The sequence below is a fragment of the Pleurodeles waltl genome, chromosome 2_1 (assembly GCF_031143425.1).
Source record: "Pleurodeles waltl isolate 20211129_DDA chromosome 2_1, aPleWal1.hap1.20221129, whole genome shotgun sequence".
Taxonomy (NCBI): domain Eukaryota; kingdom Metazoa; phylum Chordata; class Amphibia; order Caudata; family Salamandridae; genus Pleurodeles; species Pleurodeles waltl.
In genome coordinates, this window is record NC_090438.1 from 49,702,115 (window position 1) to 49,846,293 (window position 144,179).

The 144,179-nt window shown below is 48.0% G+C and overlaps 1 long non-coding RNA gene across 1 annotated transcript; it reads left to right on the forward strand.

Moving 5' to 3' along the window:
* Positions 1-28,007: 28,007 nt before the first annotated feature.
* On the forward strand, positions 28,008-82,762 carry LOC138258295 (uncharacterized). Its single transcript, XR_011198407.1, has 3 exons — positions 28,008-28,159; positions 34,695-34,953; positions 82,371-82,762. It is a non-coding gene; the product is annotated as an uncharacterized lncRNA (long non-coding RNA).
* Positions 82,763-144,179: the final 61,417 nt, after the last annotated feature.

Consider the following 144,179-nt stretch of genomic DNA (forward strand, 5'->3'; position numbering starts at 1 on the left):
AGCATCTAGCAGATGAGCCATTGGCGACTTACATCATATGGAAAATATATAAAAAACTACGGAATCAAACTCGCAATCTCATGCACGGTAACACGTACCCCTAAACCAGAGTACTAACGCTCGTATTTGTGATGGAAACAAAGCCTTAATAGTGAAGTAAACATCCCTTCAGTCGAGGCATACCTTCTATACATTTATTGAGAAGGGATTCCATAGGGGGAAAAAACCTGAGAGCACTATCAGGTATGCAGTCACCGCTTCTCGTCCTCACTTAATGGCAATCAAGGAATAACCAGATGGAACGAAGAAATCGTGAGTCCTTTTCCCTAAAATAAGCGAGAATATGGATTACGATTTATCTTGGTAATTTATTCTGGTATTTATATGTGACTTGGGGTCGATAGGGACCTCTTGTGATGCTGCAGTTGCCTCTTCACATTGCAGCAGGTTTGAGGAGGTTCCAGGCATGGTCCAACTAGCCATGCCAAAATGGGACGTCGCGGACTCTGCAGAGGCCGTACATATGTGATCAAGGGAGGCCATGTCATTAGAAGACTTGTCGCCGGGCCGCCTGTTGGTGGCCGTAGGGCCTGAATCTGTGGTAGCGAACGCTGCTAATCTGGTGGGGTTGCGGATAGATTCCACAAGATGGTCTCCTACGTATACTGCAGACTGTTCGCTGCCCAGAAGGCCCAAGATGCGCTGGGCCCATTTTGGAAGGGCGTTGGAATCCCCGGGGTTATCCATGGTTGTGGCGAGGATGCCATCTCAAGTATCTGCCAGAGGGGGCACTTTAAAAGGATGACCAAATTAGGGTTTCACTTTACTTTAGTGGGGTCTGGCATGAACTTCCCTGTATAAGCACAGCGAAGGGTGGACGTGGACTTGGTGTGCCACAATAGAGGGGAAATGTATGGTCACATCAGGGTCGAAGTCGGGGCAGTTCCAGGAGCTGAGGGAGGGGAGTTGGTACCAGAAGAGCTCTGATCCTGAGGGTCTGAGAGACTCAGTTTGTGACTTGGGATGGGAACAGCATGTGAAGTGGAGGGAGCTAAGTCCGGGCTGTAATTGTTGTTGTGTGAAGAGAAGGAACGGTAAAGGCCATTAATAGAAGAAAGGGTAGATAGTAGGGCCTGTGACACAGAAGCCATCATGTGTGACAAAAGATCTTCCGAAGGTGCCGCGACGTCCAGAAAGAGAGGGTATTGTGTGACCTCAGCAGATAATGGTAATAGGGTCCTGGCAGGCGAACCGGCACACGCAGGGAATGTGTGGTGTGTCTGGTCAGAGGACAAGATGTCCGAATGTGAGATGTTATCGTCGGGGCATGGGGGAAAGAACTGAGATCATGCCCCTGCTGACGGCGTAATTGCCTGAAGGGGAGACGTGGGGCTCTCTGGACCCAATGCGTCACCAAGGAGACATAAGCCTCCACACGGACGTCAATAAGGAGGGGATTCCTTTCTTCGGTGGCATGAATATAGAGCTCACCCTCATGCAATCTGTGTTCAGTCATAATTTGCTGAAGTGCTTAGCACAAGTAGCTGATGAGGGGGCAACCCCAAACACACACACATATATATATATATATAGAGAGAGAGATAGATAGATAGATGGATCAAGGCGGCAAGGAGGCAACGGTATAGTGAGACATCAGTCGGCCCCTCAGGCCCCTTGCCCAACACCGGCAGAGGGGAAGCGTTTAGAGAGGCACCCCGATATTCAGTATGACGGAGGTGCAGGTGCTCACTTGCAGGCAGCATGGCTCGCCCAACCCGATACTACTAGGGTTTACCTCAGCATGTGCAGTGGCGTAGCGTGAGGGGTGCAGGGGGGGCCGGCCGCACCGGGCGCAACATCTTGGAAGAGACTAAATCCACGGGTTAGGGGGCGCAAATTACTTGCCTTGCCCCGGGTTAGGGGGCGCAAATTACTTGCCTTGCCCCGGGTGCTGACAACCCACGCTACGCCACTGAGCATGTGTAATGTGCGGGTGGCGAGCTAGAAAGAGGACAAGTTGTCCTGGCGGGTTCAAGCGCTCCGCTTCCTGCCTCCTGAGCAACCCCTTCAGGTGCTGAAATAGCGGCGGCGAGCCCAAGGGCGCACTCACAAGTTGTTAAAAGTCATAAATTGCACAAATCACATTGATAAAATATCTTAACACGGAGCAGCAAAGAAAGCGGTGGTCAACATGGGGACATTACAATTTTTACTGGCAGAAACGTTGGGATTGGTGCATGAGATATGATGTCAGGCTATGTTTTATGGGCAATATAGGGCCAGATTTACTAGGTCTTAGCGCCATGCTAGTGTCATTGTGGCGCTAAGGAGGCTAGTCTCCTTTGCCACATTTACAAAGTGGTGCAATGCTGCCATTGCGCCACTTAGTAACTCCTTGAGCCACATTACACCTGCACTATGTATGCAAGGAGGGCGTTCCCACGCAAGAAAGCCGCAAAAAATGTCACAGTGAAGATTTCACTGCAACTTTTTTTCCGCCATTTTTAATGCCTGTTCAGGGCAGGCATTAAAGTGCCTGGCCCATAGTAGCGTATGGGCCTCCCTATTGCTTTGCTGCACACGCTTATCCAGCAACGCACCACAGTAGCATAATAAATTATGAAGCTATTGTGGAAACGAGTGCCATGGCGCCGTATTGTAAATACGGAGCAACCATGGTGTTGTTAGATGGGGCAGGGGCGGCGCAAGAAAAGTGACGCATCAGGACTCATGCGCCGCTTTCTTGTAGATCTGACCCATAGTTTATTAAAAAAGTCTATTTTCATTGGCTGCTGTCGATTTCATGCTAATAAACAGCAAAGAAAGAGAAGCATCATCCAAGCCTCCGATCCTAAAATAGAATCTCTACTTCCTCCTCAATGTGCTGTCGCTCCTTCTGACTGAAAGGCAAATTTGCAGTTTCAAAGCACATTTCAGCTCTGTGCTGTTCTGGTGCTGGTCGAGTTCGCTCCTGTTAGTGCTGGACTGGGAAATTAAAGCAGCCCTGGCAATTTTGTCAGACCAGCTCCCCTGCAAAAACAGCAACTGAGTGCAAGTGTGAAGCACGGGCGGCCCGAGAGGCTAGAAACGCGAGTGAGTGCATTTTTAGGGTCGAGCCTGCGTTGCATGCGCTTGCGCATGCGTATCGCAGCGAGGCGCTTTAGTTATTAGAAAAGGGCTCGGAGCCCTGTCGACGTCACGTCATTGTGTTTGATTGGTTCGTGGGCTTGCCTAGTAAAATCTGCTTGCTTTCATTAGTGGAAGGCATGCATACGTCATGCCTTTTCCGGTGGTTAGCCCTCCTCGAGCGCAGCGACCAAGTACAGAAAACATGCGAGGCTCGCTGTTTTCTGTCCGATCGTGGACTACATTTTCTCTATTTTCTTAGCGCGATTTCGCTTGGCAGAAGTTGAGCGCTTTACACAGTTAATTTCACTTTTTCGGCTTTTGTACATAAAAGTACTTTTTCCGATAGATGAAAAGTCGGGTTAGGAGTTTACAACGCGATCAGCTCTAACATGAGCAAACGGAAGACCCGTTGCATTGCAAATGCTTGTTCTGGCTTGCTGTTGGTTTTACTAGGGGGTGATATTGCAGCACCGTTGCAAAACCGTTCCTAAGTAGCAAAACTGGCCCCGTCCCGCCTCTTGGGAAACACATGATGCCCGGTAGGGCCAGTCCGCCCCCTGTGCCTGCCTCAGGGATGGCGCATTGTTAATATGGCACACGGAATGGGCCTATCTCTGTGCGCCTGGCGCTCCTGATAAAGCGAACCGTGGTAACAATTTACCTGTGTTCGGACGCTCTTTAGGCCGATGAATCTTTTGACTAAGTGGGAACTCTCTGTACTCTTAATCGATCAATCGCATCAGATCAATAATCAATAACGTACATAAGCAATACCTTGATCAACATAACACTTAATGATTAATCCAGAATACATTTCGGCGAACCCTGACCTTTCAGTCGGGAATAACCACACCAGTTTATTGCAAAGTTAGTGAATTTATTTCCCTATATTAACAAAGCTAGCACGATATAGATGTGTCTCAACACCAAATGATAAACATAAATGAACATTAATAGCTGTCCATATCGTCGAAACAAGTGTAATCTATGTAGCATTTGAATCACAAGGCATTCGATAATGGCAATGCAAAGCACTAATACAATAATCTGTAATGAACTAATTGCGTACATTTAGTCAGCATAACAAGATCTCAAATTGCATCGTGCAACATATGGAATCCTCATCTAACCTCAAATTAGAATCGGCATGTGGGACTTCATGCTAAAACAATTTAGCAACATAAATTTAGAAAACTCCTAGCTAGGGATCTTATCAAAATCAGCAGTTGGTTACCTAAAAGGAACACAATGCAATTTTACAATTTCCTTTCATATTTACCAATTACGATCAGCATACAAGGAAGTCTTCGTCTCACAGGTACCGTTTCTCGATCAGCATGGGACGGGACAAAGGGGCAGGGGTGAACGGGGCAATTGCCTCACGGCGGCAAGTTAAGACTACCACTTCATGCAAAGGGACAAATCAAAGTTAAAGTCTCTAGGGCAAGAATCATTTAAAGTCTCTTTCTCTCGACTAGAGAAAGCATCAAAGTCTCTCAAAATGGCGTAGTGTCCGGGTAATGGCCTCTAATAGCGCAATGACTAGTAATGGCTACCTTCTTCTCGTGCACCTGGGTTTTATAGACAACAGTTCGAATCCAGTAGGGTCTCCATTGGAGGGTTCATAGGTTAGCTTCAAATTGTCCAATCAAAAACGACAGTTCTCAAGCTTTTACTTAAGCATACATTATCCTTGGAGATGGGTACGGAAATCGCAACATTGTCTATCAATTAGCTCACTTTCAGAGCCTCCATTGTCCGCACCTGCAAGTCGACCTTGAATTAAAGAGAAAATATGCCATGCTGGCACGAAACTTTAAGATAAGCATGTGAACAGTTTCTGTGGAAAAATACAGCTTCAAGCAGAAATACACGTTTAATAGCACATTGGAAAAATACGAACATCTAAACCGTGAGACCAGGCCACTAGGCCAAAGCCTCCGCTAAAGTAATGCTAAGCTAAAGCATTTCAAACAAGCAAATCGTAGCACACGTTTATGATTATGTCGGATTAGTGCAATTCTAATACACCACGTTATATATAAAGCACGCTTATAATGTTGGCAAACTACTCTAAGGGCACATTTTGTCCCCGTACAATCTTTATTAGTTCGGTTAATGTCACACATGATTATTTCACACTACGTTTATGCGTTAATAAATCAAAACCTTCATTTTCTGCTTCATCAATCCCTCCTCTGATGACTACTTGTCATCACACAAATTTAGCCCACAAATTTTATTCCATTAAAATTCTGTCAGTTCCCTTTTCCTTTTAGTTCCCCTAGTTTGTGCTTTGTATTCTTCTGCCATTCTTTTCATAATTTTCTCCTCCTTTCTTCTTTTAATTCTTTCCATAATCATTATTATTCCCCTTTTTATTCCCCAAATTCCAAATATACAAATTATCACTACTAAAATTCCCTCTATTATTTTTAACAATATTCCATTCCAAATTCCCCCAATCCAATGTCCCACTGAAGCAAGTCCTTTTCCAACCTTCTCCCACACTCCTGGTTCTTTCAGTTCCTTTAAATCTGCACTTTCTTTTGTTAGATTAGCAAGCATAGTTTTAATTTTCACACTATTGTCGGGTATATAGGTACAACAGTGTCTTGCACCAAGCATTTTGCAAACCCCTCCATCCTTTGCTAAAAGAATGTCTAAAGCAAGCCTATTTTGAAGAGTCATAGCTCTTTCCGCTGCAAGTTCAGCATCCATCAGGATTATAGCACCTGAAAACGTTGTCAACATGTTATCCACTATAGTAGACAACTTTCTTATTTTGATGGAATTCAGCACGACTCCCAATGAAGGAATCATGGCTCCAAATATATCACCTACCACAGCAGCTGCGGCCTCTCTTTTCTGGATACGATGGGGTCCAGATGTCTTTTGAATCATCGATACGTCATCCAGCTGATAAACCTTTGGGAACACTATACCCAAATAACATCTCCCCCACCATCCCTTTGGAAGACGATAATAGGCATTATGCCCACAAATGTAATATACACCTGGAATGACAGGGTCAAGTCCGTCCATCATGAATGTCCATTTGGCCTTAAAGATAAACGTATGTTTACACTCACTCGCCCCTACAAAAATGTTGTCATAATAAGATTCACCTCGATATATACAAAACTTCCCTACATGCCAAGCATCTAAAGCAATTTTCCCTTGTGTTTTTATTGCAGCAAAATCATAATTATCTACTGAAGTCCTCTTATGTAACTCCTTTTCTAATTTCGCCTTCATTTGAGCCCTTCTATCATCTGTGCGATCTAAAACGCTTATTTCTACTGCAGAGAGTGAACAGGTAAGATTTTCCCTATGAGCGTGAGCCGTTTCAAAAGGTAGCATTGGCTCGAAAAATTCCCTCATAATTTTAGCATCCCAATCTTTTGCAGTCTGGCTTAGCTGCGCTATTATAGGAACATAAGCAAAGGTAACATCATAATTTGAGTAAAAATACTGTATGTTAGTTTGACCATAAAACCTAGACATTACTATACTACATGTAATCCCATATGTAAGAGGCATGTGGTGATATGTCACCCCCTCCTTCACTGATGTCGGTATCTGGGTACATACATAACAATCTTTCGCATCCATTGTCTCAACATATTCTGTTAGTAAGCGATAGAAAACATTATACGAAAGCTCTTTCCTTTCATGCAAGAGTCTCTCATCCATTGCTAGCCTTTCCAATGCGGTTAGTTCAGTGACAGTAACAGGAACAAAAGTAGAAGCCTCAATATTCTCATTCTCACCTTTTCCATGTATTCCAAAAACAATCGCCATTATTATTAGTACACATGTAACTACCAAGCCTATACACAGATATTTACAATATTTCTTTCTATTGGTTTGCGTCATGATCTGTATAGAATCAGAGAGCTAGAAGCACTTATAAATGAAACTATTTAGCAATTCAGTTACGAAGCTGAGCGAGCGCAATGTTCACACCGTCTTCTTCAAAAGGCCAGTCACTTATCGGTTAGCAGCATTTGTCTCAATTCGGCAATAACTCAGTCTTTATCGGTTTAGCAAATGTCTCATCCGGTTTAGCAATGTCTCAGCTGGTTGTTTATTTCACGTTAGATTGTAGCAAGCAATGTCATTTATCACCCTTTCAATCAACACTGTCCATAAAACTTTTCTTTTCTATTGGTATCTCTTCCTCTTCTTCGTTCTCGATGCTTAGAGATACAAACTCGTCAGTCCAATCGTCATTGACTGCATATGCCCATTCAGGACCAGAATACCTTCTGTTCGGTATCCTTTTCCTTTTCAATTTTGCTTCTCTTTTCGATTCTGCCTCGCTGGTACTGTCCTCTTTTGTCAAGTCCTTTTCTTCACTCGAGGTTGGTATCACGACAGACACTTCTTTTCTTTTCTCTTTTACTTTTGGCCTTTCTCCGTCGTTCAAACCTTCTCCAGACCTTTGTTTTACTGGTGATATACTTAGCCTCCTCTTTGCACCATGTCCATTTGATGGACCTGCGACCTTTTCTGTAGAGGTTTGAACTTTTTCGTTCTGCTCTGCCTTGTCCCCTCCTTCAGGGGAATCGATCACGTTCTCTTTTTCTTTTTCTGTATCGTTTGTTTCTGGGAAAGCCTTCTTCTGATCGGGCTCTCCTGCCCTTTCACCTTTTTCGAGCCCTTCGTCACCGTTACTTTCGTCAGGCTCTGTATCACTTTCAGCTGCTTCAGGTTCTTTGTCACCTTCAGCTGCTTCAGGCTTTTTGCTACCCTCAGCTGCTTCAGGCTCTTTGTCACCTGCAGCTTCTTCGTCGCTGTCTGAACTTTCTCCTTGGTCTTCCCCAAGTGAGTCGGACTCTTCGTTCTCCAATAATATCTCTTTTTCTCCTGCTGCTGCTTGTTCGCTTTCAGTTCGCTTTTGTTCTGTCTCAGCACTCGGCACTGTTTTATCAGGCACTGGCAATTTCAGTGCTTCAACTTCCTCATCTGTGGGACACAACACCTTCTTTGTGTGACTGGCGTGAATCCAGTTGGGAACCCCCGCACACTTCACAGCGGTAGTTGTCGTCAGGATCACTTGGAAAGGGCCTTTCCAACGGGGTTCCAGGCACGACTTCCTCACGTGCTTCTTCACCACGACCCAGTCACCTGCTTTCAGTGCGTGTCCTGGACCTTGGATCGGTGGCAAGGTGGTCGCTTCCACCTGGTGAGAGAAAGAGCGAACCACGTCAGCCAGACCTTTGCAGTAGTCTAACACCATATCATCTGTAATATTCAAAAGCGCATTTGCGGGAACTGCAGGAAGTCTCATAGCCCTGCCCATGAGAATTTCGTGCGGAGACAATCCAGTTTTTCTATCAGGAGTGTTTCTCATTGACATTAGCACTAAGGGTAATGCATCAGGCCATTTCAAATTTGTTGATGCACATATTTTCGCCATTCTTGATTTCAGTCTACCATTCATCTGTTCCACCAGTCCTGATGCTTCAGGGCGATAGCTACAATGCAGTTTTTGCTCAATGTTCAGCGCTTCGCAAAGTAACTTTATCACCTCGTTGTTGAAGTGACTTCCCCTATCTGATTCTAAAGAGATCGGGAATCCGAAACGCGGTATCAACTCTCTCAATAATAGCTTGGCAACTGTAAGGCTGTCATTTCTACGTGTGGGGTATGCCTCAATCCAGTGACTAAAAATGCACACAATCACCAACACATATTTCAGACCTCCATGCACAGGCATCTCAATGAAGTCCATCTGCATACAACTAAATGGTCCGCTTGCCCTACCAATGTGACTCGCGTTCACAACTGTTCCCTTCCCTGGGTTCATCTGCTGGCAAGTGACACATCGATGGCAAACTGCTTCTGCAGCTTGACGAAATCTGGGGTTAAACCAATCAGTTTTGAACAATCTTATCATGGCATCTCTCCCTAGGTGAGCTTGCCCATGATAGAACCGCGCAAGCTGTGATAAGAGACTATTTGGCAAAACAAATTTTCCCTCATCTGAAACCCATAACTCGTCTTGTCTCTTTATACATTGTGATTTGATCCAGGAATCTCTTTCATCCTCCCTGACATTATTTTGTAATGCTTTTAGTTCCTCTATTGTATCTACGACCTTCAAGGCAAATGCTTCAGCTGGTTCGAGTTCTGGCTCACTTATTGAGTTCCATTCATCTCTCAGTAATATACAGTTCAAGGCACAAAATCTTGCGACTTGATCCGCATATGCATTTCCCAGAGAAACGTAGTCCTGTCCTTTCGTGAGCACTGCACTTTACCACTGCAACTTCAGCTGGCACTTGAATGGCATGTAACAATTCCCTTATTCTCTCCCCGTTTTTCACTGGGGATCCTGAAGAAGTCAGGAAACCTCTCTGTGACCATAGTTGTCCAAAGTCATGCACAATCCCAAACCCATATTGGCTATCAGTGTAAATGGTGACTTTCATCAATGCAGACAGTTGACATGCTCTGGTAAGGGCTACAAGTTCTGCTACTTGTGCAGAATAGACTCCTTGAAGCCATCCCGCTTCCAAGACACCTGTTACAGTGCATACAGCATATCCTGCTTTCAAAATCCCCATCCCGTCTCTTAGACATGAACCATCAACAAAAAGAATTTGGTCATTTTCATCAAGCTTCGTATCCTTAATGTCCGGTCGAGGTTTTGTGCAAAATTCAGTCACCTGAAGGCAGTCATGCTCGACGTCTTCAGCGTTCTCAATTTCGACATTTTCTCCAGGAAGCAAGGTTGCTGGATTCAACGTAGTGCACCTTTTCAGCTGCACATTCGGTGAGCCCAGAATTATCGTTTCATACCTTGTGAGTCTAGCTCCAGTCATGTGCTGTGTTCAGGAGCGGGTCAAAAGTATCTCAACTGAGTGAGGGACCATGACTGTTACTGGGTGTCCCATCACTATTCCTTCACTCTGAGTGAGGCTGATACCAACTGCTGCTACGGCGCGCAAACACCCTGGGAGTGCTGCTGCGACCGGATCCAAAGTAGCTGAAAAATACGCTACTGGTCTGTTTACGCCACCATGGGCTTGAGTCAAGACAGACAAAGAACATGCATCACGTTCATGGCAAAACAATGTAAAAGGCTTTGTGTAATCAGGCATACCTAAAGCTGGAGCCCTGCACATGCACTCTTTCAATTCGACAAAAGCATCCATCTCATCTCCTTTCAGCTCAATTTGATCCAAAGCATCCTTCTGGGTCAGTTTCAGTAAAGGCTTCGCTAGAGTCGAGAAGTTGGGAATCCACTGGCGACAGTAGCCCACCATTCCCAAGAATTTCCTCACCTCCTTTCTCGTCCTGGGCGGACTCATCTGAAGTACACTTGTAATTCTTTCCTTCATTATCCTCCGTGACCCTTTCTCTATCTGGTGACCCAAGTATTTCACTTTCTTCTGACAGAACTGTAATTTGGAAGGAGACACCTTGTGTCCATTCCCTCCCAAATGGTTCAACAGAGCAATGGTATCGACTGTGCAGCCACTTTCTGTCTTTGATGCAACCAGTAAGTCGTCAATGTACTGTACTAGGGTTGACTCGAATGGCAACTCTAACTCTTCCAAGTCTTTCTTTAGAACCTGATTGAATATTGACGGTGACTCAGAAAACCCTTGAGGAATTCGACACCAACTGTACACTCGGTCTAGGAATTTGAAACAAAAGAGAAATTGGCTGTCCTCATGAAGAGGCACAGAAAAGAATGCTTGTGACAAATCGATGACTGAGAACCACTCAGCATCGCAAGGGATCTGAAACATTATCACAGCTGGATTCGGTACAACAGGGCAGCATTTGACTATAATGTCATTTATTTTCCTCAAGTCCTGCACGAGTCGGACCTTTCCACTTGGCTTTATTAGTCCCATTATCGGTGAATTACAGGGACTGCTTAACACTTCTTTCAGTACCCCCTGTTTCACAAATTCGTCAATGAGTTGGGCAACTTTCATGAGGGTATCTTGTGGCATGTGGTATTGTGGGGTCTGGGGAAAGATCGCATTGGGCTTTACAGTCACTTTCACTGGTTCCACTCCTTTCATCAATCCCACCTCTTTCCCTGTCATGTCCCACACTTCTATTCCGACTGTTTCCCGTAATTCGGCTGGAATATCTTCTTCAGTTATCATCGGAAAAAGGCAAATCAGAGGATACTCTTCATCGACCGTTTCCATTTCATTCCCCTCTACACTGTCCTCTTCTTCCCCATCACTGTTTGTCTGGATTGTTATTCCTTCGTTCGAACACATGATCGAACATCCCAGCTTGCACAACAGGTCTCTCCCTAACAGTGCTATTGGGCTTGAGTCACATATCACAAACTGATGCACCCCTTGATAGTTACCGATGCTGACTGGTACCGGATCTGTAATTGGGTTCGTCAGGTGTCTGTTTGCTACTCCCACCACTTGAACTGTCCTCCCTGAGAGTGGCAAATTTGGTACTTCACTACTCTTAACAGTTGAATGTGTGGCTCCTGTGTCCACCAAGAATGAAACACGATGACCCATTACTCTTCCCTCTACGTACGGACCCTTTTGATCAACTTCTAAGGATGCTGCAAGCACACAATCTCCTTCTTCTTCTGAGCTTTCACTCTCCCATACATTGTTTATTCCACTCTCACTGTGTAATGGGAACTGTTGTACGGTGCCATTTGTACTCATTAGCTGACCCGAGACCTGTGGAGGAACCATCACTTGCTGCTGACTCATTGGTGCCAAAGGTATTTGCATTTGCTGATTAGGTACCATGGGTAACTGCTGTTGCATTGGCTGCATTTGCGTCATCTGCATACGAGGCATCTGCATCTGCTGCGGCTGCATAGGTTGTAATCCCTGCAATTGATTTACGGTCTGAAAATTTGGGTTTGGACCTCTCATTTTCGGTCCCCTCATTGTCTGAAATGCATTGACATCATTGTTTTGCTGACCAACACCTGCACCTGCACCTTCCTGCACCACCATCGGGCACTCGCGTTTCCAATGACCTACAATTCCGCACGCGTGACACGGCATCACTTTCTTCATTGCCTGCACACCCGTTACAACAGTGTTTAAATCCGGACCATTATTCACAAAACCTCCTCTGCCTCTGCCTCTCGCCTGTGGCTGAAACGCCATGTTTCCCTGCAACTGCGGCTGCGGTTGCGGTACCTGCTGTTGGAACCCTTGCATCCCTTGCAGACCTTGCAGACCTGTCTGAGCTGCTTTAAGCTGCATCATCATCACCTTCTCTTTCAGCTTTTTCTGTTTCACTTCAATCTCGTCGCTACAATATTTCGCATAAGTCAAGACCTCATCAATCGGTTTCGACTGCCAGCAGATCAAATGCGACTTTATCATCTAACTTATCTCTGGTCTCAACCCTTCCACAAATCTAAACACAAAATGAAGCATATCTTTTGCCTCGATTGCTTCCGTGCCACTGTAATTCTTGAACGCCTTCAACAACCTCTCATAGTAACTATGAATCGATTCTTTAGCCTCTTGGGCAGTTCGATCAATCTTCTGCCAATCCACATTTTTCGCGGCAACCTTCGTCTTCAAATGCTCAATCACCTTATAGTACAAACTCATCACCATAGGTGATGGTGCACCCGTCTCCCTGTCTCTCTCTGGTTCGCTTGTCGGCCAACCTACAGCTCTTTTGCAATCCTCCCACAAATCTGCCGGAACCACAATCTCAAATAGGGTATTCAGGTCTTCCCAGAGACATTTTGCAAGCTTGACAAACCTATCAGTCTGTTGATACCATTCAATCGGCTTCTCTCTCAGTTTGGGAAAATCATCCGTAAATGACTGAATGTCGCTTCTGTGCCATGGTACATGTATTAATTTTCCCCCTGCTGTCTCCCTCATTGGTAACATGGTTACTGTCTCGCTGCTCTGCGGTCTTTTCTCGTTGTGCTCTGTAGCACTGTCCCTCCTCTTATCCTTCCTCTTTACCCACCTGCTTTCCCACTTGTCTAAGCACCTCCACACTTGGGCACTCTGCAACAATTCTCTAAGGTGTGCCTTCATACCTGCTGACCTCATGTGTTCAAAATCTGTGGTCCCAAAATCCAACCTATAGCTCCTGCTCAAGTGTTTCGTCTTGCCTATGTCAATCCCGTTTCTGTCCGCTACTTCCTGCAAACTTTTATGTACCTTGTTCACTTCTTTCGTGATCTTTGGACATAGATACCTCAGCTTCTCTTCCGTGTAGGACTCTAACCTGTTCACACCCATATTCCCTTCCACCAATTCTTGTGCTTCCATGTTCAGCCTCATCCTATTCAGGTACTCTTCTCCTTTCCCACTGTCTGAACCTTGTGTGGAATTCAAGCTGTTGAACCACTGTGTCAGCTGTTGCGCATTTACCCCCATCAGTGTAGCATTCACATCGACTGCCATTGATGGTTGCGGCAGATTTTCAGTATTCGATGTTAGAGGTATTATCAGTGGGGGGCTCGACCTCACCAATGTAGACTGAGCACATATGGGACTAAACTCCATCAAGGGTCCAGATCCATTTGGCTGAGCCGCTATAGGAGTTATCCCTGGAGTGTTCTCTATGCACCTTCTCTCTGTCCCAATCTGCAGTATTGATCCCTGACCGCTCATACCTAAGTTAGGCTGACTGTACAGAGGTACCGGTGGACCTACAGTAATGGGTAGTGATATCGCGTCTGGGTTCTGTCCATTTCCCATGTTCTGAGGCATGTTCATCCCCATACTATGGGTCATTATTGCCGGCATGCCCATCTGACTCCCCGTCATCTGACCATATGCGTTTCCTCCCTGCATCTGCTTTTGAGGCATCATAAACTGAGTTGATTCAGCCTGTGTCATTGTTGGATTGTGACCATTCTGTACTCCCCTTACTGTTTGTTCTAGAACCATTCCTCCACTATTGTCACTGCTGTAGTACCCTGGCATCTGCGGTTGATAATTTTCTGCTGGTTTCATTATGGGCACATCTGGATATATTCTCCTAACCTGCGGTATCTGCGGGGTGAACAGTAAACTCGGGTCCTTAGATCCCGATGGCGCTCCTGAACTCTGGGTTTCACTGTTCTGTACCGATGCCGGAGGGGCAGAACTGGTACTTGGACCTTGTCCATTCTCCGCATAAGGTGGTGGACGGTCGTTCAGCAATTGCATTATTAGCTCCTCATCCTCTAACTCCTCTTCTCTTCTCAATTTTTCCTCGTCCTCTCTATCCTTGGAACACTTCCTGTCCGTCTTACAGGTAGCTTTCTTACCTGTCTCCTCTTCCTCCTTAGTAATTGCGGGAAACAATTTTATTCCCTGCAATATATCTGACCTCCACACCTTCTGCGCATTATCCCACCTAGCATCCGCTAGTGTCTTTTCTACCTTCCTCATCCTTGTTTCAAACTTATTCTTCTGTTGCTGTCTAGCCATTAATTCCCAGATTGCTAGAGCCTCAAACTGGGCTGGCCTTGGAGGCACCTTCATGTCATACATCGTGAATCTCAAATTCTCTAGGATCCTTACATTGAATGTCCCATGTATCGGGAACACTACGCTCCCATGTTTCTCTGTCAGTTTGTGCCATTGCTTTAGCCAAAGACACGGAGCTACCCCTTTTTCCTCCATTACAATGTAAGCTGGTGTGCCCTCGGGCGGCGTCTCCTCTCCTACGCTCGCTTTGATGTAAGACTCCCCTTTCATCGCACTCCTAAATGCTTTAAGGAATTTCATTTTCTCGCCTTTTATTTCACAAAGTTTGTAATCAATGGGTCACTTTTATTCCACAAAATTTGTAATCAATAGGTGACTTTAATTCCCGGAATACTCTTCGCTTGCCTTTCCCCTTCCAAACGAGCCCCACGGACTGCGTCCAATCCGTGCGCGACCCTTCTTCTCCAACCAACCTATCCCAGCGCGGCTCCTAGTGACGTCACACTCACACACTCTGCGGCTGACAAAGCCTCGCGGCTAGTCTTCCTTCACTCAGCTCCTCCCGTAACAACTTCTTGCATGTATCGCGAGCTACCAAAAACTAAAACAGATCTGTCGGTTTACTACAGGAAGGGTAACACAATCGCTTCAGGACCTTAGGGACCTTTCACTAGCCTCGGCCGCTATTCCGTCTTTCTCGGTCCCCACGTTCGCAAGCAAATCTGACCTGCAGACCTACTCTCAACTTGTCAATGATCTGTTCTAGTGCACTTAGAATCTTGTCAGAGCCCGAAGTCGAAGTTTCTTTCACTCCCTAACACACGTACCGACTCGTTGACCACGCCCGATCAACCTACTAAACCGCCCCGACCACAACATGGATCAACATACTCCGGAGTCTCTTGACCTCGCAGGGCCCGCCTCAACAACAACAACCACGTGGACCTTTTTATGCACAAAGCGCCACACGCACATGAAGTTCGACGACTTCCCTACTCCCACACTCGGAGCCGCACCTCCGATATCTCTATGAAGTTCGACGACTTCTCTACTTCTACACTCGGAGTCGCACCTCCGCTATCCTTTAAAAGAAAAAATCCTCGCAACCTTTTCACACACCCTGCGGCAATAAGCTGTGCAAGCGCAGAACCCTAACATCACTCATACCATCACTAGTACCGCCAACGCTGTTTCCACACCTCCGTTCTCTCCATTCGCAAGCTCCGAGATCCCGGGAAAGTCGCGGTGGGCCTAGCCCATCATCATTCTGTCAATCAGTTTTATCCAAAAATCTAATTCAACTTCTCTTTAAGGCCTCAAAATGCGTAACCGTTAATTCAACAACATGTACTCTAATAGTACAGGGTCCCAAAAGACGTAACCGTCCTCTGCTACCATCTACTGATAAAGCAAACCGTGGTAACAATTTACCTGTGTTCTGACGCTCTTTAGGCCGATGGATCTTTTGACTAAGTGGGAACTCTCTGTACTCTTAATCGATCAATCGCATCAGATCAATAATCAATAACGTACATAAGCAATACCTTGATCAACATAACACTTAATGATTAATCCAGAATACATTTCGGCGAACCCTGACCTTTCAGTCGGGAATAACCACACCAGTTTATTGCAAAGTTAGTGAATTTATTTCCCTATATTAACAAAGCTAGCACGATATAGATGTGTCTCAACACCAAATGATAAACATAAATGAACATTAATAGCTGTCCATATCGTCGAAACAAGTGTAATCTATGTAGCATTTGAATCACAAGGCATTCGATAATGGCAATGCAAAGCACTAATACGATAATCTGTAATGAACTAATTGCGTACATTTAGTCAGCATAACAAGATCTCAAATTGCATCGTGCAACATATGGAATCCTCATCTAACCTCAAATTAGAATCGGCATGTGGGACTTCATGCAAAAACAATTTAGCAACATAAATTTAGAAAACTCCTAGCTAGGGATCTTATCAAAATCAGCAGTTGGTTACCTAAAAGGAACACAATGCAATTTTACAATTTCCTTTCATATTTACCAATTACGATCAGCATACAAGGAAGTCTTCGTCTCACAGGTACCGTTTCTCGATCAGCATGGGACGGGACAAAGGGGCAGGGGTGAACGGGGCAATTGCCTCACGGCGGCAAGTTAAGACTACCACTTCATGCAAAGGGACAAATCAAAGTTAAAGTCTCTAGGGCAAGAATCATTTAAAGTCTCTTTCTCTCGACTAGAGAAAGCATCAAAGTCTCTCAAAATGGCATAGTGTCCGGGTAATGGCCTCTAATAGCGCAATGACTAGTAATGGCTACCTTCTTCTCGTGCACCTGGGTTTTATAGACAACAGTTCGAGTCCGGTAGAGTCTCCATTGGAGGGTTCATAGGTTAGCTTCAAATTGTCCAATCAAAAACGACAGTTCTCAAGCTTTTACTTAAGCATACATTATCCTTGGAGATGGGTACGCAAATCGCAACATTGTCTATCAATTAGCTCACTTTCAGAGCCTCCATTGTCCGCCCCTGCAAGTCGACCTTGAATTAAAGAGAAAATATGCCAGGCTGGCACGAAACTTTAAGATAAGCATGTGAACAGTTTCTGTGGAAAAATACAGCTTCAAGCAGAAATACACGTTTAATAGCACATTGGAAAAATACGAACATCTAAACCGTGAGACCAGGCCACTAGGCCAAAGCCTCCGCTAAAGTAATGCTAAGCTAACGCATTTCAAACAAGCAAATCGTAGCACACGTTTATGATTATGTCGGATTAGTGCAATTCTAATACACCACGTTATATATAAAGCACGCTTATAATGTTGGCAAACTACTCTTAGGGCACATTTTGTCCCCGTACAATCTTTATTAGTTCGGTTAATGTCACACATGATTATTTCACACTACGTTTATGCGTTAATAAATCAAAACCTTCATTTTCTGCTTCATCACTCCCAGCTGACAGTGCGCCTGACGCAGACGGGGCAGTGCGACATGCTGCACAATTCAGCACCCGGAACCACACCTCTTGCTCTCATAATGCCTGACCTGGGTCCATTGTGCCCTCAAGTAGGTGCCTTACCCACTCAGCCTCATGTCACTCACTCCAGACCCAGGACAAACATGCACAGGCTGTCCCTCTGTGGACACTCACAGGCACTCCCAGCAGCCCTCGCGCGCTGTCTCGGGAGGGGGGGGGGGGAGGCATTCACGCGCAGACCAGGCGAGACAAAAGCTCGTGAGCACATTTCCAGAACATGGAGCGGGACAAGGGTTCACAGCCCGGCTCTGCCAGAGTTTGACGTTTTCTTCTCTGGGGCCGGAGTCAGACTGCAACCCACATTTTTCCAATTATAGCGACACGAACTAAGACCCCATAAGGTGTTCTGGGAAATAATAAACACGTCCACAGTCAAAGGTGCCCCAAAACTGCGGAGCAAACGGGGGCGGAGTAGGGGAGGCGAGTCAAGGGTTTGGGGTCAGGTACACGGTTGCTGAATTTTTCTAAGAAAGTGGAATGCGACAAACTGCAGTGCCTGGAGCTGGAGGCAGACACCTGGTGGAGCCAGGGGTGGAGCCCTGCAGCATCCCCCCTCGACCTCCTCACCAGTGGCGTAACAAAGGCCCCCGCAGCCCCCATCAGTACAGCACTTGGCCTGTGTGAGTCGGAGCTTCCCCCTCCGTGTTCTTAGCAGGGCCCCCCTCCAGTTTGGAAGTATGACTTTGGGCACTTTCCGCTTCTGCCTGCGCCTTGAGTCTGAATTAAAGCGCCTCTGTGAAAGGATGCAGGTGTGTTATTAGTTTATCAGGGGACTGGGGTGTGGTGAGTGGCCTGGGGCGAGGGATGAACATTTTCACGGTGCTTCTTAGACACAAGAGAAGCAAGAACAGAACGCACAACCTAAGGAAATAACCTGTTTCAAAATGTACAAGTCATTAAGAAAGAGATAGAAACTCAAAGCAAAATGAAATGCACAAGAATCCCCGATAGACGCTACAATCTAAGACCGTGGTCTTCAAACTTTTTAATGCCACGCCGCCCCCCTAAGTGAAAAAACAATCATCACCTCCCCAACATTTTTCACAATTATTCAAATAAATTGGCAATGTTTAAATATGTCTACACTTATTTACACATTGCAGTTAAGTTTTGTTACTGTTTTAAAAATGCAATCAAATACAAGAGGCCAAACATACTATTCTGGTCAGACGGGCCTTACTAAAGTGTAAAAGTACCCACAGTGTGACTATTAGAAGTGGGGGTTTTGAGGAGTATTTGGGGTCCTTTCCCTTTTGACGCACGCTCCCAGCTTGGGTATGAAGGACAAAACATGTTAGTGATGGCCCATTACAGAGCGGTTTGCTGCTGGTCATTTTTTTCAGATTAAAACAAATTATGCTTCTTTTGCCTATAGCAACGGTACTCAAAGTACGGCCCGCGGGCCGCCAGCGGCCCCACGGACCTAACTTGGCGGCCCGCGAGACGCACACCAAACGCAATAAATAATGGCCGCCGTATGTAAACATAGAGGAGGGCCGCGGGAGCATGCTCCCGCGGCCCTCCTCTATGTTTACATACGGCGGCCATTGTTTATTGCGTTGCCCTGACGATCGTGGAAGCCAAAGCCCCATAAAAGTCAGCGCTTGCAGCTAACTTTTATGGGGCTTTGGTCGTCTGCTTGCTGTCACCGGCTCCACGTCTGCTGCCCGCCTGCCTGCCTGCTGTTCCAGATTTGTGGCATCTTTACAATGCTTTGAGTCAGGTAAGGCTCTTTGGTTATTTATTTATTTGTTTTTAATGTAGTGTGTGTTACTGGGGTAGGCGTGTGAGCAGATTGCGCTGTGTGTGTGCGCGCTGTGTGTGTTACTGGGGTAGGCGTGAGAGCAGATGGCGCTGTGTGTGTGCGCGCTGTGTGTGTTACTGGGGTAGGGGTGAGAGCAGATGGCGCTGTGTGCAGATGGCGCTGTGTGTGTTACTGGGGTAGGGGTGAGAGCAGATGGCGCTGTGTGCAGATGGCGCTGTGTGTGTTACTGGGGTAGGGGTGGGAGCAGATGGCGCTGTGTGCAGATGGTGCAGTGTGTGTTACTGGGGTAGGGGTGAGAGCAGATGGCGCTGTGTGTGTTACTGGGGTAGGGGTGAGAGCAGATGGCGCTGTGTGCAGATGGCGCAGTGTGTGTTACTGGGGTAGGGGTGAGAGCAGATGGCGCTGTGTGTGTTACTGGGGTAGGGGTGAGAGCAGATGGCGCTGTGTGTGTGCGCGCTGTGTGTGTTACTGGGGTAGGGGTGAGAGCAGATGGCGCTGTATGTGTGCGCGCTGTGTGTGTTACTGGGTTAGGGGTGAGAGCAGATGGCGCTGTATGTGTGCGCGCTGTGTGTGTTACTGGGGTAGGGGCATTGTTTTGAAAAAGGGGGTGGGGTGGTTGTTCCCCCTCAAAGCCCCGCCCCCTCTAAGCCCCGCCCCCCGCTGTCACTTCAGTGCGGCCCTCGGCCGCAAACCATACTGCAATTTTGGCCCCCGAGAAAAAGTTTGTGAGTACCCATGGCCTATAGTCTGCCCCCTCCCACCCCCCCACCGCCGGATCACTTGAGGACCTGCCCCCCAGTTTGAAGCCCCCTGATCTAAGAGAACATCTGACCCCAGTGAAGACCCCAATCATGGTCAACTGGTGGCCAGTAGACAGCTGGCGATCGCAGACTAGAGATAGAAAGAGGACAGTACATCTGATCTGTCGACAGCCAGACCTGGGATGTGTGGGAGCTGACATTCCGCATTCGCGCCCTGGATACGAGGAAACATGGAATGTCTACCATGAGTAGAGTACGCGCAGGGCCACACAATAATAGCACGCGATCCACATTCTGCCCAGGACATCTCACGGTTGGCAGAAAGAGCTGGAGAATACTTGCCGGCTTGTAACAACATGAGGGAGATAAAAACCCTTATGTTAAATGTTCACACCTTTCAGTTTTACAACTGCAAACCCAAAACCAAACTACCTCAACTGCAGCTTCATAACATAAGCCACTCAAGCGTACGCCACTCTACTCTATGCCACTCTACGCCACTGTACTCTACGCCACTCCAAGCCACTGTACTCTACGCCACTCTAGCGTACGCCACTGTACTCTACGCCACTCTACGCCACTGTACTCTACGCCACTCCAAGCCACTGTACTCTACGCCACTCTACGCCACTGTACTCTACGCCACTCCAATCCACTGTACTCTACGCCACTTCAAGCCACTGTACTCTATGCCACTGTACTCTACGCCACTCCAAGCCACTGTACTCTATGCCACTGTACTCTATGCCACTCCAAGCCACTGTACTCTATGCCACTGTACTCTACGCCACTCCAAGCCACTGTACTCCATGCTACGCCGCTCAGACATCTTTAGGCTGTGGTTCAGCTAAAGATACAACTACAGAAGTGGCGAATGAACAATACAAAATAAGGGGGTTCACCCTGCATTCGATTCAACTCTAAAATTACCTTACCTCCGTTGGTAGTTCTCAAACTCTCGACGATAATGGAGGTCCTTGCCATCGCCGTTGCAAGTGCCTTCCCCAGATGGAGGGCAGAAAAGTTATTCCAGGCATTGGATTTACACGAAGCATGCTCTCTCATACCAACACTGCGTTTTAGGTCATTTGTTTCAGTCTTATCTAGCAACCATTTGTGTCCATTTATGGTGACACCATAAGGAAGCTGCCCTCATGCAGCACAGGCCCTAGAATCAATCACCATGTTCCCTAAATGCTGCACTTCCTGTTGCCATGAGTGGCACATCTACTTCCGGGTCACATCGCTGCACTGGCCAGAAGATAGCTGGCCTTGTAGCTTATATCCAGGCCCTTGGCCAGTGATGGAGTCTAAATCTATGCATCACAGGGGGGTTAGCCTCTCTGTTTCCTTCTATGGCGTCAGAGAGGATGCTAGAGTAGACCGGCTTCTATCCCACCTCTTAAAAGTACCTACACGTTGAGCAGGGTACATTGGGAATGTCATTGGGTTTTTCGGTGGTGTGGTTGACAACAAACATTGGCAAAACAAATAGGTCTGGCTTTTTGTTAGTGGAAGTGTTTGTGTATTGCCCCAGCTGTCCCGGAATAAAACCCCGTAATGAAACAGAACAGCATCTTGTACTACACCAATAGGAAAGCCTAGAGTGGGACCCCTTCCCCGAAGACACTGCTTAAGAAGAGATTAGCTGTGACCTCAGAAATATTATGTAAAGGAAGTGTGAAGAAGAAGTTCGCATTCTTAAAGCAGTGCCCTTTAAAAGCAAAATACTTCACAGTATATACTTTTGACAAATTACCAGTATTTTCATTGCATCTTTAAGAAGGCAGGTGCACGTCCCCATATTTAGTTTGTGACACAAACGCTATTAGTGAACACTATTTAACCAGCAGTCACTTCCGATACAAACAGCCAGAAACTAGCAGTTAAACTGCTGTGTTAGCAGAGTAAGTACATCAAAGAACACACACTGCAGTCTAACAGAAGGGCTACTTGTCTAGGGTGACCAGATTTTACAAACTAAAACCCAGGACATTTCTCAAAAATAGAAGAAAGACTACAATTCTACATCGACCAAGCGCACAGAATGACAGCGCTCATTAGCATAGAAACACAGAATAGATACTAAGTAACCCAGTACCATACCTTTTAATTAAATTGCTTACTTATAACATCTGCTAACTAACTCTGCTTTGGAACACATCAAAAGTGCCTCCCACTGTTTTCAGTCGACCCTCTCTAAAACCGGGACACAAGACAAATTTAACAAAATCTGCTGGGACTGTCCCGGCAAATCCAGGATGCCTGGTCAGCCTATGCATGTCCGCCATCCCAAATGTTCCAATATACAGAAATGAAACACCAAGAACTTGGACGGCTCTCCTTACTAATGGCAAACGCATAGTAATTGTATTTATATAGCGCTTACTATCCCTGATGAGGCGTTGAAGCACTTTTCGGCGAGTAGCACTCTACTCGGAATCCCAAAAGGATTAGTGGTGGTTCAGTGTAGGGAAATATGAGTTGATTTCAACGGTGGTCATGTGAGTCTTTTAGTTGGATTGAATAGAATAATGGATGGATAAGAAGAGGGGAGAATCTACAAAGTGTTAATTGGGAGATCGTAGAAGTAAGATGGTGTTTGGGATGAGTGAAAGCAGAGACGGGGAGGGAAGAGTCTGTAGAAAGGGATTAGGGATGGCATAGTAAAATGGGGTTTGGGATAAGTCAAAGGAGAGATAAATGAATGAGAATTTAGTAGGGTTGTTTGGGAGATCATAGTCGTAAAGTGAGGTTTGGGGTGAGCCAGGAGGGGTAAAGGAGGGAAGTGTCTATGAAGGGTTATTTGGAGATCACAGTAGTAGAATGAGGTTTGTATGAGTGAAGATGGAGGATAGATTGAGAGAGGTATAGGGTGAGAAAGAGCACTGCATTGGAGTGATTATTTTCCTCTTGTACAGTGGGAGTAAAGTAATACATTTGCAGATACTTGATTACGTAGAAAGAGAATATGTGTATAAGGAAGACAATATATTGAGATTTATGAATTCAAGCATTCCAGTCATCACATTTTTTCTTCCTTGCAAAGGTTTACCTTCTGACATAGATCCTCATTATTGGTTTTTCTTTTAAATCTCTCCAAGCAGAAAGTAACAAAACAATTTCACATGGGTGCTGTTGTAAAACCATGGGCTGAGGGAGGCTGACGCAAGCTCGTTCTCTCTCTCTGCTAATGTGTCTATTTGAAGGACCGGTGGCATGAGGGTGTCAGATAGACCAACCTGAGTAATCTCCATAATTTTCCCAGGGTATTGGCACAAGGTTGATTAAATGGTGCGACACCGGTTTCACCACTTGCTATTCAGCAGGGATTGTCACAGTCCACATGATAGGGGACACTAGTAGGGCCAAGGCGTCACCCAGACAGGTGCTCACGGACACACTCACACACAACGCTAGCGCCTAGCAGAGTGCAGAGTCAGTGCTATGGAGAAACTTTCAACATTTACACCACACACAAGAGGATTCTGAGGTCTGCCAAACCGGATGTGCTGTTTGCACCAGTTAGACCTTCCATGTTGAGCTGAAATGTTGGGTTGCCCTATGGGTATTCACAGCACAAACTCCTTTCAGGTTTTAAAAACAGGAATTTTTGTTGGGAAAAATGGGGAGCTGAACTGAGGAGTTAGTATTGCACAAGAAAAAAAGAAATAGGCCTGGCAGTCCATGATGGTCATTTCAGTCCTCCGCCTATTGAAAAGATGGCAATTAAACCCCATGCACTGATGCACATACAGAGGAGTTCACGGGTTAGATGGCCCACGTGTGCCAGTCCATGACACCTGAGGCATAAGACATATAAGAACACCTATGGCGCCACCTGCAGGAGGGGAACTCATGAGCCCAATGAAGATTGGTGGGGAAGGGATGGAGGTACATGCTTGTCACAAATAAAGGGAGGGGCACAAACCGTTGATTCATCTCACTCACTGTTCTACCCGCCTGACCTGACTTCTTGCTTGTCGCCGCCCCTTGTTGTACAGTTTGTGCGTGTTGTTTGTGCACACGGAAATGCACTTTGGGGATCGGGCATTCGTGCATTTTTTTGAGTTCACGACTCTATGTAAGAAAGATATGCCCAGATGTAGTAAGCTTTTTTGCATTCACAAATGGGCCATTCTTTGAATCAGATCGTTTGTGGAAGTAGAAAGCATTTTGGTATGCTTGAAAACCAAACTGCGATTCGGTAACATGTTACTGAATTGCACTTTGGGTTTGCAAATAAATGCTGATTCGGTGTGTAGAAGGGGAGTGTTTAGGTTGTCTCTTCCAAATACTGAATCTGAATGATATGCATCAATGTTTTGTGACTGAATTCCCGTCAAAAAACATTAATGCTTTACTGACTACAAACACGTAGCAGTAACCCATTTGCAAATGAGAAAACAAATGTTTATTTAAGAGGAGGCAGTGGAAATAAAAAAATAAAAAAAACTAAGAAACTTCTTTTTAAACACAGCCCCATTTCCTTTAAGGTAAACGCTTGTGAAAAAATAAAAGTTAGCTTTATTGAAAAGCAATGAAAGACACAATGGTATGCTGACCCCAGCAGGCCACCTTCCCTCTGATGGCAGAAATTCATAGTACTTACAATTTGTGAGCTACCTTATTTATATTCATGAGACAGGTCAAACTGCAACTGACTCCGTATTGGTCATTTGTGAACCGACCTATTAGTACATAGGTCGGTTCTCATATTATCATACTAGTTGCAAAATTACTGGACGCAAAATGCAACCAGTGGTTTGTGACCAGCTGCACGTACAGTTATCTCGCCCCAGCATATAGGCCACACCTCCTGTTTAAGGCAGGAGTCTATCAATTTCAAGGCTAGTCTCCGGCCTCCCGATTCCTGTATGTAAAAACCTGATTCCGCTGCGGGCTTCAGCGGACAGAGCCCGGTCTTGTGTAACTCAGAGTATGCACTGCCAGTTACCTGCTCCTGCATCCCAGGGCACACCACGTGCATTACGCCCTCGCTGCCTGCCATAGCGCTTTTTCAATGCTCCTGATAGGTAAGGGAAAAAAAATTACATTTGCGTATCTAATATCCAGTCCTGCAGCAGCAGACTTGCAAATCCCATCCATAACAGTAAAGCAATTCAGGTCCAAATAGAAGTCAATAGGGAAATACATTCTCCTGATTTTTTTTTTTTAGAAATCTCCCAATTTTCTGTTCTAAAATGTTTGCACTGTGCCCAAGGCTTCTTAACATAATTTCACTACACAAAGTTAGAACTGGTTTAAACGGGCACTGTCCCTTTAAATGTTAGTGACGCACAGAATTTCCAGAGGTTTAGAGTTAAGGTAAGAGCCCCCCTTGTTTCTCTCCGGTCTCGCTCGCCAGAGTGGTTATTCACGGCTCCCCAGTGCCCGAGGTGTGAAGGGCAGCTCTCCCAGGGCCAGCTCCTGTCCCGGGTTAGGCCTGATCTAATTAAGCAGGTGTAACATCCCATTGTGTGACGTGGATCCGGGGTGCACAGCCGCCCAACACAGTCCTTGCAAATGAGGCGATGCGCATTCATTGCAGGGAGTGAAAAGGGAGACACTTCCAGAAAACACGACATTTCCCTTCAAGACAATGGGCAATAAACAATAAAATAAGCATTAGCAAAGCCAATCAAATTTACTTTTAAGTAGCCAAAAAAGCGATGTTTAGCAGCTTGGGTGCTACACGGAAGTAGCGCTTTGATAGCAGTGACCGAAACACGTTTTCCCTCACACTCGGGATATGGTACTGGTGGGGTGGAGGGCGTATTAGAGAGTCTGGTCTTTTCTTTTGTCCTGTAGCTGGGTGTTTTTTAGTTATAAAATCTTGCATTGTTGCGGCACTTGTGGTACTTGGTGTGAGCCAGTGTTTTTTTTTACCTGTAAACTATTTCTTAGTTATGCAATCTTCGATTCAGGGGCATAACTTCAAAAGGAGGGGGGGTGTTACAGGCCCTAAAAAATGTATTTTCTGATAAATAGTTGGGTACAGGTGCTTTGAGTGGGGTATTGTGACAAGTCAGTCGGATTCCCCCTGTAATTTTTACATACACACAGACAAAACGCACACACATTGTTTTGAATGTCCTCACTAATACTGATTTTACAAAACATTGTATGTTTTCGCTTAGCATTCCTACCAATCCGCATTCCTCTCCCTGTCCACCTCCACATAAGCCCCTTTAAAGCACCTTGCTAGTTGTAGAATAATGCATTTAAAAATCATATGCCCGCCTGATTGTGTGAAAATCGGAAGCTCACAACACCCCCCTCTCCAATCTCCGCCAATCTCACTGACCAAGCTACGCCCCTGCTTGTACTGTTACTGCATATGTAGAACCCGGTGTACTGCCTGTGTTTGTCCCACAACTTTTTTCATGTTACAAAATTTTGTACCGTTGCTGCACATGTGGTCAGTCACGGCTGGTGACTGGGCAAAGTGGCGGGCGGGGGCACCGTGAATAAAACAAAATAAACAACAATATAAAAAAATCTTACCTTAAGCTCACCGCCGCTGTCCGCCCCACTCCAGACACAGGCTCCCAGCCTGCATTGCGACCAATCATGGCGCCGCTCAGAGCAGAGTTATGATTGTCTGGAGCGCCTTGGCTGTGCGCTCCAATGCAGAATGGGAGCCTCTGCAGGCTCCCTCCAGGAACACAGTGCCGGGCTGGAGAGAGCACAGTGCGCATGTGTGTTTGGCCAGCCCAAGATGGCCGGCCATACATACATGTGCACTGAGGGGAGTGCTCTGTGCACTCCCCTCCATGGCTGTCACCCCCCATGGCCCGCCCCTTTAAAAATAAAACAATAATAAACACCATTTATTATCGTTTTATTTTTAAAGGTTTGCAGCTGCTGCTGCTGGCGGGGGCGATGCTCCTCCGCCACAGAGGAGGAGCCGCCCCTGCATGTGGTACTTGGTATGTGCCTGTGTTTATCTTGTTCTGTAACTTTTTTTAGTTATGAACTCTTGTACTGTTGCTGCACATGTAGAACTTGGTGTGAGTCTGTGTTTTTTTTTGTCCTGCAACTTTTGTTTAGATAGGAAATGTTGTACTGTTGCTGCACATCTGGTACTTGGTATTTGTATGTATGTTCCTTATGTGCGTGGGTGCAATAGCATGTGCTTGCTGTCCCAGTGATGGTCCTCAACATTTAGAACAGGTGCAGTACTGCGGCTGGGACTGCACAGATGCACAGAGCCTGATGCACGAGCAGTCAAGCCGGCGGGGGCATAAATAGCCCGCTGACATCACAGCACTGGGACTGGAGGTGGGGAACAGCCCATGCCGTCCCCTTCCTGCTTCCTGTGCCTCATCCTGCATGTTGGACACAAGGGACAGGAAGTGTGACCCGAGGACCTGCAACCTTCCCACACCTCCCGCTTGTTTAGAGAATCACGTGAGCAGGGAAGGGTGAGGGTTAGCGAGGGCCCGAGTCCTAGTGTGTGCACCCTGGGGAATGCGCTCTACTTGAAAGCCTTTTTGAAGAGGTTAACACCTGTGTGCCTGTCCGGAGCCTAGTTACTTAGGCCACAGTTGGGCTGCTCCATATAACAATGACCTACTAGGTCCCAGCTACATCTCAAGAGTGGAAAACCAAAGAATCAACAGAAACAGCTGGGTCCGAGTGACAGCAGCAGGGCCGCCTTTATGGCGGAGGAGCGTTGCCCCCTTGCAAGCAGCAGAAGCTGGAAATCTTTCACCACGTGGTGAAAGGGGAGGTGCCATGGAGGTGACGGGCAGTGACAGGCAGTGAGGGGAGTGCACTGGTCACTCCCCTCAGAGCGCATGTGTGTTTGGCCGGCTGTCTCGGGCGGGCCAAACACAGATACGCAGTACGCTCTCCCCAGCCCAGCATCACAGTTGCCGGGCTGGAGAGAACATGGACACGCTCCCAGTCTGCCTGGGAGCACCCAGCAAGGGTGCTCCCAAAGCAGCGTCAGGATTGGCCTCAGGGCAGGCTGGGAGCCTGTGCCTGCAACCTGGAGCGACCACAAGGGAGAGAGGAGTGGCGCGGCAATGGAGGAGGTACATTTTTATTTATTTAATTTTTTAATTAAATGTTACCCCCCGTGTGCACTGCACCCACCCCACTCCTTTACAGGTCAGCGAGCCGCGACAGGACAGCAGCAGGACTTTCAAGATGCTGATGTGGAATATTACCTAAGTGATAATGTGTCAGCTCTCACATATTCAGTCACTCATCCACCCATACGTTCCTCTCAGTGAGTTAGCACAAACAGTTTAAATACACTGACTGACATCCCAGCCTTTAAATCAAACCCCATTGCATCATGATAAATGTCATTTTGTAAAAATATGGTACTCCTTTACTTTTGAAAATATTTCACCATCAAAATGGGTGCAGGCATTGCTGTACTCTGGACACGAACGTGTTTCTGGGTTAAATCCCTCTTTAGCAGAGAAACATAAGACCATTCCGGGGAGCTGGAAGTGCCGCCGGATGATTAATGGCAGCATTTCCAGCCCCCCGCAAAAGTGCTTTATTTGTTCTCTGCTGAAGAAGGGATTAACCCAGAAACACATATATGTGTCCAGAGATGCACAGCAAAGGCTGCACCTATTTAGAGGTGAAATATTTCAAATTAACGGAGTCCGATTTTTTGAGGAAACTACATTTATCATGATGCAATGGGGCTGATCGTTTGCTAAGATGTTAGGCAGGTGTGCTCCTAACTGTTTGTGTCTCAGTGAGTTAGCACCTGCTCCAGAGATCTGTCTGTAACCTACATGCACGCTCCTAGAGTGACAGAAACTTGTACTGTTCAGCCCTGCAGGATCTGTTGCTGGATATACTGCTGCTGCTCATGTTGTGCCTGTGCTAAGTGCATTTGTGTGTGTGTGTGCCTGCACCTGAGGGCCATCTAATGTCTGACAGCATCAAGCAGTCATAAATGCAGATGCGTCATCAACGAAGAGGTGATTAAAGATGCTCAAGAGATAGACTACGGCTTTTTCAGCCAAACTAAAGCCTGCAGATTTATGGTAGTCATCATGCTGCTTTTGGGGAGCCTGAGGCTTTAACCCATTATCAGCTCCCTGAAAACTGCAGAGCACCCGGAAAAGGCTGCCTGAGAGTAACTGCTGATGAAGAAGTGCATCAGTGGGAGGGCTGTGATCTCATCATCAGACCTACAGTCATATGATGACATTTCCTGTTATGTCATCTCTTTGCTAATTGGTTGTTTCGACATCTGAAAAATCCTACCTATTTTTTGGTAACTGAATGTTGGCAAATGTTTGATTGACAATGTGTTGTCCCCCGGGCCTCTGGTTGCTGCCCACCTGGCAGTGATATGGTCTCCCACCCCTTCAGAACTGCTATTGAGCATTTATGTTTTTTTTTTGCTGTGCCTTGACAGCTCAGCTGACACTAGATCTTATGTGATCAACACAAAAAGAGCTTTCAGGGTAATGCTGAGAGAGGGGCTTCGGCTCAACCTACATGTGGACTTCACGGACTACAATATTTGACTGGGCCGAAGTTGTGTGCTTCCATTGAAAACAGTGCTTATATTGCCCTTTCTCACTTGGGGCAAAGTTTACACTCAATACATCACCAGTGAGGTGGTTATGGTGGCGAGACAGCGACCGTGGCTATGGACCAGATCTGTTAATTAAGAAATGTTACGATAAAGGCAGTAGGCTAGACGTATTTATTGTGAAAGGCATATGTTAAAGTCAATCCATTTAAAGGTGGAATGTTAGTAATCTGTATAGCAGCCTGCAGAGAAGGTTTTTGTTACATAAATTCTCACATATTTTTCTAATTGGCAAGGGTTTTGTGTTTGTTAGTCTCTGTGACAAACCGTCTATATAGAAGACTTGATCTGTGAAAATCCTTATTGAGCCCACTTAGGAGAGAGAGTATTTCACTTATCTAGATGTAATTTTCTATACTTTTATAATCTTTCCTCTGTGTGCCCGATTGTTGCCCTGTGGTAAAGCTTGCACTCAAAACAGTAGGCCTGCGTTATTTATGGGGACAAGTTTTAGGCCTGATTGAGGCACTGGAAAACCTTATGTCTGATGCTATAGGTTTGATTTGCTCATTCTGAAAAGTTATGACAAGGACGATAAGTTTAGTTATTGTGAAAAGCCTTTGTTAAAGCCAGTAGGTCCTTAACAGTGTGTTGTTATCACATTGAGTTACAGGCTATAGACAGGTATATTGTTACAGGCAATCTCACAGATCACAATAGTAGGTAAGGCTTTCAATGGTGGTCACTCACTCTGACAAACTCTGGGAGCAGAAGACTTTCAATATGATGATTCTCATTAATTAGGGGACAGGATCGAGACTGATTTACATATGACTGGGTCCAAACTGGGGTGGTGTGGTGGGCAAAACAACAATGGATTAAACCCATATCTCTGGGTCTGGGGGTGATTGTTTGCATTGTTCAGGATTCTGTCTATCATCTAGTCTTTTTGCTTTTGTCGTACTAAGTAGGAAGGGTATGCCCAAACGTGGGCCCCGTGCTCACTGCGCCACTGGACTCAAGCTGGCCTGGCTGATGAAGGGTGATACCCTGAAACCGGTCCCAGGATGCTTGTTTCCGGTCCAGTGAGGACCTGGCTTGGCAGTTTGTGCTGGACTGTTCCCATGGGGAAAAGGGTCAAGACTGATTTGTATATGGCTGGGTCCAACTGGGTACCGTGGTGGGCAGAAAAACGATGGATTAAACCCAGATCTTTGTGACTGTGGGCGAATGTTTGCATTGTTCAGCGCTCCGTCCATCATCTGGTCCTTCTGCACTGCCACCCTCAAAAGTAGCCTTCCGCAGGTGTCTCAGGTCTGCCACTTCAGTGTCTGTGCTCGCAGTTTTAAACTGCCATGTCAACCTGGCAAGCGCACTCACTTGCCTGGCCTAACCCTTCCCTTTTATTGCATATAAGTCACCCCTAAGGTAGCCCTAGGCAGACCCATGGGCAGGGTGCAGTGTATTTAAAAGGTAAGACATGTAGTAGTGTGTTTTCACATGTCCTGATAGTGAAATACTGTGCATTTCATTTTTCACTATTGAAAGGCTATCTCTTCCATAGATAAACATGGGGACTGCCTTGAAACATCTTTCAAGTGCAGATTCCCATGGGAAGACGATAGGAGTTTGGGATCGCTGAACTTACATTTTAAAAATACATCTATTAGTGAAGATGGTTTTTAAATTGTGGGATTGAAAATGGCACTTTTAGGAAGTGGACATTTTCTTCCTTAACCATTCTGTGCCTGCCTGTGGCATCCATGTCTAAGTGGCTGACAGATGGGGCCTCCTGCATACCCTCTAGTCGGTCACACAAAAGGAGCTTAGATGTGCCTTGCGTATCCTGATGGGCCTTCCTGGGCTAGAGTGGTGGCAGGAGCTGACACGTGCACCTGAATAGGGCTGGACATGTCCTGCACAAAGAAGTCTCCCCCTCCTGTAGAGTCTCCCCCTCCTGGGACAGAGCAGGAAGGCACTGGATCTTGTGAGGTAGAAGGGCTGCCCTTTGAAGTATGCCTGCTGCAAAGTCCAGCATTAGTATAAGTAGTGGGGCCCAACCCCTATAACTTTAGAACCTTTTTGGACTAAAGAACCTGCCAAGAAGAAGAGCGGAGAAGCTGCCAGGAGTGACTTCCACTTTGCTACATGCTTTGCTGTGTTGGCCTGTTGCTTGCTGCTTCTGTCTTGGTCAGAGAAAGGACTGGACTGAACTTTCTGCAACTTATTGCCTGAGTTTCTCTGAGGGCTTGAAGTAGAGCTTGCCTCCTGTTGGAAGTCTCAGGAACACCAAAGACTTCAGGGTCATCTGCCAACAGCACTGGGAACAGTGTGTTTTGTGATGCAACAGAAGAAAAATGACTATGATGTCCTCAAAGACGCCTCTGCCTGCACCGTGACCTGAAGGCACCGCACAAAGCATTGCCGCTTCACAACGCAACCCTGGTCTCACTGACACCGCCTGATGCTGTCATCGAGCCGTTGCTTGCACCATGACCTGTGGGCACTGCCCGTCGTATTGCTTCACCTCACACCACAGCCCTGGGATCACAGACGACGCTCCATGCCGACATCAACACCGCTGCCTGCACCGTGGCCTGTGGACACAGCTCGTGAAGTAAACGAAGCATCGTCCACTGACACCGCTGTTTGCACGGTGACCTGTGGGCACCCCAAAAGGCACCGCTCCGCTTCATACCGCAGCTGAGGTTTTACTGATGACGCCGGATGCCGTACCTGAGCCGCTGCCTGCACCGTGACCTTTGGGCATTGCACGTCTCATTGTTCCACTTTGCAAAGCAGCCCAACGCCAGTGCTCCTGACTTCATCCTCATAGAGTTCAATCTGCAACACGTGTGACTTCAAGGGCCCCCAGGACTCCTGAAACCGACCTCCGGAACCAATATCTGCTAACACTGGTGACACAGCAACTTTGGATCTCATCGCGAGGACTGCAATACCATGCATTTCCAAGGTACTGTTTGCGGATCTCCCCGACACCGTAGCTGGCCTGCGGCTTCGCAGTTGCCTGAACTATTGGATTTGTTCTTCATGACGCCGTGATAGCCCCAGATGGAGCTATTGACTTCAAGGAACTGTATTTTAAGCTAACTCTTACAAAATTTGTACTTCTATTACTGTATGTTGGATTTTCCCCTTTTTTTATGTTGTGTCACTTAGCATTTGGTCAATGATGTGTTTATTATGTTAAGAATGACTTTTAGGGCCGTAGTTGCTTATTTTCACTGATATGTTATTCCTGCCATATGAAGGGGTGCCCACTCTGCATTAGTGACCTCCGAGGTACTTCAGAGGTATCGAGATATATCACTCTTTTTAAAAAATATATTTTTTAGGGTCTCATTTAACGTCCACCATTCCACTCAGAGACAGGGAGGGATCTTTCAAGTGCAGATTTTACAGATTTTTGCTCGTGGCCCAACTTCGCGCGGCTGCTCCTGTCTGGAATGCATCTGAGCTCTACTGTAACCACTTTTCCAACATACTGTTGAACCATAGCGTTGTGCCCAGAAGTGTGTATAATCATAGGACCACGCCAAGTTTACTAAACACCCATATCCTCTCATATATCCAACCATTGTTTCAGTGGGTTCCAAAATGTATTTCTCTTATTGTCCTCCCTCGTATCTAACTTCAAATTGTACATTAAAGAATCTTTCCAGTGAGAAAAAGTAGGAGGGAAGACACTGATACATTTTTTACAAATCTCCCTCCTCGCCAGAAGCATCATATAGAAAAGCAATTTAGAGCCACCCCTATTAATCTTCGATGGTTCATGCAAACATTTAAAAATCACTAATGGGATGCTTACCTTAAAGCTCACGGGAAGTATTTAGCTAATTGCTTCACCAACCTCTTCCCAAAACTTACTGAGCTGTGGACATTCCGCGAACATATGTCGATCATCTGCAGATGCTGACCCACACTTTTTGCATCTGACCTGGTTGGCCTGGTCCAGTCTGGAGAGTTTTGCTGGTGTCCAAAAGGCTCTATGAATTGAGAACAAATGATTTCTTCTTAAAGCAGCAGGTTTAACTGTATTATACAGAAGTGTAATAGATACTTGCTGTAAGTCTTTTTGCTGCAGCTCTGGAAAGCGTTCTTTCCATAACTCTTCCGGAAGGGTGAATTCGCCGTCCACAATATTAATAATAATCAGTCAGTACCATCCATCCACTTCCTTCTTCAGAGGGATTTCCAAATGCACCTGCTCCTCCAAGTTATTCGTACCCCCACTTCCTCAGTCAGATGCCTCACCCAGCTTAATATCTGGAAATATTTAAATTTAGACAGCTTACCCCCACCTCCCCATTAAGGTTTTCATAGGACCTGACTTCTCCGTTATAACAGAATTGTCCCCACTCTGAAAGTCCAGCTTCTTTCAATGGGGTCACCAAAGCATCTTTAGTACACTCCGGCGAACTTGGAGAGTCCCAAACAGGGGCGTGTTCGCTATAGTACGAAAAGTTTGTAACTCCACACCGCATACCAAAGTTTTGCTAAATCCCGTAGCACCTTGAATTGGACTTTCTCAAACAATTTGGGGTCTCCAAACTTATATAAAAAGCTCTTCTGCAACTCACAGTTTTCCTCCATCATTGCTTTCAAAATCTGTCCTAGCTCCAAGCAACCTGGCTGATTAAAACGCTCCCTCGCGTTTTTCAAAAAGAAAGCCCACGCTCAATGTTGCATGTCCGGTACCACCAGCCCTCCTTTCCCTTTCTTTCTTCTCAACTTTTTCCAAGAAATAGGAACTCCCTTAGAAGCCCAAATAAAACTACTTATTTTACCCTGGAGTTTCCTTAAGCAATATTTGTTATACATTAATGATATTGAATTGTAAATAAATGTAAATTTAGGTACAATCACCATCTTAATAACATTTACCCGCCCTATAATAGTAAGAGAGAGATTTAACGATCTCTTCATTAACTGATCCACATCCCTCATCACCTTCATAAAATTTGTTTCTGACAATTTACTTATATCATGCGATCAAGTGATCCCTAAATATTTAACCTCCTCCTTTTTAATTACAGGCCTCCGTCTTTCGATTATTGACTGCATAAACAGAGATTTCCCCAAATTCTGCCATCACTTCTTCATGGGCCAGTTTAGCCTGAGTTAGATTAGATGTCCAAGTCTAGGGATGTCAGCCGCGGCTCTCAACAATGGTGCGGCCCGCCCCAGACCTCGAGCGACACGCATCCCATCCAACGCGGCATCTCTGCGGCTGCAACGCTCCAGCCCCTGCCTCTGCCTCACTCCTCGAACCCCCTCGCACTCCCCACGCCTCTGGTAAGTCACCTTCTTTGTTTTATATTTAATGTCTGCATGTCCGCAGAGCCCTCCACGACCGGCACCTTAGCCGGATGCCATGTTCTCCTCCGGCCTGGTCTGAGATATAGCACTCTTTTGGACGTGAACTGAGAGTGCTTTGAAGGGCAAGGAAGAGAGATTGGTGTGGTGCTGGCATCACTTTCTCCACCACTGCGTGTGCAAGTTTTGTCTGTGGGTGAGGTGCGATAGATGTGGTCCTCATAAGAGACTATGGGCCAGATGTATGTAGATGCAATTTTGTATTTCCTAAATAGTGACTCCATAGAAATCGCTATTCAGGAAATGCAAAATGATATGTATCAAAATACTGATTTCCTCATAGCAATTCCTATAAAGTAGGTATCGCAATTAGAAAATTGCAATTAATAAATCCCATCCCATTTGTTACAATGGGCCAGTTTTGCATTTCCAAAATAGCGATTTCCTATTTAGAGGATCACAAATTGCGATTTCGACTGCATACAAATCGCAGTTTGCAATTTCCTAAAGGCCCATTAGCATTTCTTAATGTAGAGAAATAAGGATTCGGCCCATTAAGAAACGCAAAGAGGCTTTGTACATCTGGGCCTACGTTAGTTAGCGGTAGAGCTCCCTTCTGAGATGTATGCAGCAATAGGCCCTCGTGGTAGGGACGCGAGTGCTAGTAGCAGCCCTGATGCTGCAGAGATGCTCTCCACACCTAGGGGGTCTGTCCTTCTTCGGCTTCTCGCCATTTGTTGTGCACAGTCCGTGGCGCTGTCCTGTGGCACGAGTGTAATGTTCTACCTGTGCTGGCTGCACCGACTCCGGCAGGAGCGCGAGCCTCCTGCAGACTGGTACTGGTGTGTGATAGTAATTAATACCATTACAGAGCACTAGGGCAGGTACTACTGAAATGTCTGCATTATACGTACCTAACCGCTTTGTCCTACTCGCCCTAGTGTGTCACTATGAGTGCTGCACGTAAGGCACCGGAAACTCTCTCTCTCTCACACACACACACACACTCTCACACTCTCTCTCCCTCTCAATCACACACACTCTCTTGCACACTTACACACACACTTTCTCTCTCTGCCACTCTGTCTCTTTCACACACATTATCTCTCTTTCTCTCTCGCTCTCTTTCCATCTCTCTCTCTCTCTCTCTCTCACACACACACACACGCACACATAACCTCTCTCACACACTCTCTCACACACACACCACACACTCTCTCACACTTCCTCACACACTCTCTCTCACACACACTCCCTCCCTCTCACACACAGTCTCTATCACACTCTTTCTCTCTATCTCTCTCACACACACACTCTCCCTCATACACACAGACTCTCTCACATTCTCTTGCAAACACTCTCTCTTTCGCTCTTTCCCTCTCTCTCAGACACACACACACACATGCTCTCTCTCACTTTCTCCCTCTCACACACACACTCTCTCCACCACTTTCTCACACACTCTCTCTCACACACACTCCCTCCCTCTCACACACACTCTCTATCACACTCTTTCTCTCTACTCTCTCACACTCTCTCTCATACACACACACTCGCTCTCTCACTCTCTCTCTCTCACATTCTCTCGCAAACACTCTCTTTCCATCTCTCTCTCTCTCACACACACACACTCTCTCTCTCACACTCTCCCTCTCACACACACACGCTCTCTCACACTTTCTCACACACTCTCTCTCACACACACTCTCTCCCTCACACACACTCTCTCCCTCTCACACACACTCTCCATCACACTCTTTCTCACACACACTCTCCCTCGCACACATACTCGCTCTCTCACACACTTTCTCGCAAACACTCTCTCTTTTTCTCACACACACACATGCTTTCTCTCTCACTCACTGGACGAGGAGAGGGAGTAGAGAGCCTCTTGGGGCCACATAACTCGGCGCCTTTACATCGAATGCATCACTATGCCAAGGACGCGTCTAACAGGAGGCAGGAAGTGACAGCAAATGTACACAGTACTTCAGGTCACTCGTAGGCTAGTGCACCTCGTTACCATCTGGGACACATATGTGACATTTAGTGGTTGTGCCACCAGACGCTAAAACGAAAAAACAAGCACTGGCAAAGCTAATAGGTCTGTGTTGGTTGATGATCACCTTTTGGCATTGGCAATACTTAGGGCCAGATTTACAAGGCTCTATCGCTATGCCCTGCGCTGTATTTACAAGGAGGCGTTAAGCCACTTTTTGTGGATTAACGCCACCTTGTAAATACAGCCCCTTCATACGCAGCACTTTGTGTGGAAGGGGCGTGCAATGGGTGGTGCTGTGGGCGTGCCACAACAACACCCATTGCATTTTGACACTGCCCCAGATTTATGAGTCTTTGTAAATATGAGGCAGCGCCAAAATCTAACGCCACCCCAGGGGTGGCGCAACGAGGAGAAATGCTTTCATTGCGCCTCGTTTTTTGCTCTATGTGTGAGCACACATAGAAAGAGTAAAATGCCACTGAAGATTGTTTTTCTGCAGGAGGCTGTCCCTTCCTGCAAAAAAACAATCTCCCCTGCAGCACAGTCATCCTTGCACCATGGTGCAAGGGTGGCTGCGTTGGCGCTCAGCAGCAAATTTAGCGTCCACGCAGGGGGCAACAAAGGAGTGCGCCATATTCTGTTAAATACGGCACATCTCTGCGATTTCATAATGACAAGGTTGACCACTGCCAATTTTGGTGCAACATCGCGCTCCGTCATTTCTTGTAAATCTGGGACTCAGTTTGTGGATTGTTTTTGTATAGTGGCACACATTGTACAAAAAAAGACATTGTCTAAAAGGCAAAATGCATTTCTCATTTTATGTAAAAACACACATCGTGCCAGTAGTACCTGGCACTGAAGGGGAGACCTTTTTGTGCAGATGTGCACATTGCAGAGGAGCAACATTCCATCACTCACAGTCAGGTGAGCCAATGGGTGAAGTGAGCTCAGCTGCACCCATGCTGTAGGGTGTAGTGGGCGGAAGCAAATGCGAATGACACTATACCAGACCAATGGATGAAGAGGGCTGACTGAAATTCCTTCAAGTATGTACAGCATATGTACTTCTATTAAAAACAAAAGATCCTATGTAGCACTTGACCAAACAAAGGCATCACCTTCTACAGAATTATAGACCTTGTAAGTTATGTTTTTTTTTTTTTAAATCCAAAGGAAATGTGGGTTATTATTGTGGAATCAGTTAGTAGCACAAAATATGTTTTTAATCACAAGTTCTAGGGCGAATCCTATGCCCTTAGGTGCACAAAAGGGGCATTTGTAACAAAAATCTATGGCCCTCATTTATGGAGACTGGGCGTATGGCAGCTCTACGCCAAAGTGAAAGGGCAGAAATGCATCTCATTTATGCAATATGGTTCACTTGTGTCCTTACCCCCTGTGCTGCCACTGTTTTGGCAGCTTAGTGCGAACGCAGGCACACTTTCACCATGATGCAAAGGTGCCTGTATTGTCGGAAGAATTGTTTTTGTGCAGAAGGGGCATCATCCTAGAGGAAGAAATGAGTAGAAATAAAAATATTTCTCCCAATTATGCCTCACCTCGGGAGGTGTAAGGTTTTGGCGCATGCCAGGTTTACATTGTTTTGTAAATCTGGGGAAGCGTCAAAATCCTTGGGTGTTCCATGGGAACATCCACTGTTGCACCCATGGAACGCCTCCCAAGCGCATAGGACCTGGATGCCCCCAGTAGGCCCCCGCTCCAACACCCGCCAAACGTAAACCGACGAAGTCTGATTGTCTTTGGCATCGGTAGAATTTATTAAAATATTACACTCATTTAATATAGACTGTGCAAGATTAATTAAATCTTATCATATCTCATAAAAAAACAAAATGCATAACCTGTAGATCAAAATCATTAATCAATTTTTGACACTCAACCAATGATCGGACCGCATCCCGAACCACCATTGGACCACACAGGTGAACCTTACCTCACCTGTATCCCTGGGGGGTGGGGAGGGTTCCAACCCCAAACCGTACCTTGTCCTCGTGCTCCAGGTTCCCCCCCCATACACCAATCCGCTGTGGGGGTGCAACGGGGTGGCCAGGAGCGGGAGCCCCATGCCACCCCAGCGATCTGGTCACCCTAGCCTCCAGCTGGTGTGTACATCCGTCAGTTAGTTCAGGACTGCAGGATCCTACCTTCGTTGTTATCCAGAGTACCCTGCTTTGGGTACCCCTCAGTTGATTGGGGTGCATTTAGTATCTCCTGTCACGCCACGAGGGCGACCAGGGGCCCAGAGGTCCTTTGCCCTCCCCACCCCTGAACAAACAGTGAGCAAAGGCCCATATGTCTTCGATGAACCAATCTGTGCCCACATCCAATAAATGCACCCCATCCTTATGGAACATGTTTGTGCCTTTGAGCAGTTTATGTGGGATATTTCACAAGTGCCCCAGTCCCGGGCACAACCTCGCCAGTTCAGAATTCAGACACCTCACAGACACATTGATTGTCCTAGATTTTATCTTGTGCCCCCAATTACGCCAGGGTACCATGTGCGACCATGCCATGGCGGTGTTTGGAAATTCTTTGTACAGTGGAGATATTTCTGCTAAGATTGCTTCCCTGAGTGCCTTACGCCCAAGTCGGACCAGGTCATTTCCTCCAATACGTAACACAATGAGGTCCGGGAACTGGAGTCCCTCGCGCCCTCTCACCATTCTTACGAGTTGTTGTAGCTGAGTAACTCTCAGCCCGCCAATCCCACACCACTGGAAGGACACGTCGCGAAGTGACTCAGACGGAACAGTTGCAACCTGAAGGCTGCCCACCGGATAAAGGAGTGCCCGAGCACTCACACCACTTATGGCGCCATGCTACTGAACCAGAAGAAAACAGCATGTGTGTGACATGAAGGCATAAGGCATAAACACAATGAATATAATATGCATCACTGCAAATCTGGACTAATGTACTGCCTAAAGCAACTGGAGGACCATCGGCCAATTGTTTTTACTTCTTCTAAGGACTTACCAGCCTCAGCCACCACGGTGGCTGCCCCTATGTGAAAGGAATGCGGCGAATAGGCCGACGGGTCCACCCCAGCTGCCTCTAAAGCAGCAGTCCTTTCTGCTGAAAATTGATATTGAGACAGGAATTCCCGCCTTTGTGAATAAATAATGATGGGGCACCAGTGGCTGGACGGACCGCTAGGTATGACCCCAAGCAATCAAGTGGACAGAAGGGGGAACCCGACTCAGCCCTTAGCTTAATGGCGAACCCTTTCCCCTCCTGATCGGTTTTGGACCTACGCAACCAAATCGTTAGCCACTCTGAACCAATGCGTACATCAGCCAACTGCAGACCCCCAGTGAAATCACTCTTGGATGAACCCACTAACTCGCCTACCCTGAATGCACCATAAAAGGCTATAGTGAATGCTGCCGTAAATAACAACACTTCAAATGAAGAACTGCAGACTTTGTCAAGCAAGGACAAGAGGGTACCTAAAACGGGGAGTGAAAGGGGGCTTCTGCTGTCCTTCCGAGGGCCCTCCAGGCAGGCCCACCCAGTCACTGCTCTTTTCTTGACAAAGGAGTTTAATTGTGCCTCTCTGCCCTGTAATTTTGTGAAAAAAACAGATAGCAGCTAGCTGAGCCCTTGTAGAGGAAACCGGTTTGCTTAACTCCCTGTTTCCTAAAAAGAGACAAATGGCCTCAATTGAAAACCACCTAGGTACTTGAATAGAGGGCAAGAATGCTCCATACTCATGAAATGACTTTTCAAATGCCTGCCTAGTCCGACTCGCTAAAGATGCTGCCACTAGTTCTGAGAGGGCGGGACTCCAATCTGCCACAGATATGATGGGAACTCCGTCATCTTCTCTGCCGCTTGTGGATGGTACCTCCGAAGATCCTGCATCAATCAGCGAGACAAAGCATAAGCTGCATTGTTATGATCGCCGGGGATATGTCTTGCCCGGAATGTACTGTTGAACTTCAAGCACAATAAAACCAAATGTTTCAACAACCTAAGGACCAACCTACAAGAAGAGTGCAGGAAAGTACCATCTTGCTTGGCAAGTTACCCCCATATTTCACTGTATATATGTTGTTTTAGTCTATGTGTCACTGGGACCATGCCAGCCAGGGCCCCAGTGCTCATAAGTGTGCCCTGTATGTGTTCCCTGTGTGATGACTAACTGTCTCACTGAGGCTCTGCTAACCAGAACCTCAGTGGTTATGCTCTCTCTGCTTTCCAAATTTGTCACTAACAGGCTAGTGACTAAATTTACCAATTCACATTGGCATACTGGTACACCCATATAATTCCCTAGTATATGGTACTGAGGTACCCAGGGTATTGGGGTTCCAGGAGATCCCTATGGGCTGCAGCATTTCTTTTGCCACCCATAGGGAGCTCTGACAATTCTTACACAGGCCTGCCACTGCAGCCTGCGTGAAATAATGTCCACGTTATTTCACAGCCATTTACCACTGCACTTAAGTAACTTATAAGTCACCTATATGTCTAACCTTCACCTAGTGAAGGTTGGGTGCAAAGTTACTTAGTGTGTTGGCACCCTGGCACTAGCCAAGGTGCCCCCACATCGTTCAGGGCAAATTCCCCGGACTTTGTGAGTGCGGGGACACCATTGCACGTGTGCACTGTACATAGTTCACTACCTATGTACAGCGTTACAATGGTAACTCCGAACATGGCCGTGTAACATGTCTAAGATCATGGAATTGTCACCCCAATGCCATTTTGGCATTGGGGGGACAATTCCATGATCCCCCGGGTCTCTAGCACAGAACCCGGGTACTGCCAAACTGCCTTTCCGGGGTCTCCACTGCAGCTGCTGCTGCTGCCAACCCCTCAGACAGGTTTCTGCCCCCCTGGGGTCCAGGCAGCCCTGGCCCAGGAAGGCAGAACAAAGGACTTCCTCTGAGAGAGGGTGTAACACCCTCTCCCTTTGGAAATAGGTGTGAGGGCTGGGGAGGAGTAGCCTCCCCCAGCCTCTGAAAATGCTTTGATGGGCACAGATGGTGCCCATCTCTGCATAAGCCAGTCTACACCAGTTCAGGGATCCCCCAGCCCTGCTCTGGTGTGAAACTGGACAAAGGAAAGGGGAGTGACCACTCCCCTGATCCTCACCTCCCAGGGGAGGTGCCCAGAGCTCCTCCAGTGTGTCCCAGACCTCTGCCATCTTGGAAACAGAGGTGTCTGTGGCACACTGGACTGCTCTGAGTGGCCAGTGCCAGCAGGTGACGTCAGAGGCTCCTTCTGATAGGCTCTTACCTCTCTTGGTAGCCAATCCTCCTTCTAAGGTAGCCAAACCTCCTTTTCTGGCTATTTAGGGTCTCTGCTTTGGGGATCTCACCAGATAACGAATGCAAGAGCACATCAGAGTTCCTCTGCATCTCCCTCTTCACCTTCTGCCAAAGGATTGAACGCTGACTGCTCAGGACGCCTGCAAAACTGCAACAAAGTAGCAAGATGACTACTAGCAACCTTGTATCGTTTCATCCTGATGGCTTTCTCAACTGTTTCTAGGTGGTGCATGCTCTGGGGGTAGCCTGCCTCCTCTTTGCACCAGGAGCTCTGAAGAAATCCCCTGTGGGTCGACGGAATCTTCCCCCTGCAACCGCAGGCACCAAAAGACTGCATCACCGGTCCTCTGGGTCCCCTCTCAGCACGACAAGCGTGGTCCCTGGAACTCAGCAACTCTGTCCAAGTGACTCCCACAGTCCAGTGACTCTTCAGTCCAAGTTTGGTGGAGGTAAGTCCTTGCCTCCCCACGCTAGACTGCATTGTTGGGCACTGCGTGATTTGCAGCTGCTCCGGCTCCTGTGCACCCTTCCAGGATTTCCTTCATGCACAGCCAAGCCTGGGTCCCCGACACTTTAACCTGCAGTGCACAACCTTCTGAGTTGTCCTCCGGCATCGTGTGACTCCCTTTTGTGACTTCGTGTGGACTCCGGTTTACTCTTCTTCCAAGTTTAGGTACTTCTGCGGGTACTGCCTGCTTCTGTGGGGGCTCCCTGACTTGCAGGGCACCCCCTCTGTCTCCTCATCCAAGTGGCGACATCCTGGTCCCTCCTGGGCCACAGCAGCATCCAAAAACCCTAACCGCGACCCTTGCAGCTAGCAAGGCTTGTTTGCAGTCTTTCTGCGTGGGAACACCTCTGCAAGCTTCATCGCGACGTGGGACATGCATCCTCCAAAGGGGAAGTTCCTAGTCCTCTTCTTTCTTGCAGAACTCCAAGCTTCTTCCAACAGGTGGCAGCTTCCTTGCACCCTCAGCTGGCATTTCCTGGGCTCATGCCCACTCTCAACACTGTCGCGACTATTGGACTTAGTCCCCTTGTCTTTCAGGTACTCAGGTCTGGAAATCCACTGTTGTTGCATTGCTGGTGTTTGTTCTTCCTGCAGAATCCCCCTATCACAACTTCTGTGCTCTCTGGGGGTAGTGGGTGCATTTTACACCTACCTTTCAGGGTCTTGGGGTGGGCTATTTTTCTAACCCTCACTGTTTTCTTACAGTCCCAGCGACCCTCTACAAGCTCACATAGGTTTGGGGTCCATTCGTGGTTTGCATTCCACTTTTGGAGTATATGGTTTGTGTTGCCCCTATACCTATGTGCTCCTATTGCAATCTATTGTAACTTTACACTGCTTGCATTACTTTTTTTGCTATAACCTGCATAATTTTGGTTTGTGAACATATATCTTGTGTATATATCTTATCCTCATACTGAGGGTACTCACTGAGATATTTTTGGCATATTGTAGTAAAATGTTTAGTACTTCTGTGTATTGTGTTTTCTTATGATATTGTGCATATGACACCAGTGGTATAGTAGGAGCTTTACATGTCTCCTAGTTCAGCCTAAGCTGCTTTGCCATAGCTACCTTCTATCAGCCTAAGCTGCTAGAAACACCTCTTCTACACTAATAAGGGATAACTGGACCTGGCAAAAGGTGTAAGTACCTCTGGTACCCACTACAAGCCTGGCCAGCCTCCTACAAAGAGCATTGCCTATTGATAGCCTTGACTACTGCCATGTTGCCGGACCAGAAAATTATTGATCTATCTTTGAAAACGAGGGCCCATAGTGTGACCTCCACAACAATGGGAAACAACTTCAAAAAGGCCACATTCTTTGTAATGCCCCAGGCATGCCACTCGGTTGGGCAGTCCCCCTGCACCTGTCGGGGCCCAATATTGCCCCAAACCCTACGCTACCAGCGGCGTCGGTGAATAGACCCAAAGTCACACTGGATACGAGGCAGATAGGCCACAAGACTGCGCCATTAAAATGTGCCAGAAAGATGCCTGGATGTGTGCATCGTCTTTTATCTCAGAGGAAAGCCTTGTGTAGTGATGTTTCTCCTTCAGACCCGTGTTTTTTCTGGGGCAATGGGAACACCAAATTCCTCAAACATAATCGTCAATGCGCGTAAGGCCCACTGGAACTTCCCAGAACCGTAAAGGACCCAAGACCAAGGAATCGTCAAGGTAATGAATGATGTCTTTATGGCCTGAGCGTATAGTGAAAATCCACTGCAGCATTGAGCTGAACTTCTCAAAATCCCTTGGGCATAAACCTATCATAATAATATCACCCCACAAATAGGAAGCCCAATAAATGCTAATCGTCAGGGTGCACAGGCAAAGCCGGAATGCAGATTCTATGTCTGTTTTTGCTAAGAGTGCCCCCCAGCCCATTCTGCGCAACATCTCCATAGCATGATCAACTGTTGCATAACGAACAGAACATAGCTGAGGGTCGGTGGCCTCGTTGACAGAAGAACCGCCAGGGCCGAGAGATTATGGATCAATCTGAACTGTCCCAGCTCCTTCTTGGGGACTACTCCCAAGGGGGAGCACACAAATCCGCCAAGTGGGGGGGAAAGGAAAGGACCCGCTATTCTTCCCAACAACCTCTCCTTCTCTACTTTCTTAGCCACTACCTCGGGGTGCCGCCGGGCTGACAATAAATTACTGCAATGCGGGATGGGAGCTATCCCCAGGGCCTGGATCCTGAAACCAGAAGAAAAACCTGCGAACAATAACTCTACTATGTCTTTTTGAGGGTATGACTGTAACCAAGGAAGGATTCCTGAAATCAGTACTGGTGTGGGCAAAGCAACTTCAATTTGAAGGCTTACTCCCTTCTTTACCCTTCTCTTTGGGCTTCTTATTACATTTGAACTCTGGGTGCGATGCATGCCCGCAGAAGGAGCAATTATGCTTGAACTTACAAGACCCCACTGGGTCCCTTTTTGTCACCCGACTGGTGGTGTCGAAAAGGCTGCTTCCCCGTTATCTTGTTGTTCACGCTTTCCAACCAAACATTCACTTCAGTCTGATCCCAGCCTATGTCTGGGTCCTCAGCTTTCGCCAATCTGAAGTCCCTATTATGCTCCAACCAAGCGTTACACCCATAAAGGTGATGCGCTTTCAATATCTTATTGGAGTAGAATATCATTGATGGTGCCAATTCTGGCTTTTTTTCCAGCATGACGGTAATGTGCACATGAAAACCAAACAGCCAATTTGTAATATTCTCTTCCACCTTAGGTTTTTTGTCATTCGACGATGAACTCTTAGTCTCCTTATCCTTCTGGTCCACTTCCCTTCTCTTTGCCATAATGAGTGCAAAAATATCCACAAATTCCACCTTCCAGATCATGTCTTTCACATCTGAAAGGACGTGGGACGCCAATTTCCCCCGCCATGAAAATAATGTATCTTGCCGCCGACTCCTGCCAAACACGCACTCCCTGTTGCGCTTGCAGTGGTTTCAGTGGCCTTATCTGTTGCCGCTTCTGATGCAGCGGGGGACTTCGGACCCAAAGGTGGGGTGGAACTCTAACTTTTATCCTTGTTATCCTCGCCCGCCACCCCAGGAAGACGTAACGCCGACACTGCATTAATCTGCTACTTGAGCTCTGCCAGTACATTCTGCACAGTGTCTACAGTGGCCCAGCAGTGGTAGCTAGTAATAGGGCAGAAAGGGCCTCTACCAAAGGCAGTAGCTGGTTAGCTGGGTAGATGACAATAAAACTTGCGCTGTTGCATCTTGCGCCTGTGTCTGAGAAGTAACGGTTATGGGAAGGGTGTTAAACCCTGACTTTGAGTGAAAGGTGGAACAACTTGCTGCTTCGGGGGTGCTTTGCATTGACCCTGAGCTGGATGGGGCAACTGAACTGGGGTTTTGGCAAGCCCAGGCTGAGGAGAAGGAAGCGACCCGACACCAACCCCAGGGGTGTTTGCTGCTATCGCCTGCCGGATATACCCCAATATTGTTGTGAGACCCATGGCCTCTGCTGTCGGTGCAACCCTGGCTTCTGACTGAGATGCCGCTAAGGTAGGGTTAACTGGAGAGGGGTACCTGGTGAAATGAGATGAAACCCCCTCACTGAATCCTGATGCCGGGGGCGGTGCGAGCGCCGTAACGGGTGCTGCAACAGCTGGCAACGCTTCAGGGGACCTACAGTGGGATGCTGCGCCGAGCCCCTGGACCTACCCACCGAGGGAACCGGGACCTGTTTCTTAGCCCTGCGTTTGACTGGGGAGAAGGCGGAGCGGGGAGGGACACAGGAGCGCCTAGGACGGTGCCCAGCCCCCTCCTCCTCTTCCTTGTCTGTCTCTGAATCCACACTCTCATCCCCACCGTCCCCTAACTTTGCCAGGACTAGCCTCAATAAATGCGATAATTTGGGATCCTTCCCCTTCCTCTTCCCCACCCTACCACTGGCTGACGCCATGACCAGATTCAGATGAGAGACACACTCCAATAAGCAATTACAGTAAACAACTTCAAAACGATTTTGTTTCTATATATTTTTTTAATCAGGTGAGGATTGAACCACACGCACAAGCAATGTAAAGCAATGTTAACCCAAACTGCTAACCACTGGACCAAGCACAGTTAAACTAAGCAGCTGACCACTAGGCCAGGCACTCCCCCTGCTCACAATTATACTGTAAACAAAGGTACTATAAAGGAGGGCATTATACCAATAGCCAGCCCAGAATTACAGTATAACCACAATAAAGGTTAGCCCTTTAAAAATTGACCCTACCCCACAAATTCCCACACTTACTAATTTCCAGCGCGCATTCCTGGGCCTGGGCTGGGGCCAATGGTGAGTGAATGACCCGCGCTGCCCCATCAGGTCAAGGAAGGCAGGCTAGCAGCAAGTGTGGGGATAATTAAGTTAACCCTCTCACCAGTAGGCCTGTGAGGGACAAATAGATGGGAGGGGCTGATTGAAAAAATGAAAATCAATGTGGCTCGCTGCCCTGCTGCAGGCGGCAAGCACGTCCGGCGACACGGGCGCCGGGATAGGGGTGGCGGGCCAGCGGCTGCTCGCAGGCCCTGCACGCGCTCCAAGGTGTGCGTGCAATCCTCCAATTCTCAGGAACAAGGGCAACTCTGTCGAGAAGAGGGCGCAGAGAATGCAAAGATACGTGCCCCAGCCGCCAGCGCTGCATCCACCAGAAAGGCTGAAGTTTACTCAGCGGGGTACTTAAATATCCCCCCAGGAATGCGGCGCAGCCCGGGAGTGACGCGCCTCCTGTGTGCCCCCAGGATTTCTTTTTTACTTTATCCACTTCCGCCCCCGTCTCATGAGACAGGGGGAAGTCTCCTGGCCAGCAACGCTGGGTCGATATATGGGGCCGGGGCCGCAGTGGCCCCGGGTCCTAAACGCCACGCCTCCCCAATTAGGGAGGTGCTCTGTCAGAGTAAAGCAACGCAGCGATTTGTGCTGCCTTGCCTTACTCCATATCAATGAGGCCACGCAAAGCCACGCAAAGTAGCTTTGTGTGGCCTCATAGATATGACTTTGTAGTCTGTGCCACTGGAGTGTCACAAAAAGTGATGCTCCAGTGGTGCACGGGGCTCATAAATATGCCCCTATATGTTCAGATACTGTAGATAATTGAAAACCTTTTTACATCCATTCTTCACAGTCCTTACACAAGTGGTTTGGACTATGGGATGAGATCACAATTATTGTGGGGTTGCCACAAAGTTGTGCCACATAGAGTCTGAGGCTTCTGTAAGGAGACAACTCTTTCTCAGTCACCTCAAATGTTCCTTTGAAAACTCAGACATATTGTTTGACAGTGTAGCTGGCAAACTGTGCTGTAAAACTAGAGCCTGATCATCACTGTAATGTTTAAAGGGTTAAATATGTTAAGGTGGGAAAATAAATGGTAAAAGTGAATGTCAATTTTTGTCAACGCCTCCCACAGTACCTTGGACGTTTTGGCTCCCTGGCTTACAGTATTTTTTAATTTTATGTATCACATTTGTTTTAGTAGAAACGTAACATAGATCATAGTTTTTGGATTATCCATAGAGGAATTGCCCTCTAGCCCTGCCAGTGGCGTAGCGTGGGTTGTCAGCACCCGGGGCAAGGCAAGTAATTTGCGCCCCCTAACCCGTGGATTTTAGCACTCGCGAGCGCACCCCCCCCCCCAGATGTTGCGCCCGGTGCGGCCGGCCCCCCCTGCACCCCCCACGCTACGCCACTGAGCCCTGCTACAATGTAGTTCGCTCAAAATATTTAAGATAATTATGGGATTATAGGATGAGCTCTACTAAATTATTTTCACAAGAAGAGGTGGCTAAAGTCTAAAGGCTACCACCTTTCAAAGTAGAGGCTTGCAAGCCACACTCCAAGTCTTGAAAGTTTTAGAAAACAAAACTGAGTACTAGGCCTCAAAGGAGAGCTCCCCAGCCAGAGGAAGTCCAGCATTGACGCAGTACCACGTTGAGCAAAGCCCACATCTCCATGCCCTTCAAAACTGTACTTGACGCCATCCTATGAGAAGTAGCGTCTCACAAGGTGGTTCTGGGAGCGTGGGGGGAGCTCCTATTGGGCCAAATATAAAACTAGTGCAGACACCTACAAAGGGTAATCATAATGTGTGTCTATGCGTCAGGCAGATGTGCAAATGTCACAACAGTCTAACCCAGCTCTCTTTCCTTATTAGTGGGTGAACAATCCAACACATGATGAATTCTGCTTAATAGGAACAGCCAACATCAAAGGATGAAAAAGGGACGTCACAATGAGCATTATGAGGTCACACTTGCTGGGCCCCTCTAAGTCACAGAACTGGGTCTGGACCTCACATTACCAGGAACAAGCCAAGCCCTTTGTGTACACCCTTGATTAGTGTGACACCGGGGCCAACACAGAAGAGAGGATATCAGTTTCACATGTAGTTGGGCAGTCAGGGAAGAGCTACACGCCCGTTTACCATGCCGGGGACATTTGCGTCCCAACACATGACGAATGTGGGTCTGTTCGTGTGCCTGCTCACATTGAAAGAGTATGTGAGGGAGACAGATCATGCGTCATGCAACTATATTTTAATTGAAAAGTAGTTGGGTTCTTGTCTAAAACTATTATCCTGTTTTGTATTGTGGTTTACTATTTTTTGGTAGGTGGGCTTTCCTTGAATTTGCTTTGGCTTCACTTAGGTTTCAGAAGAATTGCAAAACTGTGTCTTGTTGGGATTCCAAACAACAAGGTGCTTTTCTAGTTTCCTTATCTGCAGGGAGTCCCAAAACTTGCTTGCTTGGACTCAGAAAAAACTCCCAATGATTGGGATTTTGTTGAAATCTGGTAGCTGTTGGAACGTGTTGGATGAGCGACGTCTTCTAGTGTGGTGGATCTGAAACTGTTGCTTTAAAAATGTTGGTTTCATTCCATGCTGTTCTTTATGTGTTGTGTAGAGTGCTTTTAGTGTGATTCCAGTGAGACACTGCAGGTGCTAGGGTAATGAGGTCACAAGGGTTCAGGTGAAGAAATAGTCTAGCCGCTAAATTTTGGAACCTTTGCAATTTGTTCATGAGATTTCTGGTGTAGTCAAGGAGAGATAGATTTTTCCCACAGTGTCTACTGCAGTTCCAGGGATCGAACTGCATCTACATTGTCTCCCAGTCTTCTTGTGTTGCTTGTTTGTGGGTCACTTCTCCTAGGACTACAGCATTCCTTGCGCAGGTGGCCAGTGTACATCTCTAAGGATGTTGACTTTGTCTGTATTGAACTGCAGCTGGTTCGCAGTCATTCACTCTTTTACTGCCATCATGTATGGTGCCAGGATGTTGTTGTGTCTTTGAGACTCTAGAACTTCAGACTATTCTCTGTGTCATTTGCTCAGTTGTAGTATGAGAGATTGAAGATTTGAACCAGTCCAGGTAGAGGTGTATGTTGAAGAGTAGGGGAGAGATGCTTGAGGTCTGGGCAACACTAGTATCAAAGTGGTACGGTCTGGATTCAGACGGTGGGAGTTAGATGGTGTGGCTGTGGTTGGCTAGGAAGAAAGCCAGTTGTACTCTCATTTTTAAGTCTTGCTTACAGAGAACTTGTAGATGTCTGTTGTCGAAGACCTATTGTGGATCAGCCCACTGCTTAACATTGGTTGACTTTCTTGTCAGTTTCGATGGTTTGCTTCTTTTTCGATGGTTTTAATTCCACTCCTTGTATTTGTCCTTCCAGGTCTTTTCTTTGAATGTCCACATTCTCCCGTCCAATTTTTAGAGACCCCACAAGGTGTATTTTGCTGCTGTTATGCTGTTTTCTATTTAAAAAAATGCTCATTTACACACATTTTTGTTTTATTATTTACAGTTCCAAGATGAAGTGACTGCCATCCTGTAAATTGCAATTACCCAATTGCAATTCTCTGCGAATCGGAATTAGGTAATTGCTATTCGACTGTATGAAACTCTGAGTTTCATGTAGCGTTTCCTAATAGGTCGCAAGTCGACCTATCTCGTTAATATTAATGAGACAGGTTGCAATTCGCAACCCATAAGGAAATGCAAAAGTCACGGGGATGGTGGCCTCCTGGGCTGAACAGACCACTATTTCTGTGACTGCTTTTAAATAAAGCAATCTTTTTTTTTATGCAGCCCGTTTTCCTTAATGGAAAATGGAATGTGTTTAAATAAGAAAGATTAAAAGTTTTCTTTTCATTTTTTAAGAGCCCATTGCCTGATCCTAAAACATGGTTTACAAATATTCGCAAAGGGTAAGGGATCCCTCGGGGACCCCTTCCCATTTCCGAATGGGTTACCGCCTACTTGAAGTAGGCAGTAACTGCGACTGTTTTGCGACCACATTTCCGTCACAAAACATTCCCATATACGGCTGCGATTCCGAAGGGACGCCCTTGACGCGCCCCTTCCTAATACTGAAACGGTATGTATGCTCAATTCCAAATTGCGATTCGGTAACATGTTACTGAATCGAATCGCAAATTATAATTCATACATCTCAAAATAAGTGGCATAAGGAATCTTGAGGGGTCCCTCCTGTAAAGTATAAGGAGGCTGTCTCTCTGAACTCACTCAGGAGCTCTCAGACTAGGGTAATGAGCTGGGTGGCCCCCTGGAGCTTGGGCACCCCCCGCACCGAGGGGGCTGTGGGGCCTTTGTTACACCACTGACCAAAATGCATTTTTACAGTCGCAAATGGCCCGGTCAGGTAAAAATGCATGATACATATGACCCTATTTCTTTTTTTTTCCGTCGATTCTGAACGGTGTCACATAAAAAGCACTGATAAAAACAATAGGTCTGCATTACCAAAGCCAAGAGGTCGAGATCTATTGGCTTTGCCAGTGCTTGGATTTGTATGAATTGTCACCTGTACACCAGTCCCTGGGTCAACCATGCACTGAGAGGCTCCAGGCAGAAACACACATGAAGCGTCTGTTTTTACGTGGAATAAGTGCTGTTTATCAGTAGCTGTATAATAATGTTTGTTTCTTCTAGCCACAGAAAACTGCAAGGTGTTCTCTTAGATTTTGTCGTCCACTGAAAGGGGCGTCTATGTCTCCTGCGCTCCTTAAACTAAATCCCTAAGAACCCCGTAGTCCTTTTCCATGGGCGTCCGCAGAAATATTTTCTGGGGGGCATAAATGCAACTGGGGGATCGGCCGTACTAGTGCAGGCAGCGTAACTTTAGTTGAGCCTGCACGTGCTGTACCTAAATAGAGTGGGGCGCCCCCTTGCCCACCCCTGCGGACACCCATGTCCCCATCCTTCGTCTTATCCCCTTTCCAAACGTGGTCTGAAGTTCGATCCCTCTCAGGAAGAGGCGAGACAGAGGCTCCCTCTGACGCAGCGCCTAGACGCCTGTAAAACACGCGTATTCAACGTTCTCTATCGAAGGCAATGGTTTCGGTCCACCCTTCAGAGTGAGACTGTGTTTTTCATACATCTTTAATGAGACGGTGTTTTACACGCACACTTCTTTTGGTACGCAGCTATTCTACACACTTTTGTGAGGTCAGTATTTCGAAACACACTTTTCAGTCAGTGTTTACAAACCCTCGTTTGTGGGATCAGTGTTTCCTCACACCTCTCCCTGGGTCAGTGTATACACACCTTCATTTGTGGAGTCAGTGTTTCCACACACACGTTTGTGGGGTGAGTGTTTCCACATACTCGTTTGTGGGGTCAGAGTTTACAAACCCTTGTTTGTGGGGTCAGTGTTTCCGCACACCTCTATCTAGGTTACTGTTTCCACATACTCATTTGTGGGGTCAGTGTTTCCACACTCTCGTTTGTGGGGTCAGTGTTTCCGCACACCTTTCTCTAGTTCAGTGTTACAAACCCTCATTTGTGGGGTCAATGTTTCCACACACTCGTTTGTGGGGTTGGTGTTTCCGCACACCTCTTTCTAGGTAAGTGTTTCCACACATTCGTTTGTGGGGTCAGTGTTTCCACACACTCGTTTGTGGGGTTGGTGTTTCCGCACACATGTCTCTACAGGTCAGTGTTTCCACACACTCGTTTGCGGGGTCGGTGTTTCTACACTCTTGTTTGTGGGGTCAGTGGATTTCTACACATCTTTCTCTAGGTCACTGCTTTAAACCCTTGTTTGTGGGGTCGGTGTTTCCACACACTCGTTTGTGGGGTCGGTGTTTCCGCACACATGTCTCTACAGTTCAGTGTTTTCACACACTCACTTGTGGGGTCAGTGTTTCCACACACTCGTCTGTGGCGTCTGTTTCCACACACTTCTTTGAGGGGTCAGTGTTTCCACACTTCTTTGTAGGCTCAGTGTTTCCACACACATCTCTCTTGGTCAGTTTTTCAAACACTCGTTTGTGGGGTCCGTGTTTCCACACGTTAGTAGGGTCTGTGTTTCCACACATTCGTTTGTGGGGTTGGTGTTTCCGCACAACTCTCTCTAGGTCAGTGTTTCCACACACTCGTTTGTGGGGTCAATGTTTCAAACACTCATTTGTGGGGTGAGTGTTTCCACACACTCATTTGGGGGTCATTGTTTCCACACACTCCTTTGTGGGGTCCGTGTTTCCACACACTTCTTTGTGGGGTCAGTGTTTCACACACTTCTTTGAGGGGGTCAGTGTTTCCACACACATCTCTCTAAGTCAATGTTTCAAATACTCGTTTGTGGGGTCCGTGTTTCCACACACTAGTTCCTGGGGTTTGTGTTTCCACACATTAATATGTGGATTTGGTGTATCCGCACAACTTTTTCTAGGTCAGTTTTTCCACACATTTTGTTTTTGGGGGTCAGTGCTTCAACACACTCGTTTGTGGGATTTGTGGGGTGAGTGTTTCCACACACTCGTGTGTAGGGTCAGTGTTTCCACACACCCCTCTCTAGGTCAGTGTTCCCAGGCACACGTTTGTGGTGTCAGTGTTCCCGCACACTTCTTAGTGGGGGGCACTGATACTTTTCCAGTTCTGCATCCACCGAGGATTTGTCGTGCTCTGCATTTTTGGATGAATGCTGAGGCGGAGCGCTGCCCACACACCGCTTCCCAAGAGATGCTCAGCTCTACGGGGCTCTTTGTCCTTTTTATGAGTCCCCCTTTCTTGGGATTTTACGAGGTAGCTGATCCCTGCCCTCCGCGCCCTTCTGCCCCCCAGGGCTCCCTCCCACCCCATCACACCTTTGTTAGGGGCCTCCACAAAGTCGGGCAATCACATGGACATTGTGGCCCCTCATTCAGGGACAGCCAGGGCCGGTCAGCAAATCCGGACAGGTCATCACTTCAGTCAGCTCAGCTGTCAGTCTCAGGGAGGTCACCGAGGGGGTGGGGGCCAGTGTGGGTGGGGGCTGGACTACTTAAGAGCCCCATCTGTTTAATAGCACAAGCACAGCCCCATACTCGGGCAACATAAGTGAGGGGCATACATAGCAGGAGACACCACATCACGCTGCACGAGACAGCACTTCACTGCACGAGACAGCACTTCACTGCACAAGAGTGCACTTCACTGCACAACAGAGCACGACACTGCACGAGAGAGCACTACACTGCACGAGAGAGCACTACACTGCACGAGACAGCACCCCACTGCACAAGAGAGCACGACACTGCACGAAAGAGAACTGCACGAGAGAGCACTACACTGCACGAGACAGCACCACACTGCACGAGAGAGCACTGCAGGAGGGAGCACCACACTGCACGAGACAGCACCACACTGCACGAGTGAGCACAACACTGCACGAGGCAGCACTTCTTTGTACGAGAGCGCACATCACATTGCACGAGAGAGCACTACTGCATGAGACAACATCACACTGCACGAGAGAGCACCACACTGCATGAGAGGGCACATCGCACAGCACAAGAAAGCACCACTGCATGAGATAACACAACACTGCACGAGACAGCACAGCACTGTACAAGAGCACAACACACTGCACGAGAGAGCAACACACTGCATTAGACAGCACCACACTGCATTCGACAGCACTACACTGTGCAAGAGATCACATCACACTGCACGAGAGAGCACCACACTGCACGAGAGAGCACCACACTGCATGCGACAACACCACACTGAGCAAGAGAGTACATCACAGGGAACAAGAGAGCAGTACTGCATGAGACAAGACCACACTGCACGAGAGAGCACCACACTGCATGGGGGGGACGTCTGTGTGATGTGGTCTGGCTTGCTGCCCATTGAGGTGCCAGAGATACGTGAAGTCTAATTACTTTTAAGCACATTACACAAGAGGAGGCACTGCAACACACAGCTCGCAGCCCACAGTGCACCCCCAGTTCAGTAGGTACACAGCATGAGTACTAACACTGTAAAAAGTGTAAAACCCACGCAGCAGCACACGATGCGTGAGTGGGTGAAACACAGCGGGTGACACCAGTCATTCAGCAGAAGTGTTATCCCACAGTTGCAGTGAACACACAACACAACAGCAGACACAAGGGAGCCTCAGAACTCTAATATCCATCTCACCAAAGGTAAGAAATTTGGGAATTTGATCTGACGCTGACCCCACCTGTACCCCCCACAAATGAAGACCGTGGGTGAGGGAGTGGCACACTTCCCACTGAGGACAGAGTCGGGCTGGACTGAGCCCTGATCCTGCAGCACTGGGACAAAGGTACATTCATCTTCTCTGGTCTCATAAGAAACTCCTTGCCAGGCTCACAGCACAGATAGGGACATATTTATGGGAAAGTCGCGGATTGTTAAGGAGGATGGTTTGTTAGGAAGGGGAACCCTCTTCTTGCACAAGAACAATCCCCGAGGCAAATTCCTCTTTCTATGTGAGCGAAGAGTGCAGCACACAACGAATAAGGAAAAAAGAGGCTAAATGAAGATGTTTCTCCTTGTTAGGGCTTCCCAGGGAAGGCATAAGGTTTTGGAGCATTCCCAGGTTCACCAGTTCTGGTAAATCTGGAAATGCATCAAAATCCATGAGAGTTGCGTGAAAACATCTACACAACACCTGTGGAATGCCTTCTCAGAGGAAGGACACACTGCATTCATCTACTCCACATTTATAGAGCCACTCAGGGTCACACATAGTGGTCTTGCATGGCTTAAAAATCTCATGTTTCAGTTGGGCCACTCTTGCAACACCCCTCCTCCCCCACCCACCGAGACCACTCCACTGCCTCCCAGGGTACACCAGGGTTAAATTTAAGGTCTGATCCACCAACCCAAAGCTTACTGAGGGACAGTCCCCGAATACCTGCAGAAACTGACACTTCACTAGATCCCAAGGAGAGACCTTCTCTCCTTGTCTGCCTACCTAATTAACCTTTCCTTCAAGAGGATGGACCACAGAGGCAGTCCTGCAGGGTCCAGGGACCGAGACTCTGAAACACCCCTAAACCCAACTCGAGAGAGTAACCCAACTAAAAGAGGTTCAGGAAATACCTGAAAATTGAACTTTTCAAGGTTGCCTTCAACTTAACTCAACGCAACACAGGGGTGACACTGGCGTAACAAAGGCCCCCGCAGCCGCCGCGGTGTGGAGGGGGGCTCCCGAGCTCCAGAGGGCCCCCTCGGCACAGTACTTGGGCCCGAGCTCCTAAATAAGTCCGCAGGGGGCCCCTCAATTTACATTCCAGGGAGGCCCCCTCAAGTTGTCGCTAAGAAGGTCATAATTGAAGAACATCGGAGTCAGTTACCTACAGAACCCGACTGGACTTCAACACCCTGTCCAGCCATCCTGCTGGCCCCCCTCTTGCTGGCAGCACTCTGGAATAACTGATAGACAAAGGGGGTCATTACAACATTGGCGGTAAAAGCCGTTTACGGCCGTGCAGAAGACTGTCAACACACCGCCGCGGCAGCGGAATTCCACCACGGTCATTATGACCCACTGCTCGGAATCCGCCAAAATTCAGACACCCACACAAGTCCGCCACATCAAAGGTCAGTGATAAACTGGCGAAAACAAAACCTCCACAGTCACGCCAACAGAAATACGTCCACACTATCACAACACACGAATCCACATGGCGGTCTTTCAACCGCGGTATTCCATTGGAGGTACACACCGCTGCGCTCAAAATACACACACATTTACAAAACACCACCACATTGGACAATTCAAAATACACACATCTGATACACATACACACACCACTCCCACACACCCATTACAATATAAAACACACACCCACAAACCCCTACGACAAAATTACCGAGAGAAGGCCAAAGACACTACAAACAACTACCAAGCATCCACAGGCACACAATACCATCACCCACATAACTTCCATGCACCTCACACAACACACCACTAAATATCACCCCACTTATCACTACACACACCACCCCACACATCACCCACACCACCCCATGGCACGGCAAAGACACCCCAGGTTCTCTGAGGAGGAGCTCAGGGTCATGGTGGAGGAAATTGTCCGGGTAGAGCCACATCTATTCGGTTCACAGGTGCAGCACACCTCCATAGGTAGGAAGATGGAGCCATGGCGAAGAATAGTGGACAGGGTCAACGCAGTGGGACAGCACCCAAGAAATAGGGATGACATCAGGAAGAGGTGGAACGACCTATGGGGGAAGGTGCGTTCCGTGGTTTCAAGACACCACCTTGCGGTTCAGTGGACTGGCTGCGGACCCCCACCTCCTCCCCCACAACTAACAACATGGGAGGAGCAAGTCTTGGTGATTCTGCATCCTGAGGGCCTCTCAGGAGTAGATGGAGGAATGGACTCTGGTAAGTCAAATCTTAACTATTACATCCCCCACCCTACTTGCATGCTATCACATACCTCTACCCTCACCCTCACCCCCATCACTCCAACTCCTCACAAATGTCCCAACATCACAAACCACACATCCTAACACCAAGCCCTGCATGCAACAACAAAGCATGGACACCCATCACCAAAGCATGGCCACTGCCCATACCCATACACCCCACTAAACCATCATCACACAAGGTCCTACACAGGAATGCAAGCACTGGGGTACACGGACACCCACCCATTCCACACCATGGCACACACAGATGTAATAAACATCCTTTTATACCCCTGCAGGACCCCTACCCAACGTCACCGGACAGGAGGGCCCACACATGTCCACACCACCAACAGAAGAGGCCCACAGTGATGACAGCAGCTCTGTCCAACTGGATCTAGATGACCAGCCCGGCCCATCGGGGACCTCTGGACAGTCGGTTCCCCTGACTCAGTCACATGCCACCACAGAGCTTCCCCCCTCTGGAAACACCAGCACAGCACCCACCCAGCGGGCCCATACCTCTGTCCCCAGGACACGTCAATCAGCAGTGTGTGCACCACTACAGGGAACCCAGGCTAACCCACCACTCCAACAACAACAGGGGCCTGGGGGCAGTAGCAGTGGGTACACGGTCCAGGGGACGGAGGTCCAGGAACACAGTGGAACTGGGAGGGCTGCTGTGTGACAGGGGGAGGACAGGCCAAGGGAACCCACTCTCCATGAGGCCATCTCCAACATCATGGGAGCCTACCACCATTCCCAGGAGACGATGGCAATGGTACTGGCCAAGTTTCAGGAGACCCAGCGCATGCAGGAGGAACAGTATTTGGGCTTCAGGGAGGAACTCAGATCCATCAATTCCACCCTGGGCACCATCGCAGGGGTGCTGAAGGAAGTCCTCAACACCAGGAGGGACACTGTGGCACAGCAAGGGGCCCCTGACACTAGCCTGGACGATGAACTGCCCACCACCTCCGCCGGCGCTAGTGGACAGGGGGCACCGCCACAGGACCACCACACCAGCACCCCACCCCCTGCAGAGGGAGAACCACCCCGCAAACGGTCCCTGAGATCCAGGACAAAGACAGAGAATGATGCCAAGAACCCCGCCAATAAATGAGACCACCCTGAATGCCATCCTTCTGTCCCACTTTGTCACCCTGTCCATCCTCAAACTGCCCCAGCTCCACTTCCTATGCTCATTTGGGCAATGCACCTGTGAGACTAATAGACTGGACTCTGCCATGGACATTCCTCCACCATCACCCCTCACCATTTTACAGCATTCTCCAATATTGAGCACTAAAATAAACACCCTTAAAGCACAAAACAATCTGGAGTCAGTCTGTGATTTCGAAATAGTGTATTAGCAATTACAGTGACAATATGCTCTTTCAAATGTAATGTCAACATACCTATGTCACACAGCTCTAGTCCATGAGGAAACAAAGCAGATGTCACACAGTGGGACCCACATCTGTGAAATCGTAAGGGAAAGTGAAAACTCAGTGACCATACACTGGGTGAAAAAGACAGACAGTAGAGAGGTAATAGTGTTAAAGTACATGTAGTAGGCAGGTTTGTATTCTTACCTGTGTCTCACTGGAAATATTGCAGCATAATCGAGTTCCTGTTGTCAATGTCCTCTTCTTCTGCTTCCTCGTCTTCACTGTCCACAGGCTCCACAGTTGCCACAACACCGCCATCTGGACCATCCTCCTGCAGAAAAGGCACCTGTCTTCGCAAAGCTAAGTTGTGAAGCATACAGCAGGTCACGATGATCTGGCACACCTTCTTTGGTGAGTAGTATAGGGATCCACCTGTCATGGAGGCACCTGAACCTGGCCTTTAGGAGGCCGAATGTCGCTCTATAATACGCCGAGTTCGCCCATGGGCCTCATTGTAGCGTTCCTCTGCCCTTGTCCTGGGATTCCTCTCTGGGGTCAGTAGCCATGACAGGTTGGGGTAACCAGAGTCACCTGCAAATGTTAGACACACACTAACCTGTAGGGATATCCCCAGACAACCATTCCCACTGACTTGCTTCCAGGTGCTCACCTAATAGCCACACACGGTGCTTCTGGAGCTGACCCATCACATAAGGGATGCTGCTACTCCGCAGGATGTACGCGTCATGCACTGAGCCAGGGAATTTGGCATTCACATGGGAGATGTACTGGTCTGCCAAACACACCATCTGCACATTCATGGAATGATAACTATTCCGGTTTCTGTACACCTGTTCACTCCTGCGGGGGGAGGGGTACCAAAGCCACATGTGTCCCATCCATGGCACCTATGATGTTGGGGATATGTCCCAGGGCATAGAAGTCACCTTTCACTGTGGGCAAATCCTCCACCTGAGGGAAAACGATGTAGCTCCGCATGTGTTTCCGCAGGGCAGACAACACTGTGGACAACACGTTGGAAAACATATGCTGGGACATCCCTGATGCTTTGACCACTGTTGTTTGAAATTACCTACTTGCAAGGAAATGGAGTACTGACAGCACCTGCACTAGAGTGGGGATTCCTGTGGGATGGCGGATAGCTGACATCAGGTCTGGCTCCAGCTGGGCACACAGTTCCAGGATTGTGGCACGATCAAGCCTGTAGGTGATGATCACATGTCTTTCCTCCATTGTCGACAGGTCCACCAGCGGTCTGTACACCGGAGGATGCCACCATCTCCTCACATGTCCCAGCGGACGGTGCCTATGAAGGACAACAGCGAGCACAGAGTCAACCAACTCAGAGGTACGTACCCACAGCTTACACAGAACACGAATTATATTCCGAAATTTGGCCTGTATGAGTGTTGAGGCAAGGCCTAGGTATGTGTGACGCAGTGAAAAATTAAGCCCCTGAAATGGCGGCTGCCTGACCTGTAAAGTGGGACAATGGGATGTGAGGTAACTGCGCTGGCGTTGTACACCGTTGCGGTAGGCGGTCGAAGACCGCGGCGCAATTCTGCATTGGTTAACATTGGACCCTATGGGTCCCAGGAGCCAATGACGATGTACACCGGCGGTGATGGTATGCACTGCCGTAGACGTGACCGCCATTTTCTATCTGTTCAAACACTCGATACCTGATCTTCGACAGGAGAGGACCTGCACTGCAAGTGCTGCTGTGACCTCGGTCTGTAAGAGACAATGGCTCATGCGTCTGGGGAAAGGGCCCCTGCCTTCACATCGGAGGAGTTGGAGAAACTCGTGGATGGGGTCCTCCCCCAGTACACGCTACTCTACGGTCCTCCAGACAAACAGGTAAGTACACTGGGAGCATGCTCTATGGGCTATGTCTGTGTGGAGTGGGGTGGATGAAAGATGGGGGGGTGGAGATTGAGGGGTGCATGAAACGACGGTGATTGCATGTGCCACATGGCAAGGGTAGGGAAGGGGGCCAATGACTGTGACGGTGCGGACGGTTATATTTTCTCCTTTTCCCCTGTACTATTCCTGTAGGTCAGCGCCCACCAGAAGAAGGATATTTGGCGTGCCATCGCCAAGGAAGTCCGGACCCTGGGGGTCTACCACAGACAGAGCACCCACTGCCGGAAAAGATGGGAGGACATCCGCCGCTGGAGCAAGAAGACGGCGGAGGCCCAGCTGGGGATGGCCTCCCAGCGTGGGAGGGGTGCCCGTCGCACCATGACCCCCCTGATGTTCAGGATCCTGGCGGGGGCGTACCCGTAGTTGGATGGGCGCTTGAGGGCATCACAGCAGCCACAAGGGGGTGAGTACACTCTCATTCTGCTGATTTTGCGCGCAGTGGAGGTGTCTGGGTGGGGGAGGTGGGCTGTGGGTTTCCCTAGGCCAGGGCGAGTGTGCTAGTTAGGTCCCCTTGTTCTGGCAGACCCTGTGGCACCCCACCCCACCTGTGTACAGTTCCAGCTACACCTAGTCAGGCTCCTGTGACATCCATGTGTGCAGATGTCGGCCATAGCCTTGTAGGCCATGTCCAAGGGATTGAACAGTGGACCCCAAGTGTGCGGCGTAGTGCACGGGGCTTCTGTGTCTGTCGTGTCCGCCAACGGTAGCGGTAATGTATGCACTCAACATGTCTTTCTTCTGTCGTTCCCCCCCTTTTTGTGGTCTCCCTGTTGTGCATTAGCATCATCAGGTGGAGGAGCAGTGGCACCAGTGGCGCAGGAGGGAGCTGCATCCCACATGGCCCTGGAGGGCGAGACTACGGACTCGGAATTCAGCAGTGGGACAGAGGATGAGGGGAGCTCCACGGCGGGGACAGGAGCTGACACCAGTGATACGGACTCGTTCTCTGATGGGAGCTCCCTTGTGGTGGCGGCCACATCTGTGCCCCCCGCATCTACAGGTACAGCCGCCACCACCCCTACCAGCACCGCCCTCCCAGCAGCCCCTCAGCCTTTGCCCCGTGCTCGGTCACCCACAAGGGTGGGCATCACCTTCGCCCCAGGCACCTCAGGCCCTGCCCCAGTCACCCCTGCTGCCCTCAGTGAGGAGGCCATTGACCTCCTCAGGTCCCTCGCTGTTGGGCAGTCTACCATTTTGAATCAATCAATCAATCAATCAACTTGTAAAGTGCGCTACATACCCGTGAGGGTTTCAAGGCGCTGGGGGTGGGAGGGTGCTGCTACTGCTCGAAGAGCCAAGTCTTGAGGAGTTTTCTGAAGGAAAGAAGGTCCTGGGTCTGTCATAGATCCGGCAGGAGGGTGTTCCAGGTCTTGGCGGCGAGGTACGAGAATGATCTGCCGCTGGAAGATTTGCGTCGGATGCTGGGGATGGAGGCGAGGGCGAGGTTAGCGGAGCGGAGATGCCGGGTGGGGGTGTAGAAGCTGAGTCTGTTGTTCAGGTATGATGGTCCGGTGTTGTGGAGTGCCTTGTGTGCGTGGGTGAGGAGCTTGAAGGTGATCCTCTTGTTGACGGGGAGCCAGTGAAGGTCTCTTAGGTGGGGAGTGATGTGGCAGTGGCGAGGGATGTTGAGGATGAGTCGGGCGGAGGTGTTTTGGATGCATTGGAGGCGTTGGAGGAGTTTGGATGAGATACCGGTGTAGAGGGCGTTGCCATAGTCGAGTCTGCTGCTGACGAGGGCCTGGGTTACTGTTTTGAATGCCATCCAGGGTGTAGAAAGGCAGTTGCAACAACCAAATGCATTCCTGGAGGGCATTCATTCTGGTCAGGTGGCCCTTCAGCGAGCCTTTCAGACTCTGGCCACAGCACTGATGGCAGCTATTGTCCCTGTCTCTAGCCTCCCCCCTCCAACTTCCTCCACCCAGACCCAATCCCCTCTACCTCAGCCTATCCCAAGCACACCATCAGACCAGCATGCACACACCTCAACACACAAGGGAAGCTCTGGCAAACATAAGCACCACACATCCCACAGGCACTCACGCAAGCAACACACATGCAGACACACCAACATCCACTGCCTCCACTGTGTCCCCGTCCTCCTCGTCTCCCTCCTCCCTCCCAGTCTCGTCTACACTCACACCTGCATGCACTACATCTACAGCCACTACTTCCATCACCAGCACACCCACCACCACACCCCGCTCACGTGCAGTCACCACCCCCACTACCATTCACACGTCCCCTGTGTCCTCTCCCAGAGTGTCTGTGACGCCACCTCCCAAGATACACAAACGCACCCACACACCCACCCAACATCCATCCACCTCACGACAGCCTACAGTGCATGCACCTTCACCCAAAGTCACCAAACGAACACCTCCTACAACCACAACCTCTTCCTCCACTCCCAAACCCCCTCCAGCTACCCGTCCCAGTGTTCCCAAGAAACTTTTCCTGTCCACCCTTGACCTCTTTCCCTCACCTCCCCCACCCCGTCAGTCTCCTAGGGCCCGACTCTCCAGGTCCCAACCTAGCACCTCAGCCACAACATCTCCGGGACCAGTGGTGCCTGTAGTCACCGTAATCTGGAGTGCACCGGGCAGCAGGGCACCCAGTGTGGCATGGAGCCACAGCACGGACAGTCCCCCACCTGTCAAGCATCAAAAGTTGGCCAGTGCCCGGCGGGAGAGGGGGAAGACTCCAGCCACCAAAGCCACTCCCAGGGGTACAGGTGGGAGTGTGGAGTCACCTGCAACACCTTCCAAGGTGGGGAAGGGGCACAAGAAACTCAGCAAGTCTGGGAAGAGCAGCACGGTGGAGAAGACCGCCATCATCCACGCTGCCCAGGAGGCCACCACCATCATCCCTGCTGCCCAGGAGGCCACCGCCATCATCCCCGTTGCCCAGGAGGCCACCGCCAGCACCAGCCCTGCTGCCCAGGAGGCCACTGTCAGCACCAGCCCTGCTGCCCAGGACAGGACCGCCAGCACCAGCCCAGCTGCCCAGGAGGCCACCGCCAGTACCAGCCCAGATGCCCAACACAGGACCGCCAGCACCAGCCCAGGAGGCCACAGCCATTATCCCCGCTGCCCAGGAGGCCACCGCCAGCACCAGCCCTGCTGCCCAGGAAGCCACCACCAGCACCAGCCCAGCTGCCTAGGAGGCCACCGCCAGCACCAGCCCAGCTGCCTAGGAAGCCACTGCCAGCACCAGCCCAGCTGCCCAGGACAGGACCGCCAGCACCAGCTCTGCTGCCCAGGAGGCCACTGCCATCATCCCCGCTGCCCAGGAGGCCACCGCCAGCACCAGCCCTGCTTCCCAGGAGGCCACCGCCAACACCAGCCCTGCTGCCCAGGACAGGTTTGCCAGCACCAGCCCAGCTGCCCAGGAGGCCACCGCCAGCACCAGCCCAGCTGGCCAGGACAGGACCGTCAGCACCAGCCCAGCTGCCCAGGACAGGACTGCCAGCACGAGCCCAGCTGCCCAGGAGGCCACCGCCAGCACCAGCCCAGATGCCCAGGACAGGGCCGCCAGCACCAGCCCAGGAGGCCACCGCCATCATCCCCGCTGCCCAGGAGGCCACCGCCAGCACCAGCCCTGCTGCCCAGGAAGCCACCGCCAGCACCAGCCCAGCTGCCCAGGACAGGACCACCAGCCGAGCTGGCCAGAACAGGACCGCCAGCACCAGCCCCACTGGGCCATAAGGGACCGCCAGCACCAGCCCCGCTGGGGCATGAAGGACCGCCAGCACCAGCCCAGCTGCCCAGGACAGGACCGCCAGCACCAGCCCCGCTGGTCCATAAGGGACCGCCAGCACCAGCCCCGCTGGGCCACGAAGGACCGCCAGCACCAGCCCAGCTGCACAGGACAGGACCGCGAACCAGCCCCGCTGGGCCATTAGGGACCGCCAGCACCAGCCCGCTGGGCCATGAAGGACCGCCAGCACCAGCCCCCCTGGGCCAGACAGGACCACCAGCACCAGCCCCGCTGGGCCATAAGGGACCGCCAGCACCAGCCCCGCTGGGCCATAAAGGACCGCCATCACCAGCCCTGCTGGACCAGACAGAACTGCCAGCAGCTGAGTCACTGCCAAGGACCCCGCCGCCACAAGCACCGCTGAACAGGACACTGCCACCACAAGCACCGCTTGTAGGAGGCTGGACTGGCTTGTAGTGAGTACCAAGGGGTACTTGCACCTTGCACCAGGCCCAGTTATCCCTTATTAGTGTATAGGGTGTCTAGCAGCTTAGGCTGATAGATAATGGTAGCTTAGCAGAGCAGCTTAGGCTGAACTAGGAGACGTGTGAAGCTACTACAGTACCACAAGTGTCACTTGCACAATATCATAAGAAAACACAATACACAGTTATACTAAAAATAAAGGTACTTTATTTTTATGACAATATGCCAAAGTATCTTAGAGTGTACCCTCAGTGAGAGGATAGGAAATATACACAAGATATATATACACAGTAGCAAAAATATGCAGTATAGTCTTAGAAAACAGTGCAAACAATGTATAGTTACAATAGGATGCAATGGGGAAACATAGGGATAGGGGCAACACAAACCATATACTCCAAAAGTGGAATGCGAACCACGAATGGACCCCAAACCTATGTGACCTTGTAGAGGGTCGCTGGGACTATTAGAAAATAGTGAGAGTTAGAAAAATAACCCACCCCAAGACCCTGAAAAGTGAGTGCAAAGTGCACCAAAGTTCCCCTAAGGACAAAATAGTCGTGTTAGAGGGAAAATGCAAGGAAAACACAAATCAGCAATGCAACAACGATGGATTCCTGACTGAGGGTACCTGTGGAACAAGGGGACCAAGTCCAAAAGTCACAAGCAGCTCGGAGATGGGCAGATGCCCAAGAAATGCCAGCGGTTGGTGCAAAGAAGCTCTTACTAGGCTGAAGAACTGTGAATACTGCAGGAACGACAAGGGCTAGAGACTTCCCCTTTGGAGGATGGATCCCCCACGCCTTGGAGAGTCGTGCAGAAGTGTTTTCCCGCCAGGTGGACGCCAACAAGCCTTGCTACACGCAAATCGTGCGTTTGGCGTTTTTGGACGCTGCTGGGGCCCAGGAGGGACCAGGAGGTCGCAAATTGGACCTGCAGAGAGAGGGGACGTCGAGCAAGACAAAGAGCCCTCAATGAAGCAGGTAGCACCCGGAGAAGTGCCAGAAACAGGCACTACGAGGATGCGTGAAACGGTGCTCGCCGAAGTTGCACAAAGGAGTCCCACGTCGCCGGAGACCAACTTAGAAAGTCGTGCAATGCAGGTTAGAGTGCCGTGGACCCAGGCTTGGCTGTGCATGAAGGATTTCTGCCGGAAGTGCACAGGGGCCGGAGTAGCTTGCAAAGTCGCGGTTCCCAGCAATGCAGCCCAGCGAGGTGAGGCAAGGACTTACCTCCACCAAACTTGGGCTGAAGAGTCACTGGACTGTGGGGGTCACTTGGACGGTGTCGCTGGATTCGAGGGACCTCGCTCGTCGTGCTGAGAGAAGACCCAAGGGACCGGTAATGCAGCTTTTTGGTGCCTGCGGTTGCAGGGGGAAGATTCCGTCGACCCACGGGAGATTTCTTCGGAGCTTCTGGTGCAGAGAGGAGGCAGACTACCCCCACAGCATGCACAAGCAGGAAAACAGTCGAGAAGGCGGCAGGATCAGCGTTACAGAGTTGCAGTAGTCGTCTTTGCTACTATGTTGCAGGTTTGCAGGCTTCCAGCGCGGTCAGCGGTCGATTCCTTATCAGAAGGTGAAGAGGGAGATGCAGAGGAACTCGGCTGAGCTCATGCATTCGTTATCTAAAGTTTCCCCAGAGACAGAGACCCTAAATAGCCAGAAAAGAGGGTTTGGCTACCTAGGAGAGAGGAAAGGCTACTAACACCTGAAGGAGCCTATCACAAGGAGTCTCTGACGTCACCTGGTGGCACTGGCCACTCAGAGCAGTCCAGTGTGCCAGCAGCACCTCTGTTTCCAAGATGGCAGAGGTCTGGAGCACACTGGAGGAGCTCTGGACACCTCCCAGGGGAGGTGCAGGTCAGGGGAGTGGTCACTCCCCTTTCCTTTGTCCAGTTTCGCGCCAGAGCAGGGGCTAAGGGGTCCCTGAACCGGTGTAGACTGGCTTATGCAGAATTGGGCACATCTGTGCCCAACAAAGCATTTCCAGAGGCTTCACACCATTTTCCAAAGGGAGAGGGTGTTACACCCTCTCTCAGAGGAAGTTCTTTGTTCTGCCATCCTGGGCCAGGCCTGGCTGGACCCCAGGAGGGCAGATGCCTGTCTGAGGGGTTGGCAGCAGCAGCAGCTGCAGTGAAACCCCCGGAAGGGCAGTTTGGCAGTACCAGGGTCTGTGCTACAGACCACTGGGATCATGGAATTGTACCAACAATGTCAGGATGGCATAGAGGGGGCAATTCCATGATCATAGACATGTTACATGGCCATATTCGGAGTTACCATGGTGAAGCTACATATAGGTAGTGACCTATATGTAGTGCACGCGTGTAATGGTGTCCCCGCACTCACAAAGTTCAGGGAATTGGCTCTGAACAATGTGGGGGCACCTTGGCTAGTGCCAGGGTGCCCTCACACTAAGTAACTTTGCACCTAACCTTTACCAGGTAAAGGTTAGACATATAGGTGACTTATAAGTTACTTAAGTGCAGTGTAAAATGGCTGTGAAATAACGTGGACGTTATTTCACTCAGGCTGCAGTGGCAGGCCTGTGTAAGAATTGTCAGAGCTCCCTATGGGTGGCAAAAGAAATGCTGCAGCCCATAGGGATCTCCTGGAACCCCAATACCCTGGGTACCTCAGTACCATATACTAGGGAATTATAAGGGTGTTCCAGTAAGCCAATGTAAATTGGTAAAAATGGTCACTAGCCTGTTAGTGACAATTTAAAAGTAATGAGAGAGCATAACCACTGAGGCTCTGGTTAGCAGAGCCTCAGTGAGACAGTTAGGCACCACACAGGGAACATATACATGCACACCTATGAGCACTGGGGCCCTGTGTGACAGGGTCCCAGTGACACATACATCTAGGCCACAAACTTATGAGCACTGGGGTCCTGACCAGCAGGATCCCAGTGACACATAACAAACATACTGAAAACATAGTGTTTTCACTATGAGCACTGAGGCCTGGCTATCAGGATCCCAGTGAGACAGTGAAAACAGTGACAAACACCCTGACATACACTCAGAAACAGGCCAAAAGTGGGGGTAACAAGGCTAGAAAGAGGCTACCTTCTCACACAACCCCCCCCCAAACGAAGGACAATAAGGCTAACCTTGGCCAGTTGAGACTTTATTGTCTAAGTGGTGATAAGTAGAGAGTAGCTCTGCAATAGACTGGTTACTCCCTTTATCATCCACTATATGGTTACTTCCCTGTGGGGATGTAAACCACCCTGTTTGAAGTTTTTTAGCTAACCAACAATGTGAAGATGTATTTTCAGAGTTTCTATCAGTAAGTTTTAGTTTAGAGCAGTGGGAATTATCCACTGAACCTATTTGTAATGATGGAAATGCCAGACAGGGATGCTGTCTCAGTAAAGCCATAGCTGGGCAAAAACTTTGTCCATTTGGCTGGAAGAGAGAACAGGGATGCTGTTTCTCTTGAGTTGGAGCAGGGCAGGGATGCTGTCCTATGAGCTCCACACTAGGGCAGGGATGCTGTCCTAAGTGTTGTGAGGCAGTACAGGGTTTCTGCACTAAAGTTTCTCTGGGAGGGTTGGAGGAATGCTCCATGTTAACTAAAATGGTGCTCTTTTTGTCACCAATGTTAGTTATCCCACAGAGAGGTACTTCTACCTCAGGGAGTCCAGCTATGCCAGCTGATGATTCCCTTGGAACAGGTGCCACCCCAGGAGAGGTTTCTCCCACCACAGGAATGGTATCCTGAATGGTAGGGTGGTTAGGGGATACTGTGATACCCTTTTTACCTGTTGATGGAGAGGGATCCTGAGTTTTCAGGCCTTCTCTCCTTTGCTTTTTCATTTCACTTGAAATGAGAGGGAACAATTCCTCAGGGATGCCCAACATGGCTGCATGGGCATAACACTCTACATCAGCCCAACCTGAGGCCTCTAGGTCATTACCTAAGAGACAGTCTACAGGTAAGCTAGGTGATACCACCACCTGCTTAGGGCCAGTAACTCCACCCCAACTAAACTGAATTATAGCTAAGGGAAGAAACTTAGTGGAGTTATGGACATCAATAATCTTATACTGTTGTCCAATGATGTGTTGTTCAGGAGGCACTAGGTTTTCAGTCACCAAAGTGAAACTGGCACCTGTGTCCCTGTAGGCCAAGGCCTCAACACCATTTATTGAAACTGTCTGCCTGTACTTATCCATTGTAAGGGGACAAGCAGCCAGTGTGGCAAGGCCAATGCCACTAGGTGTGACAGAAACTGTCTTGGGACTGATTACATCAGTTTCCACTATGGACCCATAAGTGAACCCAACTACACCCTTTGCTTGACTGTTGCCAGCAGTCCCACCACTAGTACCACTACTGCTAGGGGCACTAGAGCTTGATGTATTAGTGGTGGTAGGCTCAGGGGGTTTACCTGGACAGGACTTATCCCCTGGCCTATGGCCTCTGTTTTTACACACAAAGCACCAAGGCTTTTTAATGTGTGCAGGTTGGGAAGAAGAGGAAGAATTTGTTTTATCCCCACCCTCTGAAGAGTGTTTAAGATTTGAAGTGGGATCTTTGGTTTTACCCTTATCCCCATGCTTATCTTGAGATTTTTCACCATCTTTCTTCTTATTGCCATCTTTGTCACCCCCTGTATGAACTTTTCTGTTCACCCTTGTTCTGACCCATTTGTCTGCCTTCTTTCCCAATTCTTGGGGAGAGGTCAGATCAGAGTCTACCAGGTACTGGTGCAACAAATCAGACACACAATTATTAAGTATATGCTCTCTCAGGATTGTGTTATACAGGCTTTCATAATCAGTAACTTTACTGCCATGTAACCACCCCTCCAAGGCCTTCACTGAATGGTCAATGAAATCAACCCAGTCTTGTGAAGACTCCTTTTTGGTCTCTCTGAACTTTATCCTGTACTGTTCAGTGGTTAAGCCATAACCATCCAGGAGTGCATTCTTAAGAACTGTAAAATTATTGGCATCACTTTCTTTCACAGTAAGGAGTCTATCCCTACCCTTTCCACTAAATGATAGCCATAGGATAGCAGCCCACTGCTTTTGAGGGACATCCTGTACAGCACAGGCCCTCTCAAGTGCAGCAAACCACTTGTTAATGTCATCCCCCTCCTTATAAGGGGGAACTATCTTGTGCAGATTCCTGGAATCATGCTCTTTTGCAGGATGACTATGGGGAATACTGCTGCTGCCACCATGGGTATCTAAACCCAACTTCTGTCTTTCCTTCTCTAATTCTAGAGACTGTCTATCCAAATCCAGCTGTTGCTTCTTGAGCTTCAGTCTGGTTTGTTCCACTCTCAATCTATTGAGCTCCCTTTCTAACAATCTGTCATCAGGGTGGGTGGGAGGGACATTTCTAGATACAGAGGTATGATGGGAATGAACAGAAGGAGACCTGTCTCTTACAGAGGGCACCCTAACAGCTTGGCTAACAGTATAATGTGAGAGCACACCATCAGTATGGTGTGATTCAACCTCTGTACCAACTATGCTAGACTGTCTAGTAATGGGCAGGCTGAGAAGTTTCTTTCCTGAACCTTTTCCTGGGGGAGTCCCTGGATCAGATTGAGAACCATTAGCTACTTTTTCAACAGATTGGGCACTTATGGCCTTATCCTGTACTCTAAGCATGTTAATTAACAGTTCTAAGGAAGGATTCTTCCCTACACTCAAACCTCTCTCTATGCAGAGACTCCTTGCTCCTTTCCAGCTAAGGTGATCATATGCAAGTTTGGACAGTTCAACATTTTGGCCTGTGCCAGACATTTTTAGAGAGAGTTAAAGTGATAGAAAAAGAGAAAAAAGTTTTCAGAACTTTTTGGAAAGACAGAAAAAAAACTTTTTAAACTTTTAAGAACTTTTTGAAAGTTTAGGAGTACTTTTCAGCACTTAGAAAAGAGTGAAAAGAGGAAATGCAAAACTTTTTGGCTATGTGTATATACACTGACCTTGTTTTGTATATTTTTCTCTTATGAAAAGTACAATGACAAGAGTGGTAAGTAGTCTCAAGCACTTATCCCACCACTGCACAACCAATGTAGGAGGCTGGACTGGCTTGTAGTGAGTACCAAGGGGTACTTGCACCTTGCACCAGGCCCAGTTATCCCTTATTAGTGTATAGGGTGTCTAGCAGCTTAGGCTGATAGATAATGGTAGCTTAGCAGAGCAGCTTAGGCTGAACTAGGAGACGTGTGAAGCTACTACAGTACCACAAGTGTCACTTGCACAATATCATAAGAAAACACAATACACAGTTATACTAAAAATAAAGGTACTTTATTTTTATGACAATATGCCAAAGTATCTTAGAGTGTACCCTCAGTGAGAGGATAGGAAATATACACAAGATATATATACACAGTAGCAAAAATATGCAGTATAGTCTTAGAAAACAGTGCAAACAATGTATAGTTACAATAGGATGCAATGGGGAAACATAGGGATAGGGGCAACACAAACCATATACTCCAAAAGTGGAATGCGAACCACGAATGGACCCCAAACCTATGTGACCTTGTAAAGGGTCGCTGGGACTATTAGAAAATAGTGAGAGTTAGAAAAATAACCCTCCCTAAGACCCTGAAAAGTGAGTGCAAAGTGCACCAAAGTTCCCCTAAGGACAAAATAGTCGTGTTAGAGGGAAAATGTAAGGAAAACACAAATCAGCAATGCAACAACGATGGATTCCTGACTGAGGGTACCTGTGGAACAAGGGGACCAAGTCCAAAAGTCACAAGCAGCTCGGAGATGGGCAGATGCCCAAGAAATGCCAGCGGTTGGTGCAAAGAAGCTCTTACTAGGCTGAAGAACTGTGAATACTGCAGGAACGACAAGGGCTAGAGACTTCCCCTTTGGAGGATGGATCCCCCACGCCTTGGGGAGTCGTGCAGAAGTGTTTTCCCGCCAGGTGGACGCCAACAAGCCTTGCTACACGCAAATCGTGCGTTTGGCGTTTTTGGACGCTGCTGGGGCCCAGGAGGGACCAGAAGGTCGCAAATTGGACCTGCAGAGAGAGGGGACGTCGAGCAAGACAAAGAGCCCTCACTGAAGCAGGTAGCACCCGGAGAAGTGCCAGAAACAGGCACTACAAGGATGCGTGAAACGGTGCTCGCCGAAGTTGCACAAAGGAGTCCCACGTCGCCGGAGACCAACTTAGAAAGTCGTGCAATACAGGTTAGAGTGCCGTGGACCCAGGCTTGGCTGTGCATGAAGGATTTCTGCCGGAAGTGCACAGGGGCCGGAGTAGCTTGCAAAGTCGCGGTTCCCAGCAATGCAGCCCAGCGAGGTGAGGCAAGGACTTACCTCCACCAAACTTGGGCTGAAGAGTCACTGGACTGTGGGGGTCACTTGGACTGTGTCACTGGATTCGAGGGACCTCGCTCGTCGTGCTGAGAGGAGACCCAAGGGACCGGTAATGCAGCTTTTTGGTGCCTGCGGTTGCAGGGGGAAGATTCCGTCGACCCACGGGAGATTTCTTCGGAGCTTCTGGTGCAGAGAGGAGGCAGACTACCCCCACAGCATGCACAAGCAGGAAAACAGTCGAGAAGGCGGCAGGATCAGCGTTACAGAGTTGCAGTAGTCGTCTTTGCTACTATGTTGCAGGTTTGCAGGCTTCCAGCGCGGTCAGCGGTCGATTCCTTATCAGAAGGTGAAGAGGGAGATGCAGAGGAACTCGGCTGAGCTCATGCATTCGTTATCTAAAGTTTCCCCAGAGACAGAGACCCTAAATAGCCAGAAAAGAGGGTTTGGCTACCTAGGAGAGAGGAAAGGCTACTAACACCTGAAGGAGCCTATCACAAGGAGTCTCTGACGTCACCTGGTGGCACTGGCAACTCAGAGCAGTCCAGTGTGCCAGCAGCACCTCTGTTTCCAAGATGGCAGAGGTCTGGAGCACACTGGAGGAGCTCTGGACACCTCCCAGGGGAGGTGCAGGTCAGGGGAGTGGTCACTCCCCTTTCCTTTGTCCAGTTTCGCGCCAGAGCAGGGGCTAAGGGGTCCCTGAACCGGTGTAGACTGGCTTATGCAGAATTAGGCACATCTGTGCCCAACAAAGCATTTCCAGAGGCTTCACACCATTTTCCAAAGGGAGAGGGTGTTACACCCTCTCTCAGAGGAAGTTCTTTGTTCTGCCATCCTGGGCCAGGCCTGGCTGGACCCCAGGAGGGCAGATGCCTGTCTGAGGGGTTGGCAGCAGCAGCAGCTGCAGTGAAACCCCCGGAAGGGCAGTTTGGCAGTACCAGGGTCTGTGCTACAGACCACTGGGATCATGGAATTGTACCAACAATGTCAGGATGGCATAGAGGGGGCAATTCCATGATCATAGACATGTTACATGGCCATATTCGGAGTTACCATGGTGAAGCTACATATAGGTAGTGACCTATATGTAGTGCACGCGTGTAATGGTGTCCCCGCACTCACAAAGTTCAGGGAATTGGCTCTGAACAATGTGGGGGCACCTTGGCTAGTGCCAGGGTGCCCTCACACTAAGTAACTTTGCACCTAACCTTTACCAGGTAAAGGTTAGACATATAGGTGACTTATAAGTTACTTAAGTGCAGTGTAAAATGGCTGTGAAATAACGTGGACGTTATTTCACTCAGGCTGCAGTGGCAGGCCTGTGTAAGAATTGTCAGAGCTCCCTATGGGTGGCAAAAGAAATGCTGCAGCCCATAGGGATCTCCTGGAACCCCAATACCCTGGGTACCTCAGTACCATATACTAGGGAATTATAAGGGTGTTCCAGTAAGCCAATGTAAATTGGTAAAAATGGTCACTAGCCTGTTAGTGACAATTTAAAAGTAATGAGAGAGCATAACCACTGAGGCTCTGGTTAGCAGAGCCTCAGTGAGACAGTTAGGCACCACACAGGGAACATATACATGCACACCTATGAGCACTGGGGCCCTGTGTGACAGGGTCCCAGTGACACATACATCTAGGCCACAAACTTATGAGCACTGGGGTCCTGACCAGCAGGATCCCAGTGACACATAACAAACATACTGAAAACATAGTGTTTTCACTATGAGCACTGAGGCCTGGCTATCAGGATCCCAGTGAGACAGTGAAAACAGTGACAAACACCCTGACATACACTCACAAACAGGCCAAAAGTGGGGGTAACAAGGCTAGAAAGAGGCTACCTTCTCACACCGCTGAACAGGACACTGAAGCCACAAGCACCACTGCCAAGGACACCGCCGCAACAAGCACCGCTGAACAGGACACTGCCGCCAGAATCACCGCTGCCAAGGGCACTGCTGCAACAAGCACCGCTGGCCCATGAGCGCCAAGGGCACTGACGCTACTGAGTCCATCACGAGCAGGATGAAGCACTCTGGGCACAAGGCCCCCTCCAGAACCAGTGGAGAGATACATCCACTACCTCAGTCCTTGGCAGGATGAAGCACTCTGGGCACAAGGCCCCCTCCAGAACCAGTGGAGTAAGGCATCCACTACGTCAGTCCTTGGCAGGATGAAGCACTATGGGCACAAGGCCCCCTCCAGAACCAGTGGAGAGATACATCCACTACCTCAGTCCTTGGCAGGATGAAGCACTCTGGGCACAAGGCCCCCTTCAGAACCAGTGGAGTAAGGCATCCACTACCTCAGTCCTTGACAGGATGAAGCACTCTGGGCACAAGGCCCCCTCCAGAACCAGTGTAGTAAGGCATCCACTACCTCTGCCCTTGGCAGGATGAAGCACTCTGGGCACAAGGCCCCCTCCAGATCCAGTGGAGTAAGGCATCCACTACCTCAGTCCTTGGCAGGATGAAGCACTCTGGGCACAAGGCCGCCTCCAGAACCAGTGGATACTGTTATCCACTTGAGAGACTGTGGCTTTTTACTCCCCAGGATGGTACAGTGGGCAACCCACCCACTGTAGAGACTTGAGAGACTGTGGCTTTGCACTCCCCAGGATGGTACAGTGGGCAACCCACCCACTGTAGAGACTTGAGAGACTGTGGCTTTGCACTCCCCAGGATTGAACAGTTGGCATGTGGCTCCCTCGTGGATTTGGCGTTGTGCACTCAACCGGCTGAGGTGGCCCCCCTTTCCCTTCCCCCTGAGGTGCCTGTTTTATTGCTATCTGATGCCCCTGCAGTGTTCTCTCCGTCATGTTTGGGGATTGAGTGTGGGCCTCGCCAATGCCGTGTGAGCCCAGTGTTCCACGGACTTCAATGGAGCACTACCTGGACTACTATTCTTGGTGTATGTATTTGTTTATAGTGTATATATATTTTAGCGTACTGGATTTTGATATATTACAATGGATACACTCATTTCCTTTTGTCTTTGCATTCTTCCAGGGGGTTTGGGGGGTGTAACTGTAATGTATCATGCTGTATTAGTGTGTGTGTTGTAGGGGGTGGGGGTGTTGTGTGTGTGTGTCCCTGTTTTTTCCCTCCCCCCCTCCCCTTTGTCGTAGGTGCAGTACTCACCGTGGTCTTCGCCGCCGGCGTTCGTGCTCCTGGTAGAGGAGCAAGAAGATAAGGTCTGGCAGGATCTGGAGCTCGGGTTCCTTATCGTCCGGGTCTTACCGCCGCTTTAACACCGACCGCCAGGGTTGTTGAGGATCACCTTCAAACTCCTCACCCACGCACACAAGGCGCTCCACAACGCCGGACCTGTCTACCTGAACAACAGACTCAACTTCTACGTCCCCTCCCGCCAACTCCGCTCTGCCAACCTCGCCCTCGCCATCGTTCCCCGCTTCCAACGCAAGAGCTCCGGCGGCAGATCCTTCTCCTATCTCGTCACCAAGACCTGGAACGCCCTCTCGACCTCCCTGCGACAGACCCAGGATCTTCTCACCTTCAGGAGACTCCTCAAGACCTGGCTCTTCGACCAGTAGCAGCAGCCCCCCCCCCTTCAGCACCTTGAAACCCTAACGGGTACGTAGTGCGCTTTATAAATACTGTGATTGATTGATTGATTGATTGATAATGACCACCAAAATGTAGTACTTTAGAAACACATTAATAACTAAATATCTAAATACACTTCTCACTGTTCACATAACATACCAAAGACACTACATCACACATCACACAGGAGAGTATCAGAGACACACAGCAGGTGAAATCACGTAGCATGTTGAGAACCAATAGTGATTTCCAGAAATGTGACTTTACGCAGGGATATTTAAACAGTGTTTACCAGTCACCTGCATACTATACATTAGAACATAACAAATAGTTGCAAATACAGCAAGTTGCACATGCAAATTGGCACCAAGTTGAACAGGCGGTAAGCAGGTATAAAAGCACACACACGTGCATTTTACCACAGGGAGTTGTCTGTCCCGGTGGTGTAGACCTCAGACTACATGTGAACCTGACTAGCTTTACACTCATTAATTTGGCCCGCCCCGGCTTTCAGGGGTGGACACATATAAGTCTACACTTTGGAGTAATTTTACGTTAGGAAATGGTGAATAGTCGAAGAGTAAATTTACATGTGACTGAATCTACATGTGTAAATTTACATGGGACTGAATCTACACGGGTAAATTTACATGGGACTGAATCTACATGTGTAATTGGACCTTTGTGAATAGGGCCCTGTATGTCTGAATTGAAAAGGCTTATCTTGTGGTTGAGCTACAGGGACTGATGTATCAGATGACGTCACTCCTGTGATCATGAATCCTCCATCTCCATGCTGCAAGTTTGTCCCTCGTCCAGATACCAAGGTCATACCATCTTTTCTGGATTGTATCTACCTCACAGTGTTAATTCTGTGCTGTGACCTGCTACATACCTATTTTGTAGCCTCTGGCCCACTGACTGAGGCTTGGCCAAAAGGTTTGTCACGCTTAGCAGCACAATTCTCAAGAAGAATCTCAAGTTTCTACTTAGTCAAATGTCACTTTCTTTCGCTCTCATCCTCCTAATGTGGCTCCTGGCTGGGTAACCTGAGCTCATCTCTCCTGCTCTGCAGCCGAGGTATCATATGATTATATATTTGAAGTCTTATATAGCAGGCACTAGACCCGGGAGGGCCAGAGGGCTTTACAGCTGTCCCTTTGAGAGGTACTACATCTGGGAATAAGTACAGGTGTAGCAACTGGTCTACCATAAATATGCAAAAATAAAGGGTAACTGTTCTGATCCTATTTAGAATCTAATGAAGAATGAATGGAGTCAGTTGAGTAGGTATTTCTGAATTAGTAGGTGATTTAAAAGCATCAAAAGAGAGGTTCCGGGGAATCTCTGGGGGGATCAAGTTCCATATTGTGGAAGAGCTTCAAGAACAGGATCCTGATCTCTTCTTTTCTTGGACCAGGAAGCTGCAAGAATTTTTTCTTGGACCAGGGAAGTTCAAGAAGCAAGGGTATGGAAACTGCGAAAAATCTGGGACCCTTCTGATTGGGGGAGTAACGGCTTACTTCCCGGATTTAGTGATGATTGTATGTACCTGCAATAGTCATTAATTAGCAATTTGTGACTCTTAATTGGAAAATTGCTAATAATTATGATTCCTTATTTTAAAAACTATTATGAACATAGATGGCATTTCACAATTCATAATTTCTCTGAATTCACAAATAAAATAAAGGGCACGTCGGAACCTCTCTCGTAGTCTGCACATCTCTATTTTGGATGCTCTGAGTTTTAAGAGATTTGTTAGCATCCTTTGGTCAAAGCCTCATCTAATTTTGTCTTATCAAGCTGGCTTGGATTTTCCAGCTTCAGGATGATCTGAAAGTCCAGTGCCTGGTCGTAGTGAGTGGGGTAAAGGATTTGATTGGTACGAGGAGTGGGCAGAGGTACACACTGAAGAGGAGAACTGATCCCTCCTCAATATAAACCTACTTTATGTTCCAAAGTGGAAAAGAGATTGGAGGTACCAAGGCAATGCTTGATCTGTTAGTGAGGTATGAACAAATCTACCCCGGTACGACTCTATTAATTTCATAACTCATAGTATCTCTCTGAGGGGTGGTGAAGAACTGTGTTGGAAGCTGCTGCGGAATCGAGCAGAAGAATTGCTGCCACTTTATTCCCATCTATTGTCGTTTTTAGAGTGTCCCAGATAGACACTAGCCTCTCTTCTTCAAGCAATTTGGAGTGCAGGGGTCTCTTTCTATAGGTTTTCCAAGGAAGGGACCATTTGAGGTTGGCCTGTAGCTGGTCTGATCTGCTGGATTATTATTGTTTTTCTTAAGAACGGTGGCTTGTAGGATACATTGAGCCCTGGTTGGAATACGCATGTGGTTAAGGAATTATTGGTTATGGTCATTGGTGGTATTGCATCTGCGGTAGATAGAAGTATATTCTTGAATGTTCATGGCAGGCAGGGGTCGGAGCCAACATCTCTACAGGCCCTCACCAGGTCATTGAACCTGTAAGGTGAGAGATGCTCGAATAATGCAAGAGTAAGGCAGTGTTTTTGGGTGCGATCCTTCTCATCCTGGACTCATAATCATTGGAATACACTAGGCACCTGAGATGCTCTTTGAGTGGTGAACATTTGCTTTCTGTAGGAGGCCGGCCTGGTCTGTAGTGGGTATAAGAGGTACTTACACCCTATACCAGGTCCAGTTATCCCTTATTAGTGTATGTAGTCAGTGTCTAGAAGCCAGGCTCCCTAGTGGTAGTGTGGATGGGCAGCCAAGGCCTAACTAGGAGACATGCAAAGCTCATGCAATATCACTACAGTCCTACAGTACTTACACACATGAAAGAAAGTACTCAGTGGTACAAACATAAAGGTACTTTATTTTGGTGGCACACTTGCCAAATATACCATAGACACTATACTCCCTTAGGAGGTAAGTAATATCCACTAGTATCCAAAAACAGGTAAGTAAACACTCAGAAAACAGTCCAAATAGTGAACATCTATACTAAAAAAATTGAATGTGAATGTTGGTTTCCACCCTAGAAAAGTGTAGTGTGTAGAGGGGCGCTGGGAATGTTAGAAAACCCCAAAGGTAAGTACTAGAACCCACCCCAGAGCCCAGGAAAGTAGTAGTAAATCACAGGAACTTTCCTAGAACACACAAGAAAATGAAAAAGAAGATAGTGCAAGAACCAGAAGAGACTGCAAGATACCAACAATGGATTCTGGGACCTGAAGACCTGTGGAAGAAGGGGACCAAGTCCAAGTAGCACCAAAGAGTCCAGGAAGAACAGGAGCCCCTGCTAACCCGGATGAAGGTGCAAAAGAAGAACCACAGGTGAAGAACAAAAGTCAGTACTGCACCCAAGAAGATGGATGTGGGTTCCTGGTTGGTGCAGAAGATGTCCCACACCGGATAGATGATTGCAGTCTAGTTTGCGCCACTGGAGCTCGCCAACAAGCCTTGGTAAATGCAAAGCTCGTGGTTAGCGGTAAATGGTGCTGCCCGGGCCCAGGAAGAACCAGGTCAACTCTACCCAGAAGGTGGAAATAGAGGGGGCTCTCATCAGTGCAGAGAGCCCACAGAAGACCAGGCAGCGCACACAGGAGTCCTACAGCATGGGGACAAAGAAGGTGCAAATGGAGGCCCACGCAGCACGACACAAAGGGATCCCAGTCCGCCGGAGAACCACTCGGGGAACTGTGCATCGCAGGATGGAGTGCTGGTGGCTGGTGCTGTGCTGTGCATGAAGAACTTTGTGGAGGCCCGTAAGCCTTGGCAACTGCAAGTCACACAGTGCACAGGGGTGCTGTCTTGCGTGGGGAGGCAAGCCCTTACCTCCACCAAAGTTGGATAGCTGGACTTCAGGACCGTCGGGACCACTTCAGTCAACCACTCGTGTTGCTGGGTCCACGCACTTCTTCAAGAGAGGGGACCCAAGCCACTGGTCGTCACTGCAGAGGGGTGCCTGCTGAAGCAGGGGATTGACTCCGTCACTCCACAGGATATTCCTTCGCTCTTCTGGTGGGGGCTGAAGACAGGCAGTCCGCAGAGGATGCATGACTAGGACACAGTTGCAGTTGCTGGCAGGAGCTGAAGATACAATGTTGCAGAAGTCATTTTAGCTTCTTTGTTGCAGTTTGTGGAGTTCCTGGAGGGTCCAGATGCAGTTTCTTCGGTGAGAAGGTGAAGTAAAGGACGCAGAGGATTCCTGCTGGAGTCTTGCAATCCGAATCTGAGGAAATACCCAGAGGAGAGACCCTAAATAGCCCTGAAAGGGGGATTGGTCACCTAACCAGGTAAGCACCTATCAGGGGAGGGCTCTGATGTCACCTGCTGACACTGGCCACTCAGATGCTCCCAGAGTTCCCTGCCCATCCTGAAAACAAGATGGCAGAACCCAGGGACCTTCTGGAGGAGCTCTGAGCACCACCTGTGTGGTGGTGATGGACAGGGGAGTGGTCACTCCCCTTTCCTTTGTCCAGTTTTGTGCCAGAGCAGGGAGTGGGGGTTCCGGAACTGGTGTAGACTGGATTATGCAAGGAGGGCACCAAATGTGCCCTTCAAAGCATTTCCAGAGGCCCTGGGACACTACCCCTCCCATGCCTGTAACACCTATTTCCAAAGGGAGAGGGTGTAACACCCCTCTCCCAAAGGTAATCCTTTGTTTTTGCCTTTCTGAGCTCGAGCTGTACAAGCAGCAGGAGGGCAGAAACCTGTCTGTGAGGTGGCAGCTGCTGGGGCTTATGGAAAACCTCAGAAGGCTGGTTTGGCAGTACTCGGGGTCCACTGTGGAGCCCCCAGAGTGCATGGAATTATACAACCAATGTTAGATTCAACATTGGGGTATAATTCCAAGATCTTAGACACCTTACATGGCCATATTCGGAGTTACCATTGTGAAGCTATTCATAGGTACTGACCTATGACTAGTGCACAGGTAGAATGGCATCCCCGCACTCACAAAGTCTGGGAAAATGGGCCTGGGCTATGTGGGGGCATCTCTGCTAGTGCAGGGGTGCCCAAACACATGGGTACTTTGCACCTAGCCTTCAGGGCTGGAAGGCCAGACATATAGGTGACTTATACGTGACCTGGTGCAGTGTAAATGGCAGTGAAAGGGCGCATGCACCATTTCAAGCAGGCTGAAATGGCAGTCCTGTAGAAGCCTTTGCATGGGCTCCCCATGGGTGGAAAAAGTAATGCTGCAGCCCTTAGAGATCCCCTGGAACCCCAATGCCCTGGGTACCTAGGTACCATATACTAGGGACTTATAAGGGGAGGTCCAGTATGCCAATTTGTGGCGAAATACTGGGTTACCAGTATGTAGTGACAAATTTGGGAACAGAGAGAGCATAAGCACTGGGGTCCTGGTTAGCAGGACTCAAGTGACAAAGGCAAGCATACTGACAACAAAAGTGAAACATACTGACAAGTAGGCCACAAACCATAAGCACTGAGGTCCTGGCTAGCAGAATCCCAGTGACACAGTCTACACCCTGACAGACAGGCCAAAAATGGGGGTGACCATGCTAGAAAGAGGCTACATTCTCACACTTTCTTGATGATAGTTTTTTAAATCCTGTTGAGTCTTTGGAAGTGGAATGTGTTGAGTGGTTTTTATTTGTTCTATTGGTGTTAAAGGGCAGTCAATTTTGTTTTGGTTTATTAGTTTATTTTTCATATATTAGTTGACCCATACCACCTTCCACTATTGTTTTCAATGTCTGGAAATTCTGAGGAAGATGAATGAATGATAGAATTTATAAAGCGCACAGGCATTCAAACAAATTGTCCTTACGCTAAAACTCAAAAGTTTAGTAGAGCAGCAGCAGAATCAAATTATGATGGAAAGAGGTAAGTTTTAAGAACCTTACAAATGGCTAACTCCTGAGGAATCCTACAAAGCGATAGATGCAGCGGATTCCATGCATTACCGGTTAACACAGACATGAAGCGGCCCGTACAGTAAAATCTGGGGATGGTAAGACGCAAGGCAGAGCGCAAGTCTCTCCTGCGCACACAGTGCTGAAATCGCAAAACTAGACTATGAGGGTCCTGGTAATGGAAAGCCCCACAGATGATCAGCTTGACAAAAGACTGCCAGTATAGTCCCCTGAAGACACCGAGATGAGAACTTCTTTACAGATTGGTAAGAGTTTTCCATCTGTTTTCACTGCGCATCAATAGCACTTTCCCTTCAATGATGAAAAATTATGTGTATTGATCCAGCAGTTGAATAACTAACAGCAATGCAGCAGAAATGTATGTACAGTGGGTACCTAAGCAGAATTTGTTTCCATTACTTTACGTGATAACAGTACAAGGACATTTGAGACGTGCAGTGCTATGGCTAGTGGATATGGAGATGTAAGTAATTGTGTGCAATGGCATGACCTTTCCGCCCAAGCAAAAAATATAAATCTGTCTAATATATTTTTAAAGCTTATATGAAGATTCACTATATGTAATTGAATGTGTATATGTTTGTTTTAAGGTAATTTTCCTGTGTCCTCATTAAGTCCTTGTGATATATCCTGAGGAAGCCTCAACGAATGGGCCGAAACACGTTGCCAAACATGCAGTGAGGAATGCCGTAGCCCTTAGACTATTAGAACTTTTGGATTAATTCTATCTGAACATTTTAGACTAAAAATGGATAGAGAAGTCAACTCCTCCTTCTGGCTAGCCGTTTTGGAATTAAGGAACTACCTCAGTATGGACTTCGAACTTTGAATGTTGACAAGGAGGCACTTAGATGGTGAAATTCGTTACAAGGAAAGAGAATGAACGAGACATAATCGACAGTGGAATGAAGGACAATCAATTTATATGAAATAAATATGTCATTAATGTATATTCGGTGTGGTTATATCCCCATATCCATCTTTCTACGTGTGTAAAGTTGTGGTTCCTGTAATAAAATATGGACAACTTGAGTTGTTTGCAAATAAGAGATTTTTCCAGTAATGAGCGAGACATTAATTGTTGACCCTGGTGGAGATGTTGAGATGATCCTTGTTGAGAACCCCCTTTCTCTCCTGTTGTTTATGGTCCAGCATACCAGGCAGCAGACTCAGCAGAAGGAGCCCTGGGGAGTGAGGATGAGAGAGGCCAGATGGACCAAGGGCAGGATTCCAAACTTTATGTTCCCATACATTATTTTCCTGGAGAGGTGGGTGTGGTTAGACTTATGTCCATTTTGAAACCCTTTTTTTCGTTGCTCCCCTATAATGCCTTTTGTCCCTGATTTCTGCAGTCTACAGCTGTTTTTTTATTTTGTTATCTGGCCTAGAAGGCTATGTCTGTCTCTGTCTCTAGTCTTCTCATGGTGGATTCAGTATCTTCCTTTCTGACTACTGTAAAGCTCTTCATCTTTAACCAAGAGTGACCAATACTGCTGAGGGCTTCTTTATGTCCCCTGTGGCTTCTCCCTTCTAACTCCCTTAAGGAGACGAATGCCCCTCTGACATGCACATGACTGCGAGGGGTGGCACCATGGCAAGGGGAAGAGTTAGACTTTCTTTGGACATTCAAGAAGACTTTGACAACTTGCTAGGTCTGGAAACAACTTTATTGGCTATAACATCATCCAGGAGGGACATTTTTGCATAATGCACACCTGCAATGAATTACTTCATGGTGCTGTGAAACTGCTGGCTCAAGGAGCACAAAGCAGTGGGAAGTAAATAGATTGGTCTAAGACCACAACATTTGATCAAGTGGAGATGCTAGAGTTTGTGCCCAGGGCTTCCATGGACTAAATTACTACATTACATTCAATTAGTACAAATAGCATGTTTATGTATTGAAAAAAAAAGACTTTCTATAAAGAAATACGCCATGAAATGAAAGTGAAGGCTGGACTCTTGCTTTTTTTGAGTCTGCTGACTTTACAACAATAGGCGTAGTGTAGGTGTGGCTGAACACCACACTGACAGCAATTACATGGAGAAGGGAGACAGAGTGGCCCAGGGTTCCCTCGGAGTGTGTCTAGGGTCACCGCATCCATATGAAGTAGACCTGACTAGGAAGAGACAATCATGGATGCTTTCGGTTCAAGTAGTAAACTGAAATTGGGATACTCTGCAGTGCCTGGGGGGGGGGCTTTCCTGGCTCTGTTTTTGGAGTCAGTCTTCATGGGGCAAGGAGTGAGCCCAGTGTTTAATTTGAGCCAGGGGTTTACGGTGCTCAACACCGGCACTTGAGACAGTCTGCCACTTGGTGGTGCTATTTCTGTAATTAGGAGATGACCACAACGACTGTTGTTTATTAGTTCAATATACATTAAATATGACTGATACCTTCCGCTCAAGCCATTCTTACAGCTTTGGGGGCCTGGAATAGTCAGACTTGTTACACTTCTATATGTGTGTGATGGTTAGGAGCTGTGTTAGTACTGCCAGCGCTGGCAGGGGCAATTAGGGGTGCAAAGTGTGGTGGCCTCCTGACGAGGGTCCTGGCACTTTTTTAATAAACTAAGCACTGGGCGAGCAGAAGACAGGCATTGCTTAATTTGTAAAATAATAGGTGCCGGTGCCCAAAGCGGCCCAGACACCAGTGGCCGGCGCTATAAAATGTCGGAGTGTGAATACCAAAGAAGTGAAGGCCCGACCGAATCCACCTCAGGTCTCTTTAATTCTCTGCCAGGCACTCCCTGCCCTTGCGTCTATTTTACAGGTTTCTGCTTTCTCTCTTGGTGACAGATTTTCTGTATTTCTCTTTCTCCGTCTTTGTGTTTTGCTTGTTTTTCCCTCTGTTGGTCTCGGGAAATGTCTGATGTGGAGAAATAACCCCCGGCTCAAATCAAGCACTGACGACAGTCACAAGGCTCAGACCTGGCTTGGATCTTGTCCGTCTATGCTCACTCTGCACCCCTAGTATGGGTTTACCGCGGTGCAGTTGTAGTCAACCATGGCCTGCAATTACACAGTACTCTCCCGCCAGCTTTGTGAGTGTCTGACAGGCCTAAAAAGAGCCCGTTCTGCAAGTACTGTTTCATGTTTTGAACATATTTAAACATTATTCAGAGAGGGGCAGCTTAATCAATGCAATTTGACTTACCCAAAAAAAGTTACATTAAAAAACGAAATATCCCTAAAGAAACTCTCAGGAAAAATCACATACATAGATTATCACTGAGTCCTAAACGGTAATCCTCATTTTCTAGTCCAGCATCCTCCGAGAACCCGGGCATCGGTTACCAGCATCTGCAGCATGGATGCCCACTATCACACGTGTGTACGTGTGTACGTGAGGAGCCATGATGCGTGCATACGTCACAGACGATCCAAAGGTCCACCCTCTCTGTGTGAGTCATACATGCTAAATGCTATTGAACAGTCACTAGTGATGTGTGATGATAGCGGCTACTGGAGTATGCCCTGACAGTATATATGCAGCTGTGCATCATATGATTACAACAACTGTGGTTGTGTACTGGGCGGTACTAAACCTGACAACACGCTGCACCCTACTGCAAATCTGTATGTCCTATCAAGAGCAGACCCTGTGTCATGCCAACAGTATATGCCTTGTCTCTGGCACTGGACACCAGTTGGCGCCCGACCTCACTACACATTTACTGTATGATGACATGTATGTTGTGCCCTTCCTGAGGTCACACCTGGCCCCCCTGTTACTCTGTCCTGGGAGTGAACCTGCTGCCAGATACACACGACACCCACAGTGGGACTGTTCCATCTTTCAACTCTTACTAACCTCTTGGTTGATTCATGAAGAAATTAAAGAACTGATATCTTACTGAGTTAAGCACTCACTGCTGATGTCTGTTGTGACATGCAGATCATGAGTTTGAATGCTGGTCAGGACGACTCCGCCTTTTATCATTCTAAGGCTGATAATAAATACCATTATGCTGGCTAACAGCTACATTGCCTCATTACAGGCTTTGTAAACAGTGAAATTATATTCACTTGTGGCTGTTTTCCACTTAAGTTCTGAAGTTCGTACCGCTAATTGTTGGAAGTGGATTACATTTCTGCACATTTTTCGCCTACTGTTTTCAAAAGGAATAGTTTTCAGAATGCTGTTTGCATCTACCTCATCCCCTCCTCGCCTCTCATCCTCTTTCCCACTCATTTTGTTCTTCCAGCGCTTTCTTACCCACCCATTATCCGTCGCTATGGACTTCCTCTGCCCCATCCTCCTTGCGAGAACTTGTCCTCCCCACCGTATTCAGTAGGGGCAGCCCTTCCTCTTTTCCTCATGTGACACCATACGTCACTTCCTTTACCCATCATCCTCCAGTACTTGAAGGTTCTGCCCGCTTCCTCTTCCTTCCCGCCTCTCTCCACACGTCACATATTAGTCCTTCCAGGCTGTTTCCTGAGACCACTCTGCAAGAAGACAACCTCAACCCAGCCAACCCAGAAAACTGCAGAGCAGTATGTCATGGCCTGTGCCTTGCTAAGACTTTTGAAAAAGCTTTTGCTCAACTTTCAAAATTAACTGAGGAACATAACTTGATGGTCCATGTAGAGGCACAGAGCTCGCCATCTTATCCATTTAGGATGCCCCAAAACTCCCAGTGGCCAACAACCGAGAGGCTGCCTTATCTATCAGTAGCAGTTGACACTGTCCACTACCCTATACTGTTACAAAGGCTCCATCATCTCAGAATATGTGACAATCCTGTGAAGGACATTATCTCATACCTTAAAGGCAGACAAAGCCTGGTGCACCTACCACCTTCAAAACCACCACTTGGGTCTTCCCTCATGAGCTCATCTTATCTCCTCTCTCATGACCTGATTAGATTGTTCCAACCTTTGCCGACCTCTGCCTGATCAGCACCATAAAACATAAACAAAAACCCTCAGAATAAACAACCCGCAGCTTATTACTTATTACTGTGATCATTAGAAGAAGCATAAAGAGACCTGCATGGCGGATCAAAGCTGCCAATTTATTGATAACCATAAACCATGCACCAATCTCCTACACACAGCTAAGCGCTGCGTCACATAACACAATAACCACACCTCGGCAATCATCACACACAACATAGAAACACTTCCCACACAGGAACAAGACTAAGACACCTTTCGAATCACACATCCTACACGGTGTAATGTGGTACCCATGTGAGTAAGTGCATCAGCATCCTACATAGGGGTAGTAAGCGCTTCATAAATGTTACAATACAGCCTGTTGGCCACCATTAAAGTCACAATAATACCACCAGTTGCCTTGTGCCAGTCACTAGAAGCATGCTGAAATCATAGATATGTTATGTGCAGCTAGCCGGGCCAGAAATAATTAATGTTGCAACATCATCGTCTGCCAAGTTGAGACAGTGGCCCAAACAGTTTCCCAGCTGGTCCTGTTCAGCATGTGTCCAGAGAAGGAAACACATGACCCCTGATTAATGGCCAATCTATTTAACAGGGAGTAGAGCATTCCTCCCTTGGTAATGGAGGAAGATGTTTGACCCTCACAGTGGTGTATTTCCACCCACAGCTTCAGACCAGCAGGGTCCCTCAGAACCTAAGAGCTCGAAGGATCTCCAGAAAGCCATGGGCCAGCAGGCTCCTTCAGAAGCCGAGGTCATTACATTCCATGCCAACCCCCGCCGGTTCACCTCTGAACCCCTGGATGTCAGAACACAACTCAGTCTGCACCACCAAGCCCTGTGAGGAGGACAGTGCACAGGGCGGCCCTGGTCCTCTCAAGGTTAGAAGGGGAGTCAGGCCATTAGACACACAACAGGGGTTTAATAGGTGTCTCTGAGGGCACTGAAGCCTTGGCTCATGCAGGGCACAGGCCTTTGAAGAGACCTGGCATGAGTATCTCTTACCAGAAAGGAATCCCATATATCACTGCGAGGGAGACGACCCTGTGTGAAAGTCCTTAAGCAACAGATTGCTACATTCAAAACTTCTTCTAAATGAAGCAAGGGAACATTTTATGGGGGTGTCGCAATACGCTTGTCTCTGCTCGCCTGCCTCTTCTAGGGGCTTTTATTTGACTGTATGTCACTTAGAAGATGTCATTAATATAAAAAAAATATTCTCTTGTCAGTTTCTCTACCAGGACACAGAAGCCTGCATTAAAAAATGTTACAGAAACAGATCTTTGCTCCCGGGATATTAAAAGCTCATGTTGTTAAACCCCTCTCTCCCTGGCATGTCTGGGAGCTGAGTGGCATTTGCATTTTCATAGGTTTGTTTTTAGAGTGAAATCACTAATTTATCGAGTCTGGAGGCAACCCGAACTCAAACACAGGCGGGTCGGGCAAGGGCAGAAATTAGGCTCAGGCACCAAAATAAAACTGAAAGTAATTTTGTCTGTGTGTATGTAAACATTCGACAGACACCTCACCAAACCCGCCTGACATCACCTGTACCCAACTAGAAAATACATTTATTAGGAGTGTGTAACACCTCAACACCCCCACCCCTCCGAAGCTACGCCCCTGAGCTTGCTACAGGGTATGTTTGTTTTAATATCTACGGCCCAGCAGACCATAAAAGAGGCCCACAAGATGCTAATTAAAAGGCCTAACCAGGACGTGTCTGTCCAGCCGCCCCTGGGCCCGGCGCCCCCCAAGCCCGATCCTGAACACGTGTCGCCGTCGGCTTTCAATTCACGTTTCTTGGAGAGACACATGTTAAGCTGTGGAGGGACACATGTTAAGCTGTGGAGGGACACATGTTAAGCTGGTGGGGTCTGCCTGCACGCCTAGCTGTGAACAGGGGGTGTAGGAGGACTATTTAAGAGTTTAGGGTATACCTCCGCCTCTGTGGCTCTGCTTGGCTGGCACAGGACATGTACCGGAAGTGAGCTGGGAAGGCACAGAGGTACAGAACGGATTCATTCCCACATCCTGCTGCGGAAATGTAGATTCGTGCCTGATTTACCGCATAATACTGCTCTCATTTACATCCCTGCTGCAGTTACCACTCCTGGCTGCACAGATGCACAGCACAGAATCAGTCGCCGCATCTCACTGCACAGATGTACAGGACTGCACACCCAGCTGCAGAAATGTACACCCGGGCTTTATTTACAGCATTTCACTGCCAGGGGTGTAGTGTGCATTGTGCAGCAGGTGAAGTGGTGCCGGCTCCATAAGGTGCCCATTGAACCCCGACAATGCTGTATTTTACTACCCCAGCAGATGTCTAAGTGGTATCTTTTTTCTTTCCATGCACCAGGGTCCATAGCATCCTTGCTGTGCCACTGTTCACTGCATAGATGAACTCCATTGCCTCTATTACCGCAGTAATGCAGTTACCGCCGTGTTTAGGGCTGCATAGAGCACTGCTTCAGTTACTGCATCTCACTGCACAGATGTACTCCACTGCCTCGGGTACTGCATTGATGCAGTTACAGCCGCATCTTGCTCTGCAGATGCACAGCACTGCTTCAGTTACTGCATCTCACTGCACAGATGTACTCCACTGCCTCGGGTACCACACTGATGCAGTTACCTCAGCGTCTTGCTCTGCAGATGCCCAGCACTGCTTCAGTTACTGCATCTCACTGCACAGATGTACTCCACTGCCTCGGGTACAGCACTGATGCAGTTACTGCCGCGTCTTGCTCTTCTGATACCCAGCACTGCTTCAATTACTGCATCTCACTGCACAGATGTACTCCACTGCCTCGGGTACCGCACTGATGCAGTTACCGCCGCATCTTGCTCTGCTGATGCACAGCATTGCTTTAGTTACTGCATGTCACTGCACAGATGTACTCCACTGATGGGGTACTGCATTAATGCAGTTACAGCCGCATCTTGCTCTGCAGATGCACAGCACTGCTTTAGTTACTGCATCTCACTGCACAGATGTACTCCACTGCCTCGGGTACCGCACTGATGCAGTTACCTCAGCGTCTTGCTCTGCAGATGCACAGCACTGCTTTAGTTACTGCATCTCACTGCACAGATGTACTCCATTGCCTCGGGTACCACACTGATGCAGTTACCGCCGTGTCTTGCTCTGCAGATGCACAGCACTGCTTCAATTACTGCATCTCACTGCACAGATGTACTCCACTGCCTCGGGTACAGCACTGATGCAGTTACTGCCGCGTCTTGCTCTTCTGATACCCAGCACTGCTTCAATTACTGCATCTCACTGCACAGATGTACTCCACTGCCTCGGGTACCGCACTGATGCAGTTACCGCCGCATCTTGCTCTGCTGATGCACAGCACTGCTTTAGTTACTGCATGTCACTGCACAGATGTACTCCACTGATGGGGTACTGCATTAATGCAGTTACAGCCGCATCTTGCTCTGCAGATGCACAGCACTGCTTTAGTTACTGCATCTCACTGCACAGATGTACTCCACTGCCTCGGGTACCGCACTGATGCAGTTACCGCCGCGTCTTGCTCTGCAGATACCCAGCACTGCTTTAGTTACTGCATCTCACTGCACAGATGTACTCCACTGCCTCGGGTACCGCACTGATGCAGTTACCGCCGCGTCTTGCTCTGCAGATACCCAGCACTGCTTTAGTTACTGCATCTCACTGCACAGATGTACTCCACTGCCTCGGGTACCGCATTGATGCAGTTACTGCCGCGTCTTGCTCTGCAGATGCACAGCACTGCTTTAGTTACTGCATCTCACTGCACAGATGTACTCCACTGCCTCGGGTACCGCATTGATGCAGTTACTGCCGCGTCTTGCTCTGCAGATGCACAGCACTGCTTTAGTTACTGCATCTCACTGCACAGATGTACTCCACTGCCTCGGGTACTGCATTGATGCAGTTACAGCCGCATCTTGCTCTGCAGATGCACAGCACTGCTTTAGTTACTGCATCTCACTGCACAGATGTACTCCACTGCCTCGGGTACCGCATTGATGCAGTTACCTCAGCGTCTTGCTCTGCAGATGCCCAGCACTGCTTCAGTTACTGCATCTCACTGCACAGATGTACTCCACTGCCTCGGGTACAGCACTGATGCAGTTACTGCCGCGTCTTGCTCTTCTGATACCCAGCACTGCTTCAATTACTGCATCTCACTGCACAGATGTACTCCACTGCCTCGGGTACCACACTGATGCAGTTACCGCCGCATCTTGCTCTGCTGATGCACAGCACTGCTTTAGTTACTGCATGTCACTGCACAGATGTACTCCACTGATGGGGTACTGCATTAATGCAGTTACAGCCGCATCTTGCTCTGCAGATGCACAGCACTGCTTTAGTTACTGCATCTCACTGCACAGATGTACTCCACTGCCTCGGGTACCGCAGTAATGCAGTTACCGCCGTGTTTAGGGCTGCATAGAGCACTGCTTCAGTTACTGCATCTCACTGCACAGATGTACTCCACTGCCTCGGGTACCACATTGATGCAGTTACTGCCGCGTCTTGCTCTGCAGATGCACAGCACTGCTTTAGTTACTGCATCTCACTGCACAGATGTACTCCACTGCCTCGGGTACCGCATTGATGCAGTTACTGCCGCGTCTTGCTCTGCAGATGCACAGCACTGCTTTAGTTACTGCATCTCACTGCACAGATGTACTCCACTGCCTCGGGTACCGCACTGATGCAGTTACCGCCGCGTCTTGCTCTGCAGATACCCAGCACTGCTTTAGTTACTGCATCTCACTGCACAGATGTACTCCACTGCCTCGGGTACTGCATTGATGCAGTTACCGCCGCGTCTTGCGTCAGTTACTGCATCTCACTGCACAGATGTACTCCACTGCCTCGGGTACCGCATTGATGCAGTTACAGCCGCATCTTGCTCTGCAGATGCACAGCACTGCTTTAGTTACTGCATCTCACTGCACAGATGTACTCCACTGATGGGGTACTGCATTGATGCAGTTACAGCCGCATCTTGCTCTGCAGATGCACAGCACTGCTTTAGTTACTGCATCTCACTGCACAGATGTACTCCACTGCCTCGGGTACCGCATTGATGCAGTTACCGCCGCGTCTTGCTCTGCAGATACCCAGCACTGCTTTAGTTACTGCATCTCACTGCACAGATGTACTCCACTGCCTCGGGTACTGCATTGATGCAGTTACCTCAGCGTCTTGCTCTGCAGATGCACAGCACTGCTTTAGTTACTGCATCTCACTGCACAGATGTACTCCACTGCCTCGGGTACCGCATTGATGCAGTTACCGCCGCGTCTTGCGTCAGTTACTGCATCTCACTGCACAGATGTACTCCACTGCCTCGGGTACCGCACTGATGCAGTTACCGCCGCGTCTTGCTCTGCAGATACCCAGCACTGCTTTAGTTACTGCATCTCACTGCACAGATGTACTCCACTGCCTCGGGTACTGCATTGATGCAGTTACAGCCGCATCTTGCTCTGCAGATGCACAGCACTGCTTTAGTTACTGCATCTCACTGCACAGATGTACTCCACTGCCTCGGGTACCGCACTGATGCAGTTACCGCCGCGTCTTGCTCTGCAGATACCCAGCACTGCTTTAGTTACTGCATCTCACTGCACAGATGTACTCCACTGCCTCGGGTACCGCATTGATGCAGTTACCGCCGCGTCTTGCGTCAGTTACTGCATCTCACTGCACAGAGGTAGAAGATGGATGCGGCTGGTGCAGCTCACTGCATAGTTTTGCTGAACAGGTAACACTGCTTCAGTCACCACGTCTCACTGCACAGCTACACAACACTGCTCCATTTACCACATTCACTGCACAGCTTTACAGCATTGCTTCTGCACAGATGTACAACCAGGGCACAAGTCGAGGCTACACGTGGGTGCAAGGCGTCCACCCACTATTTTCACAAGGTGGACGCCGCCCACCCTGCCAAGTAGTTGTGCTGCAGTTTAATACGCTGAACTTGTCCCGCTGTAATGTTTAAACACCGCAACGCATTCAGCAGCGCCCGCATGTTGCCTGCTTGCCTTCTCAGCAGCAAGCTGCAGGCAGCAGCGAGGGAGCTTTTTATTTTAAATTTGAGTTTGGGCCACACAGGTACTTAAGAGAGGCATGATCTTGGCTTTGGTCAGTCCCGGGATATAAGAGATGTGCATGCACAGTAAGAATGTAAGATATGCTGGCCTGAACCTGTATTTACACATATAGCCATTTAAATATCACTGTTTTGTTTTATTTCTTTTATAGCGCTACTTATCCCAGTACACAAAAGGAAACAGAAGTTCACTAGTAGTGAAACGTATGGGCAAAAGTGCAATTATCCATATAACAGGGTTGATGTCATGCAAAGCGCTCGACTACTGCCCAGCAAGATCGCGCTGCCTACAAAATAAAGAAAAAAAATAGTGCAGAAACCACTCTGAAAACATGGATCCTTGTTTGTTTCCAGTTGTTGGCCTGTGCGCTCAAGGAGGGCTAAACACTGGAAAAGGCATGACGTATGCATGCCTTTCACTATTTAAATCAAGCTAATTTTAAAAGGCAATCCCACAAACCAACCAAACTGAAGGGCTTGACAGGGGCGTGGTTAAAAGCCCACAGAGAGATGAAACCAGGGACAGAGCACTTTGCGCTCGACCCTAAAAAGGACCTTCATGTTAAAAGCAGTAGCCAACTCAGTTATCTACATAAAATAAAAATCTGTCATGATGTGCTTTGCAGGAAACACGTTATCCCTCTATGCCACTTTGATTCAAACCTGGGACTAGACACGACACACATCTTTCCAGCCAATGTGTTAACCACCAGAGTTATCTTACCATTATTATTATTCTCTGGGATTTACAGGGCATGCAAAACTTTCTGCAGCAGGTGCCTTAACCCCTGAAGATTTTTTTAAATGTAGTCTTTGCAACTAATTAATCAGAACAGATTTACTGTTTCTCCTTGTGTCAATATCTTTGTGGCAGAGATTTGAAATAATAAATGTTGAAATTGTGGCCCAGATTTTGCATCAGGTTTGTGTCACTGTTTTGGCATCACCCCAAGTGCAAAATCTCATTTGTTAAATCTGGTAATTCGGTCAAATGTACTCCATATAGATCTGCTAAACACATGTGTGAGGTCTTAAGATCAGATGTCACTCCTTGTGATGTCACTTCCTGTGAGTTTGTGGGTTGCAATGCCACTTCCTGTGATGCCACTTGCAATGTCGCATGTCATGATGTCACATGCTGTGATATCACGCGCCATGATATGGGAGGAGGAGGGGAGACAAAGGAACATTGAGAGAAAGACCTATGCAATAGCACCTTATGCATTAAATCATGGAAAAATAGGAAATGTAACATATAAATCACATAACAGTCATCAACATTGAAAAATAATTGCAGAGAGATAAACATCTTACGGAGGCTTAAAATGTTCAAAAGAAGTACTATTATTACCTTTATGAACAGCAGTATCCAAAAAATACGTTACCGGTAACCGATATACATCTTTATTAACCTTAGGACAGTATAATGAAGCAAAGGCAATATCTAACCTATGATAATGGCAAACATTATATCACCACGCTTTATAAGATATATTGGAAGCAGATTTCCAATTGAGGGTGATTTGCTGAAAAGCTAAGGCTAACATTAAATCTAATAACTTTGAATTATGAAAGTGTGAGTTAACGTCCTCGGATAGGCTACCTAGAAAATGTGTCAAGGGAAGTAATTGAGATCGTATCTGGAAAATTGAGGACATTTGGGACCTATCCTTTTCCCAAAACACAACAGTTGGAGGACAGTGAAATAATAAATGCATGAGATCTCCATTAGGGTGAACACATGACCAACATTTGGTACTTGAGGTTGTAGAGAATTTAGCAATGCTAGAATGGGTAAAATAAAATCTGTGATATAAAAAGAACAATGTTTGTGAGGTGGAGGCTGTTCCTCCTGAACCTTAGTTTTAGGTTGTGACATAATAGGAGAGCGCAGAAATGTATAAATGGGCAATGCTTTCAGGATATAAGCATATGCGGTCGCAAAGGGTGTTGCAGTTACAACCCACTCGCAAATTGGAAGGGGTCCCCATGGGACCCCTTCCACTTTGTGAATGGACCCAAAACTATTTTTTCAGGGCAGGTAGTGGTCCAAGGGACCACTACCTGCCCTGAAAAAATACTGAAACTAAAGGTTTCGTTTTTTTTTTAAAGTGCAGCTCGTTTTCCTTTAAGGAAAACGGGCTACACTTAAAAAAAAAAACTGCTTTATTTAAAAGCAGTCACGAACATGGAGGTCTGCTGACTACAGCAGGCCTCCATGTTTGCGAGTGCCTAGACTCGCTATGGGGCCGCAATTTGCGACCCACCTCATTAATATTAATGAGGTGGGTCATTGCGACCCCATAGCGACTCGCAGACGGTGTCTGAGACACCGTTCTGCATACCAATTTGCGAGTTGCAAATTGCGAGTCGCAGGGACTCGCAATTCGCAAGTCGCAAATTGGCTTTTTGCTACATCTGGCCCCATAGTCCTTAATGGAACGAGTAAACCTAATTCCCAAATATTTAACCTTGGATGTGTTCCAAACCTGTGCTGGTAAACGAGTGCTGAAAACAGAGTTTAGTGAGTGGAAGAATTTCAGTTTTATCTGAGTTTATCTTCTATCCTGAAACCAAGGGTTATTTCATGAAGCGCAGCAGATACAGAATGTTCTGGGTTTGTATTAAAGAGAAGAATATCATCTGCATAGGCTGAAAGTTTCAGGTGCTTATCCCCATAATGAAATCCCTCAACTGTGGTATTATTTCTAATTCGGGATAATGGGTGTTCCCGACGAACACCACGTTTCAAAGGGAAGTAATTGGAATTTTCACCATTAACTAGTACCGACGATAAGTGAGATCTTGAGAGATGGCCTTTAGAGAAGATGAGAGAATGGATGCTTTATTCCGTACATTAAAAAATAATCTAGAATTATCCGATGCTAATCTACCTTTGACAAAACCAGACTGCTCCTTGCCTCATTGCCAGTAAAAAAAGGATCAAGTTCTAAGGCTAACTTTGGTAAAAAATGTATAATCTACATTAACCAAAGAAATTGGTCTGTACTTTTTACAGAAAGATAGATCTTTGCCCTCTTTGTGTATAAGACAAATAGTCACCTCCTCAAAGGTACCAATAGAAGATCCAGAGTTTGAAAAAAATTGAAAAAGCTGCAGTAATATGGAAGCAAAATCTTAGAAAAATGTAGAAAGAATTTGATTGTGAAGCCATCTGGTCCTGCGGTCTTACCCTTCTTAAAGGATTTCTAACTTAGAAATATAATTTTCTAGAGGAAATAAATCTACCAGTCCATGGGTAGGGTTTTCAACTTCATTTAGATAAGCATTGATCTGAGATATGGGGGCCGGTGATTCAGGAGTATAGAGATTTTGGTAATACTTAAACTCACACAAATCTCACTGTCCTTAAAAACAGATTCACCTGTATCAGTTGTTATGGAGTCAAGTAAGTGCCTTTGTTTCCTAAATTTTAAATAATTAGCCAAGTACTTACCAACTTTATTACAACCACCATAGTTACGGGCACAACTACGAAGTAATACAGAAGAAGACCTATCTGTAGCTATTGTATTACGCTGAAATTTTGCCTGATTAAGTTCTTGCAAATTAGGTGTGGAAGAGGAAGAATAATATTGGTGCTCTAGAAACTTAGGCCCAGATTTAAGAGCCCCTAGCTCTTCCTCGCGCCTCATTAGGATAATTGTTTTTATGCTAATGTGGTCCAACGAGGCCAAAATCGCTGCACCATATTTACGAAGTGGTGTAATGCATGCATTGTACCACTTTGCAACCCCTTGCACCACATTATGCCTGTACCAGCCATAATGTATGCAAGGGGGGCGTTCCCCCGTTAGGGGGGCTGAAAAAATGGTGCAAAGAAATCTATAAGATTTCTTTGCGCCATTTTTGTGGCATTTTTAACGCCTGCTCAGATTAGGCGCTAAAAGGGGGCACAGCATTATTTATAATGGGCCCCTATGTACTGTTCAGGCCAACATTTTGGCGTTGACCCTGAGCAGTATATCAATAGCGTAAATTATGTTGACACTATTGCCCCATATCCTGCGCCATTGTGCGCCGTATTTCAAACATGGCGCACACATGGTGGCAGTGGGGGGGAGCTAAGGGGCCACTTTTCTTAAATATGCCCCTTAATCTTTGCTAAGAGAGATTGATGCTGTTTATTGGAGAGTTTTTTTCTTTTTGGAAACAAAATCAAAAATATGCACATGGCTGTAGCTTTAAAAGTATCCCATAGTAATTGAGGAGAGATACCGGAATTTGTATGAATATTAAAGAATTCATCAGCGAGATCATTAAAACATGAGGAAAAAGCAGGATCAGGTAAGAGTAAGTTATTGAACCTCCACCTATTAGAAATGGGATGCACCAGGAGTAAATCAAAATCTGAAATACCAGGGGCGTGATCTGATATCACAATGGGCTCAATAGTACAACTTATAAGATTTTGGAAGTGTGTGTAAGATATAAATATATCACCTAGTCTAGATAAAGAACCATGAGGGGGAGAGAAAAAGAACATTCCATGTTGGCTGTATTACACAGTCCCCCTGGAATCCACAAGGAGACGTTGAGTAAGAAATTAGTGAAATTGTTTGTGCATTTTGTGAGGTATAAATTTAACTGGAGAAAAGAGTCAATTATTTGACTACAATCAACCCCTAAAATGAAGAATTTATCATCATATTGCAAACACTTTTTGATAATATTAGGGCAGAATAAGTAGTCTGATTGCGTAGGACCATAAACATTACCAATTGCTAAGGGTATATCATTAACCAATAGTTTAACAAATAACCATCTGCCTTCGGAGTCAGATTCCTGGGGCGTAATACTAAGTTTAAGGCCCATATTTATACTTTTTTAGGGCCACATTTGCGTCATTTTTTGACGCAAAAGCGGCACAAACTTACAAAATACAATTGTACTTTGTAAGTTTGCGCCGCTTTTGCGTTAAAAAGCGGCGCAAATGCGGCACTAAAAAAGTATAAATATGGGCCTAAGTTTCTTATTACATAGAAGCATTACCCCATTGTTCTTTGTAACTGTGGGAGACACAAAAACAGAGCCCACCCATCCTCGCCGAATTTTCAGTGCTTCAGGTTCAAACAATTGGGCTTGTTGGAGGAGGACAGTTCGGATTATATTTAGCTAAATGTGACAAAGTTTTCTGTCTTTTTATCAGATTATTAAATCCTTTGACATTCCACAAAACAACTCTGAATGATACAGCAAACGGCAAGATAAATAAAGGAGGGGTCTTCTAAAGTAACAAATGTTACAGGCATAGGAAAAATATACACAGCGGTAAAAATAGAAAGGATGAAAAGATCAGAAGAAAAAGAGTAGGAAAAAGGTAAGAAAAAAGGAAGGAAGACTATCAGGGAAGAAGAGACAGTACATGTCAACCATTGACGATTGTAAAAACGTACCTAATAGGGATGGACAATAATATGTGGGGTCATTGACAGCACAGGGTGAAGACGGAACAGCAAAGGAGCAGAATGCATCAACAGATGAATGATATAGAAAAAGGGAACAATATTATAGACAGTATGTACCTGTGAAAAGAGAAAGATTAATCAGTATCTGCAAAAATCAAGACAGCTACACTGAAACAATATAAGAAAAATTACGCAAAATAAATCAAACAAGCAGACGCTAATGCTGAAAAATATTATAGAAAAAACATAAGTAGCTGTCATTTTGTTGAGGGGCCTGACGTATTTATAGAGCTGGTGGAGTGTAGGTGAAGAAAGTTTTGAAGATCCACAGGAGACCCATAAGAAGATGTTTTGTTCTGATAAGTCACTTTGAAAAGTCAGGGATAAAACAAACCAAAATGAGCTCCTAAAGAATTAAGTTGTGGTTGGAGATCCAAAAATTATTTTCTTTTGGCTGCTGTGGCTTTTGAAACATCTTGTGATATAAAGGTTCTGCTTCCCTGCCAGGAAAGATGCTTTTTACATTTTGCTGAATTGAGAACTTTTAATAAATCAGTGAATTCAAGAAAGAAGATAATGTGTTGAGTATGTTGTCCTAATCGATGAGCTCTCTGAATATTCAAGACAGTGGAAGACGGCAAACCTACTAACTGAGGCACAGAGGAAGCAGAAAAGGAGACTGAGTCCTTGTGCTCAAGACCCTCTGCTGTGCCATAAATGCAGAGGATATTTAGTCGAGTTCTATTTTCTGAGTCTTCAGTATGTGTTTTCAGAGTTGCCACTTCCTTCTCCAAAACAGAAATTTTAGTCACTTCATCCTGTACATCACTAGTGCGCTGCTCCAATGCTTATACTCTTGTTTCCATTTGGGACCATTTGTCATCCAGATTTTGCATCCTAGAGTTGGTTTCTACAACACATGGACGGAGCGCACGTATTTCATCCAGTACAAGTTCAAGGGAAATAGGTGAAGTAGATTTAACAGGAGAAGGTGGATCCTGGTTGACCCTTTTATGTGCGGGCGCAGAAACAACATGTCCAGCTTTGGAAGAGGATGGAGTTGAGGAAGACATCTTTGACATAGAAGATGTGCTGACAACAGGGCAAGATGCTGTTTTAAAAAAGAGTGAATACTTTCTAGTGGAGGGTACCACTTGATCAAGAGGACTTGTAAATTTCTTTATTCTGCTCATAAGATAGATATAGCCACTTGAGTAGTGTCTCCTGAGTAGTGAAGTAAAAACTACATGAAAAAGGACAACTGAAATTAATTAGGACTGCTGCATCATTGCAAGACCAGATGGGAGACAGCAGAGGAAATAACGATAAAGATGTGTGGAGCACAAAATTGGTAGCTTGCTCTCAAACTGGCCAAATTGCTCATTAAAATGTCATAAAGGAGTCAAAAGCATCTGAAAATTAGAACAAGGAGTGTCAAGTTACCAATAAACCATTAGCTTTAGCTAGCCACAGCGTATTATGTTGCCCAAAGTCAGAAAAAGCACAGTAAGATTTCTTCAGAGGATGGGAATAACAATGCAGGCTGAATGTTACATCAAAATGGCCGCCGCTGTGAGGCAGAGAGGAGTGTGCATGACAACGGTTGGCAAACAAACATGGGCAGGAGTAAAAAGTATCTCGGTGCTCACCCAAGCGTCCAGTAGAACCTTCTGAAATACATTAATCGAAAGTTCATCTGACGACGCACGGAGCTCCCATTTCAGGCGGCCATCTTGGCTGGTGGTCAAACTCTGCCCCTCTTTATACTGCTTTCTGCTATTCTTTTTTAGGGGGGGCAGCTCGCGGTGCTCCCTCTCTCGAAATGTTTCACCAGGGTTGGTTAGAAATCGTTTTTGCTTCCTTCAGATGGGGTTCGATGTTTTTTTGGAGTTTTTCACATTTTTTGGACTTTTTATTATATTTTCCTTTCTCTATTCTAGCTCTCAAAATCTCTGGTTCTCGCCTTACCTCTCCTGACCTACTGGAGTGGGTTAGTAATCCACTGCTATCATAATACCACAAAATACTACAAGGCATGCGCATCCTCTGATGTGAAATCACACACACACACGCATGCATGCACGCACACAGGGTTAACCCTGTAGTATTACATACACAAACCTAACTGAACGACTTACACACTCAACCTAAGATACTACCTGTTAATACTAATGGTTTAAATCCCTCTGTTGAGAGGAAAATAATTATTGACTATTGCCATAAACTTAAAGGTGATATTATACTACTTCAGGAGACCAAAATAGGTCCAGGGGAAATACTCTAATTTAAGTACAATTGGATTGCTATCTGCTTAGCTCCCCTGCACAACAGAAAAAACAGGGTGATCACCCTGATCTCGAAAAGATCTAGCATCATAATACAATCTCAAAAATCAGACAAAAATGTCAGGTGTCTTATTCTGTCAGCAAAACAAGATAATACAGAATTCTAAATAGCCAATATTTATGCTCCAAATAATGATTCACCAGAATTTTTGTCAAACCTACATAAAGAAATCAGTGACATACCATCCAATTTGGGTGTAATAATGGGAGGAGACTCTAACCTCTTACTAGATGGTACTATGGATAGGTTCTCGAAAGACAAGTTTGTGACCAAATAAAGTACATGACCAATTGTTGAACCTGTGCAAAACCAATAACCCAGTTGATGTCTGGAGAAACCACAATCCTACAGGCATTGACTTCACATTCTACTCACATGCTCATGACCCTTTCTCTCGAATAGATTATTTGCTAATTGATAGTCAACACCTCCAATTAACATCAAACCCTTGAATCAAGCCAATAATTGTTTCGAACCACGTCTGTATATCCATGGAATTTAGGTTAGGGGACATTCCTCCAGCACAAAAACAATGGAGAATGAATGGCCTATTAGCAGATTCTGCTGACTTGCAAAACCTTACCACAGCGGGCTCATTGCTCGTCATTGCTCACTGCATAATAGAAAATAATACTAATGAAGCCACCCCTGTGACCTTCTGGGATGCACTAAAAGCGACCATAAGAGGCTTGATAATTAACATTACTTTGATTCCCACTAGGGGCCTGATTTAGATTTCGGCAGATGTGTTACTACGTCACAGTGGTGAGGAGTATCCCATCTGCCGAAATATAAATCCCATTATTTCCTATGGGATTCATATTTCGGCAGACGGGATGTCCGTCACCATTGTGAGGGAGTCACCCATCCGCCGAAATCTAAATCAGGCCCTAAGTCACATGAAAGGATCCTCCACACTTATGAAACTATATTATATATGAATATAATAAAACACTGGGCCAAAAATTTCAAAAATGGGTCTCAGTTCAGAAAACAGAAACACTATGTACCAGAGACAAAGCTTAATCACTTAACCACTCAACTACTATTCTGATGATAAAAAATAAGCAGGACCATAACATGACAGCAATCAAAGATATTCTAAAAGCATTTCAAGGCTCTTATGAGCACCTGTACACCCCAGATAAAATTGTTTCTATTGAGGACTGTATCTCTTATCTCAACAATATTACACTCCATACACTCAAGGAGACCATAAAAGAGAATCTTAATGTGTCCATAGGTCAATCAGAAATCCTGAAAGCAATACCAAGTCTGAAGCCTAGGAAAGCACCAGGGGCTGATGGGTTCAGTAGTAAATTCAATAAGACTTACACCCAAACAATAATTAATCTAATTCATAATCTTTTCAATGACTTTGCGAATACTAGAACGATTAGTGGCAGAGCCATCCAAGCCTCCATAGTAAAAATCTCCAAAGAAGCTAAAGACCAATCAGACCTACAAGATTATCGTCCAATTTCTTTTTAATAAATTTAGGGGCAGATTTATACTTTTTGATGCAAAACTGCACTAACGCAGTTTTGCATCAAAAAGTTTAGCACCGGCTTGTACCATTCCTGAGCATCAGCCGGGCGCCATATTTATGGAATGGCACAAGCCGGTGCAAAGGGTGGGCTAGCGTAAAAAAAATGACGTTAGCTGCGTGGGGGTGGTGGTATGGGAGAAGGGGGTTTTGCACCAAAAAATGACATTAGGCCGGTTAGAGGCAAAAAAAATTAAACCCAGATCTGTGACTGGGGGTGAATGTTTGATTTGGTCTACATTACGTCCATCAACTGTTCTTTTTGCATTTGTTGCCCCAAGTGGGAAGGGTATGCCCAGACGTGGGTCCTGTGCTCACTATGCCACCAGATTCAAGCTAGCCTGACTGATGAGGAGTGATACCCCAAAACAATGTCCTAGGATGCTTCTTTCCGTCCAGGGAGGACCTGGCCTGGCAGTTCGGGCTGGACTGTTCCCATGGGGAACAGGATCAAGACTGATTTGCACATGGCTGGGTTCAAACTGGAATGGCATGGTGAGCAAAAAAACTGATGGACTAGACCCAGATCTGTGACTGGGGGTGAATGTTTGATTTGTTCTGCATTCCGTCCATCAACTGTTCTTTTTGCATTTGTCATTCCAAGTGGGAAGGGTATGCCCAGACGTGGGTCCCGTGCTCACTATGCCACCAGATTCAAGCTAGTCTGGCTGAAGAGGGGTGATACCCCGAAACTGGTCCCAGGATGCTTGTTTTTGGTCCAGGGAGGACCTGCCCTGGCAGTTCGGGCTGGACTGTTCCCATAGGGAACAGGGTCAGGACTGATTTGCATATGGCTGGGTCCAAACTGGAATGGCATGGTGAGCAAAAAAACTGATGGACTAAACCCAGATCTGTGACTGGGAGTGAATGTTTGATTTGGTCTTCATTCTGTCCATCAACTGTTCTTTTTGCATCTAACTAGCCTAGCATAGTTTTCTGACGCAAAACCATCTATACCACATGATGTCTTAGAAAAGACAGGAGTCATGCCCACCACCCCAATGGCCAGAACAGGCAGCGGCTGTAGCCCTTGACACAGAGAAGAGTTTCAATGGGGTTTCTGGGACCTTTCTATTTGCTACTCTTCCCAAATTTGATCAGAATGACCATGAAAGCATATTCAAATCCTCTAGCCCCAGTTAAATGCAATGCAGTGCTTAATTTGTGTTGTTGTTTCCGGTGCAGAGCACCCTTGCTTATTTTTGAGACGCAGCACTTATTCTTCTGCCTCAAGCATTTCCGGCAAGCAAAACATACACATGGGAAAAGCGAGGAAGAGAAAAATGAAAAAGCGTCACAATGGGAGAAAGCAGAGAGCTGCAAGAGTGCTTTGAAGGGGCAGGGTGTGACTGTAAATGGATTGAAGAGGCCCGAGATGGCTTCAGGATTACGCAGCCTCAGTATTCTGTGCTCGCACATTCAGGCCCATATTTATACTTTTTTAGCGCCGCATTAGCATCGTTTTTTTACGCGAAATCGGCGCAAACTTACAAAATACAATGGTATTTTGTTAGTTTGCACCGATTTTGCGTGAGACACGCATGAGAGTGTGTCGAATTTTAAGTGTGTGTTGTGTGGAGAAGGTTGGTGCCACCTTGCTGTATGTAATGATATCTGATTACGGAATATTAATGTGTATTTTAGATATAAACGATTTTTTGATGGTTATTCTTTTTGGCTCAGTGTTGTCAGTGGGTATTTGGTTGCAAGACTACGGATATATTTGAGTAAAACTTTACACACCACTGCCTGGGTTGCTGTCTTCCCTTGCACAGATCTCCAACACATTCTTACAAAATTGAATATAAATTTGTTTTGTGCCAGAAGCCCTGGTCCAGTGTCCGGGAGACGAGCCCAAGGAGATGCCACTGCTCTGTACCTCTGACATAATTTATGTGGGTAGCTCTGACTAGTGCTCTCACCGACACCCCCGGCCCCCCCTGGGACTTGCCGCAATGCTGAGACCAGCTGGGGGTTAAGCCTGCCCCCCCACCCTCCATGCACACATTTATTTGTCGAGCTGGGTCACTGAAAGTGCTCGCGATGCTGCATTTCCGAGGCTGCTCCCTGCAGCCGGAGGAACAGAGCTAAGCCCTTGACCCTTGGCCGCGGAGGGGTCAAGGGTCACCCCGCATCTGCCTGACACCTGCCAAACTCCATGGGTGCCTCTGCACACAGCTTTGGTTTAGGACGGTTGCTTCTAGTTTCATCGAGGCCAATAAATACACCCCAACATTGTGCACCCACACAGCGCACACAGCTTACCGGGGGTGAAGGGCAGCAGGGCGCTTAGATTTTAGGAATGCATTAATGGATGTTTTTATTTGTAATTCCTTAGGTCCTGCGTGCCTCTTGCGAGCTTGTAGCGCCACAAAGAAAGGGCGAGGGGTAATAAAAGGAAACAGAAGGTCATTCGGGTGCTGTGGTGGCTCCCGCCCCTCCAGTTGTTTTATTCTAGGCCCTGCTTGGGTAAAGTGGGGGTTACGAACGAGGTGTGGGTCGGTGGAGTATGTCTGCTGGGTAATTCTTCATATTTCCTGGGTGCAGAGTAATTCTAAACATAATAGCATAGTTTTAAATGGTGCATCATGTCTCTCTTCTGCCATTTCTAAGCGCTCTAAAGTATTCTACCAAACTATGACCCAGTGAAGCAGCTCTCAGGGGGCGCGCATTGCTGGGATGCGAACCCATGACCTTCAGGTCACTGCGGAGGGCAGCAGTAAATATAATCTCACTGAGCCACCGGGAATTCATGAGGGGCCATTGTTAGGGCCAATGGCGAGTGGGGCAGTGAGGGAGGTAGGGCGATTCCACCCCACGTGGATACAAGTTCTGCTGCGTGGGGGGTGGGGATACTTGGTAAACCCAAAGGTGTTTCCACACACCTTTAACACCTGCTGAAATCAGAACCAATAGGTGTGTGCATAAACAAATGAAACGAGTCGGGGACCACGTGATGCTCGACCTGGGGCCCTATAAGAGCCAGGGCGACCTTGTTTGCGTCACAGTGCACCGTAAAGCAGGTGCGTTGGGTGCAAACAGGGAAAGTGCCCCCTATTAGGAAGAATCCGCTGGCCTCAGGGCACCCGCAAACTCATGCTGCCCCCCGGGGCAGGGCATTTAAAAGAAATACGCAGCAGCTGTTTAAAAGCTGCTCTCACTTTCAAAAGGGATTAGAGATCCCATAGCAGGCGGTGGCAGTGAGTGATTGCAGCCACCTGCAGGGGCAAGTCTGGGGGATCCATTGGACCCACTTTCATCCCTCAAGAGAGCTGCCCTCAGGAGGCGCACTGATAGTGCACCACCTTTTTGTGGCATGCACCTCTTAAAGACCTGCTTGTCTCTGCACCCGCATCCATAATACGGCACGGCACAGAGGCAAACGGATGACCTCATTTGCATGGAGCCCCACCCCCATTCAAAAGAGGGCACACCCTCTGTCTATCGCTCTGGAGCTACATGCACGCCAGCGCTATCTGTGTTACAGAAAGGGCTGCACAAGCGTCTGCGGCCCCTCCTGTAATACCAAAGTACACCAGGGGTTCACAAAGTGGCCACAAATGCCCGTTGCCCTCTGGGGCACTTCTGTAATACGGCCTTGTTGCACAAGCTTTTCTCAGCTCCGGGGCCAAAATTTGTGCTGTTTATTAATTGAGGGGAAAATACCGTCCCGGATTGCTAACTCTGGCATTGAATCCCCCCTTCTAATAACATTGCATCTCTTAATGCGCCCCCGCCAGAGTTTCCGGTTTCTCTGAGCCTGGAATAATTGAGTCCGCAAACTCCATTGAGGTTGCAAAATCTATAGAAAGTTATATAACTGACCTTAGGCGTTCAGTATCCTCATGCAAGTTTGATTCTTTACTGGATGAAAGAATCAGAGATCAGCTCATATTGGGGTGCAACATTGAGAAAGTACGTAATGAGGTTAAGTTAAGAGATTAACCTACTCTACATGAGGTCTTATTAGTAGCCAATAAAATTGAACACTCTATAAAATGTGTTGAAGTTATGAAGAGAGACACTATCAAAGATGTGCATGTTGTTAAGGACGAGAAAAAGAACAAGCATTTGCAATGTAATAGGTCTCACATTTGCTTGCGTTAGAGCTATTGGCATTTTGAATTCAAAACTGGACTTTTCCATTGCTTTAGTTATAGAACTAAAACACTTCCATTTACCTCCTTCCTTTCTCTACAGCAAAAAATGAAAATGTTGCCATTTAGCATCCTAATTTAAATCTGCCATGCTAATTCCAAAAGAATACCACTTTCACCACCCCACCGTCAGAGTTGCTGGCTGGCTAACACAATTTCCCAAAAAAAGACACGAGACAGCCACAGATGAGAAATAAACTAAAAGGGTCATCCAAACATATCAAGAGTGTTCAAATAGTCATAGTGTAATAAGGATGTTAATTTGGCCTTAATCATGGTCATAATTGTAATAAGGGGAGATTATTAAACATATACAATTATCATATAAACCTTTATCAGAAATAAACTTTTGGCATTAGACTGTAACGCTCAAAACAGCCCCTAGAGGGCACCATAACAAAAATATAATTTGTAAGAAACATGGTCATGTAACCATATTGGCATAACCCCATGAAAAAAATAGGAGAAAGTAATGCAGTGTAACCATATACTTACCAGCTAGTGGGCGTTCTCACAGCTAGCAGGCCTACTGCAATGATATTACAAATAAGGCATTTGAAACAGAACTTCTCCCAGCTGTAAAACAAATGTTTTAGCCATGAGAAAGCTTAAAAGACACTGAATGGTGGGAGGGGGTATTATTTTTGGGTCCTCACTAGCCTAGTGTGAGGACCCAGCGATGATGAAGACAGATAAGAGTGTTTTGCAGGAGGTCACATTGTCCTGGAACAACCACAGGCTGAGTTATGAGCAAATATTTTTGTAAAAGTAATGCCCTGCAAAGCATTATGTGAGAAATGTTTGTGCCAGGAATCATATAGTATGTTGACTGCAATGCTCAGAACAGCTCCCTCCTACAGAACACCATAATAAAAATAACATTTGGAAGAAGCATGGTCACATAACCATACAGTCGCTCCCTAGAGATCATAACCACATGAAAAAAGATTGGGAGAAAGTAATGCAGTGTAACCATATATTTAGCCCATATATCGCATAGTGCATTACACATTTTCAAGGCTGCAGACCTATTGCAATAATATTACAGACAAGGCCCATGAAACATAACTTCTCCCAGCTGTAAAGCAAAAGCTCTAGCCATGAGCAAGCTTACAAAGATAATGAGTGGTGGTAGGGGCTATTATTTTCCCGTAACATAGTGTGGGGACCCAGAGATGATGTCGACAGAAAGAGCACATTGTGGTCAATCGTTTGAAGGTGGTCCCATTGTCCTAGGACCACCACAGGCTGAGTTATGAGCAAAAATGTTTTGTAAAAGTAATATCCTTCAAAGCATTATGGGGCGATTTTCCCAACTGCAGTGAATATTGTAGTATCAGCTCTCCCGCTGTGCCGGGAGAGCTGCTTTCACTTTGAGGATTTCTGGTTTACATAAAGCATTTACCAATTTCAAGTGTTTTAGGGGAGAGCCACAAGCAATGGCCCTGATTGGATAACTATGAACAATGTGACCAGTGCTCCAATACAGCCGGTCGAGTCACGCTGTTGTGGCTGTTCATGCTATGAATACCATGGCCACCATGCAGCACAAAGGGAAGGGACAAAAGAAAAAAAAACTTTGCCAATGCTGAAGTATATTGGCAATTGTGCAATAATCCATGTAACAAGGGCAGTCTGCAAGGCGTGACAAAAACAGCCTTAAGACGGGACAAACATAAAGCATTTATCCTTGACATCAAGAGATTTTTGAAAGTCAAGCCAAGGAACAAATGAAAGTGGTGGGCGTGAGATGGGTGTGGTTAAAAGCCCACAATACCTACAACAGGTCAAAATGCTTGCGCACTCGAACTGAAAAGGAACCGAAATTTACTCGGAGTACAGACAGTCAAAAAAGGAGACGAAATGCTTTAGGTGTGATAAAAAAAGGTAATTTTGCTAACGACAAGACATATCCTGCCCTCAAGGGGTCTGTTTGTATTGTAAGAAAAAGAAATCTAAACAAAAGGTAAATGAGGTGGATGTAAGTGACAATGAGGGCAGAGAGAGTTCTGATTATGAATGTGGTCAGATAATTCTACAGGCTGGAAATAAAAATGACACAGTTCCACTAGACTGTATTGAAGATGAGGGCAAAAGAACCAAGGTGTTATTTGACTCTGGAGCGAGTATTACAATTATTGCAAGTAAATTCTATGAGGATAAACTTAAAGGGAAAGTGAGATTGTTAAAATCTGACATTAGACCTTGTGCGTATGGTGGAGAGCCCATTGAAGTGAGTGGATTCTTTGTGGGGTTAATTGAGTGTGAGCAATGCCATACCTCTGGAAAAGTGTATTTTTAAAAGAAAGGTGATATCATTGTGAGTTGGTTATATCAAAGAGATTTTGGGGTGATGTTGGATCTCAATACCTCTCCTATCATTTTAAAGAAGAAACATAGGGGGTTATTCTAACTTTGGAGGAGTGTTAATCCGTCCCAAAAGTGACGGTAAAGTGACGGATATACCACCAGCCGTATTACGAGTTCCATAGGATATAATGGACTCGTAATACGGCTGGTGGTAAATCCGTCACTTTTCCGTCACTTTTGGGACGGATTAACACCTCCTCCAAAGTTAGAATAACCCCCATAGTGTGAGTGTAGTTGGAGACCAGGGGACTGCTGAATCAACTTTACAAAATGTATTAAAGAATTAATTTCCATAAATATTTAGAGATAGTTTAGGTTGCATGAAAGTTTACAGTCATAAAATTCAATTGATTCCTGCTGCACAGCCGTGTTGCAGTAAGGTTTGTGGTATCCAAATAATGGTAAAGGAAGAGATGCGTGCTGTGCTGGAAAAACTTAAGAGTCATGGAATAATTCAAGATGTTGAAGGTACTGCATGGCTAGCACCTGCTGTGGTGGCTAGAAAGTCTAGTGGATGTGTGAGATTAAATGTAGACCATAGAAAATTGAACAAATGTGTGATAGTTGACAAGTATCCTCTTCCTAACATTTTCAGAATTATTAATGATGTTGGGAGGGGCAAAGATTTTTAGTACCATTAATCTCACCTCAGCCTATCATCAAATCCAATTGGAGATATCGTCTAAAGATCTCACAGCTTTTATAATATCCTTTGGGACTTAGATTACCATTCAGGCTAGTCTCTGCAGCTTCTGTCTTTCAACGTGTAATGGAGAAAAGTTTGCATGAGATAGATGGTGTGTGTATATATCAGGATGACATATTTGTGTATGGAAAGGATGAGATTGAACACAATGATAGAGTGAGGAAATTGCTGGGAAAGCTATGTAATCAGAATCATACCATCAAGGTAGAAAAATGTAAATGTGGCATGAAAACAAATGATAACTGGTGATGAGGTAATTCCTAAAACGGATCTTCTCAACACCATTCAAAGCATGGTCCTTCTACCACCAAAGAAGAACTTATGCGTTTTCTAGGGATGGAAGAATATTATAATAAGTTTGTTTGACATTTTTCAGAGATTAGTTCAAACATGAGATACTTATTGAAGAAAGGGCTTGATTTTGTGTGGAGTCCAGAGTGCAAACAATTATTTATTGAACTGAAATGGAAGCTAGCTCAGGCCCCAAAACTTTAAAACTTTGATCCAAAGAAAAGCTTAGTGATAACCACTGACGCCAGTCTCAAGGAACTAAGAAGTGCTTCAACAAGGTGGCTTTGGAGCTGCAAATATCATGTTGATATTGAGGAGCTTAAAGGGGTTAAAGATAAAGTACTCTGTGATAAAAAAGAGAAGCAATAGCAGCACATCGGCCAATCAAAATATTTAAGAAGTTCATCTGGGGCAGTTAATTTGTTGTAAGGACTGATCACAAACCTTTATGTGAGGTCTTCAAGTTGAAAGCGATTGATTCTGTATTTGGTAGGATCATGAAGTTGGTGGTGAGTTTACAAGTGTATGACTTCGATGTGAAATACATTCCTGGGGCAGAGAATGTGATTGCAATACCTTGTCTAGGTTGGTACCGGACCTTCGCAGTCATCAGAAGGATGTTGTAGAGAATGCTGATCAAGCTGAATTTGTCTGTGAGACTGACTATGAGATTATGGGGGTCATTACAACATTGGCGGTAAATGGCGCTTACCGCCGTGCAGAAGACCGCCAACACACCGCCGCGGCCGCGGAATTCCGCCACAGCTATTACGACCCACAGCCTGGAATCTGCCAAAATCCAGACACCCACACAAGTCCGCCACACCAAAGGTCAGTGATAAACTGGCGATAACAAAGCCTCCACCGTCACGCCAACAGGAATACGCCCACACTATCACGACCCACGAATCCACGTGGCGGTCTTTCAACCACGGTATTCCATTGGCGGTACACACCGCCGCGCTCAAAATACACACACACTTACAAAACACAACCACATTGGACAATTACAAATACACACACCTGATACACATACACACACCACTCCCACACATCCAATACAATATAAAACACACACCCACATCACCAACAAACCCTTACGACCACAATTGCAACTGAAGGCCAGAGAGAGACACCACAATCTACAAACTACCATCCCCAGGCACTCAACACCATCACTCACACAACATCCACGCACAAAACACCACACATCCCTAAACATCACCCCACACATCACAACACACACCACTCAACACATCACCCACACCACCCCATGGCACTGAAAAGACACCCCAGGTTTTCTGAGGAGGAGTTCAGGGTCATGGTGGAGGAAATCATCCGGGTAGAACCACAGCTATTCGGATCACAGGTGCAGCACAACATAGCTAGGAAGATGGAGCTATGGCGCAGAATCGTGGACAGGGTCAACGCAGTGGGACAGCATCCAAGAACACGGGATGACATCAGGAAGAGGTGGAACGATCTACGGGGGGAAGGTACGTTCCGTGGTCTCAAGACACCAGATTGCAGTTCAGAGGACTGGCGGCGGACCCCCACCTCCTCCCCCACAACTAACAACATGTGAGGAGCAGGTCTTGGCTATACTGCATCCTAAGGGCCTCGCAGGAGTAGCTGGAGGAATGGACTCTGGTAAGGCAAATCTTTAAATACTTCATCCCCCACCCTACCTGCATGCTATCACATACCCCCACCCTCGCCCTCACCCCCATCACTCCAACTCCTCACACATGTCCCACTATCACAAACCACACATCCCAACACCAAGCCCTGCATGCAACAACAAAGCATGGACACCCATTACCAATGCATGGCCACTACACATACCCACACAGACCCCTAAACAATTAGCACACAAGGTCACCCACCCATTGCACACCATGGCACACACAGATGCAACAATCATGCCTTTACACCCCTGCAGGACCCCTACCCAACGTCACCGGACAGGAGGTTCCAGACATGTCCACTCCACCCACAGAAGAGGCCCACAGTGATGACAGCAGCTCTGTCCAACTGGATCTAGATGACCAGCCCGGCCCATCTGGGACCTCGGGACAGTCGGTTCCCCTCACACTGGCACAAGCCACAACAGAGCCTCCCCCCTCTGGAAACACCAGCACAGCACCCACCCAGCGGGCCCATACCTCTGTCCCCAGGACACGTCAAGCAGCAGTGTGTCCACCACTACAGGGAACCCAGGCTAACCCACCACCCCAACAACACCAGGGACCTGGGGGCGGTGGCAGTGGGTACACGGATCAGGGGACAGAGGCACAGGAACACAGGGGAACTGGGAGGGCTGCTGTGCTCCAGGGGGAGGACAGGCCCAGGGAACCCACTCTCCACAAGGCCCTCTCCAACATCATGGGAGCCTACCACCATTCCCAGGAGACGATGACAACTGTACTGGCCAAGTTTCAGGAGACCCAGGGGCTGCAGGAGGAACAGTATTTGGGGTTCAGGGAGGAACTCAATACCACCCTGGGCACCATTGTAGGGGTGCTGAAGGAACTCGTCAACACCAGGAGGAACACTGTGGCACAACAAGGGGCCCCTGCCACTAGCATGGACGATGAACTGCCCACCACCTCCGCCGGTGCTAGTGGACAGGAGGCACCGCCACAGGACCACGACACCAGCACCCCACCCCCTGCAGATGGAGAACCACCCCGCAAGCGTTCCCTGAAATCCAGGACAAAGACAGAGAACAATGCCAAGACCCCCGCCAAAAAATGAGACCACCCTGATTGTCATCCTTCTGTTCCACTTTGTCACCCTGTCCACCCTTAAACTGCCCCAGCTCCACTTCCTATGCCCCTTTGGACAATGCACCCGTGAGACTAATAGACTAGACTCTGCCATGGACATTCCTCCACCATCACCCCTGACCATTTTACAAACCCCTCCACTATTTAGCACTTAAATAAACACCCTTGAATCACAAAACTATCTGGAGTCAGTCTGTGCTTTCGAAAATGTGTATTTGCAATAACTGTGGAAAACTGCTATATCCATTGTATTGTCAACATACCTATGTCACACAGCTCTAGTCCATGAGGAAACAAAGCAGATGTCACACAGTGGGACCCATATCTGTGAAATTGAAAGGGAAAGTGACAACTCAGGGTCCATACACTGGGTGAAAGTGACAGACAGATGAGAGGTAGAACAACGGTATCAGATGTAGCAGGCAGTGATGTCTTCTTACCTGTGTCTTACTGGAAGTATTGATGAATCACCGTGTTTCTGTTGTCGATATCCTCTTTTTCTGCTTCCTCGTCTTGACTGTCCACATGCTCCACAGCTGCCACAAGACCTCCATCTGGACCATCCTCCTGCAGAAAAGGCACCTGTCGTCGCAAAGCCAAGTTGTGAAGCATACAGCAGGCCACGATGATCTGGCACACCTTCTTTGGTGAGTAAAATAGGGAACCACCTGTCAGATGGAGGCACCTGAATCTGGCCTTCAGGAGGCCGAAGGTCCTCTCTATAACCCTCCTAGTTCGCACATAGGCCTCATTGTAGCGTTCCTCTGCCCTTGTCCTGGGATTCCTCACTGGGGTCAGTAGCCATGACAGGTTGGAGTAACCAGAGTCACCTGCAAATGTCGAGGGACAACTGTTATACACACACTAACTCTTAGGGATATCCCCAGACCCAGACACCTAGTCACACTGTATAGGGTCCATGTCCTCACCTAATAGCCACACACGGTGCCTCTGGAGTTGCCCCATCACATAAGGGATGCTGCTATTCCTCAGAATGTAAGCGTCATGCACTGAGCCAGGAAACTTGGCATTCACATGGGAGATGTACTGGTTGGCCAAACACACCATCTTCACATTCATTGAATGGTAACTCTTCCGGTTTCTGTACACCTGTTCACTCCTGTGGGGGGGGACCAAGGCCTCATGTGTCCCATCAATGGCACCAATGATGTTGGGGATATGTCCCAGGGCATAGAAGTCACCTTTCACTGTAGGCAAATCCTCCACCTGAGGGAAAACGATGTAGCTGCGCATGTGTTTCAGCAGGGCAGACAACACTCTAGACAACACGTTGGAGAACATAGGCTGGGACATCCCTGATGCTATGGCCACTGTCATCTGAAAAGACCCACTTGCCAGGAAATGGAATACTGACAGGACCTGCACTAGAGGGGGGATTCCTGTGGGATGGCTGATAGCTGACATCAGGTCTGGCTCCAACTGGGCACAAAGTTCCTGGATTGTGGCACGGTCCAGTCTGTAGGTGACAATTACATGTCGCTCTTCCATTGTCGACAGGTCCACCAGCGGTCTGTACACCGGAGGATGCCGCCATCTCCTCACCTGCCCCAGCGGACGTGCTCTGTGGAGGAGAACAGCGAGCAGAGAGTCAGCCAACACTGAAGTACGAAAACACAAGTTTATTCCACAAATTTTTAAATCCGCTATGTGCCTGTCTTAGTGTGTATGCAAGGCCTAGATATGTATGACTCATTTAAAATTAATGCCATGTGGCCCCCTGAAATGACGGCTGCCTGACCTGTAATGTGGGACAAGGGGATATGAGATGACTGCGCTGGCGTTGTACACCGTCGCTGTAGGCGGTCGAAGACCGCAGCGCAATCCTGCATTGGTTAACATTGGACCCTATGGGTCCCCGGAGCCAATGACGATGTACGCCGGCGGTGACGGTAAGCACCGCCGCGGACGTGACCGCCATTTTCTATCTGTTCACTCACTTGATACCTGATCTTCGACAGGAGAGGACCAACACTGCAAGTGCTGCTGTGACCTCAGTCTGGAAGAGACAATGGCTCATGTGTCTGGGGAAAGGGCCCCTGCCTTCAGCACGGAGGAGTTGGAGAAACTAGTGGATGGGGTCCTACCCCAGTACACGCTACTCTACAGTCCTCCAGACAAACAGGTGAGTACACTGTGAGCATGCTGTATGGGCAATGCCAGTGTGGAGTGGTGTGGAGGGAAGATGGGGGGGGGGAATGAGGCGTGCATGAAACCACGGTGAGTGGATGTGCGTCATGGCAAGGGTAGGGATGCGGGCCAATGACTGTGACGGTGCGGACGGTTATATTTTCTCCTTTTCCCCTGTACTATTCCTGTAGGTCAGCGCCCACCATCGCCAAGGAAGTCCGGACCCTGGGGGTCCACCACAGACGGAGCGCCCACTGCCGGAAAAGATGGGAGGACATTCGCCGCTGGAGCAAGAAGACGGCGGAGGCTCAGCTGGAGATGGCCTCCCAGCATGGGAGGGGTGCCCGTCGCACCATGACCCCCCTGATGTTCCGGATCCTGGCAGTGGCGTATCTGGAGTTGGATGGGCGCTTGAGGGCATCACAGCAGCCACAAGGGGGTGAGTACACTCTCATTCAGCTGAGTCAGCGCGCATTGGAGGTGTCTGGGTGGGAGAGGTCGGCTGTGGGTTCCCCTAGGCCAGGGCATGTTTAGTAGGCAAGGTCCCTTCGTAAGGCAGGCCATATGGCACCCCCCACCTGTGTTCAGAGGCAACTACACCTAGTCAGGCTCCTGTGACTTCCATGTGTGCAGCAATCGGGCATAGGCCTTGTAACCCATGTCCCTGTGATTAATTAGGGTACTCAAAGTGCACAGCGTAGTGCAGGGGGCTTCTGTGTCTGTAGTGTCTGCTGACGGTAGCGGTATTGCATGCACTGAACATGTCTTTCTTCTGTCTCCCCCCCCCTTTTTGTGATCTCCCTGTTCTTGTGTGCATTAGCATCATCAGGCGGAGGAGCTGTGTCACCGGAGCAGGAGGGAGCTGCATCCCACATGGCCCTGGAGGGCGACACAACGGAGTCTGAAGCCACCAGTGGGACGGAGGGTGAGGGGAGCTCCACGGCGGGGACGGGAGCTGAGACCAGTGACACGGATTCCTCCTCTGATGGGAGCTCCCTTGCGGTGGCGGGCCCCTCTGTGCACCTCGCATCTACAGGTACAGCCGCCATCCCCCCTACCAGCACCGCCCTCCCAGCAGCCCTTCAGCGTGTGCCCCGTGGCTGCTCACCCAGGACGGTGGGCATCTCCTTCGCCCCAGGCACCTCAGCCCCTGCCCCTGTCAGTCCTGCTGCCCTCAGTGAGGAGGCCATTGACCTCCTCAGATCCCTCACTGTTGGGCAGTATACCATTTTTAATGCCATCCAGGGTGTAGAGAGGCAGTTGCAACAGACCAATGCATACCTGGATGGCATTCATTCTGGTCAGGCAGTCCAACAGCAAGCTTTTCAGACTCTGGCCTCAGCACTGATGGCAGCCATTGTCCCTGTGTCCAACCTCCCCCTCCAACTTCCTCCACCCATCCCCAAACCCCTGTACCTCAGCCTATCCTAAGCACACCATCAGACCAGCATGCACACACCTCAACACACAAGGGAAGCTCTGGCAAACATAAGCACCACACATCCCACAGGCACTCACACAAGCATCATACCCATGCACACATACCAACATCCACTGCCTCTACTGTGTCCCCCTCCTCCTCGTCTCCCTCCTCCCTCCCTGTCTCGTCTCCACTCACACCTGCATGCACTACATCTTCAGCCACTAAGTCCATCACCAGCACACCCATCAACACACCCCGCTCACGTCCACTCACCACATCCTGTGTCCTCTCCGAGTGTGTCTGTGAGCCCACCTCCCAAGGTGCACAAACGCAGCCACACACCCACCCAACAACCATCCACCTCACAACAGCCTCCAGCCCATGCACCTTCACCCAAAATCAGCAAATGTACACCTCCTACAACCACTACCTCTTCCTCCACTCCCAAACCCCCTCCATCTACCCGTCCCAGTGTGTCCAACATTTTTTCCTGTCCAACCTTGACCTCTTCCCCTCACCTCCCCCACCCCTTCAGTCCCCTAGGGCCCGCCTTTCCAGGTCCCAACCCAGCACCTCAGCCACCACATCACCGGGAACAGTGGTGCCAGCAGTAACCGGCTTCTGGAGTGTGCCAAGTAGCAGGGCAGCCAGTGTGCCAAGGAGCCAGACCACGGACAATCCCCCACCTCAGAAGCATAAAACGTTGGCCACTGCCCAGCGGGAGAAAGGCAACACATCTGGCACCAAAGGCTCTCCCAGGAGTACAGTTGAAAGTGGGAAGCCAGCTGCGCCACCATCCAGGGTGGGGAAGGGGCACAGAAAGAAAGGCAAGTCGCCGCAAACCTGCACGGCGGACAAGACCGCCACCAGCACCGCTGCCAAGGACACCGCCGCCACCAGCACCGCTTCACAGGACACAGCTGCCACCAGCACCACTGCCAAGGACACCACTGCCACCAGCACCGCTGCCAAGGACACCGCCGCCACCAGCACCGCTTCACAAAGGACACCGCCGCCACCAGCACCGCTTCACAGGACACCGCCGCCACCAGCACCGCTTCACAGGAGACCGCCGCCACGAGCACCACAGGCCAATGAGCGCAGAAAGCTCAGACGATAGAGTCCGCCACGAGCAGGTTGTAGCACTCTGGGCACAAAGCCCCCTCCAGAACCAGTGGAGGAAGACATCCACTACCTCTGTCCTTGGCAGGATGAAGCACTCTGAGCACAAAGCTCCCTCCAGAACGCGTGGAGGGAGACATCCACTACCTCTGTCCTTGGCAGGATGAAGCACTCTGGGCACAAAGCCCCATCCAGAACCAGTAGAGATTCACATCCACTACCTCAGTCCTTGGCAGGATGAAGCACTCTGGGCACAAAGCCCCCACCAGAACCAGTGGAATAAGACATCCACTACCTCTGTCCTTGGCAGGATGAAGTACTCTGGGCACAAAGCCCCCTCCAGAACCAGTGGAGAAAGACATCCACTACCTCTGTCCTTGGCAGGATGAAGCACTCTGGGCACAAAGCCCCCTCCAGAACCAGTGGAGAAAGACATCCACTACCTCAGTCCTTGGCAGGATGAAGCACTCTGGGCACAAAGCCCCCTCCAGAACCAATGGAGATTGTTATCCACTTGAGAGACTGTGGCTTTGTACTCCCCAGGAAAAAGCAGTGGGCAACCCACCCACTGAAAAGTCTTGTGAGACTGTGGCTTTGCACTCCCCAGGATAAAGCAGTGGGCAACCCACCCACTGAAAAGACTTGTGAGACTGTGGCTTTGCACTCCCCAGGATAAAGCAGTGGGCAAACCACCCACTGAAAAGACTTGTGAGACTGTGGCTTTGCATTCCCCAGGGAAAGCAGTGGGCAACCCACCCACTGGAGAGACTTGTGAGACTGTGGCTGTGCACTCCCCAGGATACAGCAGTGGGCATGGAGCCCCCTCATGGATCTGGCGTCATGCACTCATCCGGCTGAGTTGCCCCCCCTTCCCTTCCCCCTGAGGTGCCTGTTGTATTTCTATCTGATGCCCCTGCGGTGTTCTCTCCGTTTTGATCGAGTATTGAGTGTGGGCACATGCATTTTGGGCCCAGTGGTCCACGGACTTTAATAATGCAATACCTGGACTTGTATTCTTGGTGTATATATTTGTTTGTAGTGTATATATATTTTTTAGTACTGGATTTTAATAGATTACAAACGTTCAAATCATTTTCTTTTGTCTTTGCATTCTTCCGGAGGGGTTGGGGTTGTAACTGTAATGTATCAATATGTATTAGTGTGTGTGTTGTAGTGGGTGAGGGTGGGGGTGTGGGTGGGGGTGTTGCGTGTGTGTGTCACTCTTTTTTCCCTACCCCCTCCCCTGTGTCGTAGGTGCAGTACTCACCGTGGTCCTCACCACTGGCGTTCGTGCTCCTGGTAGAGGAGCAGGAAGACAAAGGCAGGGAGAATCTGGAGTTCCGGTTCCATGGCGTCCTGGTTCCTCGTGGGGTGTGTAGAGGTGAGCGTTTTCCCTTCCAAGTCCTGTTTCCGCCATGTTTTTGTTTGCGGTGAATCCGCCCCGGAAAAGGTGGCGGATTGGCCTGTTGTAATACTGTGGGCAGTACATTGTCTTCCGCCTGTCTGTTGGCGGTTACTGCCGCGGTGTTTGTTTGTACCGCCATGGCGGTCGGAGTGTTAAAGTGGCTGTCTATGTTGGCGGTTTCCGCCACGGTCGTGATTCCATTTTTTTTACCGCCGGCCTGTTGGCGGTTTTACAGCCGCTTTAACACCGACCGCCAGGGTTGTAATGACCAACTATGTCTGAACAGAGATGGCGGGAAGAAGTTAGAATGAATGAGGTGTTACAAAAAATGATGAATCTACTGCACATAGGCTGGAACAACAGAGAAAAGGGAGGAGTAGATTGCATAGATTTTTGGTAGGCGACAGATCAATTGACCTCCAATAATGGTCTGTTATTTAGGGGAACTAGGGTAGTTCCTCCAAACAAGCTTTTGACACGTACCCAGGTCTACCAGTAAAGGGTATCTGGGGTATATGGAAATCTGTGAATGTGCCAAAATCCATGGGTGTATATGTAGAAACACCCACACTCCACCCATGGAACACCTTACCAGGGCAGAGTAATGCAACACAGCGATTAGTGCTGCCTTGCATTACTCTAGATTTATGAAGCCAGGCAAGGCCATGCAAGGTGGCCTTGCATGGCTTGATAAAGCTAACTTAAGAGTTGCGTCGCTCTTGTGCCCCGTTGTATGGTGCAAGGACGACGCAACTCTGTGATAAATTTGCCCCAGTAATGTTAGTGGCACAGTTAAAAATAGGGAGAGGGGTGCCACACTCCACCCCCTCCCTACCCAGGGTCAGACTCGAAACCCAAAGCACCCCTGGCAATTTTGTCAGGCCAGCCTCCGGGTCGGGGGCAGGGAGAGGGAGTCAAAGCATTGCTGCTTTTGTTTTTTTGTTACTGGGGTCGATATTTCAGCACTGCTGTAAAACCGGCCCCCAGTAGCAAAATCGGCCCCCACTTCGGAAAAAACGTCTCCCACCCTTCCAGCCTACCTGGAAAACGCCTGATGCCCGGTACAGCCAGTCCGGCCCTGCATCCCCAGGCTTGCTCTTCTGGTCTTGAGGCGACAGGGATTTTTCCCATTTTACAATTGAAATGCAAGCACTTAATTTGCTTAAACTGCACACTTGGGCCTTGATTTATACTTTTTCACGCAAAACTGCGCTAACGCAGTTTTGCGTGAAAAAGTATGCCGCCGGCTAGCGCCATCCCAAGACGACAGCTTGGCGTCATATTTATGGTATGGCGGTAGCCGGCGGTAAGGTCCGGCTAGCGTCATGAAAAATGATGCCAGCCGGGTCAGGGAGGCGTAGGGGGAACAGGAGGTTGTGCGTCAAAGGATGATGCTAGTCTGGTTAGAGGCATAAAAATGACTCTGACAAGACTAGCGTCATGCTTTGACGCACAACCCCCATGGACAAGACTCCTGCGTTAGTAAAGACAGGAGTCATGCCCACCACTCCAATGGCCATGCCCAGGGGACATCTGTCCCTTGGGCATGGCCATTGGGCCCAGTGCCATGTAAGGGGGCCCAAGTTAGGCCCCCCTATAGCACTTTAACAAAATTTAAAAATATTCACCTGAACTAACTTGTCTGACCTTGGATGGGGTGCCCCCATCCACTGGCGTCCCTCTGGTGTGGGTGGGGATGTCCCTGGGGCTAGGCAAGGGCACCTGTGGGCCATTCCATGGTCTCTGACCATGGAAATAGGCCGACAGGTCCCCTAACGTCTACCCTGACCCAGGCTTTAAATAATGGCGCTAAGCAAGTTTAGCGCCATTATTTAAGGCCTCCTTCCCTCCGTGCTTGATTTTAGCACAGGGGGACAGATATGGCGTTACGGCCATATCATCATTTTTCGCACGGGAATGCTTACCCTGCATCTCATTGACGCAAGGTAGTTTTCCGCAAGCAAAAAATGACTTTAACTAAAAAATGTTGACGCTAGACGGGTCTAGCGCCAAAGTATAGATATGGAGTTAAGTTTGCGCCGAACTTGCGTAAAAAAAATACGCAAATTTGGCACAAAGAGATTATAAATCTGGGCCTTGGTGCCTCATTTTTCAAATTAACTATTTGCATTTCAAAAGTAAAATTCATCACCATTCCTGTTGCAGGAGCTGACTGATGGGGCAGAGGTCGAGGTTAACATCCTTGACACATCAAACAGAGCACTCATACGGCAACTGTGTATTAGTGGAAACTGCATCAAGTGGAAACAGGTTTGGGCCCAGCCTGGAAGAGAAAATGTGCTTTGGAGGTTCATTCAAAACTTATGGAACACAGGCTTTGTTCTGTGCCAGGCCAAGACACTTACTTTAACCTTTATTTGACATTTGTAAGGTGCTAATGCAACTAATATAAGCTTCGTAGCACTATTAATATAGTTGCAATATTTTTAATGGTCATGTCCCCCCTCAATTACTTACGCTCATATGGGTGATATGAGAAGTACATTTCAAGAGGGCACAATATTCCATCTTTGTTATATTCAGTGTCATTGATATTGCACAGATGCACAGTCCTAGTGTCAAAACACATACGCCTCTTTGCATTCTGGGATGTGTAGTTCTGGATTTATAATTGCAAACGCGGGTCTGCAAAAACGAAAATGAACAGACGTGTGCGCGAAAAAAACCTTTCTCACTAAAACACCCTCTGTACTCAGCTCCCTGTTGTGCTATGATTCCACCGCGCTTATTGTTCGAATGAGGTTGTTTCATGACTAGGATATAACATATTATTACCCAGCAAAATTGTACACATTTTATCTGTGTCTGCAACATACCCCACTCGCCTGTTCTGTGCCCTCTAATTCACAATCATGTTAGTGCCAAGTGTAGCCCTACAGTACGGGTCGAGTATTATTTTAAAATTAGCTACCTATGGCTGTGGCATCCCCTGTTTTGTGTTGTGTTGTTTCCTGGTGATACCCAGTGCCCATTACAGGTACAATGCTGGGGTGGATTCGAGTGGGGTGCAATAGATTGGACTGGGGGGTGGTTTGGGGTAGATTGGATGGGAGTAGAGTGGAGTGGGGTAGGTTAGATTGGTGTGGGGTGGATTGGATTGGGGTGAGGTGGATTGGATTCACTGGACTGGAATGGGGTGGACAGGATTGGAGTGGGGTGGGGTGAATTAGATTGAAGTGGGGTGGATTGGATTGGGGTGGGGTGGGGTGGGGTGGATTGGGGTGGGCTGGATGGATGGATGGATGGAATGGAGTGGAGTGGGCTAGATGGATTGGAGTGGGGTGAATTGAAGTTGGATGGGATGGTGTGGTTTGGATTTGGATAGAGTGGGTGGATTGGAGTGAGTGGGGTGGACTGGAGTGGGGTGGGGTGGATTGGAGTGGACTGGACTGAAATGTGGTGGGGTGAATTGGATTAAGGTGTGGTGGGCTACAGTGGGATGGATTGGATTGGATTGAAGTGGGGTGAATTGCATTGAGGTGGAGTCTATTAGAGTGTTTTGGGGTGGATGGATTGGATTGGAGTGGGGTGGACTGAAGTGGGATGGGATGGGGTGGGGTGGATTTGGTTGGGGTGGATTGGAATGGGGTGAATTGGAGTGTGGTATGCTGGGCGGATTGGAGTGCAGTGGACTGACCTGGGTTGGGGTGGGGTGGATTGGATTGGAGTGGAGAGCGGTAGATTGGGGTGGAGTGGTTTGGAGTGATGTGGATTGAATTGAGTGGGGTAGATTGGATTGGGTGGGGTGGATTAGGGTGGGGTAGAGTGGATTTGGTTGAGTGTGATGGATTGGATTGGATTGGGTTGGATTGGATTGGGATGGGGTGGGGTGGACAGGAGTGGGGTGGACTGGATTGGGGTGGGGTGGGTTGTGTTGGATAATTGTGGAATGGAGTGGGGGGGATTGTACTGGATTGTGGTGGATTGGACTGGAGTGGGTAGGATTGGATTGGAGTGGGGTGGATTGGATTGGTGTGGATTGATTGGAGAGGGGTGGACTGGGCTGAACTGGGGAAGATTAAGGTGGTTTGGAGTGAAGTGGAGTGGACTGGGGTAGGAAGGTGAAAGTTGATTGTATTGACTGGGTGGTTTGGGTGGATGAATTGGCATGAGGTGGATTGGATAGCGGTGGATGTGACTGGAGTGGGGTTGAATGGAGTGGGGTGGGTTGGGTTGGATTGGAGTAGGGTGGGTTGGATTGGAGTGGGGTGGGATGGGGTGAGGTGTTTTCTATTCGAATGGGGTAAATTGGACTGGGCTGCATTGGGGTGGATTGGATTGGTGTGGGGTGGACTGGATTATAGTGAGGTGGATTGTGGTGGATTGGAGTGGGGGAATTGGGATGGAGTGGGGTAAATTGGATTGGGGTGAGGTGGATTGGATTGGTGTGGGGAAGATTGCTTTGGATTGGAGTGGGTTGTTTGGTATTGGAGTGGGGTAGGTTGGAGTGGGGCAAATTGTTTTGTTTTAAAGTGGAGGAGATTTAAATGGATTGGAGTGGGACAAGTTGTTTTGGATTGAAGTGGGGAAGTTTGGAGTGGGGCAGATTGTTTTGGATTGGAGTGAGGCAGATTGGATTGGGCAGAGTGTTTTGGACTGGAGTGGGGCAGTTTGTTTTGGATTGGAGTGGGGCAAATTGTGTTGGATTGGAATGGGGCAGATTGGAGTGGGGCGGATTGGAGTGGGACAGATTGTTTTGGATTGGAGTGGGGCAAATTGTTTTGGATTGGAATAGGGCAGATTGGAGTGGGGTAGATTGTATGAAGGTGGATTGGAGTGAGGTGGGCTGGAGTGGGGTGGGTTGGAGTGGGGTGGACTGAGTTGGTGTGGGATAGATTGGATGTGAGTGGGGTGGATTGGGTGGGAGTGGGGTGAGTTGGGATGGAGTGGAGTGGGATGGATTGGAGGTGGGGTGGATTGTATTGGAGTGTGGCGTATTGTTTTGGAATGGAGTGCGGCAGACTGGAGAGGAACATATTGTTTTGGACTGGAGTGGGGCAGATTGTTTTGGACTGGAGTGAGGCAGATTTGAGAGGGGCGGATTCAAGTTGGACAGCTTGTTTTGGATTGAAGTGGGTCAGATGGAAGTGGGACGAACTGGAGTGGGGGAGATTGTTTTGGATTAAAGTGGGCCAGATTGGAGTGAGGTGGACTGAAGTGGCACAGATTGTTTTGGATTGGAGTAGACAGATTGTTTTGGATTGCAGTGAGGCAGATTGTTCTGGATTGGAGTGCAGCAGATTGCAGTAGGACAAACTGTTTTGGATTAGGGCAGATTGTTTTGGTTTGAAGTGGAGCAGATTGTTTTGGACTGGAGTGGTGCAGATTGTTTTGGATTAGAGTGGGGTGAATTGGTATGGGGCAGATTATATTGGGGTGGTTTGGGAGGATTGGAGTGGTGTGTGATTGAATGGATTGGATTGGGGTGAGTGGTCTGTATTGGAGTGGGGTGGATTGGTGTAGGTTAAAGTGTGGTGGGTTGGGGTGGATTGAGGTGTACTGCACCATTATATGTTAAAACTTCATTTTAGAGATTATACATAATAAAGAAACCCTGTCGCTTTCCAGTATTTTGAACAAGATTATTGTTATCTTTTGATAAGAGCACCCACAAGCGAAAAACAAAATAAAACATGAGTGGAAAGTGAGAAAGACGACTTGGCAAAATAAAGGAAAGTTAGCTATAAAAAAATAAAACTTTGCAATTTTGTTTGTCCTGCTGGGCAAGTTTGTTTGCCAGTCACAAGCCTTCTGTTTGCAGGGCAGTAGAAGTTAAAAAGAACAAAATAGTACCTCATCACGTCGGGAGAAGTCGACAGGCACTAATTAAGTTGAATCAATCAGTGCTTGGTTGTTGTTTCACATAGAGGAACTGACATGATGCCAGGCCTGCAGTGACGAATTACGAGGCTGTAAAGAAGAGTATTACGCAAGCCACCAAATGGTGAGCAACAGGCGAGCTCCAAGCCCAGTACTGAACACAAAAGAGTCTTGCAAGTGAGGCACATGCAGTAGCGCATGTACTCACAGGCTCGACCCTAAAAACAAGCCTTTCTCTGTATTTTACATGAACCCTCAACCACTTCCAGCGGCAGTCCGGACAGTGCAATGAACTGAGTTGTACTAAAAGGTACTGTACTGAACATAGGTAGTGTTCAAAAACAGGCATACAATAGAAATGCCAGTTCTCACCCAAGGCAGCTGCCATCTGAGCACCAGATGTAGGGTTGGCTTTAGTGCTGGTGGCACCCAGTGCGACAGTGTTTGTTGGCGCTCCCAGGGACCACCTCTGATGACCTCACTACCACCCTTTAATAGAGCCACTCAAGTCTCTATAAATATGCTTTCTGATGCATTTAATTGGTTTTATGGCACCACTCATACCAGTGTAGGGAGTCAGAGCACTTTAGATCACACACACATTACACAGATACAGTTAATTATACATGTGTAAATCAGTGCATAGGACATGTTACATAAGATAGAGGACCACAAGGTGTAGGAGCCACAGGTCATCCATACTGGTAGACTGTATAGTTTAAGAGGGCTTGGTCTGAAGAAGCACAAACCCAGAATTTAAAATTAACACCATAGTTGGGGGGTCCCTTTAATAATAAGAATTGATTTCTACCCAAATGAACCCATTTTGCAACATTAGGATAATGAAAGACTGGGGGGAAAAAATCATACTTTGCAGTTTGCATGCAGTTCTTTGAAGATAGTTAATAGCTCACAGCTCTATATTAGGATTTTATCTTATAAACTACAAGAAACAAAAGCATCTCTCTGACAAAAGCAGTACCCCACTGGCCTATTTACATTATATGCACTTTGTGATCCGCATGCTATATTTGCAGCAGGCATTTTAACCCTCTGCGCTACCTTCGAGTCAAAACTTCCACTAGACAAAACTATGACCTCTCTCCATGAAGAACATTAATCACTGGGAGTTATCTTGACATTTTTATTGTTGCCTGAAAATTGCTGAAGGCAAGATATGTGGCAGCAGGTGCTTTTAAAACCATAATATTTTAGTATTTGCAAATACAGCACCCCAACCCAAAGTCAGTGCCTGGTGCGGGGGCACCGGTCGCCCCGCCCTCGAGCCGGCACTGACCAGATGTCAAAGTGCATGAGCTATTCCAGGACTTAGGTCTGTACCATCCACTTGCTTTTCTAGTCCGTGGTACAGCAGTCCTTCAGAAATACAATGTTTGTATAAACAGCCTCCCACCTCCACACGATACACTGCATACCCACAAAAAGAATAAGCCCCGCTTGACACTTTCTAATTGACTCACTGCTATAACAGGGTCTCTGCTGTGCACATGTGCCAGATGTACTGAGTGGCTCCCACTTACTGACACACACTCGCTGCCTCACATAGGAGCTGAGTTCCTTTCACAGACGGGGAAACCACACATTGCCTTCACAGTCACCGGTGCAATCACGCTTTGCCTGCACAGCCACTGGGACAACCTGACGTTGCCTCCACAGCCACCTGAACAACCACACATTGCCTCCACAGCCACCGACACAAGCACACATTGCCTCCACAGCCACCAGGGCAACCACACATTGCCTCCACAGCCACCAGCGCAACCACACATTACCTCCCCAGCAACCGGTGCAACCACACATTGCCTCCACTGCCACTGGGACAACCACACATTGCCTCCACAGACACCGGGGCAACCACACATTGTCTTCACAGCCACTGGGACAACTACACATTGCCTCCACAGTCACCAGGGCAACCACACATTTCCTTCCAAGCAACCGGTGCAACCACACATTGCCTCCACTGCCACTGGGACATCCACACATTGCCTCCACAGACACCGGGGCAACCACACATTGCCTTCACAGCCACTGGGACAACCACACATTGCCTCCACAGCCACCGGGACAACCACACATTGCCTCCACAGTCACCATGGCAACTACACATTGCCTCCACAGTCACCGGGGCAACCACAAATTGCCCCCACAGTGACCAGGACAACTACCCATTGCCTCCCCAGTCTCTGGGGCAACCACACATTGCCTCCACAGCCACCGGGACAACTAAACACTGCCTCTACAGCCACCACACATTGCCTCCTCCTGATGCACGTGCACATACTGACTACCGTTCACAGCTGGTGATGGTCAGCTACAGCCCATCAAAGCTGTCGTTAGACTCTAGCATCCTGTCTCAGCCCTGAACAATACAGCTGACTCTTTCAGCCACTGGCTGTTTCTCACTGGTGCTGACTGCCAGTGGCCACATGACAGCAGTAACTCACCTGTAATTCACCTGTACTGATATTAGTGACAGGCCCATTGGGCTAGTCACAGCTCAGCAGCCGCTCCATGGCCCTCCTGCCTGCCGCTGACAGGTCTGCCTGCATTCCTGAGCCTCATTGCGACACCTCCGCTGGCATTCCTGAGCCTGATTGCAACAGCTCCGCCCACATTCCTGAGCCTGATTGCATCTGGTGATGCCCCTGCTGCTGCTTCCTTCGCACCACCACCGCTCCTGACCTCCCACCTTCACACCTCCCACCCCTGCCCCTCCCACCTTCCAGGACATATAATGGATGACGTGGCGTGGCAGCAGAGTGGACGCCTGCAGGAGGCAGGCCACTGCAAGCCAAAGGCAAGCACATTAGCTCCTGCCCATGCCTGGACCTCGCCCAGCGCCAGGACCCCTGGTCCTCCCATCCCCCACCACTACACCAACAAGGAGCTCCAGGCCATGAACGTCAGACACCCAGTCAACAGCTGCTTCACGGCCTCCCCACACTCAATCAAAGAACCCTTCATCTGCATACACTGCTGTTTCTCCTGAAACACGGACCCATCGGCACACACACAGAAGACTACAAACAACCAAGCACCACTCCAGTGCATCCTTCTAAAAGTCTGTTCCTTATGCAAATACACCACAGAAATCTAGGACACCATCACCACCCACGACCTGGACATCGCCTTCATCACTGAAACATGGCTAACACCCTCTTCAAACCCCAAAATCTCCACGGCCATCCCTGATGGCTACATGATGATACATCGAGACTGCACCAGCAAACATGGTGGGAGCATCACCATGATCTTCAAGGAAACTAATCAATGCACCTTCACTGATGACCCAACGCCCCTCATGGAGCACCTCAACTTCTGACTCCAGACCAATGTCAACACCACAATGAGAGGCACCCTCGCATTCAGATCACCTGGACCATGCCCAGTCTTCTGCGACACCATAATCAACCTCATCGCCCCCCTCGCCATCGACTCCCTCCACTACATACTACTAATTGATCTCAATTTCCACCTTAACAACACCAACTCCACTTCCCTCATAGAGAACCTCAGCAACATCAGCCTCACCCAACCGGTCACCAAACCTACGCACAAAGCTGGACACACACTGGATGCCATCTTCACTTTTAGCGACAGAATCAGTTTCACCCACATGACTTCACTCACCTGGACCGACCACGTCAACGTCCACTTTACCATCTCCAATTCCCAGCACACCACCTCCAAGCACCCCCCACCGAAGCTAGGGCAAGGTGACTGAGACCCTATGGGCACAGGCCATAGACACTGCGCAACCCAAGCCCACGGCAAACCTCGACCTCAACCAGGACGTCCAAATCTTCACCACCTGGATCACCAAATCTGCCAACAGTCACTGCACTGAAATTATCTAAAACCAACAAGACCTCCAACCCAGCGTGATGGTACCGTTCAGAGCTCAGGAACTCAAAAGGCGACTGCCACAGACTCAAGAAACAATGGCGCATCACCAAGGACCCATCCTACAGAGCCGCCTACAAAGCAGCCCTCTACAACTACCACCACCACATCAAGACATCAAAAAGAGCAGCAATCACTGCCCTCATCGACACCACAGCCAACCATTTGAAAGAACTCTTCAGAATCATCAAGGAATTCTCTAACCTGATAGCCACAGAGGCCACCATCCAGCCATCCCACAAACTCTATGACACCCTCTCAGAATACTGTCTACTTCCACAGCAAGATCACTACCATATACAACAATTTTGACCCCCAACCATCCACCTCCAGCCTAGACAACATCTCTCAAGCAGCAAACACCAGCCAGACAATAGCCTCCTGGTCCCCAATTACCACATAGAACACCGAGCCATCATGTCATCCGGATGGGGCACCCACCGACTCTGGGGCACCCACCAACCCCTGCCCCCACTGGCTTTTCAGCCTCGGAGCCAAAACTATTGGCACAGAACTAACCCACATCCTCAACAGCTCTGTCTCCACAGCACCCTTCCCGGATGAATGGAAGCACGCAGAGGTCAGACCCCTCCTAAAGAAAGCCTCCGCCGACCCCAGCGACCTGAAAAACTACGGACTGATCTACCTGCTCCCCTTCCCTGTCAAAGTGTTCAAGAAAGACATCAACCAACAGCTCACCGACGACCTCAAATGAAACCACCTTCTTAATTCCTCACAATCAGGATTCCAGGCCAACCACAGCACAGAGACTGCACTGATCACTGCCACTGACGACACCAGGACCCTCCTCAACCAAGGAGAGTCGGCAGTTCTGATCCTTCTCAACCTCTCTACAGCATTCAATACAGTCTCACTGCACTCTCCTCAACAGACCCAACAAAATAAGCATTCAACAAAACACCCTTAAGTGGTTCGCCTCTTTACTCTCAGACCGCACGCATTAGCCTTCCTCCCTTCACTTCTCCACCGAAGAATATCACCTGCGGCATACCTCAAGGATGCTCCCACAGCCCAACCCTGTTCAACCATGACCCCCTCGCAGACATCTTCAGATTTTATGGACTCAATATTATATTTTTTAATATTATATGTAAGTATTTTAAGTGTATTAATATTTTTAAAGCTAATATCTAGATGAAATTACGTTTTTTTGACAATATTCTCGTCCACAATACTTTTGTAGTTTACATGCGAAGTAGGTAAACACATTATTTTGGTTCCTGATATTTTTTGCAATATTTGTGTATGGGAAGATTGTGTTCTCGATATTATGTCATACAACCTACCATGGAGCAATACAAAGTTCCTTGAAGCTGGAGCATCTGGACATGGATAGCCAATGAACCTCTTAGAGAGTTGGAGTAATGTTCCCACCTAAGCAAAGTTACAGGAGTTGTTTTGCTGCTGCGTTTGGGAAAGGGTTCAGTGTTCCAAGTAGTAAATATTAGGGTTCCTGGGGAGAGTCCAATATGCAGCATACACAACATTTGCCAAGTGTGATGGTAGTCTGTGGCATCTGTGAGCCTGTGAAGACTCCAAATGTATTCAGTCACTTCCGCTGGTGATGGGTCAAGCTCCTGCGTAAACAGGGTTGAAAGCAGGTAGTTTATCTATTCTCCACAGGTTATGATCTCTGTTTTGGAATAGTTAAGTTAAGATAGCTCCTTTGCATTAATTAGCAGATAGCTCTATACAACAAATGCAGGTGGGCCTTGGCCTTGTGTGGATATAATGAAAGCAGTGGATAAGGTGTAGATGTCTGGCATGAGGGGAGTGTGATTGCTATGTGATACTGTGCGTGTTGTGTTCTGATTGGCTGAGTGTTTCTAATTTTATGGTGTTTTGGAACTGCATGCACCCCTCCGGCTAAATGTGCTTTATTAAGGCCAATCTCCTGGGACCATTGTGGTGTCACTTTGCCTATCTGTGGCATTGATCCGAGTTTCCTGTTCGTGCATTTGTCTGCAGGCTACGTGCTGCCCCACCTGTGACCTGTCAATCAGTAACCTCAGGACTAGGTCTCAGAGCCTGCTTGACGACGTACTTTTGAGCTGGGGTTGACAGAAAGTTCATGACGGCTGACTTTGACAGTAGTGATGCAATTTTGTTTTCATACGTGAACGTATCATGGTGCACATCAACATTGATTTTTCCAATATTAACATTCCCCCCCAGTTGAATTTTCAACTACACTATCCAACCCATTCTTCATGACAGTCACATTATTGGGGGCTTGTTGTTCTACTTCCCTAGTGACTTGCATTTTACCAATTTGAGGACTGCATTTTTATGGCAGGAAACCCCCACTTGCTGGAAACCACACAAAAACAATAATAATATGAAAATGGGTAATAATGATATGCACAGACCGGTCAGCCACCGGGGGAGCAAGGAGAAACAGTTGTTGAACCACTCCTTCTCAGGGGCACCAACCTCCTCATGCATGTCTCTTTGTAAACTGTGCAGTGGTTAGATGGCAAGAATCAGAGTCCTGTTGTCCATGTCATTGCCTGGTATAAACATGCAGCAGGAGGCACCAATCTTGGTACACACCCCTCCCTCCATTGCAGTCATTAAGTCCAACACATATCGATGTTGCATCATCAAGAGGCGGATGCCTCTCAGTTCTTCTTTGATTGAAATAAGGCCAATCTCAGTGCTGTTCATCATCTAGAGCATATCCCACCTGGTTATTTGTATCCAGCGGCATTTGCTTTCGTCTGCATGGTGAAGAAGTGTATGGACCTGCCCACTGATATTTGTGCATCAGTGAACAGTCTGAATTCTTCTGGAATGTCTTTTTTCTCAAGCCTGATGCAACAGAGCTATCTTCTTCCTTAGTGGGTGTTGGTGCAACTCTGACTGATCTTGACGCATTGCCAGTAAGTACCCATCAGTATGGAGGTGCCCAATTGCATGTCCGGAATGTGCAGGATGTGCCACAGTTTTCATTTGTTCCCAGCAGGGTTGTTTCTTGACCTCTGAAACATAAGGAATACAGTGTGATTTTACGAACAATTATGGGTTGCCCCTTCCAATCAATCCACATATGTCTATCTATCTCAGTATACCAGATTTCCTGACATGGTGTACTTCTGCTGTTATTTAACCCTCCCCTAGGAGACTCATTTCCCTTCGTATCATCGTGGTGGATGGCCCTACACTAGAACTCCACATCTGGGGTCCATTTGGTATTTAAGAGGACAGCCCCAGATACGCTGATGGCCACTTTGGGGCCACAGATGGGAGCAGCAGCGGACTTGTTCATGCATTGGTTTGGTGATTTTGCTACCTCTAAGAAGCTCTGTGCTGGAAACTCTTAGGGCCAAGCAGTATCCTCCCATATGGTGCCTTTCATGAGCATCCTAGCTAGCTCAGTTTGAATATCGCTAGGCCCTGTGAAAAGGTACAGTGCTGTGAGATTGGTCTTGTACCGGGTCAGATTTGCTATTACTCCATGGGGTTCTATTCTGTTGGGTTGTATTTTGGCCGTAATCATAGATAGGTATAGGTGGAGAAGGCATCCTGCTCTTTCAGGGGCTACCTCTTGGGACAAGTAAAGCCTGTCTGCGCCTATTGCATGCACTATCAGACGTTACATGACCCGGCTGATGTCTTGGAACCCACGGCGTTCACGTGCTGATACCATGTGTTGTGTAAGAGGACGATGTGTAGCACGTGCGGAATGCTAGTGTTGGGTGCAATGTAATTATAGGTGACATGGGAGAGGTCTCTACGCAAGCTCTGTGACAATTTCTGGTTGGACTCCATTTGACTAGGCAGTTCTTTGGCAATGAATGGATGCGCCAGCACCCCTAGTAAACAGAGGGTACAACAATACATAACTTATAGAGCATTGTAAATCTCTCTGAAGTTCCGCTATCATGTTGTCTTTGGCTGTGTGTGTTGGTAAGACTGACTGGGGCAACGCTATGATGACTAAGCTCTGTGGCATGACAGGTTTCCCTGTGGGGGCCTGTTGGTATATAAGGTCATGTGCAGTCTGCGTGCAGCCCCTGGCTACCAATCACTCCGACTCATCAGGCAATGCAGTTTCCTACAGCTCCCTCAAGTACAATCCTGCGGTTTCTGTGTAAGTTTTATCCTATAGGGGTTCCGCTTCTGATGCCTGTTGTAAGGGAAGTATGCGCACTTCCTCCACCGTTCCATAAGCCGTCCTTTTTGCAAATTGGTCGGCTAATGCATTTCCCCAGGATATGAAGTCCTTGCACCCAGTATAAACAGCGCATTTTACCACAGCCATGCATTAAGGTAGGGTCAGCACATCGATATGTAATTCTAGGAGATCCCAGTGTGCGGCGGGAGTGCCTTCTGATTTCAGAAACCCTCGCCTTTTACACCTTCCTATGCTAGAGTGCACTGTGGTGGTGACGTAGGATGAATCTGAGTACATGGTTATCATCTTTCCCGAGCTTTGAGTGCGGCCTTGATTAATTCTGTCTGCTCGGCTGCCTGTGCCGAGAGGTGGGAAGGAGAGTTAGCTGTGCTGTGACTTGCAGTTTTTCTGAGGGCATGTGTGTCTTACCCCAGTCTCTTGATCTATCATGGAGGAACCGTCAATGAACAGTGCCTCACTATCTAGGATGGGATTCTCCTCTGTCTGGCTGATCCCATCGGGGTGTACATTGCGCAGTCAAGTATCTCCTACCCCTCTTGAACCTCTTGGCTAAGAAGGTGGCTGGGTTTACTAGATGGCACTGTATTGTTTTTAATGATGACCCGGAGATTATCAGTTCGTAACCCGAAACCCATTTTACAGTCAGTGTGCTCTTGCTCTTTTGTATAACCGCAAACACTGAATGTTCTGGATACAGTGTCAGCAGTGCCCCCATCACAATGGAGGTACTTTTGTCAATGGCAAAAGCTGCTGCTGCTAGCACCTGCTTGCATGGCAAATGACCCTGCATGACTGAGTCTAAGAGCCCGCTGTACTACTCAAGAGGTTTGTGCCCCAGGAGATACTTTTCTGTCAGGACTGCTGACATGACTCGCCCATTGCTGTGGCTGAATAAGAAGAATCCCTTCTTAAAGTCGGACGTTCCTAACATGTGGGAGTGTGTTATCTCTGTTTTGCGCTTGCAGAAGGCCTTGTGCATCTCAGACATCCAGGCTAGTTCCTCATGGCCGGCTTTTGCTTCTTTATGGCCTTGGTTAAGGGGGCAACAAGTGTGCTGTAGTGAAAGACCCACTGTTGGACATAGTTGCATAGTCCTAAAAACTTTTGCATAGCCTTTTTAATTTTCGGTGATAGCATAGCCCTGATAGAATCTGCAAGTTTCAGCGTGATCCGCCAACCGGGCGCTGAGATCTGTTGACCTAGATAACTAACCTCTTGTTGTACATACTGCACTTTCCCCTTCTCTACTTTATACCCTATCTCAGCAAGTGCAGTCTGGAGGGCTATTGCGTCCTGATATAGGTCCTCAGAAGGGCTGCATATCAAGATGTCGTCAGCATACTGTAGCAAGGTGCTATCCTATCAGAAGTTAGCAAGGTCCTTCCTTAGTATTTGATTGAAGATGCTGGGGGACTCACAGCATCCTTGCAGTAGTCTCTGGTATAGCAGATGAACCCCTCGGAAAGTGAACTCAGTCAGGTATTGGCTGTCAGGGTACAGCAGAATGCTAAAGAACGCGTTCTTGATGTATATAACAGAGAAATAGCAAGTTTCTGTGGGCACATTAGTTAGTATGATGGAAGGGGTCTGGCACCACTGGGAATTCCGGGACCACGATGTTATTGAGGGGGCGCAGGTCCTGCACCAGGCCCGAGGTCTCTCCGTAGCTTTTTTAGACTGGGAAGATTGGTGTATTGCAGGGGTAGACCCCCACATGGAGAACCTCCTCATCGACTAGTGCTTGGATTGTGGGTGCTATACCCTCATCAGCTTCCTTTGAGAGAGGGTACTGATGCACCAGGGGTAGGATGGCCCCTTCTTGCAGTGTTATCTTTAGTGATTAGGCGGTATTGATGAGCCCCACATCATAGGTTCCCTTTGCCCATAACTGTGGATGTACTGATTATAAGTCTAGCTCCAGCCATGTCGTCAATACCGCCATGGGCAACGGAGCCCCATTCTGCAGTTCTACCCTGACACTAATTGAATCAGCAAAGATGATTTCTGAGGCCCCTGGACAATCACTGACAGCTGGTCATCAGTTACCTCCCGTATACTGAGACCGGGCGTAACAAAGATGATACATGCCCACATTGCTTTCGCTTGGTTGGTGACCAGCAGGACCCAGTATTTAGGCCGCACCTCAACATCCTCCAAGGAGAGCAGTGCCTCCTCTTGGGGTTTCATATCATGGTGACACTCCCAGCGGAACACAAATAAGCAGGGCAGCTGTAGCCTCCGACCCAGCAGTCCTGTTGTATTAACAATGATTGTGAGGACAGCGTTAGTGAAGACCATCAGGTCGGCGGGTGTCACTCATATCGACAAGTCTGTGCAGTGTGGCAGGTTAAAGACATAAGTCATGATGGGGTAACCCCAGGGGTTGAGCAAGTCATTGTCCCATTTTCTGAGAAATGAATCGTCATATTTAGTTTGGCCAGTAAGTCTCTTCCTAGGAGATTAGTTGGGGATGAGGGTTGATATAGCAGCTGTCTCTTAATGCAGCTGCCTCCCACGTCTAATTCCAGGGGATTTACAAACCATAACCATGCGAGAGAACTCCTGCGTGTCCATGGAGTATTAGGCTAAGGGAACAATCCATTCCTTTACGCAAGATTTTGTTGCCCCTGTGTCAATTAAGAAACTGTAGAGTGTGTTATTTACCAGCACAGTGGGTTCCTCCTTGGACCGCGAGTCACTGCCAGTGTGGAACCCGTGAGAGTGGCGTGTGTGTGTCATCTATAAGACTCAGGGCTGACCTGTTGGCCCCATGGCTTATCTGGTTCTGGGAGCGGAGGGGGTAGTGTGATCCGGTCCTGGCTTTGGGAGATCCATGTACTACTTCCTTGAATATGGCTACTACATGCGTTATCCTTTTTGAACCTCTGCGGCAATACCCTCATTGGTGCCGCCGCCTTCTGTGCCATTGCAGCCAGAGCTGTTCTGACCAGGACCGCCTGCTCCCAGCTCAGGGATTTCACAGTAACGTCCAGATTCCGTCCCAACCACTTCTTGTTCTCTCTCTCTCTCTTTCTTCTTTCCTTGACTTGCCTTCTCTCCCACCTTACGAGGCATTGCTGTATGTAGGGAAAATTCCAGTCGGGGTTTCCCCTCTTGTATCTGATGCAATCCTCTGCCATTGCCATGTCCTCTGGCTCGAATGACCCTCCCATGGCCAGGGCCAGTAAGATTGTTTCACTTCTTTAGCCTAGTCTGCTAGTAAGTCACAGAACAGGTGTGCAAAGGTTTCTTCATTGTCTCTCACTACTACCCCTCTTGGGGTCAGCTTACAATATTTATGTGCTTGGGCCCGGCAGTGCCCACCCTCATTGTTGGGTCAAGGAGAACTGGGACCCTTTTTCCTACCCCCACCAGTTGTATTACTATCTAAAACTGCTATGAAACTCCCTGTCACTTGAGTATGCTCATCGGAACCAGTGGGAGTGCATGTTCTCCATGCCGCTGAGGTTCGATGGGCTGTATGTGATAGTCGAACTCTGGGGAGCTCTAGCGCTAAACTGGGCTGGGATTGCCTGGACCTGCTGGCCTGTTAGATTGTCATGCCTGAACCTAACAGTTCGCTATTCGGTAGGAGAACCTCCGGCTCCCTCAACCAGCGGATTGGTATAACCTAATGCAGGGATAGCAGGCACTGGGGAGAGCACCTCTGTTCCTGAATATATGGCAGTGAAGGTGCGGATGCCTTGCCTGCTGACTGTGGGTTAGGTTTATTGGTCTGGGCCTCCTCGAAGAAGGCTTATGGATCTAATAGTGCGTCTTGCGGAGCCTACGTATTTGGTCTCGAATTTGATCCATATGTGTGTCCTCATGCGTTCGATTATGTTAGTGTCAAAGGCTCCTTCATTTGGCCAGGGAAATGCCTGAGCCTTGGTGTGTGTATACCATTTGTGGCAAAACTTGTTAGGTTGTTTTAGCCTGTGTGGGGAACCTGGTTTGCAGGTGTTTTAGCGGTGACTCCACGATAAGGTGGGCAGTTTTTAGGGACAGATACATTTCTAGCTTTTCTGGTTTTATGGATTTTTACATTCTACTCTGGCTGTGGGGAAATATATACACAGGCATTGCTAGTTCTAACCACTTACTATGAACTCAGCGTTATTTACAGATGTATCAACATGAACATTTCACAAATAGCAATGCAGATGAAGGGTCACAACCTAGAAGGAAGTGCAATTATTAATTCAACATCAGCTTTGGTACTTTGGTACTTAACAGCGATTGTAGCAACACCTTCCTATAGCACATTGAGTCAACAACAAAAAACAATACTCGAGACAAAACACAGTTGTGTTAATTCATCAACACCACAACATCAAAGATACATTCATTTTCAACTAGAACAAAGAAAAACTGACAGAGCACAAAAAATTATGACTTTGTAAAAAAAAAACACCTTAGCCTGCTCATAGCGCAATCTATCCTGTGACCAGGGGAAGCTCTGCGCAGTTCATTTGACTAAGTGGGCCTGAAAGTCTGCCAATATAGGCTCTGGAACAAAGATAACAACAATTTATGCGGAGAAAAGGGATAACTCAACAACCATCGGCCCTTCTTGTCCATACACAAGCTACACCTAATCTCCCAGATCCAAATCTTTTTTTTAATCTACTGTCCAAATCACATCCTATATCACACCCAGGGGTCATGCATGCCATCTGTGTCATGCACAGCGATCCAAGCGAACAACACCTCTCGCTTCTTTTAGATACCACCAGTGTTTAGAAACTGGTAGCACTGAGACAACCCTTTAAGACCAAAAAATAAGATTGAGGTGCCGGCACTATGAGTACCATGTGTGTCAAGCCCAGCGGTCCAAGCGGTGAGGCCTCAACCCTGTCACAGCAAGGGGACAAACATTCCACCTCTGTCACGCCCAGCGGTCCAAGCGGTGAGGACTCAACCCTGTCACAGCAAGGGGACAAACATTCCACCTCTGTCACGCCCAGCGGTCCAAGCGGTGAGGCCTCAACCCTGTCACAGCAAGGGGACAAACATTCCACCTCTGTCACGCCCAGCGGTCCAAGCGGTGAGGACTCAACCCTGTCACAGCAAGGGGACAAACATTCCACCTCTGTCACGCCCAGCGGTCCAAGCGGTGAGGCCTCATCCCTGTCACAGCAAGGGGACAAACATTCCACCTCTGTCACGCCCAGCGGTCCAAGCGGTGAGGCCTCATCCCTGTCACAGCAAGGGGACAAACATTCCACCTCTGTCACGCCCAGCGGTCCAAGGGGTGAGGACTCAACCCTGTCACAGCAAGGGGACAAACATTCCACCTGAGTCACACCCAGCGGTCCAAGCGGTGAGGCCTCAACCCTGTCACACCAATGGGACAAACATTCCATCTGTGCCATGCCCAGCGGTCCAAGCCAAAGACACCTCTCACTTATTGAGGTGCCAGCCCTGTAGGAAAGTACCAACTTTCTAGCTTAGTTGCACCCACTTTTTGCCTGATTGCATGTTTCAACTACAGTTCACTGGAATCCTGCTAACCAGGACCCCAGTGGGTGTCCTCTCTCCTCTAAATTTGGTTGCTTGGTAACTTTCTTGCCTCACAATTGGCATACTGGTGCACCCATGTAAGTCCCTAGTATATGGTAACTTAGGTACCCAGGGCATTGATACACCAGGTTTCTCCCATGAGCTGCAGCATGGACTGTGCCACCTATATAAGCCCATGCAAACTGTGTCTGAAGGCCTGGCATGGCAGCCTGCGTGAAATGGTGCATGCAACCTTTCACCCCCCATGTAAGGCTTGCCTTACATCGCTGTCACTGCACTTAGGCACTGTAAGTCACCCCTCTGGTAGGCCCCTTAGCCCAAGGGCAGGGTGCATGTCTCTAAGTGTTAGGGTACTGCTGCATGAGCAGAGTACCCCTACAACCCCCAGACTCCATTCTCTGGGCTTTGGAAGTGCAGGGAAGCCATTTAAGACATGTAGTGGACACTGGTCAGTACGAGTAGTCCAGCTACATAATAATTTCTCCAAACATACACATGTTTGGTATCAAACGTGTTGGAATCATGGAACAACACAGACTCCAGTGTTAGTTGCATGATACCATGTACTCTGGGGGTTCCTTAGAGGATCCCCCAGATCTGTCTGTACATACTTCCAAGGCCTGCCTGGCAATCCACACTGCTGCAGACCCTCAGACACTGTTCTGCCCTCCTGCGGCTCATACAACTCGAGCAGGGCAGAAGGCAGAACAAAGGATTTCCTGTGACCACCTCTCTGTAGGAGGCTGGCCTGGTTTGTAGTGGGTACCAAGGGGTACTTACACTCTGCACCAGGTCCAGTTATACCTTATTAGTGTAGAAGAGGTGTTCTAGCAGCTTAGGCTGATAGAAAATGTAGCTTAGCAGAGCAGCTTAGGCTGAACTAGGAGACATGCAACGTTCCTACTATACCACTGGTGTCATATGCACAATATCATAAGAAAACACAATACACAGATATACTAAAAATAAAGGTACTTTATTTTTATGACAATATGCCAAAAGTATCTCAGTGAGTACCCTCAGTATGAGGATAGCAAATATACACAAGATATATGTACACAATACCAAAAATATGCAGTAATAGCAAAAGGAAGTAATGCAAGCAATGTACAGTCACAATAGATTGCAATGAGAGCACATAGGTATAGGGGCAACACAAACCATATACTCCAAAAGTGGAATGCGAACCACGAATGGACCCCAAACCTATGTGAGCTTGTAGAAGGTCGCTGGGACTGTAAGAAAACAGTGAGGGTTAGAAAAATAGCCCACCCCAAGACCCTGAAAAGTAGGTGTAAAGTGCACCTATATTCCCCAGATAGCACAGAAGTCGTGATAGGGGAATTCTGCAAGGAAGACCAACACCAGCAATGCAACAAAGGTGGATTTCCGGACGAGAGTACCTGTGGAACAAGGGGATCAAGTCCAAGTGTCGCGACAAAGTCGAGATTGGGCAGATGCCCAGGAAATGCCAGCTGAGGATGCAAAGAAGCTGCCACCGGATGGTAGAAGCTGTGGATTCTGCAAGAACGAAGAGGACTAGGAACTTCCCCTTTGGAGGATGGATGTCCCACGTCGTGAAGAAGCTTGCAGAGATGTTCCCACACAGAAAGACCGCAAACAAGCCTTGCTAGCTGCAAGGGTCACGGTTAAGGTTTTTGGAGGCTGCTGTGGCCCAGGAGGGACCAGGATGTCGCCAATTGCGTGAGGAGACAGAGGGGGCACCCAGCAAGATAGGGAGTCCTCACAGAAGCAGGCAGCACCCGCAGAAGTGCCGGAACAGGCACTACGAAGAGGAGTGAACCGGAGCTCACCCGAAGTCACAAAAGGAGATCCCACGACGCCGGAGGACAACTCAGGTGAATGTGCACTGCAGGTTAGAGTGTCGGAGACCCAGGCTTGGCTGTGCACAAAGGAAATCCTGGAAGAGTGCACAGGAGCCGGAGCAGCTGCAAATCACGCGGTACCCAGCAATGCAGTCTAGCGTGGGGAGGCAAGGACTTACCTCCACCAAACTTGGACTGAAGAGTCACTGGACTGTGGGAGTCACTTGGACAGAGTTGCTGAGTTCCAGGGACCACGCTCGTCGTGCTGAGAGGGGACCCAGAGGACCGGTGATGCAGTTCTTTTGGTGCCTGCGGTTGCAGGGGGAGGATTCCGTCGTCCCACAGGAGATTTCTTCGGAGCTTCTAATGCAGAGAGGAGGCAGGCTACCCCCACAGCATGCACCACCAGGAAAACAGTCGAGAAGGCGTCAGGATCAGCGATACAAGGTTGCAGTAGTCGTCTTTGCTACTTTGTTGCGGTTTTGCAGGCTTCCTGAGCAGTCAGCGGTCGATTCCGTGGCAGAAGGTGAAGAGAGAGATGCAGAGGAACTCTGATGAGCTCTTGCATTCGTTATCTAAAGAATTCCCCAAAGCAGAGACCCTAAATAGCCAGAAAAGGAGGTTTGGCTACCTAGGAAGGAGGATAGGCTAGCAAGACAGGTAAGAGCCTATCAGAAGGGGTCTCTGACGTCACCTGCTGGCAGTGGCCACTCAGAGCAGTCCAGTGTGCCAGCAGCACCTCTGTTTCCAAGATGGCAGAGGTCTGGAGCACACTGGAGGAGCTCTGGGCACCTCCCCTGGGAGGTGCAGGTCAGGGGAGTGGTCACTCCCCTTTCCTTTGTCCAGTTTCGCGCCAGAGCAGGGCTGGGGGATCCCTGAACCGGTGTAGACTGGCTTATGCAGAGATGGGCACCATCTGTGCCCATCAAAGCATTTCCAGAGGCTGGGGGAGGCTGCTCCTCCCCTGCCCTGACATCTTTTTCCAAAGGGAGAGGGTGTAACACCCTCTCTCTGAGGAAGTCCTTTGTTCTGCCTTCCTGGGCCAAGCCTGGCTGGACCCCAGGAGGGCAGAAACCTGTCTGACGGGTTGGCAGCAGCAGCAGCTGCAGTGAAACCCCGGGAAAGGCAGTTTGGCAGTACCCGGGTCTGTGCTAGAGACTCTGGGGATCATGGAATTGGGATCTCCCAGAATGGCATTGGGGTGACAATTCCATGATCTTAGACATTTTACATGGCCATGTTCGGAGTTACCATTGTGACGTAGGTAGTGACCTATGTATAGTGCACGTGTGTAATGGTGTCCCCGCACTTACAAAGTCCGGGGAATTTGCCCTGAACGATGTGGGGGCACCTTGGATAGTGCCAGGGTGCCCACACACTAAGTAACTTAGCACCCAACCTTTTCCAGGTAAAGGTTAGACATATAGGTGACTTATAAGTTACTTAAGTGCAGTGGTAAATGGCTGTGAAATAACGTGGACGTGCAAAGTTACTAAGTGTGAGGGCACCCTTGCACTAGCAAAGGTGCCCCTACATAGTTCAGGGCTATTTCCCCGGACTTTGTGAGTGCAGGGACACCATTACACGTGTGCACTACAAATAGGCCAATACCTATATGTAGCTTCACAATGGTAACTCCGAATATGGCCATGTAACATGTCTAAGATCATGGAATTGTCCCCCCATGTCAAATCTGGTATTGGGGGGACAATTCCATGCATCCCCGGGGCTCCAGCATGGACCCCGGGTACTGCCAAACCAGCTCTCTGGGGTTTTCTCTGCAGCTACCGCTGCTGCCAACCCTCAGACAGGGTTCTGCCCTCCTGGGGTCAGGGCAGCCCAGTCCCAGGAAGGCAGAACAAAGGATTTCCTCTGAGAGAGGGTGTTGCACCCTCCCCCTTTGGAAATAGGTGTTAAAGGCTAGGGAGGGGTAGCCTCTCCCAGCCTCTGGAAATGCTTTGAAGGGCACAGATGGTGCCCTCCTTGCATAAGCCAGTCTACACTGGCTTAGGGAACCCCCAGTCCCTGTTCGGGTGCAAAACTGGACAAAGGAAAGGGGAGTGACCACTACCCTGTCCATCGCCACCCCAGGGGTGGTGCCCAGAGCTCCTCCAGTGTGTCCCAGACCTCTGTCATCTTGTTTCCAGAGGTGTGAGGGCAATCTGGAGGCCTCTGAGTGGCCAGTGCCAGCAGGTAACATCAGAGACCCCTCCTGCTAGGTGCTTACCTGACTAGCTGGCCAATCCTCCTCTGAGGGCTATTTAGGGTCTCTCCAGTGGGCTTTTCCTCAGATAACGACTTGCAATAATTCACCAGAGTTCCTCTGCACCTCTCTCTTCGCCTTCTGCCAAGGATCGACCACTGACTGCTTCAGGACGCCTGCAAAACTGCAACAAAAGAGCAAAAAGACTACCAGCGATATTGTAGTGCCTAATCCTGCTTGCTTTCTCGACTGTTTCCTGGTGGTGCATGCTTTGGGGGTTGCCTGCCTTCATCCTGCACTGGAAGCCACAAAGAAAACTCCCGTGGGCCGCCGGAATCTTCCCCCTGTTTCAGCAGGCACCAAACTTCAGCGTCACCGGTACTCTGGGACCCCTCTCATTCTGACGAGCGTGGCCCCTGGAACACAGGTGGTGGACCCAAGTGACCCAGACTGTCCAGTGGTCCAACTGTCCAAATTTGGAGGAGGTAAGTCCTTGCCTCCCCTCTCCAGACAGTAATCCTGTGCACCGTGTGAACTGCAGCTACAAGGGCTTCTGTGCACATTTCTACAAAATCCTGCATGCACAGCCACGCCTAGGTCCCCAGCACTCTGTCCTGCGATGCTCCACTCCCTGAGTTGATTTCCGGTGTCGTGGGACCCTCTTTTGCAGTGTTGAGATGACCGCTGTGTTCAGACTTCTTGAACCCACGTCCAAGGACTTCTGCGGGTGCTACATTCTTGTGCGTGGGCTCTCTACGTTACTGGGGCCCCCTCTGTCTCCTCTTCCAAGTGGGACATCCTGGTCCTTCCTGGGCACGGGCAGCACCCTTCTTCTTCAACCACAACTCTTGCAGCTAGCAAGGCTTGTTTGCAGTATTTTGCCAAGAAAACAACTCTGCATTCTCCACTACTCCGTGGGACATCTTCTGCACGAAGAAGAAGTTCCTAGCCCCTTTCCTTGTTGCAGAATCTTCAGCTTCTTCCACCCGGGGGTAGCCATTTTGCACCTCCATCAGGGGTTTAGTGGGCTCCTGCCCCCCCCTGGACACTTTCGCAACTCTTGGACTTGGTCCCCTTCCTTTGTAGGTCCTCAAGTCCAGGAATCCATCTTCTGTGCTTTGCAGTCTGTTGTGGTCTTTGCAAAATCCTCTATCACGACTCTAGTGTGTTTCTGGGGAAATAGTAGTACTTTACTCCTACTTCCCAGGGTCTTGGGGTGGGGTATCTTGGACACCCTTATTGTTTTCTTACACTCCAAGTGACCCTCTACACTACACTACCCTAGGGGTCCATTCGTGGTTCGCTTTCCACTTTCTTAGTATATGGTTTGTTTTGCTCCTAGGCCTAATGCATCCTATTGTATTCAACAGTGTTTGCACTACTTTCTGACTGTTTTACTTACCTGATTTTAGTTTGTGTGTATATTTTGTGTATTTTACTTACCTCCTAAGGGAGTATATCCTCTGAGATATTTTTGGCACATTGCCACTAAAATAAAGTACCTTTATTTTTAGTAACTATGAGTATTGTGTTTCTTATAATATGGTACCAATATGATATAAGTGGTATTGCATGAGCTTTGCATGTCTCCTATTTCAGCCTAAGCTGCTCTGCTATAGCTACCTCTACCAGCCTAAGCTGCTAGAACACTACTAATCTACTAATAAGGGATAACTGGACCTGGCACAAGGTGTAAGTACCATTGGTACCCACTATAAGCCAGGCCAGCCTCCTACAATGCCTTACTGCACAAAAACAACCATGAGAGGAGTTTTCCCTTTTCTATGGAAAGAGGAAAAAATGAGAAGAAATAAAGATACTTTTCCTTGTTACGCCTTACCTTGGGACGCATAAGGGTTTGGTGCATCCCCAGGTTTACATGGTTTTGTAAATCTGGGGAAGCGTCAAAATCCAAGGGTGTTGTCTAGGAACACCCACCGCAATGCCCATGAAATGCCTCCTGAGTGCAGAGTAAGGCAACCCATTGATTTGTGCTGCCTTGCCTTACTCCACATCTATGAGTTCATTGAAAGCCACGCAAAGTGTCCTTCCATAGCCTCATGGATATGATTTTGTAGTCTGTGTCAAAAAAAGTGACGCTCTGGCAACACAAGGGCCTCATACATATGCCCCTAGTGTTTAAAGAA